Below are 124357 nucleotides of genomic sequence, written 5' to 3'. Positions count from 1 at the left end.
TTGTGGAAGTAAATGTCACCCAAGCCTAGTAAGAATGTAACTAGCGATAAAAACTAACTATGACATCAATATTTAATTTTTACGTAGTTTTTGAATTATAAAAATTAACAATTAAATGTAACCATCATTGTTTTTTTAGATAAAATTTTTGTATTATTGAAACGTTTATAATGTAATTTGAAAAAAAATACCTATATGGTCCAAATACTCCGGCCCGTTAATAACCAAACGAGTATTTTACTCATATGGTCGGACTATATGAATATACGCATATGGTCATGACCATACACGTATGGTCCTAAACTCCTAATACATTGTACTAAATTAAATATGATCCGGAACATTACCAAATGAGTATAAATCTCATATGGTCCAACCCGGTACGCGTATGTCGGACTATAATAGCATTTGCATATATCATGAATATAGCTATGAACATACGTATGGTTCAAGTACTCAGTAATATGGTCCGGAAAATATTTTTTCATTATCTTCCATATATCCTGCGAAGCCCGAATCCCTGGCCCGAATACCCATCTAATTATACTTGAGTGTCAAGTTTTCATAAGTGGGAGCCCACTGACTGCCTAAGAGGGGGCCGGCTCCAGTCATGCTTCAATGATTCCCTATATAATCAACCATTTTTTTTCCCAGAAAAAGGGGGGGGGGGGGCGGGCCCCCTGAAAACCCTCTAAATCCGCCTCTGCTGGCATTTATAATTTCAGTTTCTTGTGTATAATTTGATGTTTAGTATGACGTCAGTTATCACTGAACTATTATATTTGTTTAGAGGCCAGCTGAAGGACGCCTCCGATTGCGGGAAATTCCCGCTGCATTGAAGACCTATTTGAGACCTTCTACTGTTGTCTGTAAGTGTTCTATGGTCTGGTTGTTGTCTCTTTGACACATTCCCCATTTCCATTCTCAATTTTATGTATGCTATATTGATGACGCACTGTTGACCTTTAACTTTCATTTTTGTGTCATGGTGTTGCTTTCTTAATGATTTTACCCAAATTTTGTAATGCTCTTATTATTTTGTATTAAAACGAAACATGATAGAAGAATGGTATGAGGGATATAGGGTGTTCAAAAATGGTGATATCGGATAAGATGTGGAACTTGAAAAATGGTGATATTGCAGTATATAGTGTGTAAAAAAGTAGGATCTAAGTAACAGAAGGGAACAAATGAGACAGGAGAAAAGTATAGAAAAAGGTGGGATTTGAGAACTTACACTCTTTGTGAAATTGTGCTAAAAACTCTGGTTTGGTATTAAAATAAGAAATATCATACCATAAGGAACATGTGTACTAAGTTTCAAGTTGATTGGACTTAACTTCATCAAAATCTACCTTAATCAAAAACTTTAACCTGAAGTGGGACAGGACAACGAACGGACGCACAGACCAGAGAACATAACGCCCTTCTACTATCGTAGGTTAAAATTAACATAAATCAGGAAATATATGTTTGAAGATAGGCAAAAAGTATCTTGTTGATATTCCAAGTGTCATGAACGATTCTGTGCTTTTTTTTTGCATTATTTATCAGGTTTACCAAAAGAAATGCAAAACCCCCACAAAACATTGGTGTTAAAATGAACAAACATTTGATTATGACACTCACTCGTCTTTTTATTTAGCAGTAGGTCAACTTTATTAAACAAGAGGCTCACAGGACACAGACAGGAGGCTCAAAAGACACAGACAGGAGGCTCACAAGACACAGACAGACAGACAGTTTGGGCATGTTGACTCAAATGTAGATTCTATTGATTTTTTTTTTGGCTTTAAAATTGTGCCTCCAGACAGACCTAAATGCTAGTGTGACAATTTGGGCATGTTGACTCATATGTAGATTCTATTGATTGATTTTTTTTTTGGCTTTTAAAATGTGCCTCCATATTCCTTTTAACAAAAATGCAAAATATGGATAAAACTCACCATTCATAGGAAATAACTTCTACATCGAGTTAGTTGACAATTACAGCCATCCAGACTGATTCTGACTGTTATCAACATAAGTGCTGTGGTACTTACTGTTTCTCTCTTTGTATCTATTATAGTTTAAAGTGTTTACAAAAACTTAAACCAGATGCTCCGCAGAGTGCAGCTTTATACGACCCCAGAGGTTGAACGCGGAAAAGTTGAGGCAAGTATGGACACAACATTCAAGCTTGATACAGCTCTGAATTTGGATTGTGATTAAAAAGTTGACACAGCAAAGGTTTCTGACACAGAATGAATGTGGACTAATGAACCTTCAATTTCTTTATTTATTTTGCTTTTGAGTAAAAAACCATGCTGTTGAATATAAATCCCCTCAAAAAAAATATTTGAAGAATTTTTGTTTGAATTTCTGAAATCTGAAATGAGAAAAAATTTACCCCTCACCATTTTTTTTCACCTTCCCCAATCCCTTTTTCCATAAGTAATCTCAATTCAAATTTCTGATTAAGTTGGCAACACTAACTACTCATTGAAATACATCATGAAGTATTAGAATATAAAATAACTTACAGTCATGGTTAAGATTACTATTAACAGTGACTTCTAAAAATAAAATCTTAAGACACTTATCACTTCCTTTAACATAATTTTCAAGCAGTGTAAGGGAGGTAATCAAGTTATCAAACATATATATAACAGTATTCTTTAAATTTTAATTGGAATTGGATTACCTCCCTTACACTGCTTTTAAATTGTCTAAATTGTCCTTTAACCAGAAAAACCCTTGTTTCCCCCTTTTTTGCCCCTAATTGCTTAAAGATTTCATTCATTACCCCTTATAACCACCCCTTTGTAGTATGGAAACTTGTGGTATAATTTCAGGGGGATTTTTACACTTTAACACAAGTTATTGACTAAAAACTACAAAAATGCATATTTGGGCCCCTTTTTTGGCCCCTCACTTAAACCCCCATGTAGCAAGAACCCCAAAACTCAATTCCAGCATTTCCTTTGTAGTAGGAAACCTTGTAGTATAATTTCAGAGAGATCCATACACTTAAACACAAGTTATTGTCTGTAAACTAAAAAAATGCTTCTTTTTGGCCCCCTATTGCTATATGTTCAGGGATATTAATCCCAAACTGACACCAAGCCTTCCCTTTATTATATGGAACCTTGTGGTACAATGTAAGAGAGATCCATACAGTAAAACATAAGTTATTGTCCTGAAACTTCAAAAATGCTTGTTTTTGGCCCCTTTTGGCCCTTAATTCCCCACAACCCTTAAAATAAATCCTACTTGATGTTATGAACATTGTGGTACAATTTCAGAGTAATTGAAATACTTATACACAACTTATTGTCCTGAAACCAGATAAATCTATATTTTGGGCCCCTTTGGGCCCCTAATTTCTAAACCGATGGGACCGTAACCCCCAAAATCAATCCCAACATTCCTTTTGTAGTTATAAACATTGTGTTAAAGTTTTATTGATTTCTATTTACTCATACAAAAGTTATTATCCGGAAACCATCCGTCTTCGGACGACGCTAAAGATTATGATGTGATACCAATATACGACCGCAAAAATTTTGCAGTTGTATAAAAAAAAGAACAGGCTCTAAAGAGCCTGTGTTGTACACCTTAGTCTATTATAGTTAAACAATTGACAAATATTGAAGACAAAAAATAGAATTTATGACAAAATTTATAAGCTTCTGTCCAAGTTTGGTACAAATCAAGAATAGTTTAAGAAATTTATAAAAAAAATTAAAACTTTAACCACGGATTGAATGTATTTGTTAACTGGCAGAAAAATAAGTAATTCTAATACTGATAAACAGGATTTTTTTTTGTACAAAATTTACTTCTTGATACATTCTTATGATTGTATCCAAGTTTCTATCCAAGTTTGGTAGAAATCCAAGATATATAAAAAAGAATATATACATTTCGAAACTTTAACCACAGAGTGAATGTGATGTTTGTTGGCAGAAAAACAAAGACCATTTATAAATAAAATGCTGATACACAGGATTTTTTTTAACGAAATTTACCTCTGGATACTATCTTATGATCTTAAACAAGCTTCCGACCAAGTTTGGTAGAAATCCAGGATAGTTTAAGAAAGTTGTTCAAATTTCAAAAACTTTAACAATAATGTGAATAATCATGGACCCCGCCGACAACAGAATGTAGGATCGATATGTCTCGCTTTTACAACAAAACTTAGAGGCTTGACAAAAAAATGCAAATACATGTATAAATAAATTTGGACCTATTTGATAAAAATTCAATATATAACTACGCAATAAGTACGGTAAGATTCAGTATACCAAGGAACTCCATAAAATAAATTTTTGCTAATAAAATAGATCTATGTTTAATATTGACCCTGTGGACCAATTTAAAGGTGAACAAGAATGTGTCTATAGTACAGAGATGCACCACTTGCACTATAATTTTTCATGTTCAATGGACCGTGAAATCAGGGTCAAACCTTTGCTTTGGCATTAAAATAAGAAAGATCATATCACAGGGAACATGTGTAATAAGTTTCAAGTTCGTTGTACTTCAACTACATCAAAAAGTACCTTGAACAAAAACTTCAACCTGAACTTCACACTATGATTTTCTATGTTCAGTGGAAAGTGAAATTGGGGTCAAAATTTTGATTTAGCATTGATTTAAAAAAATCATATCATGGGGAACATGTGTACTAAGTTTTAAGTTGATTAAAATTCCACTTCATCAAAAACTACCATGACCAAAAACTTTGACCAAAAGCAGGACAGACGGTCAAAGGAACACACAGACCAGAGAACATAATACCCATCTACTATCCTAGGTAGGGCATAAAAATCCAAAATCTAACAACATGATGAGATTCGGCATAATAATTTAAGTTTTTTTTCGGCACCTATTCAACCCTCAAAATTAAATCAATCCTAACATTCCTTTTTTGGTTTGGAACCTGTGGTACAATTTCATAAAGATCCATAGACTTTTGCTCAAGTTATTGTCCCCAAACATGAAAATCATATTCCTAAATGGTTTGGGCCATAGCCATGATAGCCCCCAAATTCAATCATAACCCTCCTTTTGAAGTTTTGAACAATTTTAGAGGAACATTCACTTATACACCAGTTACTGATATGAGTTACATGGCTGTGATATAAAAAATCCAATTAAGACAAATTTACTTAACAAAAATAAAATGCACCTACTGTACATGTACATGAAGCTGTAGCCTTTTGCTAATGATGTTTATTTCCAGCATGATTTTGCTAATCCACCAATCGTCTATGGCACTATGCTGTATTATGCATACCAGTGGATTGAGAAAAGTGCAGCAGATTTTAAATGCTGACTGTCACCATGCTCAAACCAGTGAATTTGCATTTCATTGATACACAAAACTTGAAGTCTCAATCTGTTGAAAAATTCAAATCATCATTATAAACAACTTAAATAAAATTTAAAAAAAATACTGTAGAAGATTCATTTTATACATACATGTACAACAACAACACTTTAAGAATGCTCCAGTTATTTATTGGGATCAACATGTTTTTAATGGCTAGACAACATTCATTAGCATGATTAGGATGAAACAAATAACTAACGTGACGGTACCCAAATTGCACCTATTTTGACAGTTTTTTCACCTACGTTTTTTTATGATCAAGAAAAAAATGTCCATACTGTGTTTATTTTGTAGCCCTATCCTTCTTTATTGTATTGGTACACCAATTTAATTTTGAATCCATATTGAGTCATAAAAAAATGGGTTTGAATCAACCTCCAAACTATCCATGATTCTGTAATGAGGAGTACCCAAATTGCTTCCATGCTTAAATTCACATCGTCAAAAGTCTAATAACCGAGCTTTTGTTTAATTTCTTCAAATATTTTAAACAATTGGATATTACTCCATGCTTACTCTTCATATTTTACGAAATGGATACTTATAATATATTGTATTTGCTAATTTTAAGAAGATGACGCTTTGATGACGTCGCATGATGACGTTTTCGTACATTTTGCTTTTTGAGTAAACAGTCCATCTGTTGATAAACACTGTGAACGTTTTGTGTATATCTAAATATGTTTACCTATGTTAAAAGACGTGCATAGTATCAAATCATAAAAATACAAAGTGATTAGTCTCTAGGAAATCTTGTAGGATTTCTGTTGCTATTTTATCTAAATAGGTGCAATTTGGGTACTCGGTGCAATTTGGGTACCCTTACGTTATAGCTATAGTCTGGGTGTTGATTTTTATTTGTAAACGTGTGGTTTTGCAATGTTGCATGTCCACCAATGTCCAGACATTGTGCAAGAAAATATTTAAGAATATACGATGCTACTGGACATTTCTGCATGGCGTTGGCCGCGTCAGTGAACACATTTTTCAAACTACATACCCCAAATTGATGTCATGATTGCGGCCAAGTGTGGATAAATTTGGCCTAGTGCTTTCAGAGGAGAAGATTTTTGTAAAATTTTACAGACTACGACGGATTATAAACCACGACAGACGCCAAGTGATGAGCCATTTGGGCCATGTAAGCTAAAAATGGCTACAGAAGGGGTCATAAACCTTACTGATTTAATGAAAATGATGAATGCCTTCTGTGTGTTGTATAAAATGTGAGTTCATATATTACATGTAGTGATGTTGCGGGTGTGTATTTTGAGGTGTAAAAAGCTCCACGTGGACATTAGTCATTAAAAAATTATCATATCGGATACACATACATGTATAAACTGATAAATCATTGTCATATGAAAATATATGAACAGCCGACTGATCTTTGAAATGTTATAGTTTATTCCCTGCATCTAAAAAGTATAGCTCAGACGATCGTCTAGTCTTCTTTTAAATTGTCTACATTTAGAATTCGCAGATAAATTACTTTCATGTTGTCAATCGCCGATCCAATCATGACAATTATTTGATTGCATTCAAAGGGAAATAACTGGAAATGGTATTACAATGTTCTAAAAGATAGCTAGCAGAACCGATCTTAAATTGCGACAAGTTTTAGCTTTCTAAAAAACTATAGACTGCTTCGCTCTACACTAATTTAAGGTTATATGTGTGCATGAATTAATGACAGTTGAATGGAACTAAAATGTACACAGTTCATTTTCTGGCATTTAATGTCTTATCCTGGACAAGAAAAGTCTGTAAATCTTTATCTCATTTAAGCCAAAAGCTGTTGCTGTATCTCAGTCGCATTAAATGCAACCAATCCGAAGCTATACGTGATAAGTTATTTATTCAAGATGGCGTGTATTTCGACTGAAACTGTTAGCTCCACACCGTGATGCAAAGCAACAATGCGCTTTAGCTATAAAAAATCCGAGATGGGGTGTAACACCAACATTTATTAGGCAGCAACCATTTGATTTTCTGGGGGGGGGGGGGGGGGGGGGGGGCTATGTTTTTTTTAGGAAAAAAAAGTTTGTTTCTAGTTTTTGGAGAAAAGCTGCCACTATATGTAATGCTAAAATTGAAAGAAAAAAATTGTTTTCAACTTGTCGCGAAAAAAATAGATTGTTTTTCGCCACAGGCGAAAAAAAAAGTTTGTACAGAAAAAAAAAATACATAGCCCCCCCCCCCCCCCCCCCCCCCCCCAGAAAATCAAATGGTTGCTGCCTTATAGAATACAAGTCATGGTTTCTAAATTCTAATTCACAGCCAACTACAAATTACAAATAAATCATATACTCCTTGATAGTATCAATTATTGCACAAACATTTATAAGTGCCGGGTTGTTGTCTCTTTGACACATTCCCAATATCCATTTGCAATTTTATAATGTAAGGGAATGGCCATTCAATTTTAAATGAATAAAGTGGGTATTTGGGTGCAACGTTTTTTTCTTTCAAAATATATTCTGATCCCTAATATGATGGCTACAAAAACGTTGAAACTAAACAGTAACAAAACATGATTGTTCCATTTCAGTGCAATTGTCAGAATGCAATTTAAGATCAGCAAACATAAATTACGTTCATCTAAAAATTATTTTCTCCTGTCAGAAAATACTGAAAACGGAGTCAGTTCGCAAAAACCTAACGATTAAGATTGCTCGTAAGTCATGAACAATTCAGTATACTTATGACGTTTTTTTTGTGAAACTGACTCCTGGGTTGTATAATTTTGTTGTGCTTTTCCATTACAGTCATTGGATATAAAAAGACAAATTGAACCAGACATAAGTGATGAACATTAAATAGAGAATCTTAGCAGACAACATAAAACCACTTCATATATTTCTGACAAATCTATTGGAAGAAAACTAAACAATTTTGAAGATAAAAACACTTGTCATCCAAAACATGGCAGTATCTGAAAGACCGACATTCATTAGCTGCCACATTGCAGTGTTAGTTGTTTGCGATTGATGCCTTTCCAATAAATAGAGATCCTTGGATATTTAAAGATGAGTTGAAACTTATACCTGTAATGGACAGTAAATAGAGAATCTCAGCAAACAGCATAATACCAAATCTTATGTTTTGACAAAATATTTGGATGAAAACAATAATAATTGGAGGATGAAAAAGTAATTTTCATCCAAAGTATGGCAGTTACTGAAAGATATAATTTAATCATAATGGAAAATGACAAAGTGAAATGTTTGACTTGCATTTTAACCTTCTTCACGTACTGCAACATTTGTGTTAGTTGTTCGTGATGACTGTCTTTCCAGCAAATGTTAAAACACATTATTTAATAAACTATCTATAACGTAATTTTTTTTTATGTTTTACTAACGTTGATTGCTGTTGTGAATTTTAAGTAAAATTTGTAATGTGCATGCATAATGATAAAATTGGTATTTAAATGAATATCTATTATGTTTAATTGATATCATAGGGTTTTTACCTAAATATCATTTTTGACAACATTAGTTTATAATATAAATCTAATGTTTAATAAAATCAACATTTACTTAATATACAATGTTTAATTACTACACATTCTATAACTTAATGTCCCACACTTGTGACATTATTTTTCTAACCAAGAAACTAAGATTGCATTCCTTTACAAGTTGTCTAATGTATAAATAATTACTTATTCTGGGGCAGAAACCCAATAACAGGTTGTCTGTTTTGTCTGAAAATTTCAGGGAAGATAGATCTTGACCTGATAAAAAATTTATCCCTGTCAGATTTGCTCTAAATGCTTTGGTTTCAGAGATATAAGCCAAAATCTACATTTCCCACTATGTACTATTTTTAGCCATGCCGGCCATCTTGGTTTGTTGGAAGGGTCACGCCACTCATTTTTAAAATCAGATAACCAAATGATGATTGTGGCCAAGTTTGGTTAAATTTGGCCTTATAGTTTCAGAGGAGAAGATTTTTTAAAAGAATACTAAAATTTTAGAAAAATGGTTAAAAATTGACTATAAAGGGCAATAACTCCTTAATGGGTCAACTGACAATTTTGGTCATGTTGACATATTTGTAGATCTTACATTGCTCAACATTATTGCTGTGTACAGTTTATCTCTATCTATAATAATATTCAAGATAATAACCAAAAACAGTACAATTTCCTTAAAATTACCAATTTAGGGCAGCAACCTAACAACGGGTTGTCCGATTCATCTTAAAAATTCAGGACAGATAGATCTTGACCTGATAAATATTTTTACCCCCTGTCAGATTTGCTCTAAATGCTTTGGTTTTTGAGTAATAAGCCAAAAACTGCATTTTACCCCTATGTTCTATTTTTAGCCATGGCGGCCATTTTGGTTGGTTAGCCGGGTCACCGGACGCATTTTTTAAACTAGATACCCCAATGATGATTGTGGACAAGTTTGGTTTAATTTAGCCCTGTAGTTTCAGAGGAGAAGATTTTTGTAGAAGTTACAACGACCGACGACAGACAACGGACGACGGACGCAAAGTGATGGGAAAAGCTCACTTGGCCCTTTGGGCCAGGTGAGCTAAAAAGTGTATTGGAGATGGGTCAAGAAAAATAAACAATAATAACAATTTTGTCTCAATCATTTTCAGATTGATCATACACATGTGTCCCCCCTTTTTTGTATTTGTTTATAGACACGATTCGCCCGTATTCTATAGATTGTTGCTGAACTATTCAGGCTTATACCAATATTGATAAAAACAATAAATATTTTAATTATCTAACACTGAATTGTCAATCAGAATGAATATAAAGGTCGCAGGATACAGATCTCAGGCCATTGTTAACGACGATCGTTGTTTCTTCTTTCAGGAATTCTGTTGTTTGTTGAAGTCGTTATTTCATAAAATTGAATATAAACTTACATTATTTTACGTATTTCAGTCATTGTAAACCATTATCCGACAGCTAAATGATGATGTAGGTCATCGCTTGAACATCCTCCATTTTCTTTTAAAACGAAAACAAACATTCAAATGCCCGGATGTGTATATCTTTTTCAAGCCGATCGAAAACCATGCATATATATGTCAGGATCGATTATATATCTTAGATAATTTCTTAACGAATAAGTTCCGATACTTGTATGAAGTATCAAAAAATAAAAGATATATTAAGCTATCATTTGAGACAGAATTTCATTACATATATACGGGGGAACCAATAATTAATCGTGATTAAAGTTAGTGTACACTTTATCTCGGTTTGTACCGATTTGGTGAAATATGACATATATAGAAAAATGGGGGTAGGTCACTTCAGAAATCAATATCTTTCTTATTTCTCGATAGTTTTTTACCATCAAAACCGTTTTGTAATCGCATTATATCGATCTTTCGTGTGGCATTAGTATGACATAGCTAATATTTATACTTTTTTTTGTACATATACCTACAGTTAAGGTGTACACCTCAACTGTACACTTTACTGAAGTGTACAGATTATGTCCAAAAATACCCCCGAAGTGTGCAGTTTAACCCCTAGATGTAGATATATATATATATCTTTATTCTCATAAACCAAAGTACAATGGTACATAGACATATACAAATAAATTAACATAGTATAAATTTTAAATACAAATGTAAAATAGAGACATAAAGTGATTACCCAGGAGATTCTATGCATTTAATAATAATTCTTATAAACTTGCACAGATTGTTTAGTTCAGACGGGTTGCTACTATTCATTAGACTTTGAAATTTTAAAATATTTGGTCTGTTTATAAAATGATGCTTTAGTAGCTGTTGTCTACTATCGTTTATTGTCGAGCCTTTTAAAATATAATTGAACTCGTCGCCAATGTCACCGGAATTGCACAAAGTACAAATACGATTTTCTCTTTGAATGTTTTGCCATCTACCAATTTCGATAGGAATTTTTGTGTTCAGCGTTCTAAATCTACAAAAAGAAGCAAAATTTTGTCATCTAAAATATCAAAGTTGGTTTCGAAATTTATACTATTTTTGAATAATTTATATTTTAGAGCTTTTGGAGAATTCTGTACAGTAGCATACCATGTCTGTCTGAACTGGTCAGTTAATCTTAATTTAACAGTATCATACAACCAGTTTTTACTTATAAAATATTTAGAGTTCCATATATTTGATAGTCCACAGTTATCAAGCACAGATTTTACATTCTTACACCAAGCTATATTTCCATTATAACTACCAGTAGCAAGATTGTATAGAATTACAGGAAGTTTCTTATTTTCCCCAGTTACAAGCTTTTCCCAATAATTTATAGTACGTAATTTAATAAAAATATCAAGTGGGAATCGGCCAAGTTCCCCATATATCATATAATCAGGCGTGGATTTTTTAAGATTAAGCAGTAATTTACAAAATTTTAGATGAACACGTTCTATAACAGAGGTGTTACCCATTCCCCAGACTTCACACCCGTATAATAATATAGGCTTAACTACTTTGTCAAATAATTCTAGTTGACATTTAATATTCAAATTATGTAATCTCCCCTTTTTTAGAATATCGTACATAGCCCTTGTTGCTTTATCAGCCTGTGCCTTTTTTGCTTTTGTGAAACTTCCTGTTCTAGAAAATAATACACCAAGATATGTAAATTCTTCAACAATATCTAACTCAATATCAGCATATTTAAAATAACATTTTGTAGTGGTCTACCTTTAGAAAAAAATACTATTTTGCTTTTCGGAACATTGACTTTTAATTTCCATGTTTCACATTATTCCTTTAAAGCGTCTAATTGTTTTTGTAGATCTGCTTGTGTTTCTGACAAAAGTACAGTGTCGTCTGCGTACAATACAACAAACAGTTTTAAATACATACAAAGCTCGTTCTCTATTTGATCTGATAAAGATTTCAAACCATTTATATTTTTGTTCTGAAAAAAGCTTTCTAAATCATTTAAATAAATAGAAAAAAGTATGGGAGATAAATGTTCTCTCTGTCTTACACCTACATTACATGGAAAGTAGTCTGAATATTCCCCATCACTAAAAAATCGTGATTTCACATTTTTATACATATTAAATATAGTGTTATACATCTTCCCATTCACTGTATGTAAAATGAGTTTTGACCAAAGACCAGATCTCCAAACTGTATCGAAAGCTTTAGCAAAATCAATCCTTGGAGTTCAGTATTTTTGTGATTTTACTTTTTATAGCACTTTAGCGCTATTTCGTTTAAACTACTTTAAAAAGTAGCATAGCTGTCATATGATAATTTTGACCGTGATTTACTACATCTTTAATTTATAGTATTAGCTAGCACATACTGATGGGAAATTTACGTTATTTATGTCAATCAAACATAAACATGAAGATTGTAAAGACCCTTGACTCTATAATGCAAGAGATGGTAGCTGCTGGTGCAGGTAGGTATATTGAGATACATACAGTTCTTCTCTTATACATTTTGAAAGACAAAATAAATTTGAAAAAAAACTAGGATAGATATTTCAGAAGCATTTGGCGTTTTTCATGTTTTTAAAATATTTATTTATTTCACAAAAACACTAAATGGTTAATGTTAATGGTAATTTATCAAAAAATATTATAGATATGGTCGCCGTGGCATAGGCACTCAAAATAATTAAATCAACTATAAGAGAAAGTGTTTGGATAAATTTTTAACTTCACAAAAAAATATAGATGACGTATTTTTACATAACAGTGCTTCAACCTATGATTAAAAGGATCGAGTTCCTGAACTGAACTTCATCATTTTATTGGATCTTTGATGACATTACATTTTTTAACTCCTCATAAAATTATATTCCTTGAATTTCTCTTCATAACGTTTCATTGTACATGTTATACTGTGTTCTAAGTAACATTTTTAAAATGGTGAAACCAATCAGATTGCACTGTACTGTAATTAAGGTAATTTTCTTTCTCATTTTTTTTTAAATGAGACTATCTTTTAATTTGTTAAATAATTTTTTGAAACCCAAGGATTTAGTAGTAAAATAACCGGATGGGTAAACATGATACGCGTCTCCTGATTTGCTTGAATCGCCAGCTTTAAGAGAAAAATTGGGGAACACGGTCATAATTGGGGAAAGGACACACAATGAAAATATTTGAGATCAGACGAATTTACCAGTTTGAAATATAAAGATTTGAGTGAACTGTGGGTTATTAAGTGACAAACCAGTATCCATGTAGCTGAGAAAAAAACCTGAACTTTGTAAGATAATTTTTCTTTTAAACGATTCTGTACTATATCTGTCTTATATGAGTACAAAAATATGTCGGTAGTGTTGCAAAGTAAGTATCAATTAGAATACCAACCGCTTGCTAAAATGTCAATCCGCTAATATTGACAGGAGTGTCAATCAAAAGGTCCTTGATTATGATTCTATCATCTTTTCATAAAGTGTGGGTATCGTTGTGGTTTTTCGGCAAATTAGAGTTTTAATGACCATAAAACATCTACGCATCCCTCATTTTTCGTTTATAAGTTGTGCATTCAGTGATATTTTTCCGTGTTCAATACAAAAAAGTAAGTGTCAGCGACTGAACTACAGACATTTTCATAATAAAATAACTATTTGTGTTCAACACAAACAGGTGATTGTATTCTATGCCGTTATCCTGTCGTATATAGATCTGCCGTTGGGGTTTCTAATTACAGAGCTTCAAAAGCAAAACGTGGCATTATTCTTGTACGACAACAAAGCCAATGATAACTGCTGATAAATTTCTGTCCTGGATTCTAGGAGAACATTGACTTCAGTGGTTCTTTTGTTCAGTGATCTAGTTTTTAGAACTATTTTCTATTTCCTTCATTGACCTGGTGTAATCGTTAATATTCTATAACCTGACTTCTAAAATATATCTAAATCTGTATGTTCATAAAAAAAATACCTATATCAAATTTATACGTTAGAAATGTAAATATTCCATATATATACATAAAGGCAACAGTAGTATACCGATGTTCAAAACTCATAAATCGATAAAAAAAAAATTAAAAAAATCCGGGTCACAAACCAAACCGAAGGAAACGCATTGAACATAAGAGAATTACGACACAACATTAAAATGTAACACACACCGAATGACAATAACAGATATAACATCAAAACTAAATACATGAATTTGGGATAGAAAAGTACCGTGACACGTCTTATAATAATGTGAATTCACACTCAAATATAAGAGGAAACAAACGACACATAAGAAATACAACGTTAAAATGTAACACAGAAACGAAATATAATATAATAATGACCATATTCTTGACTTGGTACAGGACATCTTTTTTAAACCTGGTTTTTGTGGCATGCCAAACCTCCCTGTTTTATGGCTATGTTAAATATAACATTAAAATGACAACACAACATACTTTTTCAGTTTATGTTACGAGTGAAGTTATGTTTATGATATGATATAAATTGCAATATGATGATCGATATGTGAATTGTGTCCAGCTTTTGGTAAATGACGCGAAGCATATATTATTCAAATACTATTATAAAACGTATGCTTCTCTTTGCATTTGCAGTTTTATACATTTTAAGGACGAAGTAACGAATATGCCATGACATCGTGTTTAATTTGTTTATAGTATGTCAAGACATTATATCTATCAAAAGAACGTCATTTTATGTTTTAACATGTTTTTTGTAGCTGTTTGACAAGATGAATATAAAAATGCAAGTAAACTGAATTATTCGTATAAGATTAAAACAAAATAGATTCATAAGCAAATATAGCTTTTGTATATATAGATATAAGAAAATGTTGTATGAGTGCCAATGAAACAACTCTTGATCCAAGTCTCAATTTGTAAAAAGTATACCATTATCTGATATCGTCATAGTCCATGACTTTTTATATTGGCACTCCTGTGTGTCCTTCAACATAATTTCAGTTATAAAAAAAATCCTTTCGGTGACTGTAAATCACGCGCGGGAACCAGAGAAAAATCAACTTGTGAATTAACAACAACCAAGTTGTTCTGAAGCCGATAATGTATTTGAAAAGTCAACTTTTTGTTTTTAACAACATTATAATTTATTCATAAAATATTGCTTGTTACAAAAACTATCAATATTCTAAACTTCTCTTGACGTACCCTATTACACTCCACTGTCTACTCAGGGAATAATCAGGTGATTAGATTCATTGACAGATATACATTTTATTATCAAATAACAATAGAATAACAATACTATAAAATTATTCATTTATTACGTTTCTTTTAATTTTTAATAACATTGGACTTATTATATTTTCTCTATTTGTGTCTACTTTTTTAGTAAATTCATTCACAAAAAAATCTGTAGACATATATATTTTTAGTTTTCTGTTCAAATACATAGTATGTCTTATATATAGAAAAAACTAAGTATTGTTATTAAAAAACAGTATTGAACAATACTTGTTGTCTGTGATTTTGTACCCAAACATTAAGTATTGTAGTTATATCAAAAAATCTATATTTCATCTTTTAAGGTGAACATCTATTTGTTGTCAAAATCTTGTCAAATAAGAACATTAAAAAATAATGAGCATCGTCTTCTTCTACGTTACAAAAAATACACATATAATTTTTAGCTATTTTTCATTGTGATAGAAGCTTTTATGTTGGTACAATAAACTAGCAGTTTCCATTCGAAAATTTTTAATTCATTTTCATTTAAATGTTTAAAAATTAAGTTAAACAATGAACTCATATTTTGGAGCTTCTTGTATTGATTAAACTTTAAGCCACTTGTTTATCCTTACTGATGATTCGTTTATATTGCTCACTAGTGACTCATATAACATTTAATTTTTTAAAAAACATGTTGTCTCAAAATAACGATATTTCCATGTGATCTTATTTCTCTATACATTTACTGTACTTTTAACAGAAACTTCTTTTTTAACAATATTAATACACTAATGTAGAATAGATAATTTTCAATCTATGAAATTCAGCAAACCGGTTTACCTTACATCTTTTTTTTTAATATTATTTTCTGATATTGACATTGTGTCGTCAAGAATGTCATTTGAGTATATTATGTCACTCTGTGTCCAGTTTTCAAAGATAATTGGTTCATTAAGGTAGATGATATGTGTTTTCCTCCATCTTGGGTTTTGAAATACCAGAAAACCTCGGTCTAGATCTTTGATAGAATGTGCAAATGTTGAGAGTAGTAGGTACTTCATGTGTAAGAATTTTCATTTCAATATAGAAATGGGATGTTTTATCATATTTATAGTTGTATTTTACCAAAAAACAGAAACGTTTGTTTTATTCATTTTTTTCAAATTTTGCCACATAAGAAGGGGCAACTCAAATGTAAGGGCAGATAATTCAGATAAAGATTCTTTTACAATAGAAATTGTTAGGAATTTCTCTATTTTATAAATGTAGCAGTAATCTGAAAGCATACTTTTTAAAGCTTTATTCTCACGTTTTATCTCAAAATTCTATGGTGCGGTTTTCATATTATGACAGAAAATTGGATTTTTTATGCATAATCTATACGAATTCTGTCAATTTTTAACAACCTGTGGCATGCAAATAAGAACAGTGACCCATTTGTTTTTGTTATTAATTTTTAAAAGGCATGATATAGACTACATTTTTGCAAATTATTAACACAATCTATGGATTATAATTTATACACTCCATCTACCAGAAATGTAAAGAATTCATTCCTCCATATAATTTACTTTCTTATATCAAAGTATGTCTCTGGCTGTTTTATTTGCCCACCTCAGTCAAAATCCAAACCTTTACTACTTCTCTATAAATTTCTGAAACATATTTGAAATATTGTAAATGTTTTATATCATTTAAATAAATTTTGAATATAAACAAAATATTATTAGGCACTTTTAGATATTTAACAGGTATAAGCTTCCAGTAGGCAATTTTACCATTAACAAGTCTATATACTCATGATGCCTTAAGCCACATTAAATAACTTTGAACATAAACCATTTGTAAGCCCCCTTTTCATATGGACGTATTTCTTTTTACTTTGCCAAGCTTCCCATCCCAAATATATTCAAAGCTTCGTGTTTCTAGCTCTTTGATATAACTTTCGAAAATCTTCCCCAAAAATGTAAATAAAGGCAAGCTAAGTGTTTTTATAAGAAATATTTTGCCTAAAATTGAAAGATTTCTTTTTCCCCACCGTCTTGAATATTTTTATCATTTTTTCTATTTTACAACCCCAATTTAATTTTTTGCATTGTTTTATATCATGGCCAAAACACCATAAAGCTTTGATTGGTTTATCTCCCCATTTAAAAACGAACCAAAAGTCAACCTTTTTTTAATATTCAACCATAAGATATGATTAAAACGATTCATATCATGGCATAAGTACATGTACTGAAGACTTCTCAATTACAATGAACTTTTAGCCGTTATCGCCTCTTTTTAGTAAACAATTTTACATATATCATTCCGTTCATAAAGTACTGAGTTCTTTGATCTCATTTAGATAAAGATATAACGTAGAGGAGTCAGTGAATTTAATTTGTCAAGTATATTTATGGAGAAATATTGCTTTTACAATGGACATGTTTATTTACATCAATATCGATATAACTACAGATATCTGTCTAGCTTATGTTAGCTATTTTCCTATTTTATATTAAAATGCCAACGTTCTATAAAAAAATTAAAAAGACGAATCATAGCATTTTTGACAGCGATCGCCACTCTTTTAATATAAATCAATTAGGTACTTTCCGTGTTGAATATTCCTCAGTTTTGTATTTTTGTGATTTTACTTTTTTTAATATGTACAGAATTGAAATATAATTCCTTTTGATGGCTTACATTCCATTTTTGTAACACTGTTTTAAGTACTGTTAAAATATTTGATAAATTCCTGTTATGAATGGATTTTGGATAAGATTTGTTTTATATGAAAAACAGTTTATTCCATAAACGAATCAAGGTCTCGTGTAACCACTTCCAATGTTATATACATTGATCAGATGTTGCGATAAGATCATTTGGTAATTTATGTAATCTAACAATAGCAATTACAAAGGATCACTTCGACTATACAGAAATGTCTCTAAAAGCACACAAACGATGTTTGATAAAAGTGTTCAAATAACAATATCCCTCTTATTCTATAATTGTTATTTATGTATGTGCCTCTCTGCATAGCAATGCCTCGGACACATTTGAAGGCACATGGTATATATTAAATGTAGGAAACATGAGTTTACCGATGTTCAAATAAAGGCAACAGTAGTATACCGATGTTCAAAACTCATAGATCGATAAAAAAAAAATTCGGATCACAAACCGAAGCCGAGGGAAACGCAAAACTCACAAATAAACTTTCACAAACAAAAACTGAGGGAATCATGAATTCCTAAGGAAGCGACAACCGGTTCGTCGGCACGGTTAATCTCTCATGATATCTATTAATCATCCACCATTTGAAATAAACTCATCATAGATACCGAGATCAAAATTTCATATTTACGCCAAACGCGCGTTTCGTCTAAAAAAAAGACTTATCAGTGACGCTCGAATCAAAAAATGTTTAAAAGGCCAAAAAAATTACAAAGTTGAAGAGCATTGAGGACCAAAAATTCCTAAAAGTTTTGCCAAATACAGCTAAGGTAATCTATTCCTGAGGTAGAAAAGCCTTAGTTTTTCATAAATTCAAAGTTTTGTTAACAGTTAGTTTATAATCCACACTCAATAAAAAAATTCAAAATTAGGAAAGGATAAAGCTAGTTTACTTACAGATAAAACGATTATTCGTGTGTCGAGAGTTCTAATAAAACACGTCGCCAGTGACTATACACATATACATGTTGTGTCGATTACTTATTCTTGATGGGGATCGTGATTTTGTGAAGTTTCAATTTCGGCCATTCTTCGTGAGAACTCTTTTTGTGTAATGAATTCCATATTCTGTATATGCACGAATAGTCCCATACCTATTTATAAATGTAAAAGATATACAATGAGGTAAATTATATGTTACTTCTTTTAATAATTGGAAAGTTGAAAACTTCCCGTTTGTCATTAACTCTTGTTTTAGGTCAGCTTTTATGGTCAAAATCGACAAAATGAACATAATATGAAAGTTTCGGTAACAATATTTGAAGTTCATTGGGGATATATGAGATTCATCTTCTTCCTCAAACGTGGGTATTGGAGTGACAGTGCATCAACAATTCAACTAAATTGAAAAATTGCATTGATAGATCTTTTTTTCTATCTTGAGATGATCGTTTTAAATGAATTGTGCCTCATATAAATTCACATAAGAACCCATTGGAATATCAGTTGTCAGTTCGAATATCTGTGCAACAACTCATATGTGTTGTCTATCAAACCGTCAATGATTTGTATAATATTATCATCGGTGTATCTTAAATGAATCAGTGCAGATCTATACAAAGTATGTGTCATGACTATAGCTAGGAAAATAATATTCAACTTTAAATTCGTGGTTTTTCTCATCGGTTTAAAACAATTCACAGACAACTGTTTATCCGACATATACTCATGATCATTCACATAAGAGGTGAATATATTGAGATCGGTACCTTTTGTTTTCTTACGTTCTTTTGTGTGCTTTCTTTCGATCTGATAAGCCAAGCATTTCCAAATGGTTATTATAGGCTTATTGTCTGTTTGACTTTATGTTTTTGTCTCTTATATCTGATGTGTTTCCCTAATTTTTACTTTGTAACTCGGTTTTTTTTTTCTCAATCGATTAATGACAGCGGTATACTACTGAGTTTTTATTTATTATGTTCCTTGCTCAGCTGAGCCACTGATTAAAGTTTTTTTTCTTGTTACCGCATCATGGGCGAAACATATACACAGCAGATACTAATCCCGTTATCTTTGATGCGTATTATCTTTAATTCTCTTCCTAGGCTTTTGTTGTTTTAGCTTACATTAGAAGTTCACACTGGAAGCACGAAACTATAATAAAGTGCTACATTAACATCTGCAATAAAATTTAATGAAATTAGGTTTGGTGAAACTCTAATAGTTTGTTTTAGAGTATAAGAAAATTATCAATCGAGAAAACATATTTAAAGTAAAGCCTTAAAACATCATGAAATTCATTTAAATTATTTTTATTTTGAGCCTTATTCTCGTTAGAAGAACTTATTCTACTGATTTCTACATCAATGATACAATACATTCTTATATGTCATTATAAAAACAGAACTTCATCCACTGTAATAGTTGCATAACACGAAAGCTGAGTTATAATATGATAATAGTGAATTCAAAACTTAACATTTCGATTTTAGAATTTAAAATTGACTTCATCAAGGATGTCGAAATTGAAATTTCAATTTCGGAACTTTTAATTTGAAATATCAAATAATTCACTTATGCGTCAGTTTTTCATTGACAACAATTTCTTATACTACAGACGTATGTAATTTGTTCAAAATAGTATAACAAATGTTTACTGTGATAATACATGTGGAGTCTTATTTGTTTTATGTCTTTACTGATTGACTTGCTGTCCAACATCTTTTATATTCACACCACTCTCTTAAAATTCAGAGGCCTACGAATATTTTACTGACTTTATTATAGTAAAAGCCAGAAAAAAAGACCAAATAAAAGAGGTGAAAAAGCACCATGACTTGTACAGAGAATGATAAAAAAAAAAGTGAGTGTCATCCAAATTGATATACGATAGATCAACCTAGCGCTACCACGCCCACAATACTTCATTCATGCGATCAAATTATACTCTATGAATTGATAAATTAAAAAAAAATGTTCCTCATACATAGACGTCCTTAGGTGATTATGACTACTCTTTTATTTCCGTTTTTTTGTGTTATATGATTCTTAAAAAAAAAAGGCAACAGTAGAATACCGATGTTTAAAACTCGTAAATCTATGGACAAAAAGACTAAATTGGGGTAACAAACTAAAACTGAGGGAAGCGCATTAAATATAAAAGGAGAACAACGACACAACATTAAAATGTAACACACACGGAAACGAACTAAGCATTAGACAACATCCGATGAAAATAACAAATATCAAAACCAAATACATGAACTTGGGATAGAAAAGTACCGTGACATGTCTTCGGTGTTGAAATGAATATCAATAATGTGGTCATTTTTATAAATTTCCTGTATACAAAACTTTGAACTCTTTGAAAAACTAAGGATTTTCTTATCCCAGGCATATATTACTTTAGCCGTATTTGACACAACTTTTTGGATTTTTGGATCCTCAATGCTCTTCAACTTTGTACTTGTTTGGGTTTATAAATATTTTTGATTTGAGCGTCACTGATGAGTCTTGTGTAGACGAAACGCGCGTCTTGCGTTCTAAATTATAATCCTGGTACCTTTGATAACTAATTATAGTAATGTGAATTCAAATATAAGAGAAAACAAACGACACAACGGAAACACAACGTTAAAATAATATTCACACAGAAACGAACTATGATGTTAAATATAACATTGAAATGACATCATAATATTACAGGACTACAAATAAATAGGAGAACGTATTAGGCAAAGAAACACATGATAACATAGATAACAAAAGGCATCAGGTTTAAATTCAATACGCCAAAAACGAGCCTCGTCCACACAAGACACACAAATGACGCCAAGATAAAAAATATTGAAAGTGAAAAAAAGGACAAAGTTGTACAGCACTGAAGATCAAAAGTTGAAAAAGGTTGTGTAAAATACGGCTATGTTTTTATGCTTTGGATAAGAACATCCATATTATTTAGAACAATTTATGCTATTGCAAACAGTAAATTTTATCAAATAAATATAAAAGATATACATAATGAAACTGAATTATTGACTAGTTACAGAAAACAAAACCCGAATACAAAAAATCATAAAAATGACGTCACATACGAAGTAGTGAAAAGGCACACAAATTACGTCACATTTGAATTACTGAAAAAGCACAGAAATGACGTCACATTTGAAAAACTATATCTCAAAAGTAAGATTGAATTAGAATTAATTTAAGATATAATAGAATATAAATATTCCAATATTTAAGATTATAATAGAATTTAAATATTCCAATATTTACACGTCATTGGCTCTAATATATTTTGGTTTGTGCGTCTGTAATGAATATACATCGAGAATAGGGCATCGATTGTATTACAATTAAAATAGTGTATTTTGCTTTTCATTTTCGTACAAAGATTAGACACATTTTAACAACGTCAATTTTAAAAAGAAATTAAAGAATCATAAAAGTAACTGGCTAAATGTGTTTGTCTGAGGATCCCTGTTATTGTATGTAGCTGTTAGGGTGTTTAATGAAAAGGTTTAAGTTGAATCGAACTTTTGCTACACGGCATATCAGAGTTTAATAACTTACCAATTACGATAATTAAAAAACATGCGGCAATATATTTTATTTTGACACATTGCCAATATTATCTTTTAGTGTATCTGGTTCCTGCTGGGTTCTTTAACAAATTTAAAATGAAACGAAACATTTTCGATTATCAATGTCAGAATTAACACATACTCCTCAAAGTTTCATGTAATTTGCAGACACTATCAATTCCATACCAAGTATATCGATAAAGCTGACACAAAACTTGTCCATCAATTCTTTTTCGTCTCTTATCATATAATTCGTGCTTATGATATAATAGTACGCTACAAGTCGAGTCTAAAGTATAAAGGCTAATTTCAAAATCCAATTTTAGATTAAATGTTACTTGTTCTGAAAAGAATAGAATTTTGTAAATTTCTAACTCGTTACGAGCATGAACAGAGAAATATTATCAATTTATAAAATTGGCACTGATTTGATATTACTTTATCTAAAAACGAAACAAATTAACTTATAAAAATACAATTCAAGAAAACCTTAAATTCTATATATATTTCTAGTTTAAAGACTTTGGGAGACAAGACCGAAACGGTAATGACATGAACCTTTATATAATTGTGCAAAATATATTTTTTTTCGATACATAGTTAATATACCATTAATAAACTCCTATTGGTAACATCTTTACACCATTTACGTATACATAGCTGAATGATACAATGTTATTATAGTCATTGATAAACACTCATAAGGATTATTTATAAAACCATTTTAGGACCCTTGAGTTAACATTTATATAAATCTATCAAATAACGCAAAGTTTGCTTTTTTTATAGTTAAAACTACTAGTAATTGTTTCTCGTATTCTATTCAGACATTAGGGTCTTTACGCAATTTACTAGATATAGGAATATAGTGTTAAACCATTCAAACGGGAAAACCAACGGTCTAATCTATATAAAAACGAGAAACGAGAAACACTTATAAATTACATAAACATACGACAACTACTGTACATCAGATTCCTGACTTAGGACAGGTGCAAACATTTGCAGCAGGATTAAACGCTTTAATGGTACCAAACCTTCTCCCCTTTTCTGAAACAATAGCATAACATCACAACATAGAAAAATAAACGATAAAATATCAATTGACAGGCTTAGCTCAATCAAAAAAGGCAAACTTATACACTATGAACGAATTATTCGATCTGTGTGCAAATGCATTGTTAATAAAATATTAGGGACAAACATTCAAGAGCAAACAAACAAGTCCAAACAAAGCCATAATTTGCAAGAACCCACTGCGAAATATTACTACATACTAAGCTTGTCAGAGGCTTTTGATCTTTGTTATTACATAGCTATGTAAACCAAACTTGGCCATAAATTTCCGACATGAGAGTGAGAAAAGGGCTATTTCAAAATGCTGAGGCGATGCCACTGCTGGTGGAGATTTATTTCTCCGAGAGAATCACAAGCCCAGTAGTCAGCACATTTTGTGCTGACATGAATTGTCATTGATATGGTTATATTTATTAATTTATGGTTTACAAATTTTTGATTTTTTTTAAAAACTAAGGCTTTTCTACCTCAGGCATATATTACCTTAGCTGTATTTGGCAAAACTTTAAAGGAATTTTGGTCCTCAATGCTCTTCAACTTCGTACTTTTTTGACCGTTTTAATTTTTTTGAATTCGAGCATCACAGATGAGTCTTTTGTAGACGAAACGCGTGTCTGGCGTATATACTAAATTTAGACCTGGTATCTATGATGAGTTTATTTATATCAGACAGCAGATTGAGCAATAATGTGATTTTTTTCTGCACTTAAATTCAGTTATCACTTTGCGCTTTATCACAATATTTTGTTAGGTTATTATTTAGTTATATATTTTTTTAAAGGAGACACCAATGTCATTTGTTGCTACTGAACCATTCTTTGAAAAAAATGATCTTTTCGTATTTTGATCAAACATGAGGGGTAGCAGACACATGAAGGACATTCAAATATTAAAAGCCCGTCAATCAGTCTGACGGCATAGATCCGGGTGGATCATATTTTATACTTCAATCAATTACTCTAGTGATATTTCCAAACTGAGAGGAATTTCAAAGTTAAATTAAGTTATTGTGAGATAATTTACAGAATTCGAAAAAAAAACAAGGGTTGGAAAATATAGCCAACTGTACTTCTCTCATTTTACAGTTACGGGTTCAAGAGGAAGAATATTTTATTGGCTGTGCGAAATTTAAAAAAAAACAACTAAAAAAACCCAGTCACTTCAAGTAAGAATATTGCCTTAAATAGATCTACGTTAGGATGGAGCCTTCTCAATTCAATTCATCAACTCTGTGTCCTTAGGAAGAATGTTACACTTCTGACGTTATTTAAACTATTACTTTTTCTAATTGCAGTCTTTTTATTTCCCGCCCTTCATCGGTAATCGAAGTATAACAAAAAATATACCAATACCACAACTATAATCTACTTATCTATTTACCATTGCTAGAGATGGTGAGTTGTACTTATATAAATGTATATATACTAAGTCAGCAGTTATTGATTCATAACAATAGATATGAATATAATTAACACAGAAATATTATCTCTATCTTACAATGGTAAATGAAATCGGGATAATAAAACCTTAGAATTATTATCCACTACAGTAATCATTTCAAAGGATTTCTTATTTATTGGAATCAAATATGATATGTTATCTCCATGACAACGACTAATTACTGTAATATCACAATTTGAGATTGTCTAATAGTTGAAATAATGATGTACTTGTAATATTTATGAAATCTTCTTTATTTATTAGAAAAATCTTGATCTACTACTAATTATTCCATATCATATAATGCTCGGTTAACATCATACCCGTTTAATGAACTATTCGAAACGAAGTATATTGACTTATTGTATTTGCTCAGTCATTATTGTTATAATTATAATAGTTAGTACCTTAAATGTGATTATTTTCTTCTGGACTTCACACATTCTGTCTTTTTTGTGAAAAAATCAACTTTACAAAATCTCGTATAGTCATTGCTACGAATACAACAGTTACAAACATATGATAGAAATGAATTAACTGAAAAAACATAAAAAAAACCAACAAATTTCTCATCTGCCATTTTTTCCATCTCTGGATTCAAGTTTATCTACTATTCATTGTTAATTATAGTAAACCATCAGTCGAACCTCTTCCCCTATGCTCCTTTTCAAAGAATAGTTTGGCTTTGACTTCACAGATATGATAGCTTGATACTATCATTTGTATGAACCATTTAAATTGACCTTCTTCTATAAAAAGGAGGCGAAGAATATTAGAAGGACAGACAAACTCATAAGACGATAATAAAGAAACAGACTAAATAAGGACAAACAATAGAAATATGAACTTTTTCTTACATATAAAGATTTTTTTGCCAAAGATGCTTCAAATATAGGTAGCATTCATGTAACGATGATAATATTTGATCAATCGAAGATACACAGCAAGGTTAAAAACTGAATGAATCGCATGAACTCCAAAAACAGCGTGCTCCGGATGTGTCGACAAATAACATCTCATCCTATACATACATTACGCATATGTGAAATAAACTCATCACAGATACCAGGACCAAGATTTGATATTTACGCGAGACACGCGTTTCGTTTATAAAAGACTCATCAGTGACGCTCGAATAAAAAAATGTGTAAAACGCCTAATAAAGAACGAAGTTGAAGAGCATTTAGGACCAACAATTCCTAAAAATTATGCCAATAACGGCTAATGTTATCTATTCCTTAGTAGAAAAACCTAAGTTTTGTTTACAGTTAATTTATGATTATGAACAAATCAATGATAACTCAAGTTAACACAGAAGTACTGACTACTGGCCTGGTGATACCCTCGAATCCATACTTAGAGAAAATGTCAAAATCAAGTTTAAGCATTATCGATAAAATTGCATCTGAGACCTTTTATGGTATCTAGAATTCTGATAAAATGCAGTACTGTAGCTAGTAAGTTAGTATTTCATAACTCTGCTGATGCATTATGAGTATAAGGATTATGTCCTTTGTTAAAGACGTCTGTAAAAGTATAACAGTCACAAGCGTAATGTATTAATTGAAATATGGAAACGACTTACGATCGGACAGAAGTTGTTTTGCTTTAAGAAAAGGGAAGATGAACATTGGAATTTGTATATTCTCGTTTGTCATAGTTTTTAGTTTGATATTGTCGCAAAGTACCCAGATTTGAAACAGACATATTACTACTTACAGTAGTATTATTCATCTCATGTATTTAGTGACAGGACAACACCAACAAAACAAAAATAACGTGAAACTATACACAGCTGCTTTGGTACAAGAAATTTTCTGAAGATTTATATCACATGTACATCTGTGAAGCTGTATATAAACTGTTCAGCTTCAAAGCTGTATATCAACTGTACACCTTTAAAGCTGTATATTAAATGTACAGCTTTAAATCTGTATATAAACTGTACATCTGTTAAGGTGTATATCAACTTTACAACTGTAAAACTGTATATAAACTGCACATTTTCAAAGCTGTATATTCACTGCATCTCTGTAAACATGTACATTAACTGCACATTTTTAAATGTGTGATACGATATCTATCCTCAGATTGTATACTATTTCACAGATGTACAGATGTACAGTTTACATAGAGCTTTAAAGATGTACAGATATACAGTTTGCATACAGCTTTACAGATGGACAGATGTACAGTTTACAACAGCATTACATATCAGTTTATACAAAGCTTTGCAGCTGTGCAGTTGATACACAGCTTTACAGATGTACATTTGATATATATTTTTATAACTGTACATCATGATGATTTGTACTTAAGTAGTTGTGTATACCTTTGCAAGTTGTCATTTTGGTCTTTAAGGGAAAAAAATATTTACTACTGATTCATATGAATACAAAAACAAGTCGTCGAACAAAACGCATGCACAATTGGTATTTTGATTTTTAGTATCGACTGATTGTTGGTATATTTATTCATCCATCTCAACAAATATATCAACTGTCAATAAGTATATCTTTTTGTTGATTAAATTATTGTAGAAGAATCTCTATTTACACTAAGTCCGATCTATCAATTTAGAAACCCTGGAATAGAAGTTTGAATTGTAGAACAATCATAAGATTGGATATTACTGCAAATTTGAAATACAGTGTATCTCATGTTCTGCATGAGAGGTACTAACTGTTAAAAGTTGAACAAATAGTTTCGTTAAGGATGCAAAGCCTACTTTAACATGCAATTTTGTAACAGTCGCACAAACATATACTGATGTCTATATCTAGATTAATAGTATTCAGTTAATTTTTTTTTAACTCATTTTGTCGTTTTTGTTTCCCAGCTTCTTAAAGTCCTCTCCACGTTTTTACATATTTTATGAAATGTAGTTTCGTAATAGAAAAAAGCAGCAGCCCTTTATCATGTTTTTTTTTTATTTCATTATTTTTGCAATCATTTGTTATTTGAATGAGTGGGACGATATCTAAAATAAATGTAGCGTTTAGATATCGTTGTATTTAAAGATGAGACCCTTTCTGTCGGAATGAGATATCCAATCATATTTATGCCTCATGATAAGTCAATGATTTCAAGTTTGTAATGGCGATTGTACTAAATTTAAAAAAAAAAAGCCTGAAACTAGGTAGGAAGTGGTAAATTTAATTAGATCGAGTTATCATATCGATTTAATCGCGTTTAATCACACAATGTAATGACCTCAGTTAAGTCTTTCATATTTGGCTGACATCTGTTATATTAAAATTTTGATTGGTATGTAATTATATTTTATTATCAAACCACTGGCACTTATACATTTACCAAATCTTCCTAAATCTATATAACCCGATATAAACATAAATATAGATACATAAAGATTGCGAATTCGTGCAAATTTTTTTAAAGTCTGTTCATCGTCGTTTTTACCTGTATAGGAATGAGGTATTGTGGATCGATCGAATACGTAAATTGTATGATTTACACTTTTTTTCACTTTCAATGTTGACATCATTTGCCTTAAATAACCGAACACGCCTAATTCATGCATCAGTCTTCTCTAGCTTAGGGATTAAATTGAAGTTCAAATGAATACGGACTCAATAAGGTCGATTAATTCACTTGCAAGTGCATAGTTTATCAGCGATGTTTTTTAGTTTATTCTGTCAAAATTGAACCAAACTGAATTTATTATTTCACTTTCATTAATGATTGAAGAAAAAAATATCAAATATCTCATGTAAACATTTAGAGTCAATTAATGTTTTCAGATACATCTGGTTGTAATATCTTGTATTGCCAGGGTTTTTTTTTTTTTGGCTGATAACAGATTTTGTTTAAGATTAACAGTTTTATAGGCGAACATAGTCAAATGTGTCAAAATCTTGAATTACAGAAATGACTTTCAATAGGAGTCACGTCATGGTTTCAATAGTGGTTTCTCTATTTATTTGGTAATGCTGATAATTCTTTTGATGATAAAACTTCTGATCACCATTAATTGTTTTCAAGATGGAAGGTAAAAATTAAAAGGATTAGAAAACAAATGGTCATTCAATTTTTGAAGTTTTTGGGTCAATAACCCTTGAAATGAATCAATCGAAGCTTCCAGTTATATTGTCATTTTGTTAATTTCGCTTTGTTGGTGACTTTTTCGGTTTTTACTGTAATAATCAACTTTATCATTATGTTATATAGTGGCCGGTAACTACAATCTGTTTTCAGGATCAATCATGGCAAGTTCGGTTAACACTGCGTTAAAATTCAGTTAAGTTATCAGAATATGTTTAAAATATATAAAAGAGGGACGAAAGATACCAGAGGGACAGTCAAACTCATAAATCGAAAATAAACTGACAACGCCATGGCTACAAATGAAAAAGACAAACAGACAAACAATGGTACACATGACACAACATAGAAAACTAAAGAATAAGCAACACGAATCCCCACTAAACACAAGGGATGATCTCAGGTGCTCTGGAAGGGTAAGCAGATCCTGCTCCACATGTGGCAACCGTCGTGTTGCTTATGTGATAACAAATCCGGTAAATAGTCTAATTCGGTAGGTCACATTATGGAAGGATTGTAGTTACGACGTAAGGAACATATCCAATATCATTTGTGAAACGCTTATATCCATAACGGTCAACCAACTCGTCCGAAAAACTTACCAAGGGATTGTTTCAACTTCACCATTTGGAACTCTTGGTTTGATAGCTTCCTTGTTAGCAGTAACCCTCTATCAAGAAAAGCATGATAGGAAATGCAAGCACGGGAATATCGTATCAATTGGGAGATGTATATGCCGTATATACAGGTGCTGCTGGAATGTTGCTACTTAGAAATGGAAAGTTCATAATTGGAAAGCTGAAATAATCTCTTTTGTAGTAAAGTTTTTTTTTCAACGGACCCTCATTGTCAATTTCTAGATGTAAGTCAAGATATGAGGCCGACTTAACTGTATCTGTAGTATCGTTTATCTCTAGTTAATGCGATAGATGCGTTCAACAAAATTGAATTATTTAGTGAAAGAACATTATTTATATAGCGGAAAGTAGAAGTTAAAGGATAATGCTAACTTCTTCCTAAGAAGTTCCTGTATGAAGTCAGCCTGATAAAAATATATTTATTATTTATTATTTTTTATTATACAGTATTTATAACTGCGCATTATATAATATCATAAATTACCCTAAGCGCTTAACAACATATTCATATAGATATACAAGTATTAACAATAAAATATAAAAGCCATGTTATGAGATCTTAAAAACAAACATATCTAAAATAAATGGCATATAATATTAAGTTAACTGATCAACAATCAAATTTAAAATAAACGGACATGGTAAAATAAAGGAGACATTGAACCCGTATAAATAAAAATAAGTTATAAATATTAGCTTAAAAATTTCAAAAAATATTTGCTTAAAAATTCAGAAAAAATATTTGCTTAAAAATTCAAAAAAATATTTGCTTAAAAATTCAAAAAAATATTTGCTTAAAAAAAAAAAAAAAAAAAAAGTATTTGCTTAAAACTTAAAAAAAATTACAGTGATATAAAATATTTAAGAAACTATGAAAAAGCATGTCTAAATAAATGAGTTTTCAGGTGTTTCTTAAAAGCGTTCACAGAATGGATGTTCCGGATATCACTTGGTAAATCGTTCCATAAAACGGCTGCGGCTTTGTCGAATCTCCTCTCCCCATATGTTTTTGTTCTCACACGCGGTGTTGTTAATATCATGGCATTTTCTGATCTGAGTGTTCGCATTGGTTTATATATATTAACGAGTTCTTGTAGGTAGACCGGTGCCTCCTCGTGCAAAGCCTTGAACACATAGACGATGAGTTTATATTGGCATCTGTATGTTACGGGGAGCCAATGTAGACACTTTAGGATTGGCGTTATGTGGTCGTATTTCCTACTCCTTGTAATGACCCTGGCTGCAGTGTTTGTACTCGCTGTAATCTTTGAATGGTAGTTGATGGAAGTCTATACAGCAATGCGTTCCCATAATTCAAACGAGAGGTTACAAGGGAGCATACTAATGTTTTGCATGCTTCTTCGGTAATAAAAGGACGAATTCATCCAATGTTTCTTATCTGATGAAAACATGATTTTGAAACAGCGCTAATTTGTTTGTCCATTGCCAAAGTTTTCTCAAAATAAATGCCTAGGTTTTTACGCACTCAGTATCACTGACAACGTTTCCACCAAAACTAAGATGTAATATAGAAATGAGTCGGCAAGAAGAAGGGCACAATTTGTTTCCTTTGGAATGCCGACAGTCTGTTGAAAAACACGTCTTCTGGATGTAACATATATGTTGTCTATCAAGAAAGCAAGCATCTTGATAATGTCAGTTTCAAAGATTTTTTGAATCATAGTGATCCTTTACAAAGTAGGATTTATCCCTTCCTAAGACAAGATACTTGTATTTACGTTGGTCATTCTTTTTTTATGAAACAAAGCAATACCAACTCTTTCAATTTGTCTATTAGTTTGGAATGTGGAATATTTGTGTAAAGTGTAGAAAAGCTAAATGTTTTAATACTATTACAAGATGAAAGAGAGTTAGATTGCATGTACTCTAAAAGACCTTTGGAATTTTGTAGTATCCACATCTGATTCACGACACCTCTAGAATAGACACAGTTTCACAATAACTTTGAAGGCCGTGTTTGAAGGCCTTCTCTAATTGCTGATAAAATATATGTTAATAATTTAGAAAGAGGCTTTGTGGAGCACTTGGAAAACCCAGCAATATACCGTTGTTTGTAAGGACACTTATGTAGTTAAGGTATCCAATACAGTGATGGAAGATCCAGTTCTTCATCTCTGGTCCAAATTCCAAAGGAACATAGAACAGACCTACGATTATCCAGGATTTCCTCTTTGATAAGTATCGTGACGGTATATGTTGAGTTTTCAAGTGAATTTTCAATAACTAATTCGTTTATCAAGCAGTTAATGCAATGAGTTTTACACACAAAAACTATGTTGTTTTGGACTTTATCTGCTAGGACAACAACATATTTGTCATGGAGGTAGGATACGTGGTTTGCAACAATTGGGTATTTTAAGATTGATAGAGCCATTCAGTTTCTTAATTTAATATTTCTATCAACGACCGCACTGCCTTAATCCATTCTGAAAGAGTGTCTAAGTCCTCCTTCTCGTGTTTAGTTTATAAAGTACGATAGCGATTGCGTACGTTCGGACTGGCATTGGGCCAAATTATTATATTTCTTACTATTTCAGTTGAGCAATACTGAGTTATTAGGGTTTCGGACTTTATATATTATTACGCGCCATTTTCATTTCATCGAGATTTCACACACCAAACTTATTCGACAACTTTATTACAATTAGATTGTGGTATTATTTTTTATATAATTCATAATTCTTTGTATTTTCTTTTTGTAGATATTAGTATGAACAGTTGAGATGCTTAATATGACGCATGATGTATGGACTTTAATATTCAATTTGTTTATTTTGAAAAAAATATTAAATTAAAACTGGTATATGTGAATCTCCTGCTATATTAGTCTTTGTTGTTTCTATATCTAGAACCATATGTAACTTAGGTTCGGACGAATAAAGCAAGGTATAACATAAAGCCACATATTTACCCCATCAAAAGATAAAATTGTATAATAGTTAAACAGTGTGTTTTGATGATATTGTCGTTGTTTTCATTGAAAATATCAATTATCATTTCTTCTCTTTGATAATCCTTTCGAGTTTTGAGGATTTTCAAATAATGGAAAAGTTAAAAAAAAATTAATTGAAGTAATATACTATTTTTCTGAAATATAATCATTTTTACATTAAAATGGGGGAAATGAAGCAATTATATGTATTCTAATCACTTAAAACCTAAATTCTTGGTTAAAGAACGAAAATCAAATAAAAAAGCTAAACTAAGAGAAAATGCAATTTTCTTCTCATTTAGTTATAATAAGAAACTCCTGTTTTGTAATTTATTTCTCAGGGGACATATTTTGCATCATTTTAGTAAATCACTTTTGTCAGATAAAAAGTTTTTTTCTTAGTAATGTTTTACACGTCCTACAAATTAAATTATTCGATTACATCTCCTTACAAAGTTAGCTCGAAAATGAATCTTTTAAAGAATTTAATTTTTCTGTCATTCCCCTACATATTTCTTATTTGAAAAAGTCATCAAGCGTCTTGATCAGGTATTTATAGAACTGCAAGTATATTTGTGTATTTTGGTGGTGATCGTAGATAATTATATTTTTACTCAGGTATGGCAACATATACAAATGCATATTAGATTTTGAAACATTGCTTAATACTTAACTCATCATAGATATCTGGTTAAAGACCCTGAATAAATAATAATGATTGTGATTGTATTTAATGCTCAATTTCATTTAAACTTATGTCAACAACAAAAAATATTTTCAATGGGTCTTTATATTGCTGGTAATGAAAAAGATAATTAAGCATTTGTATACCTTAGCGATAGATTGTGTCTCTATCACAGCTTAAGACTTTCGTATAAAAATCTATCTGTAATAACCGGAAGCTTTTGGGTAAATCTTCCTATCAAAAAGCGCATATGTAATGAAAATGGCATTGAGTTTATGAAATACACAGATTTGCTAGATATTTAGTCAAACGTCCTCGTTTTTATAAAACAAGATATTTAACCAAAAGCTCTGATCCCAACTTGTTTTAACGTTATCAACAACAAGTAAATCGTATCAAAATTTGTCTCAATTTCCACCTTCATATTTCCTATTTGATACATTTTGTCAAATAAAAATGAAATTATTGTAGATGTCTTACTCTTACTATCACATTACACTGTTCACAAAAAAACTGTACGGTTCACTGTATCAAATGACTTCTGTAGAACCAGTAAGGCATGCCTTTAAGAAGGGAGTTAACAGGGTTTAAATAGTACACCAGACGCGCGTTTCGTTTACATAAGACTCATCAGTGACGCTCATATCAAAATATTTGTAAAGCCTAACAAGTTCAAATTTGGATAGCATTGAGGGTCCAAAATTTCCAAAACACTGTGTTAAATACTACTAAGGTAATCTATGTCTGGGATGAGAAAATCCTTAATTTTTCGAGAAATTCAAAGTTTTGTAAACAGGAAATTTGTAAAATTTACCACATGATTGATATTCATGTCAACATTGAAATGTTGACTACTGGGCTGTTGATACCCTCCGGGACGAAACGTCCACCAGCAGTGGCATCGACCCAGTGGTTTAAATAGTTATCAAAGGTACCAGTACGCCAGACGCGCGTTTCGTCTACATAAGAGTCATTAGTAGTTATCAAAGGTACCAGGATTATAATTTAGTACGCCAGACGCGCGTTTCGTCTACATAAGACTCATCAGTGACGATCATATCAAAATATTTATAAAGCAAAACAAATTCAAAGTTGAAGAGCATTGAGGGTTCAAAATTTCCAAAAAGTCATGGTAAATACGACTAAGTTAATCTATGCCTTGGAGAAGAAAATCCTTACTTTTTTCGAAAAATTCAAAGTTTTGTAAACCGGAAAATTGTAAAAAAAAATTTAAAAAAAAATTAGACCACACTATTGATATTCATGATTACACCAAAATGTTCACTTCTAGGCTGGTAATACCCTCGGGGTTAAGGGGTTAAAAGATTTGTTTTTTAAAGTAAAATGTTAACCCTTAGACACCGTTGCTTCGGTTATCCTCATATTTATTAGAGACAGATAATTGGAATATGCATTATTGGAGCTATGTCCCTTACAAAACTTGCCTGTGAACCATATATACACATGTGCTTTTTGTAATGTTATAAATACATAAACATTAAATCCTATAAAATAAAATCTTGTTTCGCACTATAACATTTTCATTTCTTTTGCGTTTGTAATAGTATTATGAAAACAATTCTATCCATTAATGTTGTGAATGACATAACAATCAGATTGAGTGTTTTGTTAATAACCTATATTTTAAAAGTTTATCCATATTCTCTTAGCATTCATGTTGTTTTTCGTCAATGATGTCTTTGAAATAATCAGCTTTTGCTTTTTCATATTGTTTTTCACGAATTTTGTAATATGCAATATAATTTCTTTTGTTTCTAAGTTGCCAAGAAAAGATGAACGACAATTTAAAATCCCCTGGAGTCAATTTTACAAAAAAAAACCGACTAAGATTGATCGTTAGCATACTCATTTGTTCATGACGTAAGACCTATCTTAGTCGTAAGGTGTTTTTTTTGTGAAATTGACTCCTGGTTTTTCCATGGATCTGGTTTCTGCTTATTACACATTTCATTAATTGGAGCAATATTCGTTGTTCAATATGTCTGTAAACATGTCTTCAAACTCCAGCCAAGCCTAGTTGATGTTTCATAAATAGAAGCATTTATTTTTATCAACTAGCAAAAGAAAGGACATAAACTCTTCTTAGCATAGTTCATTTATGATTTGGTTTTCACATTGCTACTTTGTCTAAACAAACGCTTCTGCTATTTTCCTGTGCAATAGGTTAGATTTGAAAAAAAAAACCAGACCAGATCAGACAGCACCTTAGTAATAGATATTTTCATTTGAATTTAAAAGAATATGGTCAAGCAATGATTTAGTGTTGTTGGCTACTCTTTTCGCTTCTGTTATAATATGCTTATTTGAACAAGTTGATAGTTTATTCTAATTATGTTGTTTGCTTGCTACAGACAATTATTTGTGACCATATAACAAATGTTTAAATCGCCTATTATGATAATTTACAGTGTTGGCAGAAAAAAAGACACTAGATAAACATTGATTAAGTAAGTGTTCAATAACATGTTCCAACAATTATGGGTTTTGCTATTGACAGAAGTATTTTTTATAATATATGTATTTCTAAATCACAATCACAAATCTTTACATAATTATAGGAAGATGTGGTATGAGTGCCAATGAGACAACTCTCCATCTAAATAACAAATTAAAAAAAGTACACCATTATAGGTCAATGTACGGCCTTGTATATTTCCACTAAGCAACATAGATAAACCTCTGATAGAGCTGTACTATAGTGTTTGTGTTATACAATGGTGAGCTTTTGAAAGTTATTGTTTATAAGTTGACATTCTAGGACGTCGAACAATGATTTAACAGTACAGTTAAATTTTCCTGTGCACTTGATTTAAACGGATTTACTTATTTTAATATATTGTCTATTATTGTCACGTTATATTGCTGGTTAAAGGGTTCTTGCATAACGTCTACAGATAATTTGTAAGAAAGATAAACCAGGTGGTGTTTTGTGTGTGTACTGTTTGTTTGAGACGTTGGGTATGGTTTGTTTACTTTTGTAACAACGTTTCTTTCTAAAATTCATTTAAATGGTTTATTTTCTTCTGAAAAATACTTTCACAGCCTTTGATCAAAATAAATCTGCTATAAAAATATGTGCGTTGATGAGATAGTAATCGATGCATGTCGCAATTGAAGTGTGGATCAACGCGTTTTCTGATTGGCTGACATTCTTTTGTCTATCAGCTCCTGGACATAATTTAGCCAAGTGACCATGACGTCATAAAAGTTTTTTCATGATTTACTCTTATTTAAAATGCAATTTAGAATTAAATATAAGGAATAATAGTAATATTTGTTCTGTCTTTTCAAAATAACATTTAAACAAATATTGGGCACACTTTTAAATAACTCGATATGCGTGTTATTCAGTGTGCATCACATTTTAATGGTATTTCTTTATAGAAAGAAAAAATATTACAGTCATTCTTTGAGAATCTAATTGCAGTAAAATAAATAATTCAAAAATGATTATTTTCATCGTTAAAATGTAAAATTCTGGTGTCGTCATTTTGATATACTTCTGTTCAAATTATTCTTATATAATAGATTTTTTTTATTTTTCAAACATTGCACAAACATATTCATTAGTCAAATTTATGAAATATTACAGTCAATATTGCAATAGCGAAAACGTACTCATTTTGCTGCATAGTTGTGATGTACATATTTATTAATCATTGCAATTTTTATTCGGATACTCAGTTATCAAGCTGAACAAATTAGTTGATGTAAAATACTCTGTAAATATTTTGATGGAACCTGCAATTTAGGTGAAACGAAATTGAATTTTAGTTGCGTGTCAGTAAAAAAAACAGTCTACTGTCTTTTTATAGTAAAAATGCAAGACTAGTACTTTTACCGCAAGCTTGAGTCTAATAATTCTGCATTCTGGTTAAATACACAAAAACACCCTACATGTATTGGATTTAGTAACCTGGATTGTTTTAACGGTCCGTAAAATCCATGCTCATATGGGCTTCCGTGTATACATTGAAGGATGTTGTATAAAAAGGGGATCGGACACGTTAAATCCGATGCTTCATGGATAAATAGTCAACAACATTTGTTTTCTAATGATTTGAGAAGTTTTGTTTTTGATCACATAAGTGCAAATATTATAAATCTTCCTCAATTATAATAACCTGCCATCATTTACGAACTGAACAAAGAAATAACACGATGGATGACGTATACGGTGCAGGAAATGCTTACCCTTCCGGATCACCTGATTTCACTCCCAGTTTTTTTTGTGGAGTTCGTTTGTTTCTTATCTATTACTTATAACTGTTGGTGTAAATGTCCTTTGTTTACTCCTTGGTTTTGTTTGTTATTGTCTCTCGTTTTTGATCACACTAGTGCAAATATTACAAATAAAGACAAACGAATATTGCAAGAAAAGTACAAACATGTACAATTAGTCAAACTCAATTCAATTTATTGGTGATCGAAACCCACAAACTGTGTTCAATAGTATCGATGTTTTACAAATCTACCATCTCCATATGGGACAAGGAAGTACCACATATATGACTTCCTTTGTGATGATGATAAAGTGTTTTAGAAAAAAAATACACTGAGACAATCATTTAAGTTCCTTTATGATAATAAAAAAGAGTTTTAGAAAACAATTACACTGAGACAATCATTTGAGTTCCTTTATATTATAATAATAAAGTGTTCTAAAAAATAATTACACTAAGACAATCATTTAAGTTCCTTTATGATAATAATAAAGTGTTTTAGAAAATAATTACACTGAGACAATCATTTAAGTTCCTTTATATTATAATAATAAAGTGTTCTAAAAAATAATTACACTGAGACAATCATTTAAGTTCCTTTATGATAATAATAAAGTGTTTTAGAAAATAATTACACTGAGACAATCATTTAAGTTCCTTTATGATAATAATAAAGTGTTTTAGAAAATAATTACACTGAGACAATCATTTAAGTTCCTTTATGATAATAATAAAGTGTTTTAGAAAATAATTACACTGAGACAATCATTTAAGCTTACATGTAATGAACAGACTGTTATAACATAAAACGATTTCAGCAAGAATAAAAAAACTCATTTGTATCTATGTTGGCTTGGTATTAAAATTGAGATATAGTTCAACATTTTGTTCCTGTTGAACTTGTCTATACCATCGTTATTTATATCCATTTACGTTTCCACGATCATTAACAAGTTCTCGATACCATTTATCATTTTCAAGAAGGTTGATTTTCGTGTTAACCGTTTCTATAACGAGCTTTGCATTAAAAAAAAGCATTGCTTACTTCTTCAATTTATGATCAATTATTTTCATCCCCAGGAAGTTATATAGCCATTTTCAGCAGACAATTTCTGAAACTTTGGTTGTGAATTTACACCAGATTTTAGCACATAATTAAGCAACAGAACATCATCCGTAATTAAAAATTGTCAATTAACATTAATTAATTATAGATTAAACAACTTAAGGATATAACGGGATTTTGATGATAAAGACAGAAGAGAGATTTAGGAGATAATTAACTACGCTCTAATCCTATGTGAATTGTTATATTTGTAATTCGTATCATGTTTAAATTGCAAATATCATAATAAAAAAGTGTTCAATGTAAAGACAACAGTTATTGATATTATTTTATAACCTTTCTAAAATCGTCCTTTAATAAATATTGATAGGTTTAAATTCATTCGAGCAAAGTTCACCTTAGATGGATTTAACAATTTAACAAAAGTGCTCTTCAACTTTGTACTTGTTTTGGCTTTCGAACTTTTTTCATCTGAGCATCACTGCTTAGTCTTGTGTGGACGAAACGAAGGTCTGACGTATTACATTTTAAACCTGGTACATTTTGATTATTAAGATTACTTTTACTGTTGAATGGTTTTATGTTATATCCGTTTGACGTGGCTCGGTACTTATACATCTCGTCAATGTGTTGGTATTGGCTTTCATTTTTTGGTGATTTGTTTTGTATATGTGACTCTTTGTATTTCTTTTGTTTTTATAACATGACTCTGTACTTTAAAAGATCCCGTCAGTATGATATTGGTCTATAATATGTCATTATGATATATTTCTATTACGAATTACTATATACGTTGAACCACAAACGTCAAAATCATTCTATGGCGTAGTGGAATTAACAATTTTTGGATTCTCATAAATTCTATGTATAACTTTTGGACTAGTTTGAATCGCGGTCTATTTCTGTAATTTGTTCTTGCATACGTTTGATTTTTGAACTCTGTATGCGTACATTGCCTATGTATATTTAAAATTGTTTGTATGCACATTGAACGACAAATTTATGTGACGTATATAATTTTTCTGACGTCAAACACTCAAATCACTCCATGTGTTCGTAGATAGTAGATGTTTTTGTGTCCTGTTAAATTGTTCCTTTTAAATTTTTGGATTCTCATAAATTCTATGTATAACTTTTGGACTAGTTTGAATCTCGGTCTATTTCTGTAATTAATTCTTACATACTTTTGATTTTTTAACCCTGTATGCGTACATTGCCTATGTAAATTTTAAAATTGTTTGTATGCACATTGAACGACAAATTTATGTGACGTATATATTTTTTCTGACGTCAGACACTCATATCAATCCATGTGTTCGTAGATAGTAGATGTTTTTGTGTCCTGTTAAATTATTCCTTTTAAAATTGTTATACGATGATGACTGATGTACCCATATTTTGACTATTTTATCAAGTTTGACTGTTTATTTAACGCATCATGTAAATGTAGCGGAATTTGATGAGACTGTTATTAAAGTGAGAGGGTTAGCGCTATAGAACCAGGTTGAATCCACCATTTTCTACATTTGAAAATGCCTGTATCAAGTCAGGAATATGACAGTTCTTGTCCATTCGTTTTTGATGCGTTTTGTTATTTGATTTTGCCATGTGATTATGGACTTTCCAAATTGATTTTCCTCTGAGTTCAGTATTTTTGTGATTTAACTTTTTTTGTTAGCTATTATTCGTGTGTTTCTCTGTTCTTTATGTTTTCCCATTTATTTGTTTTGTAGTCCTGTTATGTAATGTCAATTTAATGTTGTATTTAATCATTGCCATAAAATCGGGAGGTTTGGCATACCACAAAACCAGGTCCAACACACCATTTTTAGAATTTGTTTTCTTAAAATGTCCTGTACCAATTCAGGAAAATGGCCATTTTTATATTATAGTTCGTTTCAGTGTGTTCAAAAAATTTAATGTGTATTTCTGTTGTGTCGCTTTTTTCTTATGTTTGATCTATTTCCCTCAGTTTTAGTTGGTAGCCCGGAATTGGGTTTTTTTTCTCAATCGATTTACGAGTTTCTAACAGCGTTATACTATTGATGCCTTTATTTAGTATATACCTGTTAAGCTGATTCGGTTCTTATGCATCTATGGCTTTCCAATATTTAGTGTTCCGGATGAGGAAAATCTAGGAAAACGTGTCGGACGCTTGAAGTAGATAACGGGTTGTTTTCCTTTTTTACGATTTTGCTAAATATTTCCTGAACCATGCAGAATGTTTTTTTCTGCGGTTTACGCCATGTATAATTGCATTGCCTGAATCATTTAAATCTTATTTTAATTTTCTGATTAGATGACTGAATAGTAATTTCTAGTGCGGGATACTGCTCTAGTTTTCAGCTAATACGTCTCATTGCTTCTGTTGTATCAGTTAATTTGATTCTATATTTGTCCGGGTTATCTTTTAAATTTTATATGTAAAAACTGTTCTGTGACAGGAAGTCCTAATTTGGTCAACAATATATTTTATATATTACAATATACTGAAGTAAGACAAACTAAGTGCTTTGTCCGTCTACTGTTAGATAGAGACATAGTTGGCAGGATAAAAGTATGGTTTATTATTTAATGACACATTTCCTGTTAGAATAAAGTAAAACAATAGAAATGGAAAATAAATCGAAGAGACATAAAAAAATTACTTACCCGCAGTAGAGCCTCAGACGCCCCTAAACAATAATATATACTCGTTCAGTGAAAACAAGATGTAATACCAAACTCCGAAACATATAAATGAACGAAAATTTAGACTATCAACGGCCATAGGCTCATATATTGGAACAGGCGCAAAATGCGGCAGGATTGAACATGTTATGTAAGATTATAATCCCCCTAATACCTCTATCAAATGTCGCAAAAACACACACAATAATACGCACAATAAAAATTAGTTGTATAGAAGTCCGAGTCCGATGTCTGAATACGTTAAAAAAATAAACTAAGCAAAATGACAATGATGCATAAATAAACAAAGCACTACTAGTAGTTACTGTTATTTTGATTACAAGATTATGTCTTTTCTATTGACCTTATGTGTTTAGTCTGCCTCAACTGTGTTTTTTTTATAGTTTGTTCTTATGTTGTTCCGTTCCAATACTATCCTTGATTAGTAGATATTGAGCCCCAAATTCTTTATGTGCCTTTCAGAAGTCAGGAGCCTGTAATTCAGTGGTTATCATTTGTTCATTTATGTCATATCGTGTTTTTCTTTATTTTTTTGGGGTCATAAATTAGTAATCTTAATTGATTTTTTTTATATTTTTCATGTTATGACCTATTATTGTATAAAACAACTACTACATAGTTCCAATGATTTCTATTTCAAATGACGCAATTTCAAGCATTCATGGCTTCTTTTTCTTAAGTTCATATAAAGTCTCATTTTTTTTAGTGTTAAACTAAACCTCATTCTGACTTGTGATAAACAACCTAACATTACTTTTATTTTAGTGTGAACTTGTTCCTGGAATTAAAAAAGTACCTAAACAAGTACCTCGGATTTGAACAGCAGAGTAAATGTGCCCTTCTATTAAAATGGCATTTACTTCTGTATTAAGATTAACGGTACATAATTTCCTGAACCAGATGCGCATTTCGACAATACATGTCTTTCAGTGATGCTCGTGACCAAAATATCTAAAATTCAAAGCTTATATAAAAGACGAAGAGCTATAATCCAAAAGGTCCAAAAAGTTTTATTTATTATTCAAAAGAAACTTTCAACAAGGATTCTACAGTGATCCTAAGTTCCATAGCTTGCACTCGCTACAAAAACTTTCATAATATTTCATCTATTGATGTTAACATTTTTTTAAAACAATATACTTCTTTCTTGTATAATCTTCCCGACTGAGCATGCCTTAATGTTTCATACCTTATATACGACTATACTTTATGAGTTTTCTCCTTGTGTAAGGCCGTACGGTTGCTTATAATTACTTTTATCCATTTTATTTGAACTTTGATGGATAGTTGTTTCATTGACAATCATAACTCGTCTCCTTTTTAAAACCCAGCAATACTTACAATTATACAAAAAGATTCTCAATACTATGTAAGATGGTTTACTGCTGTTCATTTTATTCCATTTTTTTTTAAATTTGTTTCGGATTAGACAACTGATTATTTTATAGTTTCTCTATCCAAATACTGCTAAAAACTGCTGTTATACTGGATATCGTTATACTCTTTAATTTGTTTCTACAACTATTTCTAGAGGCTTGGCGCCCGTGTGTAGTCAGTGCACCCCTTTTGGAAATCATTTGCTGCATTTAATCAATATGTAAGTATGAAAACTTTCTTCATTTTAGTATTGCCATCTGATAAGGGACTTCCAGATTTAAATTTTCCTTGTCGTTCGGTATTTTTGACATTTATGACTTTTACTTCAGGTGCATTTTAACAGTGACTGGGTCATATCAATGAGTGCGCATGAAGCCTATTGAAAAATTAATTAAAAAATGTGTTTCAGTCAAATATTTGTTTATTTATCCTCACTATATAAGAGATATTAGCACGTACATATACATAAAACAAAACATCTAGAGGCGTATAAACAAAGTCGGATTAATTAATTTCTGTTACATTTTTCTACTTTAAAAAGCAAAGTCAAAAGTAGTATCTTGCCTGGAAACCCAATCTGTGCAGATGAACCTAGATAACATGCATAAAAAATCGTCGCTTAACATGTGGTTATAAAGAATATTTATCTAAAACAGAAAAATAACCAGATGAAAATTTCTTTCAACTAGGTAAGTAGATACATTATGTCAGTTCATGTAAGATATTCTGTAATCATTTCAATGTAGACCTACGAGTTAATTGAAACGAAATGTATGAAATTTTCTAGCCAATAATGCAATTTCGTAAACGTACTCCTTTACCATTCTCGTTGTAAAGAACATATATCTTACTCAGCGTATTAATAAGATGAAATTTTCACTTTTATTCGGATATTCATTCATCAAGCTTAACAGATACATTGCAATATTCTATAAATATTCCAACGAAAACCTACAATCTTAATAAAACAAAATGTAATTTAATTGCGCGTCAGTAAACAAAATCAATAACAGGTCCTAACTTAGAAGAAAGTTGATACTAATTGTACTGTAAGGTTGATTCGAATGAATCCGCATTCTGGTTTCCATACACAAATACACCATAAATATTTGGACACAGTTACCTGAAACTCTTTCAACGGTTATTCAAATCCATGCTAAAAAGGCCTTCATGTTTACACAGTGAATGCTGTTTGAAGCGCAGCATTGCTTATTTGGAATGGATACATTAAATCCAATGCACCATGAAGGAACAGTTAAATAAACAAGTTTTGTAGTAATTTGATACATTTGTTTTTAACCACAATAGTGCAAATAGTACATATAAGTACAAACAAACGAGAAAAAGCATAGAACAAAACAGGCAATATGAATTGAATCAAAAATCATCACAATTAAGTTATCTGTAATCTTATCCGACAAATCATGTTCAAAACGGTCAATAGCTTCGATGTTTATTTATCTACTGTATAAATAAATAAGGAGGTACTATATATAGGACTGACTATCTGTGGATTTTGTCTATGAATTTATGAGTTTCAAACAGCTGTATACTACTGTTGCCTTTATTTATTTATGATCATATATCTTTAAACACAGTAAAATTAAAAAGTTCATGAATAGCATGAGATTAGTAATTATTGATAACTATTGTCTCATCGCACATGTTTACATGCTTTTGATTAAAACAAGTTAAATACCATGAATATTCATAATATCTGCTTATTGATTAAATTATCAGAGTTTTCGATATAATTTGAACATTCAGAAAATAAAATCCTTCGTGGGGTCACCACGAGGACGGTAATTTAGAAGAAAATGTGTATTTATCGGAACTATCGCAATTATCCGTACATAATACACACTCTGTCCATAACTGCAAATAGTGGGCTGGCGTTCCTTAATGTTTCGATCGCAAGCGGTTGGTAGTGATCCGTACCGGAACAGATCCAGAAAACGTATATATGTTGTCTAGTTATTTTTTTCTGTCCAAGTTGTCTGTAAATTTGTAATTTATTTCCGTTGTAGTTTCAGTGGTCATTTAAAAGTTCATGATACCATTTATCGTTGTCAAGAAGGTTTATCTACACGCTAACAGTATGTATAACGAGATTCGCATTGAAAGTAATATTGGTTACGTTTACAACATATGATCACTTTTTATCATTACCAGGTTGTTATAAAGCAAATGCCGACAGACGGTGATCATCCATTGAAAACTGGTTGTGAATTTAAACCAGTTATAGCATATAACTAAACAACTGAATATGAGGCCAAATTAACATGGTTTATTTACATCTAGCAATTATCTAAAATTTTAAGACTGCATCGTGATGCTGATAGTGCAGACGAAATAAGAGATATTTTGGAAATAACTTTGTAAAAGTGAGCATTCGTTTGTTTTCTGAACCATATCACACTATTTTATTTGTTATGTTTTTCATGTTTATGTTTCGATTATCACAATAGCACAATAAATGTATTTTCCCGCGTTTCGGAGTATAGCGGGAAAATGTTGTCTAAAAGGAACGTTTTATAAGAACGGTATATAGTTGTACACGTGGATACGTGGACCAATCATTTGGATTGTCAATAAGTATTCTTATGTTAATGAGGTGAAAGCGGGTTTTTAATTTTCTTGGGTTTGAAAATCATTCTAGCCGCAGACGTTCAACACTAAACATGTCGGAGCCGGCAGAAATAAACATGCTCATCGACCGAAAAATTAAAGACGCTATGAGCCAGAACCAGAACGAGATACTGCAGAGCATCGACAGATTAATGTCTACTCGTTTAGACACGTTTCAGAGATCCGTCCACGAAACGCAGAGGCAGTTATCAGAAACTCAAATGTCAAAAATTCAGCAGATGAACACTGAAAATTACGTTTTCAAGCGAAAGGGAAACGAGGAGCAGTTCAAGGTTAACACAAAAATCGCCAACAAGATGAAAGAGGCCAGAAGTATTCTAACAGAATCGCAGGACAACAACGAGAGTACAGAGGGCGCGATGAGGAACATTTGTGAAGGTTTGGACATTCTTAATCATCGACAAAAATTGATTAAGCTCGCGGATCAGTCCGAGAACGGATGGAGAACAGTTACCGAGTATGAAACGCACAACCTTGCAGATGACTCAGAAGACGAAAAACGCATAATACGAGCAGAAAACAAAGCGTCGAGGAAAATGAAGAGCGACAAAAAGTTTAAGACACGTACAACTCCTTACAGTGCCCCACAGTCTACTCGATTAAGCTCAGTTAATCAACAGAGTACAGTTAACATTCCTGTGGTGCATCGACCCGGAAAATGTTAGTCTGCACGGCTAAATGCATTGCTTTGTGTTTGTTATTATTGTAGTGTAGTTAAGACAATGATGTTTAATGTACATTAAATAACAGAACTAAAGGCCCGTTACCAATATTTATCATTTGAGTTATAGGCTGTTTCTCATATCACGGCGTGTTCCCAGATATGATCTTTTCATTTCATAGAGACATAACTTGTGACTGTTGCCAGTATAAAAACATATAATTGCAGTGAAAATTGAATTCTAAAGTGGTGAAGGTATTGGCAGTACAGAGTTTAAGTATAAGTTTAAACTTTAACAAGTTCGAATCATATAAATATTGAAAATATACTGCACAGCCCTATGTTTTGATCTTTGAGTAACATAGGAGGGCATACTAACTATTTTAAAATTCTAGGATATATATTTTTTACGAAACTTCATGGTAAATGTGGCACAATTATAGCTGCAAATGGAGTGCATATGGAAAAAAATTGTCTATTTTACAGAAATGAAACATTTGATAATATCATGCAATATCTTTTGTGACTAAATACTACAATTGTCATCTCATGTTAAGCCTAGCAAAACTTTCGATTATGCAAAACATTCCCAGAACCATGTAAGATGTTTGTATACTGTTTACGCCATGTATAATTTGATTGTCTGAATCATTTGATTTTTTCTAAATTGTTACTGATTAGATACCTGATTAAATTATAATTTCTCGTTCTGGTAACTGCTAGAGTTTTCAGCTGTAATACTTCATAGCTTTTTTATATCATCTAATTTGTTTCTATGTTAGTCAGGCTTATCGTGAAGTCAATACACACATCTTGTTAACCATTTGATGAATTCAATCAATATTTATGTATGGAAATCTTTTACACAGATTATGACTTTTACTTCTGATGCTCTTTAACAGTGACTGGGTCAGATAAATTTGAAACTGAGCTATGATTGCACATGCGGCATATTGAAAATATAGCAATGATTGAGATACAGTCAAAATTGGTTAATTTAATTCCAACTCGTTATGTTAAAAGTACATATATTAAAGAATATATACAACTCGTCTAAACATCAACCCAACAATGTTAGATCTGTAAATTTGCTTTCGCAAATTTTTGGTTCTTCCCTCGCCGGGATTCGAACCCATGCTACTGTGATATCGTGACACCAAATCGCCTGCACTGCAGCCGTCCCGCTAGACCACACGACTAAAGAATATATATATATAGGTTCTTCAACAAAGTCGGATTAACCTCGTTTTCTTTAAACCGTTATAAAAACAGGATTTTTTTAGAACTCATAAAACTAACGCTTGCTGAGAGGTTTACATTATCTTTAGGTTTCATAATTACTTGTAGTGCAATGGGCACTATTGACATGTGAATATCGCTTGATATCAACTATCGAATATATAATAAATGACCGTTTATATTTATTGGCACAGCATAGAGATATCAGCAATTTTTAATTTTAACTTTACCAGGAGGAAACCCTGTTGAAATACTAGTAGAACAAAAGGATTGAAGTTATTTGTTAGAGAAGGCGATAAATGCTTACTGTAATGTTTACTACAGTAACATAAATTTAATAGAAACAAATAAAACGACAATGTTCTTCTCAATTACAAAGTGTTTTATTTTAAAAACACCATTTGCATAAGTTTGTATAATTTATCTGTAACATAGCAATGCAGAACAATTAGATATCAATTCAATGACATGTGTATTTATCAAGTTAAATGTAGATAATGCATAACCTCCGATTTGTTTTTAAAAATTACCACGGACATGGAACATGTGTCTGCCCTTCCATTATGTGACCGCTTTAGATTCTATCATTTTTAAATATCAAAACTATAGGTTGACTTGATGACATAAAAAAATCACAGTACGAAAAGATGAAATATATGGCGGAAGTGAAATACCTTTAAAATGAATCACAAAAATAGAGTAGATGTGTTCGAACATCTATTTGTTTTACCAAGAGTACTTGACGACGGTCTTTTAAGTTGAATGGTGAAAATGTATATCTTTGAAAAAAAAAGTGTGTGTGATAACTAGGGTTTATAATCCTCAACAACTAAAAATTTATTGTTTGCCCTTCCACGAAATATTTAATTAGATTTTTTTTTAAATATTTAAGAATTTTCGAAAATCCACCTGACAACCGACCAGACATTAGGTTTAAGTAGAATCAATGTAGACAAGATCATGAACTGATACTCATTAGCTAGTAGATACACTTGTCTTTTAAAATACATCTGACATATAAAAGGATGGTAATGGTGCTATGTGGAAAAATTTATTGGTTTTCAAGAGAAAAACTGGCAGCGCGTCATCCATACAATGGCTTCCATTTCTACGATTGTGAAAATGAACTGGCGGAATGGGGAGATAATTTTGACGAAGTTGAATCCTGACTGTTAAAATACGACGACGTTAAAAATAAAACTCTGCAGAGTCACGTGACCATTACCAGGTATTTACACGGTAAGTGGCTGTATAACGCTAATGCATTATAAAGACAGTCAATTCATTTGGCCAAGAAAATAGTCTTGTGCCAATATAAATAAAGTTGACATAAAATACAGTATTGTTGTATCAATGAACTCTGTAACAGTATTTTTCTTATAACAGACAAAACAAAACATACGTATGCAAAGCAATTCTATTTTAGTGAACCATAATTTATGATACAATTTGACAATTTGTGATAACAAAAATTAATAGGCGCAACTTTGACCTTACAAATCAAAACGTCTCGTTGATATTTTCCGTAGGTAGTTTAACAGTTGCAACAAGATTTTAAACGTAAAACTATACTCCTATGTCCATTGTCATCTTCCAGATTACTACATTTAAAAAGAAGATATATTTTCGTAATTGAAAATCATTCCTCCAGATAACCACCGTTTTCCTTTTTCTGTGTACAAATATCAACAATATAATATAACACTGTGAGTTTATTGTTCAGGTGCATGATCAGTTATAAAAAGAAAGTCATTTAGTATGTATACTTATTCTATAAACTACCTAGAATATCAAATAAATGATATAATCACTAGCCAAATAAAATAGTAAACATTTTATACTAATTGCTAGTTATAAATGACTTTTTGATTTGCATTCGATAAAGCTTTCAGTATTCAACGAAAACTATATACAAAGTATAATAAAGCAGGCATACCGCTGCGTCTGTGTTGACCGTCTATACAACAATATAGTCGAAGTGTGTACGCTTTAGTCTATCACAAGATGTAAACATATCTTATCGCGAATGATGAATGGAACTTAAAATGGAAAGCAATTAGAGAGAAATAATAGTCAAATATTTAAATGGGAACCGATTTTGATAAGTTAGATTTACGGGATTTTTAGTGCCACATTCATTTTATGAACACATCTATCATGGTAAGAATTTATATGTTATACATTTTATTGAAGTAAAACGTTATATTTAGTTCTGACTGTTATGTGTAAAAGTTATGCAATGCATATGTATTTTCATAATTGGAAATATTTAAATCGACAGAAAAACTGAAAATGATATTTTATTATTCTCATTTATCTATTTTATTGTATTGTGGTATATTTCATATGACAAATATCAATTATTAATCATCATATATTATTTACGAATCATAATCGATTTTTCACACCCAATGCTTATGTTTACAGGAAACGAGTTTAGGAATTTTCAACTGGTAGTTTTAATTTTCATTTTTAAAATATTTTCATTAAAAATTGTTAAATGCAGGATTTAGATCGATACAATTTATTGCCCGAGAGAAGAAATTTACCATAGAAATAATATGAAACTTTAATTTTAAAAAATATATATGTTTATATACTTGACTACCTAATCTTAACTTTAAAACAACGCTTTGTGCACACGTGAACCTTCTTGTAAAAGAAAATCGTTCTTAAATGTAATACTATGAACGTATTGTCTTCTCGTACTCTTTTTCGTCAATATAATACCGTATTCCGTGAACTTATATACGAGATCTCTCGTTAATACTGTGTCCACTGCATCGCACCATACATGTGAGAAGGGGAAACCGTGTTGAACGAATGTAAATCAACGTGCATGGAAGGTCAACAGGTTTTTTTTATTCACAACTGGGAATGCATTGAAAATATACACACAATATCATGGCTCTATCCATTCACTCTTTTAAAGTGCTCTGTTTTGATTGGTTGTAATTTTCACGATCCAGTAAAATTCATGTAACTCCAAACAACAAACACAAATTACTAAATGCAAGAAATAAATCACAAAAATACAGAACTCCAAGCACAATTCAAAAAGAAAGGTCCATTGCTTGATAGCTAGCTAAACATCTAAGTTGTATGACAGTCACATCAAATTCCACTAAATTAACAACGAAGTACAAACACAACAAACAGGTATAATAGGTTAAAATATCAAAAATAGGGGTACAGCAGTCAACATTGTGTTATAATCTTAATCACTATTTAAAAACAGAACAAAAAAGCACAAAAAGTCATATAGACAAAGAACAGCGCTAAAAATGAAAGACAAGAATACGTGTTTTTTCTCATAAAGCACAAATACACAATGACGGGATGCATAAGTTCAGAGCAACTTCATATTTATTGAAGTAACACAAGAAGGCATATAGACTAGCACTTTAGCAAAAATGAAACACAAGAATACAAAAATTATCATATAAAAATACCACAACGACGGGATGTATAAGAAATACTTTGTTCTGAAATAGGTTATAGATTCGTAATAAATGTACAAAAAAGTGCATATAGATCTTAGTATAGTATTTGGGCATGCATTGGTTCAATAATTTCGGTAACATTATATCTACAAAAATAACTCATTTCATCTGACTTAAAGAAAGTAATGTTTTTGGTTGGTTGGTGTTGTTTTTGTTTTGTTTTTTTGTTATGCGGGTTCAATGAGGGATATTTTAAGACAACCAACAAAATATACTTTATTCTTACGTTTACTTCTGCTGATGTTATTGGTGTTTACTGTAAATATCTTCTGTTTGTTCAGTTAAAGGAAGGGTTTATGGAACTTGATTTTATAGTTTTTACAATTGATCATAATATCAGTCCTTACGTCTTTTCTATGTTTGTTACACGCCAATAAGACAGTAAACATAATATCCAATAAAACCAATTAAAGTTATCTAAACATAATTCATAAGTTTTCAACAGTAGACAATTTTCAATAGACAGAATGTCCAACACCAAATCGTCTCGAGTCTAGACAAATTGTTAATAAATCAAGTTGACAACAGCAAACAGAGATCCCACTTCAACACGAATAAACTCATCATAGATACTAGGATTGTAAAGGCCAATCAATCAAAGAGATACAAACAAAAACTCCTACTGATGATTGAGTTTCCTTACTTGGGTAGAGGCATCAACATATAGCGGTGTTAAACAACGAGGTTCTTGCTTTTAGGCGGACACATTAAAGTGAAGCAGGGTAAAACCCGACTCTGGACAGACACATGGTTTAGAGGGGTTTAACCTGACTTGAAACAGGTACATTAATATGAAGCGGAGTTAATTATCTGACTTTCATGACTAGGCGAATAAATTTATGTTTGGCGTGGTTAAATTAGTTTTATCTCTATCAGCGAAATAACAAAAGGTACACAAAGAAACACTTATACCGAAAACCAGTTTAAAAATTGTAGTCTACAACAAAATATCAGTACTTAAAAAGATACACATAGTGTACTTGTATCTCAAAAATACCGTATAAGAAATTCCTGCAGTGACTTTTCAATGTCAGATGTTAATAGCAAAGCTCTTAAAGATGCCCTGTAATTTTCTGTCTTAGCATAATTGTTCTACTGTTTCGTCTTCATCCGGCTAATAAAGAGATATAACAATTGGAATAATTTTACTGTTTTATATACGATTGTGAAAACCGTTTATATTATCATGAAACAGTTGGACAACATTTTTACCAAATTACATAATATATATGGTATAATCAAAGCGGTGCAGACAAATGATTATTACAGTAAAGTCTTGAAGAGCCAACTGCGGGAATTGATTATCTCAAAAATTTAACAGAAACGATATCGAAAAGACAATGGCAAAATAAGAATATGGACATAAGTTAAACTATTTCATCGCGACTGCGGCGTTCGTTGACTTCCATAATTAACCATTTGATTTAGAGTCATATGAAATGAGTTTATAGAAATCGCAATATTAAAATAACAAACCAATGCATGCATATATTTTATACTTAGTTCTCTGTGCAAGTTTTTTTTTAAACATTCTAAGGAACTCAATATCGAGCACTCAAATCACCGACGATCGTATTTTTAGGTCTTTTCACTTTTCTGTGGTAAGACTTATTGTATTTCTTCTGATTATTTTTTCCGCCTAATTTTGTTCTTGCGATAAATATTTGTTTCGCAATATGTCGTTTAGACATGTTGAATATGATATCGAACAATTTATGCGCCTTTAAAATTTACCCTGCGTAACCGAATACTTTTCTTTGTAGAAGTAATCTCTCAAAACACTGTTTTCCTTGTGTCCACTACTCCTTCGCAACCGTAAAAGATTACGACATTTTATAAAATTGCTCGTTATATCTTTCGCATGATTTGTTGAATTTCAATCGAAGCGATATAAACACTGCATATGAGAGCTATTTACCATTATGCATTTGATATATTTGATATGCATTTCTGTCTTTTAAACCATAAGTGATGGAGACCTATGATCTATTGATTTGAGGTCGTTGATTAAATGAATGATAATAAGACCAAGGTCAAACGTCAAGGTCATATTCTAAATTTTGATTTTGGCTTATTTTCGCTTATATCCAAAAACTGTATAAGATAAATTATTTTTCCTTGATTGTTAGTTGCGACTTGTCGTAACACGTAAATTTTGATAACAAGGATACGTTGAACGCAAAAGGGAGTTTTCTCCCCTCTTATATTTAAAAACACGCGGATGGTGATATAACTCATAAACCAAATATAATTAAGACCTATGGTCTTTTGATTTGATCTCAAGGTCATATATTGATTTGGCGTTCTAGATTTTGGTCTTTCCTTTTATCATATATTTATACATGATAAAGCCATGGAACTTTTCGCAAAAGCTTTCAAACCATTTGGAATTGACCTTGTTTAAACTGGAAGTAGCTATTTTTCATACCTTATGTAAATAAAAGTATATAGAACCAGATATTTTTGGAATAAGTGTCAAATGAATATTCAAATGGTATCGGAAGTTACATTGTCCAAACCGGAAGTAACAAATTATCTCCCTTATTTAAAAAGTAGTGTATAGAAACCATATATTTTTGGAATCAGCGTACAATAAGCTATGATTTGACGATTGTAATGACATTCTAAACCTAATTTTACTACTTTCATATTAAAATACAGAGTTTTTGGTGGAAAGACCTTCAGTTGTTCTCTGAACAATTGGTTTTTATTTATTTTTTTGTGGTTGTTATTAATTGTATGATTTCGATCGATGTAATGTAATTCCAAAACGAAAGATTTATAGTTTATTTTATAAAGGTGTCCTTTTATTCAAATGCTGTATTTTATCTCAGATGCTGTTATTGATGTTTACTCTCAATAACACCTGTATGTCCAGATGTGGGAAGAGTTTATGAAACTCCATTTCTCGTCATGATATATCGTTTAAGGTATAACTGAAAATAAAATATAAACAAGCAGTCCTTCCGTTTCTATTAGGTTAGTTACACCTCAGTAAGACATGATACCTAATTCGTATTAAAATCAATTAAAGACTTCTAAAGGAAGACATAAGTCTTCAACAAGAGACAATATTCTATTATAGACAATATGTCAAACTTCAACTCGTCCCGAGTCTAGACTAATTGTTAATACACTGTGTATATCAAGTTAACAGTGCCTAACAAAGATCTGACTTATGTACCAATCTCTTGTAAAAGACAAATAACCAAACAGATAATAATTAATTGCGAGTACTTTTCTTAAAGATTTAAATTAAAAAAAAGTATTTTTTGTTAAAAGAAAGTATGCGTGCACGTTTTTTTTTTTAAAGAATTAGCCAATTAGTATATGAATTATGTTCGTCCTTTTTACCTCTGCTGGTGGACTATCAGTCCCCGAGGGTATCATCAGCTCAGTAGTCAGTATTTCGGTACTGACATGATTTAACAAACTTTACTAAAAAAAATGTCCGTTTATAACTTTAGAAATTATTAAGAAACTAAGGTTTCAACTCCCTCAGGCAAAGTTGGCTTTAGATGAATTTGGCTATCTATTTTAGGTATTTTTTATATATAGCTCTTCAACGGTTTCGGTACTTATACATCTTTGGATTTCAAATGTTTGGCTTTGAGCGTTCCTGATGAAGGTAAATCCAGAAAAGCGCTTCGGACGCAAGAAATTAATAACGTGTTGTTTTCAATATTTTACAAAAGTTGAAATATTATAGACTGTCATTGATTCATAGATTTCCACTTTCTATGAAATTATCGGGGAATTCCGGATAACATAATTTTAGTAAATTCTGATATTAAATGTTGTGTATTGTAACAGTTGGCTTACTAGTCATTTTGATTTTCTGTTGTTGTATGTATATCGAAAAACTTATATGATGATGAACGACTGTTACGTAACTTTACTCTTGAAATCATTTTAATTTCAAATAAACAGATGTCTGTCATAACTATTACTGTATCGAGCATAGGCAAAGGGTCATATCAATGAAATAATTGATTTCACGAAAGTCGTTATTGGTTAAAATGTTTCTTAACATTTCATTGTATAATTTTCAACGTACAATCACTTGAAAAAAGGCTAAAGGATGTGGTCATTGTGTACCAGAAAGAAACATACTTTGAAAAGTATTTAAACCGGAAATCAAGACGTCTAAATCAAAAATTGTGAACATTTTGTATTGTCGGAGTTTCAAAACACAATATATATCATTGTTAGCAAATTTACATCTTTAAAGAGATTTGTAGACGTGATATGACAAAGTTCAGATAAACTTTTAAAAGGGTTTAGTAGAGACTAGTTATACAATAAACAATAAAGAACATACACAAAAATGTTCAAAATATACAAGGTTCGAACCGTTGCACTTGATATATGTGTATATGATGGAGAAAGTAATGTCTTCAAAGTTAAAAAGCTTAACTCCAGTATTCTGATTTTTCAAATTTTTTAAACCATCTTATTTTTTTAAGTTTGCAGTTGTTTTACTATACAATTAACAGAAAGCAAATTTAAGATCTAATGTTAAATTGTAGTGCTAGCCTTTACTTTGGCTTTTTCGTATCCCGTTGTCCATTGCCTTTCTACATGTAACCAACCGTTAAAATGTTCATAAATACTATCTAAGAATCAAACAGATGCATTTGAAGCTTTCCTGGGTCAACCAATCATATTTTATTGATATTAAAATGTTGATTATTTTTTGGAAAGCTTTAAAATGCTTAAATTATGGCTTACAAGACTACAAAAAAGATGGTAATTGGTACATTCTGATAACTATTTTGGGGAGTAGACTTAAGCAAGGTTCGTGACGAAATAAAAAAAAACACGGGTGTACTACTGTTCTGAAAGTTCAAAGCATGTGCGGATTTTGGATTTAAAAGAAAACAAAACATTGGAAAAAAACTAAATAAACATCCAATTTTGCGTAAAAATAAGGTCCCCTATTTCCTCATACGCACTAACGCTCCCTTATCCCCCTTAACATCTAATTCTGGATCCGCGCCAGGAAAGATATTTTGCAATATGCAAATTCATTCCAGAGACATGTAATTTTGTATTATATGGTCTGTTCATACAAAAAACACTGTATTTTGATATTCAAAAATGTTGTACCTAGCACCCAATCTTGCATGACATGCACGTAAAAACTCATTAAAAATACCAAGCTTATAATCACGTTATACATAAAATTCATTAAAAGTAATTCCTCATGAATTAATGAGCGATATTGTACTGGAAATGTTTTGTCGCAACCAAAAATAGTCCAAACATGGTTTAATTATTATAGGATTAAACATCTTTTCTAGAGGTTATTAATGTAAAAATTTGGATGTGCAATCACAGGCCTAATCATTCTCAACCCAATAGTGTTTTTATCTATTCTAAAACATTCTTCATTTTTTGAACCAAATAATTCCATTCAGTGGTGTTCGGCGCATGAATATATAAGACCGAAATGAATAAAGTGTTTACAAGGTTAAAACGAAACTGAAAGTCTCCGCTATATCGTCTTTCGAAGTGTAAACAACGAGGTTCTTTATTTTAGGAGGATTCATTAAAATAAAGCAGGTTTTAACCTGACTTTAAACAGATACATGAATATGAAGCGGATTTAATTATCTGACTTTAGACGAATAAATTAATTTTCGCGTGGTAAAATGTTTAATCTCTATCTGAAAAATAACAAAAGGTACACACAGAAACATTTATACCGAAAACCAGTTTAGAAAATAGCAGTTTAAAATATGAGTAGCAAAAAAAACCACTAGTGAACATGTATCTAAAAAATACCGTTTAATAATTTTTTGCAGTTACTTTTAAATGTCCGATTTTAATAACAAAGCTCTAAAGGATGCCCTGTGAATTTCTGTCTAAGTATGATTGTTCTACTGTTACGTCTTTATCCGGCCAATAAAGATATAACAATTGGAATAATTTTACTTCTTCAAACACGATTGTAAAAACCGTTTATATTATCATGAAACAGTTGGACAACATTTTTACAAAATAACATAATGTATATATATGGTATAATCAAAGCGGTGCAGTCAAATGATTTTACAAATAAAGTCTTGAACAGCCAACTGTGGAAATTGATAACCTCAAAAATTGAACAGAAACGATATTGAAAAGACAATGGCAAATCAAGAGTCTGGACATAAATAAATCTATTTCATCACTGTTCTCCGACTGACAAAATGTCAAAAAGAATTCGTCGTTCGTTTGATTTCATATTTACCCATTCGATTTAAAGTCATATGAAATGAGTTTATAGAAATTAAAGTATGAAAATTTATAAACCAAAGAACCAATGCATGCATGTTCTATACGTATTCTCTGTGCACGTCTTTTTAAACATTCTTTAACCATGAGGTAACCATAATAATGACTATGTATTTTGTCTCTTGTTGCACATGTAAATATGTGTCTGAATATTTCCAAATAAATTATATTGTTGCTTTAGAATTCCATTACGTGCAATCAAATCACTGTCCATCGTATATTTGTTTTTGTGTTTTAGCTCGTTGTTTTAATTTACGTTTTATAACATTTTCGTTACTAGTTTTTAACTGTATGATTTTTATCGATGTAATGTATTTCCAAATTGAAAGATTCAAATAGTCTTTTATGACAAAATAACCATTATTTAAATCCTGATTCTGTAATTGGTGTTAACTATCTACATGACCTTTTAACCAGTTGTGGGAAATGTTTATATAACTCCGTTTAATCGTAATGACATATCGTTTAAGGTATTACTGAAAATGAAATATATACAAGCAGTTCTTCCGTTTCTATTATGTTGGTTACACCTCAATGAGACAGGATACCTAATACGCAATAAAACCAATTAAAGACATCTAAAGGGAGACATAAGTCTTCAACAAGAGACAATATTCTATTATAGACTATATTTCAAACTTCAACTCGTCCCGAGTCTAGACAAATTGGTAATTCATTGTGTAAATCAAGTTAACAGTGCCTAACAAAGATCTGACTTATGTACCAATCTCTTGTAAAAGACAAACAATCAAAGAGATTTAAACAAAAAACACCCACTACGATCAAACTTCGTGACTTGGGATAGATACATTAATCATGTTAATGTGTAGCGGTGTTACATGTTAAAACGAGCTTTTTGTTTAGGGACCTATAAATTCGACTCGGGGAAAGATACGTTAACATAGAGGTGTTAATAAATGACGTGCCTTACTTTGGACTAACAGTTAATGTGAAGCAGGGTTATACGCGACTCGGGACAGATCAGTGATGTATCGGCGTCGAACCCGAAGTTCCTGTCTCGGACAGACAAATGTGAAATGTGAAACAGGATTTATCCTGACTCAAGATATAAATCAATTTTGAGCGGTATATAACATCACCTGAGATGGACACATTCATAAACCTGGGTTAGAAGGGTTAAATATTACTTGGGACAGATTGTTTTTCGGGGTTATAATACTTTCATAATTGTAATCCGCACTCTAACATTTTAATCTCGAAGAGAGGAATAACGAAAAAACACAAAAACACAAGTAAACACGTAACTCAAAACTAAAAGTTTCGGTCAAAAAATATCTGCTGTTACTTTCAAACGTCAGAATTTACTATAAAAAAACTCTTCTTCAAGCCCTGCCCCTGTGAATGTCTGTCTGCTTGTAATGGTTAAATTTTTAGTCTTGATATGGCCAAAAACTCTTTGGATATAGTCACTAGTTTTATCATAAGATTGTGACTATCGTTTAAATATAAAATAATTAAATATGTTCTTTTACAAATAAAATGTATCATACGCAAATTTGCATAATCAACTATTTAAGAATTTGAATAGAAAAGATATCAAAACGACAATGACAAAACAGGAATACGGCCATCAGTTAAATCATTTCACTGTTCTCTGACAATGTATCACAGATAATTAGGCGTGTGTTGGCTTTCATTATTACATATTCGATAAAATGGCATACGAAATTAGTTTTTAGTAATTATAATGTTAATGTAAAGAAAATTAAAAACCACGTCATTTGTGCGGGATTTTTTTCGTTCTTTTTTTAATTTATTACAAATCACTAACGTGTCAATGACGAAAAATATTTCATTCTATCATTGTTGATCGTAAAAATGTGGCTATAAATTATTTTCGGGTTTTGTAGCTTAAGTTTACCAAGTGTAACGATGGTAAAAAAAAAACATTCATGGATATCGAGTTCGGTGGACATGGTTAGCATGAGTATTTTTGTGTTTTTGTTCGGTTTTTTTTTTTCAATATAAAAATATTTTCGATGCCTTCCTGTTTGTTAATCAACTGTTGTTATAACTGTCATCAAATAGTTTGAGTTCATGACTTTTTTTTTATAAAAATCGTTAATAAATCTTTTTCACCTTTTATATTATCACGGTTTTCCCTTTCGTTCTATCGTTGTGTAATTGTCGAATTTCCCGAGAAAGGTGTCGTGTTAAGTTCACTGCATACGGAAAGCTATGCAGTAAATTAGTGTTCAAAAGTCAAAAGTTTAATAGCAGTTCTTTTCTTGAATATTTGAATAAGATAATCTTTAAGGATTTTCTTTTAAAAGAAAACCCACGTACACGTGTTCAATAGATGAATGATTGAATTTGTTTTGCATTTTCAACACAAGTGCTTAAGAAAAGAAACAAAGGTGTATACAAATACGACCAATAAGTTTATGAAACATGTTCATCTTTTTTGTTAAATTTGAAAATTCATAAACTGTAATTGATTCATATTTGATAGAAACTGTTCTATTTTCTTCTTGATTACATTATTCGTGTAAATTCTGTTCATGTTGATTGTCAGTTGTTGTATCTTGAAATTTTTTTGGTAACAACTAATTTGATTATGATCGCCTGTTACATTTCCCTTGGAATCGTTTTAATTGTCTGTCGTTACTATATTTTTATCAAGCATAGGCAAATGATCATATGAATGAAAGAATTGATAAGGTCATTATTGGTTCAAACGTTTTAAACATTTCACTGTTATAATGTCAACGAACACTCACCAAAGGCTTAAGGATGTGGTCAAATGTACCAGAAGGAAATAAACTTTAAAAAGTATTTAAACAGGAAATCTAAGCCAAGTCAAAATTTGGGGATCTTCTGTACTGTCGGCGATCAAAAACAAAATATTTATATATTTAGAAAATGTAAACCTTTTAAGACAAGTATAGACGTGATATGACAACGTTCCTTTCGTGGAGACAAGATTAACAGTCAGTAATAAGGAGCATACACACAAATGTTCAGAATATGATTCGATCTGTTGCACTTGATCAATGTGTATGTGATAGAGTAAGTAATGTGTCTTCAAAGTTAAGAATCTGACCTCCGTTATCCTGCTTTTTCAAAACAATCTTGGTTCTTCAGTTTTCAGTTGTTTTACCTTACAAATTAACAGAAAGCAAACTTACGACCTAGTTATAAATCATAGTGTTAGCCTTGGGTTTTCCCTTGCATTTTATTCCGTTGTCCATTGTCTTTTCTACATGTAACCAACCGTCAAAAGTTTCATGAATAACTAGAATCAAACAGATGCTTTTGGAACTTTTCTGGGTCAACCAATCATAAGATATTGATATTAAGTTGTTGATGGTCTGTTGGAAAGCTGTAAAATACTTAAATCATGGCTTTCAATACTACGCAAAAATTAGTTACTGATACATTCTGATAATTATTTTAAGGAGTAAACATAAACTTTTTTCGTGACGTAATAGATATAACTCGGGTGCACTATGTTGTGCGAAGTTCAAAGCACGAGAAGATTTTGGATTTAAAAAAAAAACATTTAAAAGAAAAAGGTAAATATACAGCCAATTTTGCGTTAGCGTAAGGTCCTTTATTTCTTCATACACTGGAGCGCTCATTCCCTATTACATAAAACTCTGGACCTGCGCCAGAAAAGACATTTTGCAATATGTACATTTATATCCGAGACATTTACTATTGTATAATATGTTCTGTTCATACAAAAAACAGTTTTTTGATATTCAAAAAAAATGTATTAAACACCCGATCTTGCATGACATGTACGTTAAAACTCATTTAGAATACCTAGCTTACAATCACGTAATACATTCAATCAATTAAAATTAATTTCTCCGGAATTAATGAGCAATATTGTATTGGAAATGTTTTGTCGCAACCAAATATAGTCCAAAACGTGGTTTAATTATTATCGGATTAAACATTTTTCCTAGAGGTTATTAATATATGAATTTGGATGATGCAATCACAAGCCTATTCATAATTCTCAACCCAATACTTGTTTTATGTATTCTTAAACATTCACCATTCTTTGAACCCAATAATTCCATCCAGTAATCCGCGCATGAATATATAAGACCAAAATGAATAAAGTATTTACAAGGATATATCTTCCGAAGTGTAAACAAAAGAAAGTAATTATAACTGATAAATAAAGTATTTGAAGATATTCAAATCATTTCAGCAATATACTGAAATAGTTCAAGTATTGCGCGCTGTTATAATATATAATACTTGCCTCGTTTATTTCTAGTATGTCTGTTAATGGGGGATTACGCTAAAACTCTACAGTCTTAATTAAGTGAATTTTTCTGTAATCATTTAACCGTTTCCATGAGTGTCGCCGTACCCCTTTCTGTGCTGTGCAATTATATAAATTCCATTCCTCATCTCGATACTTTGTGTTAACGTTTGTAAAATAGAGTCTGTAACATTTTATTTAACAGAAAAAGAAACAAATGTATATATACAGTTAGTCATAAACAAAACGAAACAAAAAACACTTACTCAATACGAGTTTAACTTTTCTAAAAAGTACGAAGTGTCTACGGGATCATAAATTATGTCTAGATGAACCGTGGTGCGAATGAAAAGGGAAACCTTTGTAATTCATCGGACTACCAATATAAAACGTATTACGTTCTGAGCATACAGCACTAAGTCAAAGCGGGGATCATGATCCACCTCCATCAATCGTACGAATTGAAAAAGAAGGACGAAAGATACCAAAGGGACCTTGACAAAATTTTGAACTATTAGGGATTAAAGATATCAAATTTTGGGATAGCCGAGAAAATAAACATTCAAACGACAAGCTAAAACGAAATGGTTATTTTTCATATTTGATATGATAGATGATATTATTTGAATTGATGGTAGGACATACCTTGATTTAATTGTGCCATGCCGAGCAGTAACCGTTAGAATACAAAATGTATTTAAATTTGTAATCTTGCCCTCTCTTGTGGATAAAAATAGAATACTTATATTTATAGTTATTCCGAGGATATTTACCAAGTTTTCTAGAGTACTGAAAATATTTAAACATTCATTTTGAAAGAATTTGTCCAGATTATTTTCTTATTACATAAAACACAGTTTTCTTCTTTCGATAGAATTTTGATGCAATTCAATATGTGAAAACATCTTAAATGTTTTAGGCAGTTAAAATCTTACAGTAAGATGATGCCAAATTAGAAATATTGTCTTAAAAATAGAAAGAAAAAAAATGAATTCGCTACCAAAGCCAAATTTAATTGCTGAGGATTACACAATTGCAGATTTACTATGATATCAAGATTGAGAGAGTTGTGTCATTTTACTGACTTCAATCCGATTCCAAAAGCAAAATATTTGTGTTTAAATATGGAATAAGTGATTTTACTCCTAGTAAAACTGACACTAATTAAACCTTTAATTAAACCTGACTAGCATGTGATTGGATTTCCAGCTTACAGCTGTCACTGCAGTAGGAACCTGAGATACTTAAATTAGACTTAATTACTGTTCTTTTCACTCCTTCTATTTTATTGTTGGTTTTTACATACGACATCACATGACTGTTCTGCAATCATTAACCCATTTGCTTTGTTTACTGGAATATCATTCAACTACTTCAGATATCTTATATTAGAAACACAAATATATATAGACAAAAAACCTGGACGTATGTCTAAGTATAACTGAAAAATTCTACATGTAAAATAGTAAAGTCATTGTTTAATACATTTAACATGCTTCAGAAATGATTATAATTCAATAAATAGCAAAAGAAGCAGGTAATATTATGGACAAAATAACCTTAAGAACATTTTAAACTATTGTATGAAACATCTTTCTTTCAAAGGATAAATTATCCGTTCGATTTTTTGCTAATTTTAATGAAATAAAAATGAACTGATTCTTTTACACCGCCTCTATGTCGATGATGATGAATTCATATGACACATTAAACTCTCGGTCTTTTCCTTCTCCATGTTTTGTTCCTGGTCATAAATTTGCTTAGTGCTTCAATTGGAGCTGCGTCACTTCTAAGACTTATGATAAATGTCGCATTGCCTCAATTGAAGCTACGTCGCTGTTAGACTAACGAGTAATGTCGTATTGCCTCAATTGAAGCTACGTCACTGCTTCCTCATACTAATGATAAATGTATCAGTGCCCCCAATGAAAGCTATGGCATTGCTAAGTCTAACGATAAATGTCATTCACTTGCTTTAATACCTTGATATTATAATTATTATGTAACATGCACATAGATTACTGCAATTTGACGTTTCACATATATTACCCACACATTTGACGTTTAAAATCTGTGGCGAAATTACAATAACGTCATGGTCCGTTGGGACGTCAGAAAATAATCATCGTGCCGCACCTGCAAGTAATTTTACAATTATTATGTAACATATGTATGTTTACTGACAGATATTAAAAAAGAGCTGCAAGGAAACCATAAATTATACATCACTTTGACAGGCACAAAAATGTCAAAAGACGTACCTAATATAAGAGCTCGACAAACGGCTGTAAATGACAACGACAAGCCTCCACATTAAATATGAGGCACCTAATTGTGGAATGTCTAAATAAAACTATAAACCTAATATCTGCAATCACAACCAAATTTGTGATTGGCAAACTTTTTTTTAGAAACATCCATCATGGATAAGGTTCCCGACTTTATTCTGGTGTAATCTGATCGGGTTAAACTGTTTATTTCTGTATAAGACTTTTCCTGTTTTCTCAATCAGAGGAACAATATTTGTTTTCTCAATAAAAATATATTGCTTCGGGTATATGAAACTAACTAAAGGATGCAGATTCCATAATTTTAGTAGGAACCAGCATAATACATTGTACTGGTATCAGTATCAAGGACAGTTTAAAGGTAAGAATGGAAGAATCGTCTCCGTTTGTCAGACATATGTGGTTGGGTTAGTAATTCGTATATAAAAGAGACAGTGATCATATTTTAAGTGTTTAGATAAACTAAGTTATATTTTTGCTGGTTGTCTTTGAAAAGTTAATCAATTAAATCGACTAGATACTGTTGACATATCTATAGACAGTGGTGTTTTGTTTAGTACTGATCAATGGAACAGATTTGTGACAATACAGACACAGTATGTCTTGCATCTAGTCATTTTTCAGTTTACTTTTTCGAAAGAAAAAACAAACATAGGGCAGTAAGATGATCAAAAGATATGATTTACAAACCCTAGAAGATAAGCATGCTATATGACATTCCAGCTGCGGTACATAAACATGAGAGAAGTTTTTAATTCATATCTCCGTTTGAAGTTCAATCAATCATAGTCTGATATGTTGGTGTTTGTATATCGTTTAGTCTTCTTTGGAGATGATGTGCCTGATATTATTGTTTTAATAAATAATATTACACCGTTTGAAAGAAAATATTACAAAACATGAGAAATGTTTTTTGTACGGATGGCCTTTTCCCCTTTTAACTTCTTTACTCACTATTTTGTTTCTGTATACAATACTTGCTAAGAATTTAATGCTCAACTTGATGTCCATCATGTGATGAATAGTTTATTCTCTTTTTGTTCAACAGTGATTGAAATTTTATATCAATGTTTTTACCTTTAACTTTGCATTTTGAATTTACAATCGTAATAATTTCTATGTAACAAATAATAAATTACTGCATCTGTATAAAGATGTGCTTAATATTACCTCTTTTCTTAGCTTTCTGATATTTTATAATAGTGATTATCGACTGTTCAAAATTTTTGCACTTCTAGAGCATTAGAAATTTTAAACAAGTTTGTTATTTTTCAAGTATTCCAAACAATAAAAGAGTATCAAGTTTAAGAAAACATGAACATAATCTCGATGAATGATTTTGTACTTTTCCAGCTTTCTTATCTGTAATCTGTCCAATAGTTTATCGTTCATTACAGCAAAACTAAACACTGCAAATGTTAACTACAGAAGGTAAATCGATACCATAATCTAAAGTCAGGTGAAATGTTTTGAACTATCTTTGTTCGTTTTGTATTTAAAAGTTGCAAATCAAACCGTTTGTTCAAAATTAATAATTGTCTTTTCATTCAATGTTCTTTCTACGTTTTTACGCATTTAACTTGCTCAATAAATTTAAACTGACAACACTTATTCAAAACTATTCAAAATAGCATCAGGACAAATTCCCTTTAAAATTATTCCAAACTTTAGTTTCAAATGTGACGTTACTTCTTGCGTTGAGGCCTTGAGTAACTCTGGTGTGTCTATTTTTTGTGTTGGATTATGTTGGTTTATGTTATTAGTTTTATTATAAAATACTTTTTATCATGAATATTTTTTATATAGTCATTTTGTAAAATATACTGTTTGCAGTAATATAAATTATTCTAAATAATAAGGATGTTCTTATCCAAAGCAGAAAACCCTATCCGTATTTAGCACAACTTTCTTGAACTTTTCCTCGGTGCTGTATAACTTTGTACTTGTTTTGGCTTTCGAACTTTTGTATATGGGCGTTACTCGTGAGTCTTGTGTGGATGAAACGGACTTCTATCGTTTTAAATTTTAAGCATGGTGCCTTTTATTCGTGTTTCTTTGTCCAATATGTTCTCCAATTTATTTGTATTGTAGTCTTGTAATTTTGTGTTATCATTTTAAAGTTATATTTAACAGTGCTATTAAAGCGAGGGGTTTGGCATGCCACAAAACAAGGTTCAACACACCATTTCTTTTTTCTTTAAAAAAAATGTCCTGTACCAATTCACGAATATGGCCATTGTTATATTATAGTTCGTTTCTGTGTTTGTTACATTTTAACGTTGTGTTTCTTTTGTGTCGTTTGTTTCCTCTTACATTTAAGTGTGAATTCACATTATTATAAGACGTGTCACGGTACTTTTGTATCCCAAACCGACCGTGCAAGGGCTGTATAGCCAGTCAAGGTCGTTAAAAACTTCCATTTGTTGTCTATCCCAAATTTAAGTTTTTAGTTTTGATGTTATATTTGTTATTTACATCGGATTTTGTCTAATGCTTAGTTCGTTTCTCTGTGTGTTACATTTTAATGTTGTGTCGTTGTTCTCTTCTTATATTTAATGCGTTTCCCTCAGTTTTAGTTTTTAACCCGGATTGGTTTTTTTTTCTATCGATTTATGAGTTTTAAACAGCGATATACTACTGTTGCCTTTATTTAGAGCCTTTGGAAATACTTACAATCTTTACTAGCATTTATAGTATCATAGGATCATGCGTGTTTTTTAACGCTGTAACATCATTATGTCATTAAACTCGAAACCACAATATTGAAAACATTTCAAAGTTTGAACTACAGATTGAACAAGATAGATGTTCTTAATCAAAATAAAAAAATCTATCCAAGTTATATGTTATGTTATTTCTTTTAAATACAAATTAATTCATTTTTAATTTTGGCTTTCACAATTTGAGAAATTGTGTAAATCTGTTATATTAAACTGTCTTCCAAATTAATGTAATTCATGTGTAATCTACTGATAGTCTTTTCAGTAAAATATTGTGGACTCTATACATGTAAATAATTTCATATTTTACTAGGTCGATGTTATTAATTTTTGACTCGAATAACCAATTCGCTCATCTTGGGTCGTATTGTAGTCGTCTGCGATCTTTGATTGAAATGATCAGTGCAGACTTCATAAAAGTTTTTGATCTTTTGAAAATGCAATTTGTCTGAAGTATGCTTAATTTAAATCTATTTGTTCGTGTAGGGGTTTTTTTCAGCTAGCATTATTGTATTTAGAATAAACTCAATGCCATCATAGATACACGAATTGAAATTGTATATTTACGCCAGACGCGCGTTTCGTCTACAAAAGACTCATCAGTGACACTCGAAGAAAAAAAATGTTAAAAAGGCCAAATAAAGTACGAAGTTGACGAGCATTTAGGAACAAATATTCCTATAAGTTTGCCAAATACAGCTTAGGTAATCTATTCCTGAGGTAGAAAAGCCTTAGTAAATAAAAAATTAAAATTCTTGTTTAAAACAGTTAATTTATAATTATGAACATAATAATTATCAATGACAACTCAACTCAACATGGGTTATACTGCAATATATAACCATCAGTGAAATATCCAATGAGGTACTGAATCGTCTAGAATAAATGATACTGCACACACAGGAAAAAACTAATATACACGTACAAAGTTTTGCGCAACGTTACTGATACTGATATCCTACTATCGCTCTTTGAAAATATTTTGATTGTGAAAGATATGTCTAAGGCTTTCGAGCACTGAAATATATAGGGTCAATCACTATATTTTCGAAGTTTGTTTTTAAACTAAAATAGTGGTCACTTTTAATAGAATGTCCTATCCTTTGCTCATTTCAGATTTGGTTTATAGATTTCGACAAGTAGCAAATAAAACACTTTGAATCGTAAAGGAAATCACTGAGGATTAATATATTATAGATATATGAGGATATGGTATGAGTGACAATAAGACAACTCTCAATCTAAGTCACACATTAAAAAGAAGGTCGTGGTAGGGTTTTATACACGGAGCTTTGGCTCACCCCGAACAGCAAGCCATAAAGGGACATATGAATGAATAAACTAGTATTTTAGAGATATTACGTGAAATATTCACTAATATTAGAATAAAACAATCATATTGCGTGCTTTTGTTTCTCAATTAGAAGCGATGAAGTTGTATTTACAAAAACGTGTTTAATCCTTCCCACTGGATTAGCAGTCACTTAAACTGTCGTTAAAGTTGTGTTAACGGACAGACAAAGTGTGAAACATATTGGAAATATTGAAGTAATACTAAATGCATTGATAATAACTCTCTCTAGAGAATGTTTACAACTTTATTACATTGAGTCGATAGATGCTTACAGATTATTTCAGACAGATTATTTCACATGATGAACTTTGACATTATTACAAAACCAGATGTATGTTATGGTCTGCATAGTTATGTTACTCTATAGCATACCGTTAGTTTAAAATTTAGACTGCCTCTGCAATATAACAGTGTATTTGAAGTAAGTATACGTACACTGTTAAATACCAACTTCAGATCCCTGTAAAGATATTATCCGGGTTCTCAAATGTGCATTTTGCTTTTTAACTAGCTGTCGGTACCTGCGAGTACTCTCAAATCGTATTTTCTTGTTAATTCGACCTTTTGATACTGTTTATAATGCTTTTTTGTTATTTTTTTATTTATATGGATCTTGTCTGTACACCAGCTTTGATTATTTGTAATATCTTCAATTTTTCACTTATTCTTACTACATTTGTATAAACTTCAAGATTATAATTATTTTTTTTAAAACCGGTTTTTTTCTAAAGTGAATATTGATGAATATTTTCGAAGGGTTAAATATCTCTCAGTGGTGTCCTGCCATGGCTTTGTTTGAATTTGTTTGTTAACTTTTTGGTCATGAATGTTTGTCTCTAATATTTAATTAACTGTGCATTTGTATTCAGATATCGCAGATCAAATTTATTCGTTCATTGTGTAATCATACGTTTTTTGATTGAGTTAAGTCTGCCAATTGATATTTTATCGTGTGTTTTTCTATGTTGTGATGTTATGTTATTGTTTCAGAAAAAGGGAGAAGGTTTGGATCCATTAAAACGTTTAATCCCGCTGCAAATGTTTGCACCTGTCCTAAGTCAGGAATCTGATGTACAGTAGTTGTCGTTTGTTTATGTAATATATACGTGTTTCTCGTTTTGTTTATATAGATTAGACCGTTGGTTTTCCCGTTTGAATGGTTTAACACTAGTAATTTTGGGGCCCTTTATAGCTTGTTGTTCGGTGTGAGCCAAGGTTCCGTGTTGAAGGCCGTACTTTAACCTATGATGGTTTACTATTTAAATTGTAATTTGAATGGAGAGTTGTCTCATTGGCACTCACACCACATCTTCCTATAACTATTGTTCGGTGTGAGCAAACACTCGGTGTTGGAGGCCGTACCTTAATCTAGAATGGTTTACTTTTATCAATTGTTATTTGGATGGTGAGTTATCTCATCGGCACTTATACCACATCTTCCTGTACCTATTAAAAGACAAAGAATTCCCCAAAGTGCCTAGCTTGCATTTATTGTTCGAAAAAGACAACATATAAAAAGAAGATGTGGTATGATTACCAATGAGTCAACTTTCCACAAGAGACCAAACGACTCAGAAATTAACAACTAGATTTCATCGTACGGTCTTAGCTGGTTTATAAAAAGTAAAATCACAAAAATACTGAACTTAGAGGAAAATCAATTCAGAAAGTCCATAATCACATGGCAAAATCATTTAACAATACGCATCAAAAACGAATGGACAAGAACTGTCATATTCCTGACTTTGTACGGGCATTTTCAAGTGTAGAAAATGGTGGATTTAACATGGTTTTATAGCGCTTACCCTCTCACTTTGATGACAGTCTCATCAAATTCCGTTATATTTACATTGATGCTCTCCACCGGTTGATTATTTAAAAAATGTTGGACATCAGTTCTTCGTGGGTGAACATTTGAATATAGACGTCAAATTGTCTTGTTTTTCTCTGGCTAATGTGATGGACAATTTGTTTTTTCGGTTAAATTTTTCTTCTTTCTTTTTGCTATGATGATGTTTTTCCATTTTCACTGATGATATTGATTGCTTTCCTGATATTGTCTTATTTTTTTCAATTATGATCCTATTAGTAAAATGAGAATTATGTTGATATGATGGTCGGCGAAAAGCCAATAAATATGTTCTTCTTCTTTTACTTTTGGTGGATATTTGAAAAGATATTAAAAGAGTATGTCTCATAAATACGGACAAAATGGAATTTGATTAAGAAATTCCCAAAAATTATAACAAAATCCACTTAAAATGATTGAAATATTTCAGAGAACTTTATAGTTACGTGAGAAAGAAAACATATTTTACGAATTTTGAAAGATCATCTCTAAATTTTACCATTACGAACTTACTGAAGATAGGTCATGCAGATTTTCACTGGGTGTATGTTAACACTGCACGTACAATGTAACAGCGTTCTTTCGTAAAGTAGTTTTGATATAGGTCAAATACAGCTGTAGAGTGAATTGAAATAACTTCATAGTAAATGTTCAGCTATAAGCTATTTGGCTGTGTGTATTAAGTTTTCACATACTGTTTCGCATACGGATTGCTATACTGAAACATATATCAATAGAAGTCTACTTAGTTTTATGTTGTTATGTTTTTTTTCTCTTTGCCAATTTGGTTGTATTGGGAGTATTTTTGGCTAACTTCCATAATGAATGTATCCCAAATTTCCCTTTTTCATATATTGCAACATTAAAGATTAAGGTTAACTCTTTTCAAAATATCCCATAAAAGCCAATAAAGTACAGAGAAAATAGGACGATATTTTTCACACAAACGCAAATTAAATATGCGCATAGATAATGTTTTTAAAAAAAATGCACACAGATAGTTCTTAAAAATACGCCTCTAGAATGTTTAATGCCGCCTTGTGTAAAGAGATTATACTAGTAAACCATGTTCGTCAGAAGAAGTACAAATCCTGTTGAGTAAGAAAAGGAATGTTTTCAATTGTTAAAGTTTCTATGAGAGGAACCGACAGCTATCCGGTATTAAGATAATTATACGACGTGTTCTGCATTCCATAGACACATATTTCAGATGGCATAATGTTTTCAAACAAAAATCTTGATATGTTACTGTAATTCCATTCAAGAATTTTGAAGTTTTTTTAATTATTAAAATTATACTGATAAGAAACTCGACTACCCTTATTTAGATAACAAATCACTTGTAATTTCAAGTGGATGATGGTTAGTGCATGTGTACCTGCAAACAAGGACGTATATTATATGTTAGTTATACGTCCTTGTTGCAATCATGTAGCATTAACCGTACAAAGCGTGCTGCAAGATTCTATTTATCTATAAGTCATAAAGTGTAGAGTGATATAAATAAATAAAAGGAGATTTGGATGCACATTGATAATATGCACAAAACAATATACATGTTAAATAAACGTACTTATTCAAAAGATCGTCACAATGCTAGTTCCTTATTGTTACTTTATATAATATGTAATGTCTTACTTCCTTAAATGTGTATTTTAAGAGATAACACAAACTCCCAATAAGTATAGTTAACAGTTAACATACAAGGGTTTGTGATTTCCTTCTTACAATAATACGTATATCCTTTAACCTATATAAAAGTGCATAATCATCGTATTTCTTAACTTACATAAAAAAAAATCGGAAATTCCTAAATCGGTCACATCCTTATTTACTGACATGATCGGTCATTTCATTTTGAACTCGGTCAGTTTTGAAAACATGTTTCACAGAGGTAAAAACTCTCTCTTTAGTTTGTCAGATATATAAGTTCTTTGAATGAATTAAATTCTTTGCTTTCAAATATTCGGCTTTGAGCTTTTCTGATGAAGATACATGTAAATTCAGAAGAGCGTTTAGGACGCATCGAGTAAGCTCACGTATAATTATTTCCAAGTTAGAGATACTAATACTAATATAGACTCCTACTAAACATACTCGTCTTAACTCAATGTTAGGTTCTACGGGGACCTATGTTCCTTTTCAGTTCGACAATTTTAGATAAATCGTTTCATAATTATATTTTTAATTTGAGAAAAAAAAATATCATATAGTCTAAATACGATAATTCGAGTAGGATTTCGCGAATTCTTACGATATATGCATTCATGTTGTTTTATTAAAAAAAAACATTCGATTTGAATAATTGTTATCTGATGTCTATTGCAATATATTGAGTCATCATACATTTATTTGTTTGATAAATCATCTTTAAATAAATGATACGTTCAAAACCCGTTTTCGCGAAAAATATCAGCATTGTTCTTTTTAACTCAACAAGTTTGTGGATATGCATGCACATACTGTTCTAGATATGGAATTAAAATATAAAATCTAAAATCTATGACCGAAAGATATATGAAACGTATATGTATGTAGCGACGCTCAATCACACGATGCATCTAAATATATAGTTATCCTACTTGGTAAAATGTTTACGTTAGTGAGACAATATTTCAACAACACAAAACTAAAAGAAAACAGTTACAGCAATCTAAGGTTTTCAGTAAAAACAAACGTCTTAACAAAATAGCAAGCTAGACCTCCCTTAATTCTTCAAAGGCATTGGACATTTAAAAGAGACTCTCAAATGTTTGATTTGTTACTAGTAGCCATTTGACTACTGATAATAAAGGGAACTTAGGTGTTGAGATGTTGGAATGGATCTTGTTCTACCTTAAACTGCTGTGTTCTAAAATTCGTGATTTGTTGATTGATTTCTGTTTTTTTTGGGAGGATAAGTGGCAAATGTATCTGCAACGTGTGTCGGTCGGTTTAAAAGGAGAGACTCTTGACTGCAATTAAAATGGAGTATGTTTGATTGAAGAAGAACTGCAACATGTCACATTCCGACCCTTCAAACTGTTGTTGCAATGATTTGCGAACAGAGAGCGTCGCACTCTCCACACACGACTCATTGGATTTAAAATGCGCGTTAAAACATCACATACAGTCAAAAGGACACCCATATTAAGCATAGGTTTACTGTCAGGCTGTATACATCTATACCAGATCATTCATTGACATATTCATTCAATTAAAACAAAGTATAAAATGCTTTATCTACACATGAATATTCATTTAACATGTGTTTGCGAGTTGCTGCACTGGTATGTATAATTCGTGCATATACAAGAATTTTAGAAAAGACTTATTTTGAGTGATTATTAAAAGCTTTGAATGAAATGTTTGTGTTTTTGGTGTTGTCTAATTGACGTTTATTTCAAACTTTGTTTTATTTCCGTACTTATTACTAGGAATCTGCACTTTAAAACATTTTCTTCCCTAGCTGTAACTATAATGAGGGACGTTGAACTTTTACGTAATTGTTCTTGTATCTACTATAATGTCACACATTTAATACAAATATCAGACAGTTTATTTATAATTTACTACAGGAAAATAGTGATATATCTAAATTCCGATCTGAAGTATCTGTTTCGGAAATGTGTATATACTTAGGTTAAAAGTTGTGTTATGTTTTTATACGGTGTGCTTTTCACTGGCTTAAAACAAGGTAAGTTATATTAAAAATTTAGACCACAGTTTCATGTTGGTATGATTTTTATGCAGTTGAAAATTTCTTTTAAAATATTTTTTTTAAAAACATGCAAAACACTGCAAATAAAGGATGTAGTTAAGATGAAAAAGAAATCTAGAGCACATTAAGAAGTGTATATATTGATATAGCATATTTGCCGTTGTTTAATGTTTTCCTTAAAAACAAGTGTGTGTATGAAAAGGCAAAAAGGTTATAAACAGAGGTTGCACGTTCCTTTTTCCTTGATTTCTTTTAAACATAACATCAACACACCCTTATCCGCCACTGTTAAGTACACATGTTCTTAGCCGGTGTCCAGGATATCCTTTAAAATTAGATGCTTGCTTCTTACTACGCTGAATGCAAATACTCAGGATAATTATTTTAACTACAATGACTTACATGTACCTCATAGTGTGTTTTGATTTAGCCCAAAACCAGTCTCTTGACAAGGCCTGTTGCGTTACCCAGTTCGTATATTCGACCGATTCAGTTGGCAGATCAAATGAGTTTCTATTGCACACCTGGCACTTGAAGCTTTGAAAGACGTTTCTGTCATATTTCTTAGCATATCCCCTCCGTCCCTCACGTATTAAAGATTGGTAAAAATTCTAAATTTCAGTTCTTCTTCATAATTCAGTACTGCATCAGCATACTAATGATAACGTGCCGGGCACTGATATTACTACGCCGCGCGTGCGTGGGATCAAATTTTCATTTACAGTGAACAATATATAAAAATTGAAATTAAAATTTCGACATAATTTCTTTTTATTCTATTTTTTGTACTATACATTTTGGAAAAGCTATATACATTGTAGAATTTTTTTAGATGTTTAGATGTTTATTGAGAACAGATATTGGAATCCGTTCTTGGAATCTGTTCTCGGAAATTTTCAAGAGTAGTGCATTGAACTGCAGCTATGCGGTGAAGTTTCTTGTCCAGCTTTTGTGTTGCTGCGGCTGTGGTGTTATTTTCATGTTTGCTCCATTTTAGGTCAGTTTGTATAGTTACGCCCAGATATTTCGTGGATGTTTCTTTTTGCAGTACATGTTTGGTGGAGAGTGTAGTAAACTTTTAATGGGGTTTTCTTGGTTGTTAACTGAATGAAAGAACTGTATAAACATGTTTTGCTAGGTTGAGTTTACGTATTAAGAGTCAGGTTAATTTCACAAAGCTTTAAGTTACTTTGAAATCTGAATCAAAACATGCTAGTCATTTGAAATGAACTGCCCACTAGGGGAAAATGTAGACTTAAGTCATCAAATTATGATAGATGAATATACATGATTTACAAACAAAAAACAAACCATAAAGTAAAAATTAAGCCTACGCTTATTACTTATTGAAGCTTTATAAATATCAATTCATCGAATAAAATACAAGCAAGTCACACAAGATTTAATATTATTTTTCTATCATTCAGGTTTATTCTTACTTGGGGATAAATAAAACCAAATGCTGCAGCAGACAAAGCCATGGTTATCCACCAAATGAGACTTTAACAAAATCTTAAGAAGAGAATTGGGGTTATGTACTGTCAAATTTTAACAATAACTTCGGTAAAATGTATTTTTAATGGTTAGCTATATGATGAATATCAAGTAACTTCAAAAATATGTCCACTGTATTTTATTTACTAATAGGAACAAAATCTAAAAGTGACTAAATTCTCCTAGAATTTTAATATCAAAGAGTGAATCATATATCTTATTTAACTTCACTAGAAATAATTCCTTGAGGGCGTGTGAGATCAACCTCTTTTGATTATCTACATCACACTGTTGATTTAAACGGAGGAGCTGAATTTGAAATTAAATGTTTTACTTTTTAATGCGACTGTCTCTTGTTTAGAATATTAACATACTTATTTCGGTCAAGAGTGGTCATTTAATTATTTTTCTTTTACCGATATTTTATTTGGGTTTAGAAATGTCACCAAATTGATTGTAACTTTTGGAATATTTCATATTTTGTCAACTTTTTTTTAATATTCGATTAACACGTTTTATCGTACATCAATCCCATCATTGTCCATTCTTTAAAAAAAATGTGTGTACCATGTAAATGAAAAATCATTGATATTTTTCTATTTGCGTCAAACATTTTCTTTTCGCTTCCAAAATAATTAAATGCGTTTTAATTTCCGTATTGTTTTAAATTTAATCAAGCACTTTTCAAGAACACCTGATAGCATTTTCAATTAGTGAAAAATCTTGCCTACAAGCATTGTTTTTCCTTGAGTTTTCGGTTTTATGCATATCCAATCTATTTTCAAGGTTTTCCCACTCGTTTACTTCCAGCAAACTGTTTGCTTCTTTATACAAATGATGTGTTGTAGAAAGAGCTTGGTGATTGCAGATGACATATAGCAAAAGTTAAAAATTGTGAAATGTAAACTCTGTTTATATTTGCAATAAAAAAATATTATAGTATAAATATTATACGACCTAAATATAAGTATAGCAGTGTTTGAAGTGGAGCTAAGTAGGCCATCAACCTTTTAACATTGACAGCATATTTATACAAAACACACACCAATTAAAATAGAAAAACGATATTATTAAGTACAGACATGTTATCCTGATAATTTATGGTTCACGCTCACGGAATGCATGCAAGAAGAATGATTTAACTATTAGGGCTAAGGATTTGCAATAACTGTCCAGGAAAAGCTTACACGTTATTCCTAAATCTGATCTGATAGGATTAGCAAATCTTTGTAGAATCGGTCGCTTCGACATATTCTTTGCACAATTTTGGATTAAATCTTTATGAACATACATTTGTAGTTAAACTGTCTGTTGATTTTAGTTTGTATGTTTAGCTTTCAAAACCTTTAATTTTAACAGAAACATCAGTGCACAGCATAGCTACTACTGATGGATATCCCTTTTCAAACCATATATATTTTACTCATTTGTCATTAATATACTTTTGTTGCTTTGCAATCAGGTAACAGCAACAATTAAATAATTACAATTGTACACAGAAGCTCAGGATAAAATAATTTAGTTTACTAAGTGTTAAATGTGTACATTATTTTGCTTTTAATTTAATCGTCGTATCACAGAAAGGTAAAGAAACCTTTCACGTCCAAGTATAGTTATCAACACATGTAACTTTATCTATTTATTACAATAAATCACCAAATGACTCTTTTGTCAACCTAGCAACAAGTAGTCAAATGATTCAACAAGGAAAAAATAAGTATATTTGTTAGGTTATATTAGACCACAGGGATTGTTATATCGTCAGTCGATTTGTTGCACGATCATCGAGTGTAATTTGTTATAAACGATAGACGTTCTGATCGAAGATTTTATGTATTTGTTACATTATAGGATTTAAAATTAATGGAAAATATTTCAGTCATGATATCTGTGGAGACTGTATTATCTTTTCACTCTATGCAATTTCTAGATGCATTTTAACATTTATCTGTTTATCTTTGATTTATCATGTAAAGTAGGATGCAACTAAATAATAAAGGTAAGACAGGCTTTTTATTACATTTTTAATTGAAGAAACAGAACAAAAAATGTTTTATATTATAATATGTTAGATATAAAAATGAGGAATTCAATAAGAAAACTATCCACCGGAGTTCAAATGACGGAGATAATAGCAATTATCGTAGATCATCGATAGGCCGTCAACTGACTCGGGGAAAAAAACGTACCGTATAGTAACTATAGTTAGCCAATCGGAATCGGTTAGAGGTTTTAGAGTCAATATGATATTTCAATTCAACTCTTTTTTTTTATATATACAATCTGAGTACATGTTGGGTTTTTTAAAATTAATTCTTATAAGAAACATAACAGTGACATTTGCTTTTTGTATGCATGGAATAAGAACTAAAATATCGGAATGCATCTTTTCGGTTAAACAGGCTTCCTTCTTTTTATTTTACGACGAAAGATAAGGTTTTACAACATTTTGATGTATTTATGACCAAACCATTTTAACTGTGAATGACCCGTTACATTTGTAGTTGACAAATTGCTATGAAAGTACATGAAATCAATGACTGTCTCTTTAAAATTCATTTATTGGAAAATTTTGTTTCGCTTTGTTAACAAACGATTTATTATCTTTGTATTGATAAAACACTTGTTTATACTGACTTATGTTTTTTTTCAGAAATTGTGGTCCTGCGTGTGTTTCATCACTGTCATCATCTCGTGGTCGTTCGGATGTTTATCAGAGGCAGACGATAACAATAAGAAGCGAACGTGATTTATGGTGTTTTTAACCAATCGGGATCGTTCATACGTTTGAGAGTCAATAAATTATTTCAATTCAACTTATCAATGGATAAAGGCAACTATATTTAAAAAAACATAGTTACTGTTAAAAGTTTATTTTGGAGAGGTTATTTAACTTTCTGACTTAGAACTATGGAGGGCTATTGCCAGACTAGGTTCCATTACTTAAATCAGAAGTTTTTTAACCTCCTAACATGTTCAATGTGCTACCAGTATCTTTTCCCAGAGAATAAAGAACTAGAGCCGAAAGGATTATTCTTGGAGGCTACAAGTGAATCAAGGTATAAAAAAGGGACTCGAATTTTAGCAAATATCTCAAACTCAACTTTTGTAAGAAACGTTTGTAAGACATTAGAGGCGGAAGGAGACTGTGCAAGATGGACCGATTGTTGTAATTCTGCAATCAAATGTTGCAAGGATCAACTTGCGGCGCCTTTTCTTTATAATGGCACAAGTCACTGTCCTCGGATTTGGGATGGTTATGGCTGTTTCGGAGATACCCTTCCTGGAGTCCGTGAATATATTCAGTGCCCCTCTTACATTGAACATGGGGTTATACATGGTAAGTAGATATTTACATACCTGTCATGATTATTTTCAGAGTATTCTGTCAATCGTCACGTGAAAAGATTCCTTTGAATCAAGAGTTTCTAAGTGATTTTCCGTTATTGTGTTGTTGAATGAATATGTATTATGCAGAATTTGTGGAAAATAAGAAAATTACAGTAAGCAAAATTACTATTGTGAGTGTGTGTGTTTTTAAACGACAGAACATTTTACTACAATTGCCTCAAATAGTTTGTTCTCATAAGTAGAAAAATAGAATAAGTGCATGTGTAGTCACATTTCAAAGAAATTTTAACCCTATCTTTTTGTGTTTTTTTTTAATATGCTAATTACATTGTGGAAAACTAACAAACTTTCATTCTCACGATACATTACTTCCTCATAACATTGTTCATGTAAGTCTCAAACAATGAGGATATTTACGTTCTCAAGTTCTATCTCGATTGACAATCATTTAGGGTGAATATTGAATCGTTTCAAATACAAGCCAACATAACTTTTTAACATAGCTTATTCACTTAGTGAGGTCTGAAAATTTTTAGCTCATGCAAAATTCAGGAATGATGTCAAATGTTTCTATATGAAAAAGAACAAGTTGCAGTTACAAACAATTATATGAATGACTGACCAACAAATCTTAAATTTCCAAAAGTAAAATTAAATACGTAATAGAAATAATTTGATGTGGTGTTTTTGCAAGTAAGACATCTATCCAGGTGACGTGGATGTACATGGTCACCGTACAGCCTCCAAAGAAAAGCTAAACGTTATTTATAAATGGCTCTGATGTGGAAAAAAGACAAACTAGAAACCAACTTCCTGACTTATGATTAAAACTGCAGATAGGAATTATAACAACAGCCACTGAGCTATAGTCTTCTGACTTTGGACAGGCACATAAAAAAGAATGTGCCTGGTTAAACATGCATATGCACGCTATACCACACAGTCACATAAGACACTGAAAAAATCATCTGGAAATGGTTGCTCGACTCACCAAATTGCAACGAAGTTCCAACAATAAAAAAGAGAATGCACAGTTAATAGACCAATTGAATTCTTATTATAACTTACGAAACTTCACAAATAGTTGTGATATTAATATTAATACAAAATAGCTTCAGTTTGGCACATCTCATCAAAATTGGGGAAAACTGTTTTTTTAAGTATGCATTATTTTTGTTGTAACGTCAGATTTGGTCATATTTTCAATAATTCTTAACAGATTTTAGCATAATCTACTTTGGAAACCTCCGTCAATCTCTAAACAAATTGTGTGTAGGGATTCAATATCATCAGTGCAACTTTTGGTTACAGAAGATTTTGGATTCTAGGTTGCTGCCAAAGGTTTCCTCAATCTTTTAGGTTCGAAAAATGCACAAAATCATCCCATTTTGATAATATTTAAATGTAGTGATTTTGGAAGCCTAGAATGACCTCTTATGATGAAATTCGTTCTTTTTAAGAAAGTGGTAAGGCTATTGAACTAAATTCAGAAAAGAACCTCATTTTGGCCATTTTGACATTTAATGGTAAAGTTGAAATTCAAAGCCATATTTGTCCTAAAGTGAACCTCAGTGAATATTTTAATCTTTATTATTATATCATAGCTATACTATGTTTATGTATATTCAAATATTTTATCAAATTCTTCGTTGGTTTGCTAGTCAATATAACAGTGAGGTGTAGTATTAAGAATATCAAACATGAAGATTTGCAAATACCCAATACAAAAGATTATCAACCTGACCACGACCTCTGTTTTATGAGTGACATAAGCTTTTATTAATTATTTACTTTCGGATCTTTTTCGTGTTTGTATAAACTATGTTAAAATTTAAGGGTACATTAAGTTTCTAAATTTTAAGTAAGTAAACATTTGATATTAAAATTTTGGCATTATACGATTTTCCTTGATTTGAAAAACAAACAAGCACTGTAACGCTTGGTTTTTCTATAATGATATTTAGTTACAAACACATGTATAACCTTATTTTTGGTATTGTATAATGTACACTAACAGGTTCCAATTAAATATATCTTAATATTAAAAGATTGTGGTAAAAAACTATCTAAAAGTTTATTATTTATAAGTAAACAATCTGTATATTAATACTATTTACAATACTAATCAAACAAATCGAATGAAGTGTTCGGTAGCATTCGCACATGTTAATTTACCACGTTCAAGTAGGCTTACCAGGAACCTGTTGTTGGTTGTAAATAAACAAAAAATATGCTTAAATATTTATAAATTTGAAGATATTATATGTTACTTTAAGATGAAGTTGTTTTTATTAAAAATTCACTTTGTACATAATTGGTCGTGTGTACCTAATTTAAAAGTGAAGGCTTGTTATTCAACAAGGTTTATTATTCAAATTAAAACATGTGCATATATGCCACAAGTAAGAATATCAATCATTCACGTTGAAAAACTCTACGAAAATTTATTGAGCATCTAAAATTGATTTTTTGATAAAACTGTCTCTTAGTATGCCCTCATTGAACATTTATAGACGTGACAAGCTTAAGGATACCATAAACATATATGTTAACTTATAAAGTAACTTAAATAAGAAAATCATTACAGAATTGCGTGATGAAGAGGATTTTATTATTTCAATATGTTATCTGATGCAGTAACGCATTTATTCTTGTGTGACGCTTCGCTTTTCAAGGATCATGAATTGTTAGAATTTTGATTTTGCTGATCAAAATGAATGGAGAGCCATTAAGAAAATAAAAGGTGTAATTGGTATCTCACGAGGTACAAATGGATTTGATCTGTTTCAAACCTTTTATAAGATCATACTTATCCGATGACCAGTTATGGATAATTATTGGTCACTAACCGCCATTAACGTTAAATTACATGTGTCCCGGAACAGTGGACTATTGTTTTGCAATTTTATAGAAGCTGCATTAACACGGAGACTATGAAGTCGTGCTTATTTGTCCTTTATTTTTGCACTGTAATCCTCTTGAAAACTGAAAAAGCACATTTATAATTAGAAAAAAACTAAATAAAAACAAATGACGAAAGAGTATCATGGTTCGAACAATCCTCTTATTATTTTTCCGTTTTCGTTTTTTGTTGTTGACCAACAAAACAGTGTTTGTTTTCCATCCAATGTTGAACGATTTATCATGACAAAAAGATTTTTAAAACAAATCAAAACAATGAAAAAGGCAGTATTTGCAAACTGGATCGCACGGGATAGCATGCGGGAGATAGGGACTGCCACTAGAAAAACAGGATATCTCGAGGAGAACATGCTTGATCTTCTCGAAATTTCCCATCCAAAGAGACCACTGTATGTACATTCAAGGTTGCAGCATGTGTTTTTTACCATAAAGAGGGCACAAAAATCCAAGTTTACACAATATTTTAGATATAATTAAACAATATGTATTCAGATAAATCAACATTAAACGATATTATACAAAATTTAATGAAATAATATTAAGGATTTAGAAACAAGCAATTTGCTTTTACAAACTGTCTCCTTTTACAAAAATAATACACTCATTGAACAATTATACATAGATATAAATATTGGGTGCTCTTTAATAAATTTATGAATATGAAAAAGGTGGAAGAAAAAGAAAAAAAATACTATATTTATCCACTCTCCACAGCTAAATTTTGAATATTCAAAACGCTCTACTTCGAGCGCTCGACGAGCCTCGTGTTTAAAATTTGAAAATTGAACTGCCCCAAGTGGATAAATATCGTATTATACTTGATGCAGTGGTAGAAACCATATATTAAACATGTGTCTGTCCTGAATCATGTAACGAGATGGAATTCTTTTAACATCAACATTCAAAATATTCTTAACCGAAATAGTTGTGAGAACAGTTTGTCGTGTTTTGTTCTACACATCTTTATTAATTGTTGTGTTTTATATCATCTCGGGGGACAAACAATAAACACTATACGGTGTGATATGATTAGAACGGCGACAACTTTACTGCAACCTTCATAAGATGTCGCTATCGCAAATAAAAAAAAATAAAGGAAGTAAGCTATAACAGGTCCGAGAAAAAACAAATGTACAAAAGCCTTAGTTCAAATTATGCTGACGAAGAACCAATATTTGCTATAATTGCAAACATGGCGCAGATCTATTTGATTTTTAGACGAGGTATATATTGTTTCACAAAAATTATATTTAGGTTAGGATAGAAAATCTGAGCAGCTTATGGCTGTTTTCAATCATTACATTTACTAGTTTGAAGAGAAAGAGTTAATGTTTTCGAATCTGCACGGAAACCATACGGATGCGATCAATTGTGAAAAAATACATCTACCAAAAATAACACTATAATTTACGTAGATAAATTGTGATAAACTTTAAATAGACAAGTTTGTTATGACATGAACTGGATAAAGCAGACACCTGTCTATGGCTGAAGACTAGATGTTCATGTAATTGCTGTGCTGTTACTTGGTTATTTAGGTTTTATTGATGATGAGCCCATATACAATGTGCACTATTGGATTATTGAACTATGATTGACTGCATATTTTGAAGAAATTAAGAAGATCATGGAGTAGCTAATAAAATAGCATCTCTGAAACGCTAGATGTCCTTTGTAGGTTACTAAACAGGACTTTTTGATACTTGTTCCAAACTTAATATAAATTTATGAATGAAGGCTTATGGACCAATTTATATATTTATAATATTAAAATGCAGTTTGAGCCTTAACGAGAGGGGCGACAATGTCCGTTCGATTGTCCGTCCCAATATTAGTTTCCGCATGATAATTTAAGTATCACTTGAATCTTTTGAAATTTCTATACGATGTCGTGGATCCAAAAACAGAGGATAAATTGGATATTCATGTTTTGGCATGTACCGTTCAAGAGATCTGACCATAACTTACATAAAAAGTACGGTCGCCTATTTTTGATTAAACCAACTTCAGATTAATTTTGGTTAGTATTGGTCTTATTGGCAAATCATACCGTATCTCCTTATTTTGATACTTTTCTTCGATTTTCATACCGCGTGTACAAATCTTCCGAAATTTAAACGCAATGACATGGATCATAAAACTCAGTTAATATTGACTATATATATAAAAAAAATCAGCCAATATGATCAATTTGAACACAATTTGTAATGGTTTTGGCATTTGCAATTAATGTTTTTTTCTTCAAGAAGCAGGTGGTAAATGTGATTTGATCACATAATTTTAGCAATATAGATACATAACATGGGGCGTAAGACAAATTGGTGCATCTAATTTACACCAAGTATATCACTTACGTCCGATCCTCATTCTCAAAGAGTATTATGTTTTTGAATGAATAAAACAATGAACATATAGTTTTCATCGAGTTAGCATTAATTTGAATACGATTTCCTTACTTTTATTCATAGTTTCTGTTATGCACGGATATCAAATAATTAATTCTGTCATCAATCTATAATGTTGTTTTGTTCGTATCGAATCCATCTTAATAACACAAACACTCAGAAATGATACAAATCAAACTGAAATCATTATGTATATTCTTTTCTATTATAAATGATAACCGTAGCCGTTACAGAAAAAAATTATTCTAGATTACTTATTATAATGCATTGGCCTCCAAATAGATGACCAATTCTGAGAAGATCAGCAAGATTCTGTAATAGATTTTTCCAAAGTTGGTACAATATGTTTTTGTACAAATGAAGCGAGAATTCGAACCTGCTCATACAATATGTCTTTTATGATCTTTCTGGCACATCCATTTGCACTATATATACATATAGAGGATGAAGTGTTCCTTATCTGTATAGGTCTAGACTTATAAATAGCAAGTTTGACAGAAGTTGTCATTGTATGTAAAATAATAGACAATTTCTTAACTCTGTCAGAACCTTGATATATTTTGTCTAGATATTATTATATAGTCTTAAACATAAGTACTTCCACCAGTGATCTTGTATTGACAAAAAGATGCCGTTGATAGTCATATGATTTCTCACTTGCCAAATAGACAACTCTTTCCAAGAGTCCATTTGTTGAATTTTACGATTGTAAAGTTAAATTTATTCACGTTGCACAGGATAAGAATAGTTTTAAACATACCTTCCATATAAGATGGAAGATGCCAAATGATTTGGGCATGGTTTAATCTTGTCAGTGATTTTTGCAGGTATGCCATCGATGTTTATTCAAAATCACATAAGGTCATACGCCGGACACATACTTTTATTGACCAAACTGGATAATGTATAATTTGATTTTCAAATTGAAACGCAAGTTAGAATAAAAAGGTATATAAAGTTCACAAGCCGGTGAAGGTAAATGTTTGATGAACAGGAAGGGGAAATTGACAGAAGGAAAACTAACTTGAATGGCAATGTTTCCGTCCAAATTGGCAATGGTCATTCTAATGTCGTTGTGAGGTCATATACGATGTACCTTTATCTAAACAGTTGTCATGAAAACTTCTGGAACACTGTAAAATGGAAACTCCTTTGAAACATATTTAAACTATCGAATAAAAAGAAAATTTAACAGTTACAAAGGAACAGCCATCACGTTTAAGGTCATACTTCCATTACTGTAAAGAACATTTTCTTTATTTGTTGTGATTTTATTTTGAAAAAATACAATAGTTTAGGAATTTTTATATAAATAGCTAGCTGGTTCATGTATATTTATACTTCAGAGTTCCTGACGATTTGCATTGGGTTTAATTTGCCACTGGACGTTAAGCAACCAACAATCAATCAATCATTTGGTGTTATGTCATAGTATCCGCTGTTCACCGTAGTTAGATATAATTATCTATAATCAATATTAAGCCCTATCGTGAAATTGAGTGCAAATCAGGATGGATCATCGAATCTATGATATTACAATACATTTTTAGTATTCTGCAGACAGTCATAGACCAATATGTAAGCATGCACAGGCCATATATTTGCAGTGAGACATTTGACTAGACACACTAAATACCAGTTACTCAAAATCAATCAACAGAATTTTGATGACAAGAAAAAACTTCTTCCATTTCTCGGTAGCAATAATCAAGAAGGAGATACAAGACGTTAATGTACGTTGAGATTATCATCTTGTCACGTACATTCTCTATCAAATATTTTCCGTTTTATAGTTTAACTTACAAAAAAAACCTCCCAACAGTAAAAGTGCCTTGGATAACATTCTGCTTTCCAATGAAGTGTTTTCCGTTGAAATAAAATTACAATAAAAAGAGAAATATTATTGTATGATCTGCATATTGATGTGGTGTATACTTGATTTCCACTGGTTCCCTGTTGTGTCATGTTTCTGTTGAATGATTGCTCTATTGGGAATGACTACGTAAATACACGATCACGAGAGTTAATTTTGAATTTAATTACGGATTACGTCCTGTGTTGGTGATATGTACAGATTTCTCTCTTTGTTGCAAATTCTATACTTTTTCCAATACATAGATTTGTTAACCTTTTTACGCACCATTTTGTGTTTATGTTTTTTTTTCTTTTAAATATTTCTAAAAACTACAATACAACATGAAATCGACAATTATGTCTTTGTTATGAAAGACTGGCTGTTTTCTTTTTATTACCAATGAGGTTGTACGAGTCTCCTACAACCTCCTTGATATAACCATTCATACTTAATGATTTTAAAAAATCTATTATTCCAAACGCTCAGAACAAAACTCGATGCGACTCTATAATGCTCATATTAATAAAGCATGTAGAAGTGTAATGTCGTAAAAACCTGCATGTGTGCACTATTTATTTTTCAAAAGCTATTTGTAATTTTACACTTTTGTTTTAAAGCAAGATTTCACCAACGTATGTGAGATTACATCTCCAAATCTAATAAAGAATGCTTTAAATTCTTTAAATATTAAACGGATGCATCATGGATAAGAAATAATACATTTGTAATTCAAAAATAAACTTGTAGAAATGCCGATATGTTATATGTAAAGATAACACATTTAACTGTTTTCCTGGAAATTTTCAACGTTCAAACATATTTAAATTGGAATATATGAAATAAACTCGTTAGTAGTAGGATTAAAACTATGTACGTTTCGTCTACACAAGACTCAACAGTGACCCTCAAACCAATAAAATTATAAAACAATAGCCAAATAAAGTATGAAGTATTTATTAATGACTAAAAGCTACATATATTTGAAAAAACTCAGTGCCAAAGAATAGTTGTATTTGTGTTCTTCGTATCAAAGTATCAACTTTGAACGAATTTTCTGACATTGCAATTTGAAGACGGTTCTTAAAAAAACTTCTGACATTGCAATTTGAAGACGGTTCTTAACAAACCTCCTGAAATTGCAATTTGAAGACGGTTCTTAACAAATCCTCTGATAACAAATCTCCTGACATTGCAATTTGAAGACTGTTCTGAACACAAATCTCCTGACATTGTAATTTAAAGACAGTTCTGAACAAATCTCCTGACATTGCAATTTGAAGACAGTTCTGAACAAATCTCCTACCTTTGCAATTGAAGACGGTTCTGAACGAATCTCCTGACATTGTAATTTAAAGACAGTTCTGAACAAATCTCCTGACATTGCAATTTGAAGACAGTTCTGAACAAATCTCCTACCTTTGCAATTGAAGACGGTTCTGAACGAATCTCCTGACATTGCAATTTGAAGACAGTTCTGAACAAATCTCCTGACATTGCAATTATTAGACAGTTCTGAACAAATCTCCTACCTTTGCAATTGAAGACGGTTCTGAACGAATCTCCTGACATTGCAATTTAAAGACAGTTCTGAACAAATCTCCTGACATTGCAATTTGAAGACAGTTCTGAACAAATCTCCTGACATTGCAATTTGAAGACAGTTCTGAACAAATCTCCTGACATTGCAATTTGAAGACAGTTCTGAACAAATCTCCTGACATTGCAATTTGAAGACAGTTCTGAACAAATCTGGATGGTTCTGAACAAATCTCACGACATTTTGTTTGAAGACGGTAACCAACAATTGTTTGATCGAAATGAAATGTTTTTGAGATGTGGATAATCCTTTCGTCGTTTCGCTGAAATCCAAGTGGTATAAAATAGAAAACCTTAAAAATCTAATAATTCTGTCTTAATTTGCAAGAGAATCGGATTGTTATATACATAAACAATTAATACATTTAGACTCTATGGGAAACATGAAACATAAAATAGATGGACTGAAAATCATGTATAGAAAGTGCAAATAATTCGGATGGATTACAAAACAGATCAATAAAGTTTCAATAGAAAGAGAAACGGTAATGGTAACATAAAGAGATCTAACTTCAGGGATAAAGTTGGAAATACTTCATCGAGTAGAAATATGTCAACATCACACGTAAATATATTGAGTCTAGAATACGTGCATCTTCAACATATCAATCTAGGAGTGATTGCTTACTTGAAAATCAAGAGTCTTCCGATTTATAATCTTTGCATTGGTTCAAACTTTGCGACTCTCTATCATACATAATAAGTCAGGAATAATTATGACAGTTAAAAAAATCATCCGTTTGATGTGTTTAAGCATTTGTTAAACACTGTTAAAGGAATTTCTGTTTTTAATTTTTGTTGGAGTTTGGTATTTTTGTTGATTTACTATCTATTATTTATTTCTCAATTGACAAAATATGTAAGCAGTTAAAAGAAAATCCTAAAACTGTTTTGTTTTGTTTTGTTTCATAGTTTATTTTTCTAATGATAAAATACCATACTTTGGCGAGTGCTAACTGACGATACAAAACGGCGGCATTTATTACTATCCTTAACTTTCATTTTATCTTTTCCCCTGCATCTTCTTCTCAAATAATTTTAAAAAGTACAGTTATTATCCGTTACGTTTTGAAAGGACTGTATAACCTCTCTTAAGGTTTTGGTAAAACAATTATACATATAAGATATTTGTTGTACTATAAGAGGCTTTTATCAATATAATTCCCCGATTAATTGAAGACTGATACAAAAAAATGTGTAATTCCTTAAAAATGATGAAACCTTATCTAAAAAATATTGAATTCAATTGGTAATTTATATCATTTATTTAGTACGTCATCATCATATAACAGAAACGAACTAGGACTAGAAAAGAAATATTAACAATGTCAACTAAAGTAATGCTTGATTAATTGCTGTTTGCTGTTTGCTCAAAGTCTAGTGGCAATATTTCATGCATTGGATTTAAAGTCGCTATTCAGACTGGGCGTGGCTGCATATTCATACATCCCGCACAGACAAATAAACGCCGACTATAGCAGGGTTTTACTGCTGGAACCGAGGGGAAGACCAATGAATGGTCATGTTCCTATATCCAAGTTAACCCTGAGGTTTTTCGGAGACTTTGTATTCTTATATACTGTTTATCAAGTTATGACATCTACGTATATTTGAAATAGCAAAAACATATATTTTGCTATGTTATGTTACTTGTATATCATTGTTATCAAAATTAATCGGAACCTTTATAACTATTTATTATGCGTCTTTATATGTTTCTGTCAAAACTTAAATGACTTAAAACTAGTCTTCTTTCGTGTGCCTTTTCAGCCTGACAAAGTTAAATAAACATTACATCAGAAAAGCAAAATCTAATGAACTTAATGCTTTTAAAAAATATACATATTCAATAGCTTAGTTAATATTTAGTATCGCCATAACTTCCTGTTCCCTGGTTGAGTAATACAATCATTTGTCTAAATGATCCATGTCTATCTCCATTCCATTGATTCAGACCATTTAGGAAGTATAATCCATCTAAACGCTACGTCAATTCTGAAGGCTTTTGTGCCTTCGTGTCACAAACTAATTACACAGAATGGACTTTTAACATTCATGAATTGTTTTTACATCTAAGAAATGTTACTGATATAATTATATCACCTAATTGTTTCATTTGTATTCCATCTTTATGATTGACAGACAACAATCGCATGGTGCTAAGATTTATGAACATATGTACCAATAAAACGCAAAAAAAATGCTGTTCATGTTAAACAACGAGAAGGTACTTTTGAAACAACACAAAGTAAAAGATTGACTCCCCTCGTTGTTTCGTTGGTTTTAATATATACTATTGTATTTCTAAGAATTGGTCATCTTTATTGTAGTTTAAAGGGGATGTGAAAGCATTGTTTTTTTGCACAATTGTTTACACTTATCCTAATTGCGAACCTACTGCTCTATACCGTAACAGTTGCTTATATTTGAGAACAAACCTTTACAACTTTACGACAAGGGATGTGGTTGAAAATGTTCTTATTGTGGACGGTCAGTTATTAGTTCATCTATTTCAGCACTTGCAAGCAAAGGAAGTATATCTCTAAGATGATGCGACATTCCATACGTTTTTACTTAGCATTACCGTGATAGAGAAATGCTGCTTGACAAGGAAGCTGCTGAATAAAGGGTTCTCTTTTGTTAAGTTTGAAAAGGTGCATTTACCTAGTCTTAAGAAAGAGTAGCAATGTGTTTGCAGTAGTCTTTGATAATCTCTCTCATTGTTAAATGATTTACGGTATTCACTAAACTTAGTCCAAATGTCGTAATCCCAATCGGGAAAAGGACTAATAGCCCAGTGCAACAGGACAGGATTATTTGCTCGCCCGGAGCAACCAATCCAGTATCACTGGTGTATCAGTTTGTTTTGATACCTGTGTTGGTCAATCTTTGTGTTTCTGGTATATGCTTTTGTAGTCTTTCTGTCTTTCATTCCCCGACTGAAAGTTTTTGATAAATACCTAGGTATCTTCTTTTTTTCTACCGACTTATTTTCTATTATAGCCATTTTTAATATTTTTAAAAGAAGAAAGAACGAACCGACATATATTTCCGTTCAGTTTTTTACATAAATAAGGCCGTTAGTTTTCTCGTTTGAATTGTTTTACATTGTCTTATCGAGGCCTTTTATAGCTGACTATGCGGTATGGGCTTTGCTCATTGTTGAAGGCCGTACGGTGACCTATAGTTGTTAATGATGTTTGCGTCATTTTGGTCTTTTGTGGATAGTTGTCTCATTGGCAATCATACCACATCTTCTTTTTTTATATATATGCACGACCTGGAATATTTTTTACGATGAACTGAAAAGCTGTCTTCTCATACATGTAGCAATATAAAAACGGTCCTTTAAATCTCATGGAATTTTCATTGTTGTTTTTGGAGTGTTTTACACATTAAGAAAATAATGTTTGTAAGCGCAGTACTTGCTTTTTACAACGTGTTGACAAATCTTCGTAGCTGTTATTGTAAATTCTTTTAGACAATAAAACAATGGAAGTGTTATTAATGTTTCCAATTACTATGCTAACGTTATGGAAATATTAAAGCATTTACCCTGTGTCTGTTTGTTGTTATTACATTGTGTATTGTATCAATTTCTTCTCAATGGATTTTGATAGATCATAAAAATGAATAAAACATTCGTTATCTGGGAAACAATTTTTGGTGTTAATGTCTTTTCAATTAAAACATTAAATTGCACATGGAATTTAATTTATTTTATTTTTTTATTGTGAAACTATTGATCATTAGGTACTTTGGAACATACATACTTGTCCAAATGTGTTTTATCATAAAATGATCGCACTAATATTGAAAATATCGTTAAACAAGTATTTTTTCTCTCAATAATTTATCATAATCCAAATTTCTGTTTTGTCTCGCTTTTGGGACGTTCAATCAAATCGTCGTGAATACGTTTAAGGAACTGAAATTCGTTTTTATGTTTTTAATAGTTTATTGTAAGTAAGATTTTTTAACTTTTTGTTTTCAAATACAACCATCGTTCTGAAATTGCATTAAATAACTCAAAAATATTCACTTTCCTGTATGTAAAGCAAAACAGACGGTTTTGAACAATGCACTCTTTTGATTGTTTTCATTCAAACTATTTCTATTTGTGCTTTATCAAATCTGAACTGTTAATATTAAAGTTGCTCATGTTCATAATATGTCTATGATAATGGTTACTAGATGTAAGAATTCTATTCTATCGATTAAAAATTGAAATGTATAGAGGTAAACGTTGATATTCTATACATATATAGTAATGTAAAGCGTATAACCATCGGGAATTCATTAAGAATGTTGCTTGGTTCGTAATTCTCTAACCTAATATGCTTGTTTCGACTTTGTAATATAATTGTAGATTCCTTCTTCTGAGCATTTGGCCTTGTCAAAGGACATTTGCTCCAACAAGTTACTTCCTTGTAAATAATATTGCTTAACACAGATATTATGATTAAAAGCTTCACGGCAGATGCAAGTGTGTTATCCGTAGAGTATGGATAACCATGAATCAAATGTATCGGATACGGTCAAAGTTTTCATTTCACTGTTGTTTTTGTTGGGTGTTTTTATGCATGTTCTTCCTTGTTTATACACCTTATTTTTTGGTAGCGATCAGTTAATGCTGAGGTAAAGGTTAATAAAGAAGGCATCGATAAATGTTGTCCCTATGACACCCGTACAGTAATATTGTCCCTTTGACACCCGTACAGTAATCATAGCAAACAACGGATCCTTTTCTGTCGTATTTTATACGTGAGTTTTCTTTTTCTTTTTCTTTTTATTAAATTAATGTAACAATTGAATCGGTGGCATAACTTCGGATAAAGCACATCTGTTTCAAGTCCGATTTAAGCAAACTAGTATTGTTTACTTACCAATGAAATCTGTCCTTACAAATCACAAACGATTATTACGGACTAGGTTCTTGTGTGTTACAGGAAAGGCGGTTACCAACGTTCCCCCATTAACAGACCAGGTTGCAAAATGACAGCTATGGTTTGTATTACAACAGTCCGAACAATCCTTTTTCAATAAAAAAAAAAATGTGTATACAATGGCTTTGTAATTCCTAACAAACCTTTTTTTCTATAAAAAGCTGCGTTCACAATAGCTTTGTAATGAGTTATTTAAGCGTAAGTTAAACGAATCAAGCTTTGGCAAGTTAAATTGAAAACCTTTTAATATTCCATGGTTTTTAAATTCTTTACTTCAATCCTATCTAGTCGAATTTCCGCTATTTATTTTTTCATTTTACTTTAAAATCTGGAATTCGGTACAAAACAAAAGATATTGTCAAATACATTTTAATCAAGTTGTTAGAATGCAATGAATTTAAAGCAGCTTACTGCTCAATGTATGTGGTAAAAGACTGGCTATCACAATTCATTTTAAACTGAAACTGATGACAAATTGGACACTCTTTAGAGTATATCTAAAACCAGTAGCACCGTTATCAGTCAAAGTAATTGAATAAACATAAAAAGTCAGCTATATCGATGGTTAGTAAAATACGCTATAAAGAACATAATTAAGCTTAGATAACATTTATGAATTTATAGTTTTTCTGTATTATGGAAGCTGTATTTGCGAATTACGATTATAGATTTTTTAGATGAAGTTTAAGTCATACAGGTACATTTTGACAGTGGCTAACCCGAAAAACTCCGCCGTTATAGTAAGCTGCTTTACATCTGCTGTGTTAACCTCGCCTGTGAGAGAATTGGACAGATGGGTTGATGTTGAAGTAGATAGTCTTAATCAAAAAGAGTGTTTAGTCCGAGGAAGCTTGTATCCGAAAAGTCTTTTAATGTCAAAAGTACAAACATTCCTGTTTGACTAAGGTTAGATTGTACAACAGTTCAGTCAGTGATTTAATTGAAATTCTTACAGTAGCATTTACTGAGACAAGATACAAATCCATGCTTATGGAATTTCGTGTGACATTATGTTTGCCTATTTCGGCGAATTCGATACCTTTCTGTTTGTTGCTTGTTACTGTTCATTGATAATTACAGGTAAACGGAGTACTTGACTTCCTGTAATCGTATATTTTGGTAGAAACTTTATCATTTCTCAGCTAGAAGAAAATCAAATGAACTTGTTCTATTATGACTAAGAAACATGTTAACTTTTTTTTAAATTTCTTTTTTTAAATGAAGTTTCCTCATTTTGTGTCGACAGGATATGAAAATAATCATTTACTAATTCCTATATCGATAAATAACGTTTAGACTTTTACATTACATCAGTTGGTTGTTAAATTGTTACATAATGTCATTTTTAATAATGTTTCATTTCTCTCGTGTTACTCTGAAGCATTTTTACACATTTTGTACAAACAAAATTTTCGAATACATCTACAGGGACATTAAGAATATTGACAAAGATCCTTATTACTTGTCATGTTTACATTTCGTCCCCAATCTTAAGATTAATCTACGCTAGTTAATGAGAGAAAACATGCATGTCTCTAAAGAAGGTGTAGATGAAAATGTTCTGTAGAGTATCTTGCTGTTGTTCCCTGTATTTGCAAGTCTAAACATTCGATGTAGGTCACTTTTATATATAAGTAGGATTGTCTTGGAAATTTTGGGTATGTTTTAACTTGGATTTCGAATATGGTTAGCCATATGTAATGTCAAGGAGTTGTATATATAATTTCTTGGTTATATCTATAGTTTTGCCTCTCATTGCATATTTTCAGTGTTCTTCCAAACTTTTAGTAATCTTTTGACTGCGCACTTTTAATCATATTATATAATTCAAATTTCACATCAAGATTACTTTTAAATTAGTTTAAATATTTATAACATAAGTCAAAAGAAACTGGCAGACTCTCTTATTCGTTCTGTATACTATAGCAGTAGACTTCCTTTTAGCAAACATTTTTATCTATGTGCATTGCGGTGTCATGTTTATTCTAAATCAGTTTTACGTAACAATGATTAAAGACTAGTGCATGTTTAATCCTTAATGGTTTTAAAACTTTTGTGTTGTATGCATTAAGTGATAGATTCATTCTGCTTCCTACAGGTTTACATATTTAATATAAACAAAGTGTAAATTCTTGTGATGTTTAGATGTATAGGTTTTAATGCACACTAGATATGCATTTCTGATTAGATAGTTAAGATCAATTTGACGTTTTGTTTGTATTTCATATCAATTAAATGTATTGGTTGTTTCTACATGTTTCAATTATTGACAGAACACCTGGCTTTCCTTTTGTGTCTGACCATGGTATAGATCAAATCATATAACATGCTGTTTTACCACATTCACCAAAGTTAGAATAATCGATGACATTTGAAATGATGATTTCCAATTCCTCGTGTAGAGCAATAATTGATATTTTAGCTGCTGCACTACGCCTTTGAAACAAAATTTAAGCAGAACTGGGGAGAGAAAATATGTCATATATATTAGAGGTGATAAAAAAAACATGGGAAAATGTTTTCACCTAAAAATGTCATGGTGTTATTTAAATTCCTTCTCTAAAAGGGAGATGATTGTTTAATTTGAATGATTAACTGTTGATAAGTGATAATAATCGTTACGGTACCATCACTTAAATGAAGAACATGATATGTTTGACCTAAGCAACAAAATTGTTTGGGAAATGTTATTATAAAATAGAGAATGTACACGATAATTGTTTTAAAGAAACAACTACCCGACCAAAAGCAGAACACGACCAAAGGCAACAAATGATTTAAAGCAGCGAAAAAATCCCGCTCTCAGGGGCGAGATTTTTTAATTATATGGTCCGAAACAATAATGTGTACAATTTGGAAATTAGTATGGCATTCATTATCACTGAACTAGTATATATTTGTTTAGGTGCCAACTGAAGGACGACTCCGGGTGCGGGAATTTCTCGCTACATTGAAGACCTGTTGGTGACCTTCTGCTGTTGTTTTTTTGACACATTTCCCATTTCCATTCTCAATTTTATAGTTCAGCGGTATGGACACCCAACTAAATAACTCCAAAACAAAATTCACTCTGGGAACAGTACATCTAACAACATATATGTTTCTGATTACCTTAAGGTGGTATGGGAGTCTAAAATAAAAATGATAGAATTTGTTCATACTTTGTCAAAATGTAGTATCAATTGATACATGTTCAAAAATATTATAAAAATGACAGGTCACCGCGCATTTTCTCAAGCTACAGGTTGTGACAAAATGACAAATTGTGTATGGATTGTACAGGAAAAAACAACATTTTGTGAATAGAAACTAAACAAAATGATAGAATTGTAAAATAAACTAGGAAAAGATTGCTTTCAGACATTGCTTTGAGAATATCAAAAGAAAAGATAGGATCACCGTACGTTTTTTCCAGCTAAAAGACAAAATAGGAAAGTTTCATGTAGAGTCCTTCAGAAAATGCACTGTTTTAGAGTTACCTCCCCTTAAATTGCCAATATGAAAATATTCAATAACAACCAAAAATATTCTACACTTGTACAAATATCAATATTTCTAAGTTATATTCTTAAAAATTGGTTCTTTTAAATGAAAATTCACAGTAATATCTGCATTCCTGCATCTAATTTTGCTAACTTGATAAAAAATATGGACTTTAGATTCTCTGTTTTTTACAATCCAAGATGGCGAAAGACACCCATACCACCTTAAATGAAAAAAAACACAAGTCAAACAATGACTGGAATTTCCTGTCTTTGGATAGGAGTAAAAATCATATAAATATATAAATATAACTGAATAAAGGTTGCGTTTTTTTAAATTTAAAGTATCAGTAAATAAATTTTCAGTGTATTCAATTTTATTATTCCGATTTACTTAATAGATATATATTTTAACATGTAAGGTTCTGTTCTATTGGTGACCCTCACAGTACTGCTCAACATATACAAAAATCGGTAATATGTCGAAGGTAGCGGCGTGGTAAGAAATATATATTACAAAATTAAACCAAGGAAGAATAATTTTTGAAAGCCTTATATATATGACGGACACTATTGCTATCAAAAAAGCAAAAAAGTTGTTAATTACAACATTTCAGAGAAAAGTAAAGCTACGTGTATAGCATCACACAAATAAGGACCAACTGGTAGTTTATACCTTTTATTAGCTTACCTCCTATAAATTTGTAGGAATATGATAGGTTAAAAGCAACCACGTGAAAACCATCGCGGGGTCGTTGCCAATGCTGGTGGAGTTTTGTTCCCCGAGAGTATCACCAGCCCAGTAGTCAGCACTCCTGTGTTGACTTGAACTATCATTGATAATAATGTTTAAATGTTTACAAACTTTATTTTTTTTAAACTAAGGCTTTTCTAACACAGGAATAGATTACCTTAGTTGTATTTGGCAAAACTTTAAAGAATATTTGGTTCTATACTCTTCAATTTCGTACTTTATTTGGCCTTTTTAACTTTTTTTTATTTGAGCGTCACCGAAGAGTCTTTTGTAGACGAACGCGCGACGTACGCAAATACAAAGATGTTAATCCTGGTATCTATGATGAGTTTATTTATCTACATATGGGGTTTGTTTGTGTGGTTTATTCCAATACACCGTCTGTAGTGTTGTAACACCCCTTTGTAAAACACAGTGTTTAGGAAAATTCTAAAAGGTTTCGACAAACGAAAAAATTGTAAATGAACATTTGACATTCATTCATAAAACAAATTTAAAGCTAACAAGATGTTACTGTTGGCTTTTGTTTTTGTACGTGCTTTATACTAAATATTGAAGACTTGATCATTTTGATAGGTCAATATTCTAAATACCACATGTTCAGATAGTCGGTATGAAAATTCGTTTCACAGTGTGATAGTGACTTAATACGATATATATGGGGTCAATAAATCCAACACAGGGATTCGAGTTTCGTTCTTACCCCCTTTGAACTTACTGACCCCACATATTACGTGTTAGATTACTAACACACTATGTAACTAATGTTTCCTTTCTCTTCATCTGGCAAATGTATATATATAAATCTGAAGATTTGGTGTCACGATATCACAGTAGCATGGGTTCGAATCCCGGCGAGGGAAGAACCAAAAATTTGTGAAAGCAAATTTACAGATCTAACATTGTTGGGTTGATGTTTAGACGAGTTGTATATAAATCTGAAGATATACACGAACGATAAAAGGTGATGATAGTATGGCTACAGCCAATGGAACATTTTCGTAGTCCTTAGTCAAAATGGCGACAGAAAAACTGTAAGATGTACCTTATAATTCAGATTTCTGGAACGCTTAGATTAGTAATTTTTTATGATTTTTGCGACTTCTACTAGAAGAAAGTATTCATGGTCCTATGTATCCAATCAATGACAACCAGAATAGTGATGGTGTCCGTAAAACTTTCGAATAAATGGCTCCAAATGTATCATTAGAAACCCTTGTTATTGTTGCATCCTTGTTGACATCAATCCTCTATTAAGAAAATCTAATTAGAAAATGCAAACCTTGAAATACCGTTTTATTAAAGTGCTTTTGTAATTTACTGTAAAAAGATTCTAATGACATTGTCTACATTATTCGTTATCTCGTAGAAATCGTTCTTTTCTTACCTAAATGAAGAAAGATGAATTTTACATCTTTAATCAAATACAAAAGCGTTTCCTGATTTTACGAATCAAAAACGACATTTTTTTTATTAAAGCGAGACAACGAAAACTAGGCAATCAGCTTACAGTAGACTGGACTTTTGCTACCTTCCGACATGAACTTAAAATCTTACTTTTTCATCTTACTTGCCCGGCGACACCGCCTAGCATTTATCATTTGTATCTACTAACTCAATCATTTAACTTCAGATGATGAAAATCAAGAACTGCAACGTTCTCGTAGGTATTGAACTATAAAAAAAATACATTTTATGACACATAGCAGCATGATTTCCTTGATAGATGGTTAATATGCTAAAAGCACGAGTTCCAAGGAATAAAGTTGAAATGCTTCAAACGTTGTAGTCACAATCCCGGCATCCTTTTCGGAAGTGTGACCTACTGAATAAGGTATTGTAATTACATGAGCAACACGACGGGTTTCATATTCGTAACAGGATCTGCCATATGCCAATGCATATGTTGCGTTTGATCTTACATTGTGTATATAATTATGTATAAAAGTTTGGAATTTCAAAATAAACCCTAGCTTCTATTGTCCATTAATAGATAATGAAATCAAAATACTGGTGTTCTTGGGTATCCAGAATCCAATCATGTAATTAGATTTCTGATATTAGTCCATATTATGTCAACGTCCAACTACAAACTTAAGTTCTTTGTAATGTCAAAATTTAAATCAAAATCCAGATTTATAGCTGTAAAGATTGACCTTTGTGACCATGCTTACCCAAAAAGATTCAAAGTTCGACAGCTGCGGTCGTATCAAGCTGCGCTCTGTTGAGCATTTTACTACCCGTGTGATATCATACAAAACTTTCTCAATATATCTATGCAGTTATGTGAGATGATATATAAATCTACTTTTTTGTAGACACAACGTTCTAGTGGCAATAAAGGTTATATTTTTAGAATCTTTGTTGGTTTTCTGAGGAGGCATTATTTTCAGCTATGTAATTAAGTTACAAATATGAACGGTATTTAAGTTAAATGGACTTAACATGCTATATAATCTAAACAATGAGTAAAGAAAAAGCTTACTGAAAAACGACTGATCAGGGTTTTTTGTAATAAAATTGTCATAAACCTATTGCAAATAATTAAAATCATCAATAGGTTTCTGTTCCTCTATTTTTATAGCTAATAAAACACAAAGGATGATTTAAAATGTGCAGGTATTGAAGTTGAACGAAAGTAAAGAAATTTATAAGTCAAGGTGATTACGGGTCGAGTGTTTAAATTTACGAAACATCTTTTCAAGTGTAGAAGGTTTTGATCTGAATCAAATTCCACTATGTTCAAAGAAGATGTTTAAAGGAAATCCTTAAATCATGTTACTATGTTTGAATTAAATCATAATAAAAGTCTAACATATTTATACGATATGTAAAGTATAAAGTACTGTCTAGAAGCATGCAAGTTAATTGTAATTTACAACAGACCAGGAAGATATATTTGACATCCAAAGTAATAATTGTCATCTATAGTAAAGTTACTTTCCTCTCGTTGTCGTCAACATCTCTTTCGCAAATAATTGAATGGCATGTTTTGTATCTACTCCATTCAAATTTGATATCTGAGAATATGTCTTACATCAAAAAGTTATGCAGGAGTATGTCAATGCGTACATTAGCGAAGGTTTCCTGTTTATTTGAATACGTTGTTTATTTAAAAAAGCGGAAACTATTTGAACTTTGTTCGCAATGAATATTTCATGTGAAATATGTATTTTTTTAATTTACACGTCTCATTTTGAACTGTATTCCTGTCACGAAATTTTGTCATTTCAGTGGCGTTTTTAAGTGCCATATAAACGGGAGGTTTAATTAACCAATCATGTTTCTTTAAATGATCTGTTCCAAGTCCGGCAAAGTCCGGTTATAATCAAATAGTACGTTTCTTTGTATATTGTCGTTTGTTTTTGTTGCCGTTCAGTGTTTCTGTTGTTCCGTTGTTTTATTCATATAGTTGATGTGCTTCCCTTGATTTTAGTTGTAACCCAGATTTGTTTTCTCTTACTCGATAAATGATTTTTGAACAGCGGTATACAACTGCTACCTTTATTTATATGTCGTACTCTTAAGAACTGTTGTCTGTCCGGTGGTTGTATCTATGCTAATTTCCGATAAAATTAATGCCTGAGTATATCTAATTTAAAAGAATTCGGTTACCTTCATTGGAATATTCGGTAACTTTAGGAAACTTAGCAAAATTGGAATACAAAAGAATATAGAAAAATTGGAATACAAAAGAATATAGAAAAATATAAGATTCTCCATCGTCTCAACAGTTTTAGAATATGCACGAAGTCAAAGGGAGCATACTTGTTGAATACAGTTTATAAGTTAAAGATATTGCAGACTGCGTGAAGTTTTTGCGTTTTTTTTTTATCTGGGGGGAGGGGATCACATAGGAGTTTCAAATTGAAATTTATCCACAGCCAGTTTTTATTGATTTGCAAACATGAAAATTGTATTGCCGTAAATTGTGACATCACGGAATGCCCCTTAGATAATATCTGTAAATCTATAACACGACGAATACCATTATTTGAACCAGCTCTGCTTCTTCTTTCGGATCATCTGAAATCACCCTGATCCATGGTTGCGTTAGAGGTGCTCGAATATTTTTTTCCAATCCAGTGTTTTGAAGACTATTTTTGTCGTTTTCTTTTCACTATTTTCGAAGCATTTTGATTTTTTATCGTCCCTTTGATATCCTCAGAATATAGTTGTATGTGTCCAAGTTGATATACTGTCACAATAGTATTGATGTTTTTTACCTAGACGATGTGGATAGTTGGAAGAAACTTATAGTCAAAACCTTATCCAAATAACCTTTAATCAAATATGTAATATCAAATAACAAGATTTCAAAAATGTAAAGAATGAAGTTTTATTCGGCTTCAGGTTGGTCGATGTATTTCTGTTTTTGTCTTTACAAGTTAATTGTGTTTTTGGGAAACAATAATTGTGTATGTATTGTTTCACATAGTAGTTTGTCAATATTGAAAAATATTTGTATTAGGTTTGAACAACTTTCGATTTTTTTCAGAAAACTTCTTTAATTAAAAGTAGTATAGCAGCTGTACAAACGATCGTACAATAAATATTTATCTTTGTTTACGGCTGTTGCACCCATTTAAAAGTTACAGACGTTATAACTTCTATTAAATCACTTTTATGTTTTACTTTAACTTTATTTGATTTATGCTTGGTAAGGGGCATGGATATAATTTAATTGATATATAACTATACTTTGTATATATCAAATGCATCAAATATAAGGAATTTCACTGAGAAAGAAATATGGGTCATCAGGTACATATTGTATCTGCTTTCAATGTATGCATTTCCCCTGTTTCTACTTTTTACCTGCCTAATGCTGGATACAATAAAAAAAAAAAAAAAAAAAAAAAATACTGAAGTCCGAGGAAAATTCAAAAAGGAAAGAACCTAATTAAATGGCAAAATCAAAAGCTCAAATACCAAAGGAAATTATAACAACGGTAATATTCTAAATACCGCAAAATGTCAATATGCGAAATCAAACCATTCTTTGGCCGTACTTGTGTTCAGTTTCGATATTTTGCGTGATATGTTAGTATTGCCATCGTAAATGTCCGAATTTTTTAAACCAAGCCGGTAAAATTGCAGATATAAATATTTAGATAAAATTCATTAGTAATGATGAACACAAAAATATCAAATTCAAGTGTTAAAATTACATTTATCATTAACCGTAGTATCTTGCAGAACGCGGTTGCAACATGTACATTTCATGTTTTGTACAGTGTATATTATGTGCGGTACAAACATGGTACTATAAATAATATGTAAATCAGTTTACATTTTCATTACGTGGTATTTCAATCTACATTGTATTTCACTTTTATTTTAACTTTGGTTGAATAAGGAAAACCGTTCCCAGAACAGATATTGTGTTTAATAATTGAGTTTTATTTTCATTTTTATGGTTTCAGTTTGTATTTATTCTGTTAAATGAAATAAACTTGTTAAATAGTTGTTAAATAAGTTACCACCAGATTAATACTTGGACTTATAGAGAAGATAAATTGATTGCATTGAAATTTAATTGACACTTGAATCAAAGTTATGTAATTTTTCGGAAATTCAATGCATAATGACTTCATCAAATACCATTCATGTTAGACAGATAAAACTAATTTAAGACATGTATAACTTATGAAATCTCAAGAGACATGTTGTATCATAAATCTTCTAATGACAAACTTCTTCTTTGTCCTGAGGAGCATTCTTCAAGTACATGAAACATCCTGTACTGATTCAGCAATAAACTGTTGTGGAGATATCAACAACGACCATTGAAAGTAAAAAAGTACAACATGAGAGAATGAAAGTTATGAGAAAGGCAACACTATCCCCAAACGACACACACACACACAAAATATCGTTTTCCTTTTTTCAGAAGTGAGTAAAATATTGAACAAATTGAAAGTGTATATTGGTTGCGCAGACCTTATGTTGTAGTAATACAAGCCTACATAATCAAGTTACAGTAGATACTCATAAGATGTGTTGCAGTGCCCATTTTATGCGTTCTTCATTCTGCATGCTTCTGTCAGCAAATAGTAATCAATGGTACCAGGATTAGAATTTGATACGCCAGTCGCGCAATTCGTCTACACAAGACTCATCAATAACGCTTCGATCTAAATAGTTATAAAGCCAAACAAGTAAAAAGTTGAAGAGCATTGAGGACCCCAAAAAGTTGTGCCAATTAGGGCTAAGGAAATCTTTTCCTTGGATAAGAACATCCTTAGTAATTGAAAAATTCAAAGTTTTGTAACAGGAAATTTTTCAAAACTATAATATAGTTCATATTCATGTCAACACTGAAATGCTGACTAATGGGCTGGTGATACCCTCGGGGACGAAACGTCCACCAGTAGTGTCATAGACCAAGTGGTGTAAATATGTATCAAAGGTACTAGGATTACAAATGTGATACGCCAGACGAGCATTCCGTCTACATAAGACTCATCAGTGACGCTCATATCAAAATAGTTATAAAGCCAAACACGTAAAAAGTTGAAGAGCACTGAGGACCCATAATTTCAAAAAGTTGTGCCAATTACGGCTAATGTAATCTATTCCTGGGATAAGAAAATCCTTAGCATTTAAAAAATACAAAGTTTTGTAAACAGAAAATTTATAAAAATGACAATATGATTGATATTCATGTCAACAACGAAGTGCTGACTACTGGGCTGGTGATACCCTCGGAGACAAAACGTCCACCACTGCCAGCAGTGGCATCGACCCAGTGGTGTAAATAGTTATCTAAGGTACCAGGATTATAATTTAATACGCCAGTCGTTTTGTGTGGAAGAATATCATACATGGCTTATTAAAACGTCACTATAGAATATAACATCGTAGTGCTTGTAATTATGGGAAATGCATGTTTGAATGGTGCATTTATTCATGTGAAATTACAAACAATTTTTCATCAAATCTCAGGTCATTAAAAGAAAAACGTTTTATGGGGAAATAATTACTTGCACTTGTTAATATGAAAGATTACTCCAGTTGTATAATATTTTTATTATACTAATATTGGTGATTATGTAATTGCACTAGATTAATGCTTGTTTTCATTGATATTCCTGTAATGATGTTTTAAGTTCATCTGGCTATTGTAACACAGTCAGCCCATGAAGACTTTGATGAACTTCCATTTCAATTGTACCATCATTTTATTCTGAACTAGACGAATAATTTTACAAAACATCATTAAAAATCTTTATTTCATATTAAAGTAATGGAGAACATAGCACGAAATGTTTAAAAAATAGCAATAAAATTTGTCGATAAAAAATTGTAAAAATCTACAAATGGAGTTGTTTCTGTAATGCGCATGATCATCTACAGAACTTGAACATACGCTGTATGTTTCTTGTATGTTAATTTTAATGACAAATGACATGCTTAGAAACAATTGTTATGTCATCTAATTTTCCAAAGTAATAAAATGTTTTGGCGGTAAAATGCGTAAAATAAATTGTCTTTGGTTCTCTTGTGTTTTTCTGTAATGTAAAACAAAAAATAATATATAATTGTTCACGTTGCACTGATCTGAATTTAATCCTTCGGAATGAATCGTGCAGACCTGCATTAGACCATTCCCAATTGGTGTATGTGCTTGGAATGTATGATTCCACACACACTTCTGGCCTACTGTTACTGTGGTGTAATGAGTGCAATTTTCATTTGACATGACATTTTTCAGAGAATTGCAAATATTAATGCATTGCGTCTCACTTTTTTCTGGATATACCTTAATGAGAAACCTTTCGAACCCAGACATTTGAAAGTTGACGATGTATACGACCTAACCACGCAAAACTATATATAACCGAAGGGGACCTAAAGATAGACAACTATCTATTAGAGAACACACCAATAGAAGTTAGCGACAATCTAGAGTGCGGAAGCATTTTCTATGACAGCAAGCAATAAGTTCTGTATGCTATATACGAAAATTATAACTTCTATCCCCTCCCAAAACAGCTCAGGTTTATATCTTGCTTTTAGATTTGATATATATTTCTGTAAACCCCGTATTTAGACATATTCTTTCGACACTGGTAACGTTTAACAATTTCTGTTATTGACTTTGATATAATATGATTTTTAAACAGTTTACTTCAGGGAAGACACAACTATTCTAGAGCTTAGAAAACTGTGTCAAATTTATATATTGCAACTCAAATAGAAATAAACTTTAGTAATAGAGATGTTACTATTGACGAATGCTCATAAACGATTTATGTGGGATACTCAAAAAGCTTTAAAAACTTTACCAAACAATTTTTAATTATATTTTTATATTTCTACTTAAGTTGTTTAAACGAAAGTTATAAGTTTGAGGAGTACGTAATAAATTTTATTTTAGTTTTATTGACCACTTTTGTCTAATACGTGTTTAAAGTTAGACTAACAAGTACGTGTGTTCAGTTCAATTATGGAATCGTGTTTACATGAATTAAAGAAGGAGATTTTAAGAACATACAAGTGCAGTTGTTCTTCATAGTCGATTGACTTTGTTCTGAGACGCAACAGAGGAATATTTTATGATTATTAACAATGTGGTATTATTATTTGAAAGGAAGAAAAATTATACTAACATTTTGCTAAACAAGATTAGAACTTTTTATCAGCAAGGTTAACATAAATAAAGTGCAAGTTTTTATATTTAAAACAAACGGCACCGAAATGAAAAATTCAGTTTATAAAAATGGCAGTTCAGTTGCAAAATGCATTTCATAATTTAATTTTAAAACAAATTTTGACACATAAATCATTGTTAATTGATATTATTGAGATAACATATATTTTGAAAGAGAAATACATTAAGGTTTTGGCAAAATTTCATTAAATTAATACTACTTTCAAATTAGGATTACATTAAATCCCCTCAACATTTTTGAAGAAGAATCATCTGTTATTTACAACATAAAAACATAATTTTACTGACATAATGATGTTATTTGATCAGATGATAATCAGGGACACGTGTTTAAAACTGCATTTAAGACCAACTTAAAATTCCATCAAAAAACTTCCCTTTCAATTTTAAGAGTGATGTGTGTGCATATCTAACTAATGTTAATTGTTGTTAATTGGCAACAATTAAACACTTATGTTGTTGCATATCATTCACATCTGGCCACGACTCTCAAAACCAATTAAGATCTCTTTACGTTGGAATCTGTATGCACATTCAAATTTCATTTCAAGCCAGAATCTTACTAATATGAATGAAAAGAGATTTCAAAATACATGCCCATCCCATCGGATTAAATTATTTCATTTAAATCAAAACAGATTGATGAATGCAACATTGCAAGGAATGTGTAAATATTTGAATTACTATGTCACTCAATTTTGAACTGAATAATTTTTATCACTTTTTCCAACATTGAATTTCTGGTGGAATTCTTACATAGATAAATGAACTATTTGACCTGTGAGAGCACTCGTGATTTTTTTAGCTCGAAATCCTATTTATAACTTATCCAGCATTTTGTTTTAAACGATTATATGTCTTTTTTGTATATTTCATCCGCAGATTTAAACAGACATTTTTTTTGACGTAAAACGGTTTATCTTAATACTTAGGCATGTTAGGGGTCATACAGGTTTTTAAAATTATAATTCAATCATGAATGTATTTAATAAATTAGTGTTTATTATTTCCAACAACAGCCAGTGCTAGATACACATTTTTTTATTTCAAAATCACAAATTGTTGTTCTCGCATCATTTTAACATTATTTGTGTTGCAATGTTTTCTATAGACTCCATACATCCTATGAACAGGATCTAAAAAACACAATAACAAATTCAATAATTTGTAGTTCTTAAAATATCCAAAGTATTATCTGTTAGTAGGCTTTCAATAATATGGCAACTGTTGCCAGACTAGTAGATTGAACAAAAAAAAAGTAACAAGATTTACATTAAATTAAATTATTTAATTATATCGTCCGAAATGACCAAAAAAATATTATCTTTGATTTCAGCAAATGCATTTAAGGATTGCACAGAAAATGGATCATGGTATGTTGACCCAGTATCAAACAAGACATGGACTGACTACACATCATGTGTCCCAATTGAGGTAAGTCTCCTGTGGTATAGAAAACGACATACATTGTAGTCATATAATACACTTTAGAAACGTTGAGAGATATAACAAACAGGGTGGTGACTTTAAAAGACAACTATTTACATATTATGTGCCTATAAAACTGGATGGCTGTTGGTTATTTATAAACAGCAAGAAAGCAATGTACATATTACAGATACCTGACGGTTAGTAAAAGAGGGCGAGCATTTCTTGGCGGTCAAGGCGAAATACTAATACACACATACTACTCAAAATTTGTGCATATATAATAGCCATAATATAACTAAAATCAATGACGAACAAACTATTTATTTAGGGATATATAAATATAGATAGCTACAATATAATTACAGTTCCGAACAAAATATTAAAAGCTTGGCAGTTGACAGAATGTAATTGTCACTATTTGATCAACGTGATTTGAACAAAACACCCATTGTGTGACACAGCAATTAGCACATTAAACTTCGAACGTAATTATTAAAAACTAGATATGGCATGACTGCCAATGAGACAATTCTCTAGTAGAAAATAAATTGCACTGAAGGCTAAGAACTACGGGTCACCGTGCGGTCACCCTTTTATTATATGTAATACAATTGAAAGGTTCTGATTAGTTGTGTATTTGCGTGCGTGTATGTCGTAAGTGTCAATGTGTTTCACAGGTTTGATGTTACTTTATTAAGATGTACATATTTTGTCTTGTACATATATATGTCGAATACATGTTGTACTGTTGTTCTAATATATAGTTGAATGTTTGAATAAACGGTGATGCAACGTTCAAAAGAAGTTATCAAACTCACTGTCGAAAACAAACTGACAACGTCATAGAAAACAAAAATGACAAAAAGACAAACAACAGTTCACAGATTACAACATATAAAACATGTGAAAGTATTCAAAAACTTTTATTGCACTTTATTTAAGGAATGACTGTAATATTTTGTCTGTCTATTCGAAATAACATTAAAATTTGGTGCACACTGTTAAATAATCCGCGTAGTCATTTCTTATAATTTAATTTTAAATTATATTTTAAACCGTAGAAAACTATGAAAAAAAATTGATGACGTCACGGTCGCATGACTAAATTATGTCTTTGGGCTGATAGCAAAATAAAGTCAACCAATCTAAGGACGCGTTACATCCAAACTTAAATTATATCCTTTAATCAAACCCCTGTTTTCGCTCACTAATGATTATCAAGTTTGTCAATGGTTCTGCTTATTTAGTATTTTACGACAACCACTGAATTACAGGCTCCTGACTTGGGACAGGCACATACATACAGAATGTGGCGGGGTTAACATATTCGCGGGATCCTAACTCTCCCACTAACCTGGAACAGTGGTATAACAGTACAATATAAGAAAGAACTATAAAAATCAGTTGAAAAAGGCTTAAGTCATCAGATGGATAAAAATACAAGTGGACGTGGACGGGAACTTGTACATCCCAACAACAAAAAGACACTAGGTACAGATCTGAGAGGCCTCGCAGTTAATTGACAGCAAGTTCAAAGCCTCTAACAACTAATAAAAAAATCATGCATCTAATCCTAAATTATTTAAAGGATTGACCAGCTTATCAGGATCGTTTCTAAATTTTCTAGAGTAATGCTCCTTTGCACATACAAAATTGCTGAACTTTTCCTTTCTGTTCTTTTGTGAGCGGGGCATCATCTGTGTCCCAGGGACATATTCCCCATTTATTGGTCGAAATGATTAAAACTGCATATAAAAAAATACTTTTGTTTACTATTCTTTACATCGATACAACCTTAAGCATGTTGTTTGTTTTTACTTTCAGCACCCAATGATACTAGTGTACATGAGTCTAGCTTGTAATATAATTAGCCTTTTGCTACTTGTTCCTTCCTGTGCTATATTTCTGGCTTTTAAGTAAGTATATAGTGACAGTTTTTCGGAACACATATTAATGTACGAGGACTTGAATACAAGTAAATAACGCAAAGATAAAATACATTATAATCCATCAGAAAGTGTTATTCCTGTTCAAACACGGAGTCCCGTCTCCAATGACACAGATTAACTAAAATGAATTGTCATAAATTAGTTTATAAAGCCAATGTGATAATGATGGCTACTTTGACCCCTTTAAACTCATTCCGTCCGGTTATACATTATAAAATGCTACAATAAAACATGAACGAGGGATGAAAAACAGATTGTGTTTGTCGTCAGATCTACTTATATGATTAACCATGCTGTGTCTGTACACTATCACATAGGCTTACTTTTCAATTACTACCCTTTAGACCAATGTTCGCTATGATTCTGCTTACAACAACACATATTTCAACATATTATGAAGTGATATGGGTCAAATTGAAATATAGGATATATCCCGGTATTTCATATTGAGATGTTTTTAAACGTTCTATAAATAATATGATAGTAATGTATTAAAAAACGTAAAATCACAAAAATACTGAACTCCGAGGAAAAATCAAATGTCCCTAATCAAATGGCAACACAAAAGTTCAAACACATCAACGGATAACGTCTATCATAATCCATATTTCTTATGTAGAAACTGGTGGATTACACCCGGTTTTAAAGCTAGCTAAATCTCTCACTTGTATGACAGTCGCATCAAATGCTACAAATGACAATGCTCACATACACAATTGAGAGAAACAAATAGAGACAAATTTAAGATAAACCGCTGCGAGGAGCAAAATTAAAAGGACCTATGGCTTAGGCTATTACTATGGAGATTAGCCCAATTCATCTAATGTCAGCTTTTGAAGAAGTTGTTTTCGAAGCATTTTCATTATTCATTGTGAAAAAAAATTATACCCAAAATATAATGTAACGCAGAAAAATTCCTTTATCTCATTAAAGTATTTTCTATTTTACAAAAACAGCATTAAAAACAGTTAAAACACCCAATTATGCCTCGATAAACACCACTTTAATGTAAATGGCATGATGGTACAATTGGTAAAAATTAATTTTAAATGAAATAATTTCTGTAAAAGCGCTTGTAACAAAGGAATGATAAAATATGCGAAGAATGTGCTGAAAAAATGAAAATTTCTTAATAGTTATTAGAACGTTCTGTGAAAGATTTAGTCGATCAGCATGGTAACTTTCAAAATCCTCGTGAAATTAACAATATTATAGTTTTGTGTATGAGTCTGAGGTTCAAACATCATTGCGTATTTCTGAATGATGTGTTTTTACTTTCGGATTGCCCCTGCGAGAGCAATACACTAGAAATTGACATTACAACACGATATCGGCCGGGTTTTCTGCACAATATATATCAAAAATATTATTTGATATCGCCCTCATCCACTTACGTTTCGAAAATAAATCTTTAAAAAGCTATTTAAAATTGGCATCTCATTTGTTCAAATGACTAATTTCGGAATGCACTTATCTTAGAATTGATATAAAATTAGCGGATAAAATATTGGTTTAAGTGAAATGCTTTCTTTCTATATTTCAGACAGTTACGTAACCAGCACAGAATCAAACTACACATATGTTTCTTTACCTCTTTTATACTGGTATCAGTGGTGGCCTTGATGTGGGATTTCCTTGTCCATTCAAACAGACTAACTACAAGTGCAAACAGCACACTTCAGAAAAACACGGTGAGTTGAAATACACATCTATGTCCTGTATAGATATCTGTAGATACCATTAAGAACTTGTCAGCCGAATATCTTAAGCGACCATTTTTTTAAGCAAAGCAAATATACTCAATCTTATGAGGATCTCAACAACTGAAAATAGACTTCACAATGATATTATCTCCAAAATGTTAACAAAAGTAACACTCGAATAGTTGCATCCGCCAAATGATTCATATTTAATTGAATGAGTAGTTATATACGTTGACTTCGACATACGATATATTGGCAAGTATCAAGCAGAAATTACGATGTTCGTTCAGATATTTCCATTTTGATTTGAATTAGAATTCAAGCCATTTTGTAAAATTTTGATTCTTTTTCAATTCTCGACTGTATGTCATATGTATTTAAAATAACTGCAGTAAAAGTAAAAAAAAGTTTTTTTTCTGATAGAAATACACAACCATTACTAGAATTGAAACCAAACTTGTATAAAATGTTGTTCCCAAATTATTCCGTTAGTAGTTTATCAGTAGTATTGTATTGATTCTGCGGAATTCTATAAAGTAACAAAATATTATAGTTACTGTTATTCCATGCTTAGAACTCCTCAATGCCCATGATGGTAGATGGAAGATTGATAATAATTGATACATTCTTTTGAAGAGGAAAAAATTGTCGTTAAATAAGTTGTTGATTGCTAGAAACAAGCGTGGCGTCGATAATCTCTAGCTTAATCATTAAGGTTGTTTATTTATGTTAACTTTTTTAAAGAAAACAAAAAAGAACTTTCAAACTTTCAAAAGACATTTGTTTTTATGTAATCCTAGATACTAAAATACTTCATTACTAAGAAATATTATGACATTATCATCCAGATAACGTCACTGATGTGTTGAAGAATGTAATACAGAGTTAAAATTAACATTACTTTAATAAATTTGCACATTTTGAAAAACGATTAAAGTGAAGTGATGAATGCTTTAAATTAATATCTAATTGTCCGTAACAATTCACTATACGATATTTAAACAAAAAAAGAGTCTGTGTTGAAATATCGATATGTCGTGGGTCGTGAGTGATGATCTTCGACGTCATATCGTAAATGAGAAAATTGTTTCTTTCATAAAAATTGCTGGTTAAATAAACAGACCTAAAACAATCATTGATATCGTGTAAAATATAAAGTGATTTCATTTCTTAATAAAAATGCGATTTTGCATCTTTTGTTTTATAAAATAAACTGTCGTGTCAACGTTTTTTTCTTATAGCAACACAAATTAATTGTTTAGACATTACAATTACTTAGTAATTATAAGAATACTTAACTTTGTTTAAAATCATATTATTGTACATTCTCAGATTTTGTCAATACTAAATAAACTTTGATTATTGAATTGAGTTATTTTCTTACAATCTTCAGTAACATTATTTGTTCTAAGCAAAGTACCTTCTTTTCATTACAGAGTGGTTGCAAGTTACTGAATGCACTGTTGCGATATACTCAAACATCTAACTATTTCTGGATGTTTTGTGAGGGATTTTACCTTCATCGACTGATTGTTCATGCATTCAAAGTACCAAAAGGGCTGCTTGGTTATTACGTTATGGGGTGGGGTAAGCACTGGAACCTTTTACTTTTGAACATTACATATATAATATACAAATGTGTTATTAATGTAATAAGTAAATTAAGCTGAATGAAATTAAATCTTTCTCTCTTGGCATATATCAAAAGCTAGTTATTAATTAGAGGCAATAGTAGTTTACCACTGTCCGAAAGTCATAAATCGATTGAGAGAAAACAAAATCGGGTTACAAACTTAAAACGAGGGAAACACATCAACTATAAAAAGAAATCCACAAAACATATACAGAATAATTTCCGAAACTGACCTTGTGTAACCATGTCCCTCACTGTTTTTCATACAGGCAACAGAAAGTAAAGTATCATTATGTTCGTCCGCGTATCCCGTGTCAGGTTTAAGTTATTAGTTCAGTTAATTTTACATCAAGTTCTCAGATCAACTGTTAATAAACTAAGTACAGATATAAAATAAGAAGATATGGTATGATTGCCAATAAGACAAAACACTTTCAAATGTGTGTATATTTTATAAATGAAATCGTAATTAAATAAGAGTAAAGACATAACTACGAAATATACTAACGGTTCAATAATTGGGATTAGGAAAAAAGAGCATTGATCTTATATACATTCGTATTCCTCTAGACAACACTTCCACAACATAAAAGTTAAGAGCTCATATACTGTTTACTCAATATATAAATGTAATAGTGTGAAATGAGTGAATTCTCAGAATAAAGTTATTGGAGCAGGCAGTTTATTATGAAGTTGTGACCACCCCAAATTTAGAACAAATTAAGATAAAAGCTCACCCTAAATCATGGTCGCAACCACCATAGACTAAATATACAATGTCTTTGTTAAAGGTCTTCATTAAACACGGATATTCAGAGGTATGGTATCATATGGACCAATAACTTTCTATTTCTAGAGCTACTTTTGAAAAAATAAATTAGTACCAAATTTGTAACATTTTCTGGAAAAGTATTTTAATTGAATAAAAACGGACAGAATATATGCAACACACAGAATTGGTTTTTATTTTATAATGTAAGTTTCGTATAGACATGATGGTTTACGTCGAATATGTTTTATTGTACAGGTATTGCATGGGTGCCTGTAGTAATTTATTGTATAATCAGAGCTACAGATGAAGATTTGGACAAAAGGTATATATATCGACCTGTTAATTAGTATGAGGACATTTGTCTAGTGTTTTATATGATATTGTATTTTTATTGAGTTATTTAAACTTCTCTTCATAGTTTTATCACATTTTTCTATACAATCAGTCATGATTGGACATTGCTTTCTGTATAGCTTTTTTTTTTAATCCAAATACTACAGGAAAGCCAATACTTAATAATTGCATAAATCAAATTCATAAGATAAGATAAGATATGTAACTTAAAAACATATTAAACTGCGCGTGCCTCGCCGTGTGCAGTTCATATAATTGCTACATGTATGTTTTCGTACTTTGTACTTGTTCGGCTTTATAAATATTTTGATACGAGAGTCACTGATGAGTCTTACGTAGACGAAACGCGCGTCTGGCGTACATAATTATAATCCTGGTACCTTTGATAACTATTCGTAATAGATATTCAATTCAAGAAAAAAAATTCAACGACGATTTTTGGTCTGTAACAATAACATTAATATGATTACAAATGATTTTTGAAACTATGGAAACTAATCTCAGAGTCAGTTATATTGTCAAATAATACATAATATTCGTATAATCAGTTTTGACAGATTTGCATGCAAATCTTATTTAAATGGCATTGTACTACAAAACGTAATGGCATGCACTACCCAACTGAACATTTTTATAACAACATTAAAACTTGTTTTTGATTTTTCTCTGCAAAAGATGTATACTGTCTGTTTATTATTAAAGGTCACGTTCATGGTGACATCCACATCCTACATCGAATAATCGAGAAACAATGTAAACATCATTGAGACAGAAACCTAGCGACATTAACTGTAAAACGACTTTAATATTATGATTAATTTGAGCTGAAAAGTTCTGTTTCCATTTATTATTATTCAGCAAGTTTTTGTGTTCAGCTTCATGATCTTTTAACCATGTATTAATAAACAAGTTATTTGTGTAAATATGTTTTCTAAAATTCAACTGTCACTGTATTTGAAGTTCTGTTATTACTTAGTCAATGGAAATAAATGAAGAATGACATCTCGTAATTGCATTTTGCTATGTTATAAAATGATTCTGTTTTTTTGTATTAAATTCTCTAAAAAGTAATATAACTAAAATACAGAACTGCAAGGGAAATTCAAAACAAAAATTCCTTTATACAATGGCACAAACACATCTTATAATAAAAAAACATAAACATAAGTTACTGATTTTTTTTTAATTGCTAATACTTACGTGTCAAACTTAATAGAAAGCAACTTTTATTTTCCTGACTAAATACAGACCTTTCCTTATGTAGAAAATGCTGGACTAAACCTGGTTTTATAGCTTACGCAACCTCTCACTGTATGACAGTCGCATTGTGTTGATGTAGAACATTTTGCCAACATATTGTTTTAAAATCGTAATTCTAATTATGAACATATCTTTATTAAACAAACCCTAAAAGAATCCTGTAAAATTTCAGTTCATTTTTAAAGTATTTGCTTTTTTAAGTTAACTATAGATTTCGTCATAAGAGCATTTTGAAAACTATATCTTGGTTTTACTTAATAATCTGTTATTCCAGAGGAAATGGCGTTACCTTTTAAAATTTGAATGCTTGGATTTAAAATGGTTTCTGCCTCATTAAATCCTGTTTTATTTTCCATGAACGATTACAGAAAACTATCTAGAAAACAGTACGACTGCTTGCTTTCACCTAGAACTTGTTAATTAATACATGGAAACAAGACAGCAGGAGTTACAGCTAAAACTTAATCAACGTTGACGGAGTTATTCTAAATTTGAATTATCATATTAAACATTGTATGGTAAATTAGATCTCTTTTATTGACGACACTATTGATAATTGAACCACAATTCGTAAGCTGCAAATATTTTTTGTAAGATCATTATTTGTTGATGCATCTGTTTGTAGTAATTCAAATATCCATATATGGCATTTTGAACATTAAAAAGCAACCAATTCCGGTAGATTGACGTGTAAAACAAATGTTAGATTTTCACTTAAGTAAAGTTTGTTAATTATCATTTAACAATTTCACATGAACGCATTTTCAGGAGAAAATTTATGAAAAGAGCACTCTATACGTCTAAGCTAACTGATATGACCTTGAATTATAACAATTTACTGCTGACATCTCCTGATTTCTAGCTTTCCATTTCAGTGTTGAAAATATATTTTCTCTTTATTACACGTTCAAGGCAAATATTACCAAATTCGTTCTTTCCGATTGATTGTTCATAAATTTTTACTGACTAATAGATATGGTGCTATAATTGATTTACGGATATGGTTATACTGTTTGCTAGACTTAAAAAAAAACTTTGTAATCAAATAATATGCTGAATATGTGTTTTAATATTCAATAAGTCGAGAAATATGGCACATACACCATGTACGGCTTGATACCAAATTGTTTTGAAAGTAAAACAGAAAGATTACAAGAGAATTCTTGATACAAGCGAATTTTAAAAGAAAATATTTGATATTTGGTTTTTTACATTTTTTACTGAAAAGTGAGAAAAATTAGGCCGAAACTTTGCACTTGCTCCATCATTTTGAAATCTTATTTTTACTTCTGTCCTGTGCATACGAAATTTTTAATTCTTTTAACATTCAAAATTATGCTAGTTTTTATTGGGAAATTAGTTGGACGATGTAAATAGATGTAGGAAGATGTGGTATGAGTGCCAATAAGACAACTCTCCATCCAAGTTACAATTCAACAAAATTAGTTTTCTCGTTTGAATTGTTTTACATTGTCATTTCGGTGCCTTTCATAGCTGACTATGCGGTATGGGTTTTTCTCATTGATGAAGGCCGTACGGTGACGTATAGTTGTTAATTTCTGTGTCATTATTTTGGTCTCCTGTGGAGAGTTGTCTCATTGGCGATCTACCACATCTTCTTTATTTATATATAAAAGCTGATTTAAGGAATGGCAGTCGTATTTTCTGTTTGTATATGGCTAAAAAACATAAAGAATGTGGTTATTTGATAGTTTTTTTTCGGGGAAGAGCAATTTGATTGAAATTTGATTTATATAAAAAAAAAAAATATGATATTTCTGATTAAATCAATTAGCCGGCCATTAAATCTTTTCAGTTCCAATATTCATAACATTTTTTTTTCAGGTGTTGGGTAACTGATGCTGGTCACTATGAATGGATAATATTTATACCAAATGTATTGTGCCTGTTTGTAAGTTTCAATTTAACAGAATCAATATCTTGAATAAAGATCTTTCTTTAATTCAATGCAAAATATACAGCAGATGTCTGATGCTATTGAAGAACAGTTTCTGTAAACAGATACAATCAAATGGTAGTATTCAATTGTCTAAGTACACTTTATTGTGTGATTAACTGCAATCGATGAGTAACTATAAGAAATACCTGTAGAGTAAGGACATCTTTGCGTTTTTATATAGTCCTATAAAAGTAGTTTAGATAGACTGGAGTCACTGCCAACCCACATAACCTGTTTATAAGAGATTACATATGAGTACATATAACAGTTCGCAAAGTTTATATTATGCCTGTAAACAAGATGTCATTTTATAAGTTCTTTTAATTTCATTTTATATTGGTGTTATTTTTAACAAAGAAGGTTCTTTAAGACAACTATATTATTTTTCTGCATGATAAATACTGCATCTTGATGTGCAAAGAGATTACATCTATCTACATTAATCTAATCAAATTGTAAACGCTTTTGAATTAACAACAAAGGATTGCCTGAAAAAATACTCAATAACAAGACTTTATTTAAGTTTCAGATAATATGGTATTGCAGTCTTCAATTTAACTGATGATATCGACGAAGAGATACCATATTATATAACTTTTTTATTCTTTTACCTGAAAAATAAAATAAACTACATATGTATTATTTGCTATAATATAGTAATCAAATGTCTCAAAATAACATGCTAACGTGTATAGTATCACATTTAGATGAATGCTGGCTGATAACTGAGCTTCAAATGTTATTTCGAATTTCAACTTCGACGAGAATCGCCAATAGATAAGATGTCGTTCAGAATGACGCATACTGTGTATGAAAATCATTCTCATTGAACGATATGATGAAGTAGGTTATTTGATTTGATTTCCGCATTTGAAATCCCAATACGGATGCCACAACTCAATGTCAATGGGTCTTACTCCATTCAGTGGTATTAATGTATGATGCAATGCAGTCTATTGTTTGTATGTGTGTTATTCCGTTCACAACGTTCAAAGTGATATTAAGATGCACATATATTCAGGTTCGGTCCTCTGTCTTTCTTCTTTCTTCATGGTGTTGTCTTTTTAACCTTTGATTATTAACTCCCGTGAAATTGTTTCTGAAATGATAATTTGTTTTTCATTGCCAATCAAAATTCTTTTTCAGATGAATGTAGTATTTTTCGTCAACATATTGCGGATTTTGCTTACGCAGTTGCAATCTCATCCGAATGAACCTAGTAATTACAGGTAGGTCAATGTGTTTGAACTAATTTCAATTCATAATACTTATTTACGCAAATGTGGAGTAGGAAAAATAAATATAATAATGAAAATCGGTTCATAATCATGCTAAAACAAATCTATAATTAATTCACCAAAGACAGATTACTTAACTTGCATGAAACCAAACCCCGCGTTTGCTCTTTACTATGAACACACTAGATTAGACTTTTCCCCATCCTCATTCAAAATAATGAGATTGTTGCTTATGTAGATAATTTGCATTCTGTTACTGTTCTGTGTTGAGCAGAAATATGTCATTTATGACTTTTTATCATCTCTACTATGCGGTTGTCTAGAGTAATATTGAATAGGTTTATTATAATTATATAAACCATGCTATATTTTGTTCTTTTGGATTGCTTCCTTTATGAACCCATGTTTTTCTTTGCAGGCGAGCATTAAAAGCTACCTTTGTTTTGATCCCATTGTTTGGTATACAGTGGGGGTTTGTGATACACAGACCAGGGTTTACTCTGTGGTACGAGGTAGTAAGAATTTTTGTTCAGTATACACAGGTTTGTACTTTGATATTATAATCAACATATTATTCATACTTGCTTTACTCCATCACTTCATATCAAAACGGTGTGCTGAAGACCCATCGGTGGTCTCCGGTTGTTTTTGCTCTTTTGTCGTTTTGTCGTTTCTTTGACATATTCCCCATTTCCATTCATAATTGTAAATCGCGATTTTCTCAATTTTTGAATGAAAGATTATTCTTTTATGTTTTAGTCATTTCTCTCTCTATGGAATTGGATAAAACTCATGGATGTTATTTCATTGGAAGAAAATGATAAGGGCTAACTATGCATGACTGATGGCGTCGTATTTCGCTTCCATTTAAATAAACTCATCATAGATATCAGGACTAAATGTTGTATATACGCCAGACGCACGTTTCGTCTAAAAAAAAGACTTATCAGTGATGCTCGAATTCAAAATATGTAAAAAATGACAAATAAAGTAAGAAGTTGAAGAGCATTGAGGACCAAAATTCCTAAAATTTATAAACGCACATTTATCGTCGGTCACAGCGTAGGTGACTTTTTTTAAAGTCTATTGAGGTCTGGTTTCTGTTCTGTTTTACTTTGAAAAACATCTCCTTCTAATCACGTGGTAGGTAACCTTTAATTTCTCTTCAGGTCAGATCTAACCATTTACTCTAACGCACACCGTAACCCTTACACAGATTCTTCATGAAAGTGATTTTGAATCATTTACAAAAAAAAAATCATAAAACTATGTAAGCAAGATTTATTATATTTTAATATGCTCTCCTTATTATCTTATTTATACTATGGAACGACTTAATGTCGATATGTTATAAGTTAATGCCACTGTGGATCGATAGACATATGAAGACGGTATTATTCATCCTTTTATTTTCGTTACTGCAAATTTTGAATTGTTCAGGATGTCGTGTATCTCAAAGATGTCATGATATATGTTAAAGGGGCATTAGCTTCTATTCAGACAAGAAACGGAAATATTGTTTTTGTTTTTGGTCTCACAAAAACATTTATTAAAGTATTAAAAAAATGTCATTTTGTTTCACCTTATACAGAATGAGATAAAACGTCGTTAATGTTTTATTGGCTTTAAGTCAAATATTCACCTTATCTAAATCCGTAGTCATGTGACCTTACAGGAGACCATCATCTATAGATGGGTACAGCATGTGCTAAGTTTGTTTAGATATTTTAAAAAAGAAATGTGAATATGGAAGAGTGAAACAAAAGAGCCACCGCAAAGAACAACGTCTTTGACCAATTTTTGCACACAAGAAAATGTACAATATCAATGATTTTCTTTCTTGTTTTACACTTGATTGTGAATATTTGTTATTTTTTTTTCTATCTTTTCAGGGTGCTATTGTATCACTTGTTTTTTGCATCTTCAACGGGGAGGTAAGGATGACCGGTAAAAATCAAACTTCCTAATGTCTGTGTAATCATAATAGATAGCTTATGTATATATAACTATTGGATTATTGTTGTCATTAGTTTGTTGTCTTGGGTGTATATCAATTAAACCTTTGTGATCTTTTGAGATTGGATAATTTAATTTGATATGATTTACGCAAGTAGTTATTTTTTTTAAATGAATATATCTAGTAAATGTATTTGTTTTTAATGAGGGTTATGAAAAATTGTTTAAAAGAGTAAAGCAATTCGCTTATCATTTATAAAATGTTTATTATTATCATTATGTCATTTAAACACGTTTAAGCCCTGTTATTAATTCTATCAACCAAAGTTTCAATATTTTAAAGGAAGGCAGGGTGGACGACCATTGTTTCCAAATTTCTAATTATGCTGAGGGTTTTCTTTGGGGGTAACATGTGTTAAATATTACATTGTTACACACTTTAAGAAATGACATTTTTGTATGTATATATTATATCGTAAACAAATAATTTTGCTAATTGTACACTTCATCAGCTTTTTTTTCAATATACGTTCCAATGGAAAAGAAAGAAAAATTTGGCAGTAACACGCCATTAAATTGTGCCTTCCCCAAGGATATGCATTTAAAATGATTATGAATCTTGCGTCATCGTATTCAGATTTATTGTTTCAATGATATTCTAGTTTCAATCCATATTCCTGGACTACTATATAATCTCTGATAGTTTTTTTTTTTTTTTTAAATGATTATATTTCGAGAACTTCCTATCAGTTATTAGCCTTTATACAAATATTAAAATAACTAGCTTTTAGATTATTTTGCTTACATAATGTGCATGGCGTTAATGTTTTTTTTGGCGGTCCAAAACGTTATATAAGTATATAGTCGAATACAACAGGACTTCAGTCTCAAGTCTTAACCTATTACTTTCTATAAACAACTGTCATGTAAGAGGGAGGATAAGCTTGCCACCAAATTTTAACCCACCATTATCTTCGAAAAAATGTCTGCATTAAGTCAGAAAAATTAAAGTTATATTTCACTTGTTCTGTGGATTGATAGCTTTAGATTATGTTCTTTTCAATAGACTTGCCCTTTTTGAATTTGCCTTTGAGTTCAGTATTGGTGTTTAAATATTTCACTTCATTGGTCCACATCATCATTATAATATTTACATATAGTATAAACTTTACTGTAAAAATATGATATATTACAATATCAGACACGAAAATATCGTTTATTTTATTATATGATTATTTATGCTAATGTGTACTGGTAACGCATTTTTTACAAAAAAAATAACATTATACTTACAGGTACACTCGCATTTAAAAAGTTGCCTTCGAAAGAAATGGCCGAGTGCCTTCAGAGATGACCCTGGCAGATTTCAAAGCACGGTGTCAGGAACACAGTACTCCCACGTGTCGTCAGGACGCCGTGGAACTCAACAAACTGATCACTATATCCCACTGAACACAGTACCAGATGACCAATCAAAACAAAATGGTCATGTTGGATAACTCAATGTTATGAAGCAAATTTAGTAAATCTACCAGTATTTTTTCATCAGGATAGCTTAATCAAATGAACCATTGCAAACAATTTACAACGTTTATGAAAAAAGCTCCGTCCCATTTATGTATTGATTCTGTTAACATTATATTTATAACACATTTTTATTGTTGGTATGCAAATATTGTTATGTTTTATTTGCATTGCTTATCTAATTTTGAAGATCATTTACGCTTGAAAATATTGAATACCTGACGACAATCATATACAGAAAATGAAAGATTAACTTTTAATTGGATATATTTTTCTTATGTCTTTAGTGCTCTCTTTAGAACCGTTGTCGAAATTAAAACAAAATACCCTTTTTGTCTCAGAAAGAAATACCAGGAGTTATGAATGTAATAAATGAAATATAGAATAGGAAGTCAAAATTTCCGATTTTTTTTAAATACATTTTATTTTCTACAAACGAGAGTACATATATTAAACACGAATGGGTGATGTCCCTTTAACAAATTTTCCGAATACATTGACAAGACTTGTTTGGCCACAATATAGGAGTATAATTTTCGTATAAAAAAATCTCAAAAACTGATAGGTTGTCTCAAGCACCTTTCAATCGTTATGCATGTCATTTGTTTTGTTATTCTGTGTCTGTGATTTTTTTATGTATCTTAAATGTTAGCGATATCGACAAATTTCTGCTAAAATGCAAGTTTCAATAGTGTTCAGTGCACCAGTTCATTAGATGGTGACTTAGCTTTGTATGTATCACTTCAAATATTAACCAAACACCAATGGTAAAATGCCTTTTACAATTTTAACTTAAAATTTTGTATAATTGCCTGTTAACAAAATAATGTGTAAACAGTAAGTGTACAAGACGTTTACAAATATTCAGGAAATCTGTTGTAACATTATGCATTCGTTTTTTATACATGTGTTTGTGTATGTGAATAGGGAAGGGAAACGGGTATTCATAACTATAACTAGCCTTAACAAATTATCAACTGTTGATACACAAGAATAGGTCATCAACAGCAATTTGATAAATTAACCAACAAACTATGATACTTCAATGAACAATTAATGGCAAGGCTAATGACATTTACATGTGGAAGGGATAAACTGTTTTTGTGATATTAAAACCATCCCTCCTTCTTTTTCCTATAAAACATTTTTTTCAATGTTAACATTCTTCGTCGGTATACCAGTTCTATTACCTGTCTACTTGAACCAAATTAGGTAATGTGTCGTCATACATTTATATGGTCATTTTAATACCTGTGAACATGTTCATTGTCACATATGGGGTAATGAATCGTCATACATTTAGATGGTCATTATAATACCTACCTGTGAACTTGTTCATTGACACATATTGGGTAATGCATCGTCATACATTTTGATTGTAATTTGTTCAGCATCTAACATGAAAATTATTTTTCTCACTTATGAATAAATAAGTCATTGACGTAAAACATTGTCCTTTTTCTATATCTTCTTGATTGTTGTTAGCTCAACGCCTTTCTTTAAACAAAATATTGACAATTCTATTATAGTATATCAGTTATTGTTGTTTGCATTTTGGAAGATTTTTTTTAATATAGGAATTGGTAAAATAGAGCTCATGGTAGCCTCTGAACTCGAAAATCAAAACATGATTATAAACATACCAAATAGTATACTTGAGATTTTCATAAGCAGATATTATTTGTCGGGAAATGGCATTTAAATCTTAAATTTTGTCTTGCATATGGATGTTAGAGCTCCAATTTTCTTACATGAAGTGTTAAACGGAAAACTATTAAAAAGCCACATTTTGAGATATTGCCACTTGTTTTATTATGAGCATCAACTTTACCTACTAGGATATTTTGCTTAAGATATTTTTCAAAGATGTCACTTTGCTTGATTAAACTGTGGCTCATATATTTTGACAGTGCAACCTATGCGTGAGATGTCAAATATAGGTCACCTACGTAAATGTCGACTTGTTGACGACGTCATAGAGACATCAAAACTCACTTATGTGTTCAGAATTTAATAATCTATTCATTTATCAATGAAATAAAAAAAAAAGTTTTGAAAGGATCAAATTAATTTGTAATTTTTGCAATTCTAGAGGTTTTAAAATGGTTTTTACCATACCTCCTATTTTTGTCTTTTTTCCTCCTTCAAGTATAAGTGAGTTTAAATTGCTATTGCATTCTCTCAAATCTATCATAATGTTTCCTTCGGCATGCATACCTTACGTTGATGTGTCTTATAAGTACATGTACATAACTTTTTTGTATACATATACTTAATATAAGATAAGTGTAAGTTTTGTTTTTTCTCTTTCTTTTATTTGTTTGATTATTTAACTTTCAATTTATTTTGTTAAGATATGCATTATATACATATATATTAAAATCATTTAGACTATTTAGTTGTTCATGAATGAAACGATATACATTAAAGGAGATGAGGGGAACATGTCAATGAGATAGCACATAAACAACACAAAACATAGTTTAATAGAGGTTTGCACTTTATTTGATTGATAATGGTAATGAAAATAATGAAAAAATGAAAAAAATAGGGTTTGGAACAATGGTTTATAAAAGATGTTTTGATGTGATGAACAAAGAGGTCCACAAAAACGTTTCACTGTTGTTTTTCTCTCTTATTTAAACCTCAAAGTATGTAAATATATTCTTGATCCTAAATTTAGAAGTAAAGTTTGTAGTTTGTTTATTTGTTACATATTTGTTTTTGTTCATTTTTTATATATGAATAAGGCCGTTAGTTTTCTCATTTGCATTGTTTTACATTGTCTTATCGGGGCCTTTTATAGCTGACTATGTGGTATGGCCTTTTCTCATTGTTGAAGGCCGTACGGCGACCTATAGTTGTTGATTTCTGTGTCATTTTGGTCTTTTCTGGATAATTGTCTTATTGGCAATTATACCACATCTTCTTTTTTTTATTGTTATTTTTAATACATTGAAAACCGAGAATCATGCAAATTAATATTTGTTTCACTAAGTACCTTATTATTTAAATGCAGGGGGAAATAAAAAAAAGATTCACCTACATTTGTAAGTCCTTTTCTTTCATTTTTTCGCATATAAATCTCTTGCAAAGCTTATTTGTCTCTAACTATTTTTCCAATAGATATAAGTTGATGTGATATGAATGTCAATGAAACAACTCTCCATAAAATAAGTGACAATTTGTAAAGGAAAACCATTATGGGTCAAAGTACGGTCTTCAAAACGGGGCCTTGCTATAAGGGCCCCAATAGTGACTTGTGAAAACCCCTTAAAACCATAAAACCATCGATCTAATCCATACAAAAAACAACGAGAATCGAGAAAACACTTATGACACATCAACAACTGACAACTACTACACATCAGGTTCCTGACTTAGGACAGGTGCAAACAAATACAACAAGTTTAAACGTATTAAAAGGTACCAACCTTCACCCTTATCGGAAACAATAATGTAAGATCACAACATAGAAAGAAACACTTTAAAATATCCATTGAAATGGCTTATTCAATCAAAAGAATATTATCACAAGTGAACATGCACTAAACAAATAAATTTGATCTATGACACAATGTAAATACAAAAACAATAAATTAAGGGGTGAGATGTTAAACCAATATTT

The 124357-nt window shown here is 31.1% G+C and overlaps 1 protein-coding gene across 5 annotated transcripts; it reads left to right on the top strand.

Annotated features, from left to right (window-relative positions):
* The first annotated feature begins 49551 nt into the window (after positions 1-49551).
* LOC134706667 (calcitonin gene-related peptide type 1 receptor-like) lies at positions 49552-123123 on the top strand. Of its 5 annotated transcripts, XM_063565801.1 has the most exons (13): positions 73348-73443; positions 74895-75030; positions 77615-78301; positions 106286-106383; positions 108205-108296; positions 109873-110020; positions 111469-111619; positions 112693-112759; positions 115897-115963; positions 117158-117240; positions 117668-117791; positions 119142-119183; positions 120501-123123. In XM_063565801.1, the coding sequence occupies exons 3-13, from the start codon at positions 77872-77874 to the stop codon at positions 120702-120704; spliced, it is 1506 nt and encodes a 501-aa protein (XP_063421871.1). In that variant the 5' UTR covers positions 73348-73443; positions 74895-75030; positions 77615-77871; the 3' UTR covers positions 120705-123123. The 5 variants fall into 5 exon arrangements, with proteins under 5 accessions (XP_063421872.1, XP_063421873.1, XP_063421868.1 ...); XM_063565802.1 differs by lacking the exons at positions 73348-73443; positions 74895-75030 and adding an exon at positions 49552-49691; XM_063565803.1 differs by lacking the exon at positions 74895-75030 and having other exon boundaries at positions 73304-73443; positions 119142-119196.
* Positions 123124-124357: the final 1234 nt, after the last annotated feature.

Source organism: Mytilus trossulus, chromosome 2 (assembly GCF_036588685.1).
Source record: "Mytilus trossulus isolate FHL-02 chromosome 2, PNRI_Mtr1.1.1.hap1, whole genome shotgun sequence".
Classification (NCBI taxonomy): domain Eukaryota; kingdom Metazoa; phylum Mollusca; class Bivalvia; order Mytilida; family Mytilidae; genus Mytilus; species Mytilus trossulus.
The sequence above is the reverse complement of the archived record's forward strand: the minus strand, read 5'-3'. Positions and strand labels throughout refer to the sequence as shown.

Coding starts and splice junctions, on each gene's coding strand:
- LOC134706667 (XM_063565802.1), top strand. CDS start 77,872: ATGGAGGGCTATTGCCAGACTAGGTTCCATTACTTAAATCAGAAGTTT. Junction 117,241..117,667: donor AATGAACCTAGTAATTACAG/GTAGGTCAATGT, acceptor TTTTCTTTGCAG/GCGAGCATTAAAAGCTACCT. Junction 117,792..119,141: donor TTTTTGTTCAGTATACACAG/GTTTGTACTTTG, acceptor CTATCTTTTCAG/GGTGCTATTGTATCACTTGT.